The sequence below is a fragment of the Ipomoea triloba genome, chromosome 1 (genome assembly GCF_003576645.1).
Source record: "Ipomoea triloba cultivar NCNSP0323 chromosome 1, ASM357664v1".
Classification (NCBI taxonomy): Eukaryota; Viridiplantae; Streptophyta; class Magnoliopsida; order Solanales; family Convolvulaceae; genus Ipomoea; species Ipomoea triloba.
The window spans coordinates 26448579-26553611 of record NC_044916.1 but is presented as its reverse complement, the minus strand read 5'-3'; the positions used below and the strand labels follow the sequence as shown (position 1 = coordinate 26553611).

General features: G+C 34.5%; 12 protein-coding genes, 1 long non-coding RNA gene and 4 other non-coding genes across 23 annotated transcripts in view; 5 read left to right on the top strand and 12 right to left on the bottom strand.

Annotated features, from left to right (window-relative positions):
* The first annotated feature begins 17535 nt into the window (after window positions 1-17535).
* TRNAS-GCU lies at window positions 17536-17617 on the top strand. The gene has a single exon. It is a non-coding gene; the product is annotated as a tRNA-Ser (tRNA).
* Window positions 17618-25740: 8123 nt separating this feature from the next.
* Window positions 25741-25822, top strand: TRNAS-GCU. The gene has a single exon. It is a non-coding gene; the product is annotated as a tRNA-Ser (tRNA).
* Window positions 25823-30605: 4783 nt separating this feature from the next.
* Window positions 30606-31971, bottom strand: LOC116011338 (F-box/FBD/LRR-repeat protein At1g13570-like). Its single transcript, XM_031250891.1, has 3 exons — window positions 31225-31971; window positions 30979-31146; window positions 30606-30887 (listed from the first exon to the last, which is right to left on the bottom strand). The coding sequence occupies exons 1-3, from the start codon at window positions 31969-31971 to the stop codon at window positions 30606-30608; spliced, it is 1197 nt and encodes a 398-aa protein (XP_031106751.1).
* Window positions 31972-35527: 3556 nt separating this feature from the next.
* Window positions 35528-40745, bottom strand: LOC116015399 (pentatricopeptide repeat-containing protein At1g53600, mitochondrial). The gene is made up of 5 exons (XM_031255453.1): window positions 38677-40745; window positions 38136-38258; window positions 37941-38046; window positions 36044-36208; window positions 35528-35957 (listed from the first exon to the last, which is right to left on the bottom strand). The coding sequence occupies exons 1-3, from the start codon at window positions 40642-40644 to the stop codon at window positions 38023-38025; spliced, it is 2115 nt and encodes a 704-aa protein (XP_031111313.1). The 5' UTR covers window positions 40645-40745; the 3' UTR covers window positions 35528-35957; window positions 36044-36208; window positions 37941-38022.
* Window positions 36650-37045, bottom strand: LOC116011327 (F-box/FBD/LRR-repeat protein At1g13570-like). The gene has a single exon (XM_031250880.1). The coding sequence runs from the start codon at window positions 37043-37045 to the stop codon at window positions 36650-36652; it is 396 nt and encodes a 131-aa protein (XP_031106740.1).
* Window positions 40746-46553: 5808 nt separating the features above from the next.
* Window positions 46554-63118, top strand: LOC116019935 (putative callose synthase 8). Of its 4 annotated transcripts, none has more exons than XM_031260344.1 (41): window positions 46554-46854; window positions 48723-48823; window positions 49022-49143; window positions 49268-49349; window positions 49445-49555; window positions 49755-49874; window positions 50073-50165; window positions 50254-50345; window positions 50518-50644; window positions 51237-51374; window positions 51525-51601; window positions 51682-51850; window positions 52734-52859; window positions 52959-53076; window positions 53566-53894; window positions 54355-54407; window positions 54496-54556; window positions 55039-55120; window positions 55230-55279; window positions 55549-55635; window positions 55743-55877; window positions 55969-56063; window positions 56918-57002; window positions 57092-57252; window positions 57355-57478; window positions 57585-57679; window positions 57759-57894; window positions 58057-58208; window positions 58692-58798; window positions 58890-59012; window positions 59102-59170; window positions 59257-59410; window positions 59518-59620; window positions 59745-59864; window positions 59985-60055; window positions 60242-60325; window positions 60639-60751; window positions 60837-61066; window positions 61370-62218; window positions 62387-62572; window positions 62661-63118. In XM_031260344.1, the coding sequence occupies exons 1-41, from the start codon at window positions 46623-46625 to the stop codon at window positions 62889-62891; spliced, it is 5793 nt and encodes a 1930-aa protein (XP_031116204.1). In that variant the 5' UTR covers window positions 46554-46622; the 3' UTR covers window positions 62892-63118. The 4 variants fall into 4 exon arrangements, with proteins under 4 accessions (XP_031116204.1, XP_031116196.1, XP_031116211.1 ...); XM_031260336.1 differs by having other exon boundaries at window positions 59940-60055; XM_031260351.1 differs by lacking the exons at window positions 46554-46854; window positions 48723-48823; window positions 49022-49143; ... (1 more) ...; window positions 49445-49555; window positions 49755-49874 and having other exon boundaries at window positions 50258-50345; window positions 59940-60055.
* A 2025-nt stretch (window positions 63119-65143) lies between these two features.
* Window positions 65144-68380, top strand: LOC116019167 (persulfide dioxygenase ETHE1 homolog, mitochondrial). Its single transcript, XM_031259297.1, has 9 exons — window positions 65144-65571; window positions 66407-66535; window positions 66625-66732; window positions 67142-67276; window positions 67425-67466; window positions 67562-67621; window positions 67703-67756; window positions 67986-68010; window positions 68099-68380. Exons 1-9 carry the CDS (start codon window positions 65347-65349, stop codon window positions 68179-68181), a joined length of 861 nt encoding a protein of 286 aa, XP_031115157.1. The 5' UTR covers window positions 65144-65346; the 3' UTR covers window positions 68182-68380.
* Window positions 68381-69989: 1609 nt separating this feature from the next.
* On the bottom strand, window positions 69990-70061 carry TRNAQ-UUG. Its single transcript has one exon. It is a non-coding gene; the product is annotated as a tRNA-Gln (tRNA).
* A 2094-nt stretch (window positions 70062-72155) lies between these two features.
* LOC116033535 lies at window positions 72156-73929 on the bottom strand. Its single transcript, XR_004100868.1, has 2 exons — window positions 73640-73929; window positions 72156-72668 (listed from the first exon to the last, which is right to left on the bottom strand). It is a non-coding gene; the product is annotated as an uncharacterized LOC116033535 (long non-coding RNA).
* Window positions 73930-74575: 646 nt separating this feature from the next.
* On the bottom strand, window positions 74576-77614 carry LOC116017120 (mitochondrial inner membrane protease subunit 1). Its single transcript, XM_031257654.1, has 4 exons — window positions 77303-77614; window positions 76991-77215; window positions 76160-76270; window positions 74576-74892 (listed from the first exon to the last, which is right to left on the bottom strand). The coding sequence occupies exons 1-4, from the start codon at window positions 77441-77443 to the stop codon at window positions 74848-74850; spliced, it is 522 nt and encodes a 173-aa protein (XP_031113514.1). The 5' UTR covers window positions 77444-77614; the 3' UTR covers window positions 74576-74847.
* A 605-nt stretch (window positions 77615-78219) lies between these two features.
* LOC116029890 (solanesyl diphosphate synthase 1, chloroplastic-like) lies at window positions 78220-81986 on the bottom strand. 2 transcript variants are annotated; one of them, XM_031271943.1, is made up of 6 exons: window positions 81497-81986; window positions 81283-81404; window positions 80031-80158; window positions 79831-79934; window positions 79320-79447; window positions 78220-79131 (listed from the first exon to the last, which is right to left on the bottom strand). In XM_031271943.1, the coding sequence occupies exons 1-6, from the start codon at window positions 81726-81728 to the stop codon at window positions 78583-78585; spliced, it is 1263 nt and encodes a 420-aa protein (XP_031127803.1). In that variant the 5' UTR covers window positions 81729-81986; the 3' UTR covers window positions 78220-78582. The 2 variants fall into 2 exon arrangements, with proteins under 2 accessions (XP_031127803.1, XP_031127798.1); XM_031271938.1 differs by having other exon boundaries at window positions 81283-81407; window positions 81497-81984.
* A 2471-nt stretch (window positions 81987-84457) lies between these two features.
* On the top strand, window positions 84458-84538 carry TRNAL-AAG. Its single transcript has one exon. It is a non-coding gene; the product is annotated as a tRNA-Leu (tRNA).
* A 408-nt stretch (window positions 84539-84946) lies between these two features.
* Window positions 84947-91497, bottom strand: LOC116020983 (glucan endo-1,3-beta-glucosidase). Of its 2 annotated transcripts, none has more exons than XM_031261579.1 (5): window positions 91323-91497; window positions 86968-87107; window positions 86026-86054; window positions 85388-85622; window positions 84947-85255 (listed from the first exon to the last, which is right to left on the bottom strand). In XM_031261579.1, the coding sequence occupies exons 2-5, from the start codon at window positions 87023-87025 to the stop codon at window positions 85230-85232; spliced, it is 348 nt and encodes a 115-aa protein (XP_031117439.1). In that variant the 5' UTR covers window positions 87026-87107; window positions 91323-91497; the 3' UTR covers window positions 84947-85229. The 2 variants fall into 2 exon arrangements, with proteins under 2 accessions (XP_031117439.1, XP_031117433.1); XM_031261573.1 differs by having other exon boundaries at window positions 86026-86057; window positions 91323-91393.
* LOC116020968 (glucan endo-1,3-beta-glucosidase-like) lies at window positions 87194-89142 on the bottom strand. 2 transcript variants are annotated; one of them, XM_031261561.1, is made up of 3 exons: window positions 88815-89142; window positions 87873-87901; window positions 87194-87469 (listed from the first exon to the last, which is right to left on the bottom strand). In XM_031261561.1, the coding sequence occupies exons 1-3, from the start codon at window positions 88870-88872 to the stop codon at window positions 87206-87208; spliced, it is 351 nt and encodes a 116-aa protein (XP_031117421.1). In that variant the 5' UTR covers window positions 88873-89142; the 3' UTR covers window positions 87194-87205. The 2 variants fall into 2 exon arrangements, with proteins under 2 accessions (XP_031117421.1, XP_031117412.1); XM_031261552.1 differs by having other exon boundaries at window positions 87873-87904; window positions 88815-89128.
* On the bottom strand, window positions 89619-91386 carry LOC116011316 (glucan endo-1,3-beta-glucosidase-like). The gene is made up of 3 exons (XM_031250872.1): window positions 91183-91386; window positions 90241-90269; window positions 89619-89837 (listed from the first exon to the last, which is right to left on the bottom strand). The coding sequence occupies exons 1-3, from the start codon at window positions 91238-91240 to the stop codon at window positions 89619-89621; spliced, it is 306 nt and encodes a 101-aa protein (XP_031106732.1). The 5' UTR covers window positions 91241-91386.
* Window positions 91498-98369: 6872 nt separating the features above from the next.
* On the bottom strand, window positions 98370-101558 carry LOC116020176 (receptor-like serine/threonine-protein kinase At1g78530). The gene is made up of 4 exons (XM_031260661.1): window positions 101117-101558; window positions 100668-101012; window positions 99248-99502; window positions 98370-98787 (listed from the first exon to the last, which is right to left on the bottom strand). The coding sequence occupies exons 1-4, from the start codon at window positions 101259-101261 to the stop codon at window positions 98462-98464; spliced, it is 1071 nt and encodes a 356-aa protein (XP_031116521.1). The 5' UTR covers window positions 101262-101558; the 3' UTR covers window positions 98370-98461.
* A 1252-nt stretch (window positions 101559-102810) lies between these two features.
* LOC116002219 (SH2 domain-containing protein B) overlaps window positions 102811-105033 on the bottom strand; it is a 6838-nt gene continuing 4615 nt past the window's right edge. The window contains exons 8-12 of the mRNA XM_031242298.1: window positions 104554-104840; window positions 104171-104333; window positions 103373-103722; window positions 103049-103120; window positions 102811-102966 (exon numbers count right to left, since the gene is read on the bottom strand). Coding sequence (XP_031098158.1) covers window positions 102948-102966; window positions 103049-103120; window positions 103373-103722; window positions 104171-104333; window positions 104554-104840 — 891 coding nt within the window. The 3' untranslated portion in view covers window positions 102811-102947. The remainder of the gene's footprint in view (window positions 102967-103048; window positions 103121-103372; window positions 103723-104170; window positions 104334-104553; window positions 104841-105033) is intronic.

Sequence of the window (105033 nt, the reverse complement as noted above, 5' to 3'; positions counted from 1 at the left end):
GGGGATGGAGGGTTGACGGGAGGGCGAGGCGGTGCTACCTTTGGCGGGGATGGAGGGTTGACGGGAGGACGAGGCGGTGCTACCTTTGGCGGGGATGGAGGGTTGACGGGAGGGCGAGGTGGTGCTACCTTAGGTGGGGATGGAGGGTTGACGGGAGGGCGTGGTGGGGCCACTCTTGGAGGAGGGACGTTGGGCTGAAATGGCGGTGCCACTTTTGGAGGGAACGGTGGGATTTGTGGCGGAGATGGAGAAGTGTGAGGCGGTGCAGGAGGGAAAAATGGGAAGAAGTTAATGTTTTGGTTAGAAGCCATTTGCAGTGGTAAGTAGTTGAAGTAGTTGGAATAAATCTGTTACTCTGTGTGGTCTCTATCTTTAGTGCTTGAGTGAGAATTTATAGTGTGATGTTTTGCAAGTTTAGTTTATACTTCTAAGTTTCATATGACTTGACTGTCATGTTAAGGCTTTGAGATGGGCTGTCTTCTCTTGATTGCACTAAAATACACTCTTCTTTCTATTTCTTCCTCCCCGGTCAGTCCAATTTTATTTTATCTATTCAGAAAAACCATTATATTGCTTGCAGTGTAGGTAATATTAGGGTTGATTTACATCTAGTTAAAGGCGACAATAGCGGAAATAAGACATTTAAATTGTGGTGTTATTAATGTGGTGTGAACATATGTAACATGTTTGTGTAAACATAAAGACAATAATTTCAACTTGGTAAATTGATTGTATCATATTTTAACGAGTTAACTTGTTAAGTACCAAAACTATATGTTTTTATTATCATGTAATTATGTAAACCCATTAATGACATGAGACACCAAAAAAATTAAACTTACTCGTCTTTTTTTTTTTTGCATATGATCTTGTGTCATATAATCATATTGTGTAAAAAATTGTTAAGTCACCACCACAACAATGTGATGAAGCTAAATATATACCAACTATGTTTTTGAGAACATGAAATAATTTTAGTTTTTTTTTATTTATATTGAACGGAAGGGGGAAACCCATATGAGTTCATGCACAGTTAAGCAGCAATATCCATGAGAAACCTTTCTCTACTTGCAAGTTGGATATCTCTCAACAATCCCCATGTTTCAGCTTGTATGGGTGTGCAAGGTCTTAAGTTTTAGTAGATCCACAGATCTAGCTACCTTTGCAATCCTTTATATTACCTCCATCTCCTGCTTTGGTGAGGGAAAGGACGAACGTGCTCAAGGGCACAGGCGATCCCGCCTCTTAGCGAACCCATGGTCCAAACGACCAACACCAACATAACAGTGTCCTGATCTTCCGGTCTATACTCAAAGATTCTGGGAAAGTCAGGAGGTTCTCCCAGTAGCTCATAGTCATCGTCCATCCTAGCGGGTGACTCAGGTGGATCATTCAAGTGTTGGATCCTTGTGATTCTGATCTGTTTCCCTCTGTTAGAGCCTGTCACTACCGTATGCTTGGGTTCGGCTGCCGCTCTTCTTGGTGTCGATCCCCTGCCACCCCTCCCTCTAAATGCTCCATGCTCTGGAGGAATGGTTTGTCTGGGTGGGGCATTCTGTGGTAATGGTTTTTGACCCTCATTCGTTTGGTTATTATGATTCGTACGGATTCTAGGCAATGGCCTTCGAGCCGCATATTCAGTAGTTGCGGGGACTATATATTCGTTGGGACCATTATCCTCGGCATCATTCAGGCCCTCTAGGACTGCAAATCGGGAATTCGATCCCAAGCCTCCTTGGACTTCGTTGTATGCTGGCATTCGGTTCTGTTCGACGTTAGGCAGCCCAGTAGTCCGGTTGCCTCCCCTCTGTTGTCCCCTTCTTTCCTTCCTAGCTACCAACATCCACGCCCCGAAGTTCTCCTTCCGAATTCGATTTGAGATGGACTCTTGACGTACCGCATTAGGGGTCTCATTCGTTGATCTCTCTGCCCTCTGAGCCTTCTCTGTATCTGGGACGTGCGCCTCGTTCACTGCCTCTTGATTTCCCATTCCACATTGATCTTGCTTATGGCCATAGATGCCACACTTACAGCACACCATTTGAATCCCCTCATACTCTATTGGAATAACCTCGCCACCTAATGTGAATTTTGCCAGCAGTGGTTTTGTCAAATCCAACTCCACACACTCTAGCAAACCTGCCTATTGATACCAAACTTGTAGTGGTGTCCACCTTGATCGTTCGCCCTATGTATTTCCCTATTTTCTTTAGGAAGTCGTCTTCGAAATACTCGATCGGAACGGCTGGGAACCTTACCCAAACCAACAGCTTATCCATTCTATTTTTGTGAGGGAAGAAGTTCGGCACCCATTCTTAGACTGTTAGATAATGGCCCATGATAATCCAGGGGCCTTCGTATTTAGCAAACTCGTAGTCTTGGAGCGCATCAAATCTCGCCAGGTAGTAATCTTGGTCGATTGCAATTAGGTCAAAATTTGATTCTGACTTCCACATATTTTGGAGCCTTTCCAGAAGGTAGGAATAACTGACCTTGCGTCCAAGAACTTTGATTATGAGAGTCCGGCGCCATGGGCGTCTGAGGCGTTTTTTTTCCTCTTTGGACACCGGGATCGTTGGGCAATTCAGGTCGGAGCCTGCCTCGTCCATCGCTTCATCATCTGAGACCGCTTCATCTCCCAACTGTGTGTGTTGCTCTTTTCTACCCAAGCGTTATTGGGGGTCTCAACCGGAGTTCTCTATTGGGTGGAATCCGGAGATTTCAGGCCAGCTGCTAGGAGGGTTTCTTGAACAGCCCCGTCCTTCGGAGTAAGTATTGGCGTTTCCATTGCTTCTCGATTTCTTCAAGTTCCGATGCAGTAGGTCCCCGGCTGCCGGCGAACCTACATCAGACAAGGAGTCGGTGATGGTCTCCACCTCGTGTTACCTTTATTGGAGAATTCCCTCGCGTTAGAGTTACGCTATGTAATTACTTTTTAATTCTATTCACATTTGTTTAATAATTTTAGTTTTGATTCCTTAATTGTTGCATTTTTATTTTTTTATTTTTTATTTTTTGTTATTGAGTTCAAAAGTGATTAAGTTTAGTTTTCAATTACTGAAAATATGTGATTAAATTAATTTTTTGTTACATAGGAATTCTGAATTAAATTTATTTTTAATTATACTAACTTGTTTTATAGACGATTTGAATGTGAATTTTAATGTGGTGTTAATTATTTGAATTAATTTATGAAATTATATTTTGTAATTCAAAAATTATTTTATTTCGCTATTTAAATTTATTTTGATTTAAGATCGTAATTTGAAATTGTAATTATAGGAAAGTGAATAAATTAATAAATGATGTGAAGGAAGGGCCCACAAAATGGGAAGAAAAAGGAGAAGAATTGGAGAACAAATATGGAAAGAGATTATATGGTGTTGTGGAAGGGTTGGACCTACAAAATGAAAAGGTTAGGCGATTAGGGTTGAAAGACTAAGGAGATGTTTGGCAATTGTTTGGCAATTAACTAATAGTTGATAATTGATTGTGTTAGTTGGTTTAGTTAGTTGATAGTATTAACTGGTTATAGAAATGCGTTTGGTAAATTAATTGTTTTATCTTAACTAATTACATGTAAAATGAACTATAAAGGACATCAATATATTGTGCTACTTACTTAACTCTTAAAGTCCTGATTTAAAAAAAAAAACTCTTAAAGTACTTTTACAATTTATTATCATCATTGTGTTATTATTAATATATCATATCATTTTTAAGTATTGCTTTTTGTTTTATTATTAATATGTTATAATTATAATTATATAGAAATACATCGTAGTTAATAACAATTTAATATTAAAAATATAATTTCAAATAAAAATAGAATAAACATAAGTTGTTATTAATAATTCAACATAACGATTAACGTAATTTAGATGTCGGGCTCTTTATTCTAATGATACTAAAAATGTAAATTTGAATAAAAATGAAATAAATATAGACTAAATGTTTGGTAAATCTTCTCAAAAAAAATGTTTGGTAAATGGCGCATCTGCCAAAATTTTGACGGTCTGCCATTTCAGTGTTTTGATCAAGGAAAAAACACTGAAAATGTTGTTTGGTTAAATGACAGTTTGGAGCAGCGGTTTGCCCCAAACCGTCAATTTTGCAAACGTTACATTTAACAATGTTTGCAACTGAAGTTGTGAGGAAATACTTTCGTTCTCCAAAAATGCCCTTAACATATTTATAAAAAAAAAAAAAAAACAAACAAACAAACAAAAAACAAAATTAACATAAGGTAAAAATGCTCCTTGATTAAGGAGCTGTGCCCATCTGTTTACCCAGCCGATGGGCATGGCTGTTAGATTAAAAATGAAGCCTTGAGACTCCTTTCCCCACTTCTCCAATCGATGTGGGATAAGTGGAGAAACAAAAGGGGAGCCGCTTTTTTTTTTTTTTTTAATATTATTATTGTTATTATTAAATATATGTATATGTTTTAGGTTATTTTACATGCTAACCGTTAATCTAAACAATTAATTTTACCAAACATTTTTTTATAAATCGCTAACATAATCTGCTAGTCAAACCCGCTAACACAATCCGCTATTTGCTAATCGCTAACACAATCCTCTAATGCTAATCGCTAACCGCTTTTGCCAAACAAGATCAATAACCAACAACTATTAATGATAAATTATACTTTTAAAACGAAAATGCAATAAATGGTTATCAATAAGCTACTCAATAATGTAAGTCAAAAGGTGTTTACAAAACACTCATATTACGTGATGACTAGTCAATCAACTAAAGCTAGTGAAACAAGCCAGGCGTACTTTGACTTATAAGCTATTTTCCAATAACCCCCTAAAATTGAGATAGGAAAAAAATGCATTTTTAGTATTTTAATTGTTCTTTATTAGTAGTTTTAGTTCCTAACTATTTTTTACCAGTGCAATATACTCTCTTAACTCTTTAAAAAAGTTATAAAAGTAATATAATTAAATTTTAAAATACCTGTATACTAAGTAAAATTTTAATGGAGTGTAATAGTTTTGTTCAGGAGCTAAAACAGTTAGCAAGTAATAATTGATAAACTAAATACATTTATCGCCATAGTAATATTAGTAGCATATACCCTTATGATAATACACTATACATACATGAAGTATAGACTACGTATGTAGTCATGAATAATGAATTTCTTTGCAAACAGCGTCGGGGACGGCGGTGGTGCGCCGGCAAGCTCAGCTCGTTCTTAATAAATTATTATTCTTCATTTTTGTGTTTTTATTGACAGCGTTTACGTAGGTTCCAAAAACACTGGACATGAATTTCCTCGAATATTTACGTAGCTGAGATGGATCAATGGTAGAATAAGGCATTATGCCTTTTTTACACGTACACAGATATGTTAGCCAAATAAAATACTGGACATGAATATTTACGCTTAGCTTGCACAACTGACAGCACAACAACGCGGATCGGAATCATTAGATATCATTTAGAATCATATATATATATATATATATATATATATATATATATATATATATAATGACCAATTGAGTTAATTACCAGAAAATATTTTGAGAGATCAGAATTGAAGAAGATGCAAACGTTGGGTATATGGATACTTGTGGTCATATGCATTATTGCATTGATCGCTATTCAGAATATTTTGCATGCTTTCTTCATTGCGTTGAGGAAGAAGAAGAATAAGAAGGCAGCAGCTCTGGTCGGAGCCGCCACTGGTGTTGCTGTTGCCGGAGCCGCCGCAGGTGCTGCCAGCGCGGCTGATGAGTCGTCGGAGGATAAATCTAACTGTGGTATTGAGATCGATGTTGGTGCCGCTGTTGAACTCATAGTAGCTTGTTTTTGTAGCGGCGAATGATCGATGAGATGTTGTGAGAATTATATACATGTTAACTCTTATTTTTACTCACTACAATAATTAGGGTATAAAGTTGCATAATAGAAGTGTGTTGAAATTGATATTGTAACAGCTCTACCAGTAAGCGCGAGACAAAAAAATAACAAAAGGATAATATTGTAGATGATAATATGTCCTGTCATGTCTTGTCCTCCGTTATTACCAGGCTTGTCCCAGGCCTGTCATTACGAAGCTTGTCTTAGGACTATTTATAATGAAAATGAGGAATTTCTGAGGAAGGACAATTTCACAAGCTTGTCTTAGGACTATTTATAATGAAAAAGTATAAATTGGGAGTACATATAATATATCTGATTTGAAAAAATGAGGGAAACAACGAGGTCTCTTCTACTAAGTTTGTATCCAAAATGAGGGAAACAACGAGCTCTCTTGCTGGAAGTAGCCCAAGGAGAATCGTCACTTGTGAAAATCGAACCTGAGTTCTCCTAAAATGAGTTTATTATCGAAATGGTCCCTCGACTATTACGAAATTACCAATTTGGTCCTTAAAAATTTTTCGTGCTCAATTAAGTCCCTCGACTTTGAAAGTTTTAACCAATTTGGTCCTCCATTTATTTTGCCGTTAAACATAGATTAAAATCGGGACCAAATTGGTAATTTTGCTATAATCAAGGAACCAAATTGGTAATTTTGCTATAGTCAAGGGACCATTTCAGTGAAAGATTAATTACCAATTTGGTTCCTTGACTATAGCAAAATTACCAATTTGGTCCCGATTTAACGGATGTTTAGCGGCAAAATAAACGGATGACCAAATTGGTTAAAATTTTCAAAGTCGAGGGACTTAATTGGGCACGAAAAATTGTTGAGGACCAAATTGGTAATTTCGCGATAGTCGAGGGACCATTTTGGTAATAAACTCTCCTAAAATTCTTACCCACAAAGAAAGTTCATTTGCCACTTAAGCTATCCCATTAACTTGTAATATAATTTCTATTATTTCAAAATTCATTTCTCGAGTCAAACGAGTTGTAATTATTGTGGTGTTCCCATAGTTAATTTTGCTTCCATATTTAAAATTGTTTTGTAAGATTGTGGTGGCTTTCAATCTCTGATAAATGAAAACATAAGAAATCTTTATTTCGAAAAAAAAGAAGACATCTTTAAAGTTTCGACATTTTTTTTTTGGTAAATTTACAGGGTCTTTCTTGCCATTCGTTTAACGGTCCGGGGTCCACCCACGTTCGCTCCGAGAGGCATAGGAGCTGGCCCAGGGGGAATCGTCACTTGTGGAAAGTTCCGACATTATTATAAATATTTTAATACTTTTGGAAGGATGGGTAACTCAAAATTTAAAAATCTTTACATTTTAATTAATTTTAGAGTTTTACTACATGGACTCTGATAGGTTATCTTCGTCTTGTGGGTCCTAAGGAAAGTGTTAGCATCAAATTTTTTGTGTGGGTGAGTATAAGTAGAAAGTACAACTTGGGAGTCCATGTAGTATTTTCTCTAATTTTATTTGTCAGAAGGCAAAACTCGAAATCCTAACCATAAAAGTGAGATAGAGCCTCATTGCTCCTGTGGAATGAGAAAAAGTCATCTATAAATCTGCAATCTGATAACTATTGAGGGGAGGCGGGTGAATGACTAAATCCATCAATTGGTAACTAGGAAAATTGCTGAGCGGAGGTGGTGAAGTGTCAAGTTTAACAATTTGATGTGTTAGTGAATTATTAGGTAGATGCCGGTAAATGGTTAAGTCCAACACCCTGCCTCTCGAAAATGTGACGAAGCAATATAAACAAATAAAGAGTTAAGGCGCTTTCGCTAACTTTAGACATAGTGGTACCAAAATTGCATTTTAATTAAAACATTACTATATTAAGGTGGTCTAATCATAGAGTTGCCCTAATCTTGCGGTAAATGCATGCATGCCAGGACAATTAATCATCATATTAGTATTCGCCCCTGTAAAACAAGAAACCAGACAATTCAACAATTTCCTGGAAAAAACAACGCAAAGCTGTTAAACTGACATCGATTATAATATGTGAGTATGTGACTAAAACATATAAAATGGCCTTTGATGAGTTGTTAATTAAACTGACATTGATTATAAAGTTTCAAATGTGATGGAAGCTTATGTTGTGGCCATCGTATTTTTGTTTGACCTCATAGTTGTTTTGCTTGTTATATCTACTCCGCTACCTTACCACGGTGGTTTCGGGCGGCCCAAAAGACACGGCAACTTTATTGCTGCTGTCGGAATTTTGAAGCGCATAAGAAAAAAAGCTCGTCGTCGAAGTCCAATTGATGAGATTGATGTCGGAGGGATCATTGAAGCTGTCCTTGCTGGTAATGGTGGCGGTGATGGTGGTGGTTGTGGCGGTGGCTGTGGTGGCGATTAAGGTCAGAATTTGATACAATCTTGGTCAAAGATATAGATCTTGCTGCCAATGTGCTAAAATTAATTAGGAATTATTGTAGTTATCTTATTTCCTAGTTTATTAGTAGTTGTCTTTTTTACTGAACATATTTTAGAATATTGTTTCTTGATGTCTTTAAGTTTTATCTCCTAGAATATTAGATTATATTAGGAAGTTGGAATTTGAATAAAATTAAAAGGGAAGTTTTTTTTTTTTTTTTTTCCAACTTCTCTCTCTGGTTTTGCCTTCCCCTTCAGCATAGGAAACCAACTTGTTCTTCTTCTATTAACCACCAACCTGTGACACGTAGCCAAATATTTGACTCATATCATCTGGTTTCTGTTGTCGGCGTCATGGGTACTGATTTGAACATCAAACCAGCCAAAAAGCTTTGGAATTACAGCATGACAAAATTGAGAACTTGTCCACTACTGTCTCTACTATGTCCACTGCATCCCACAACCATGCGGTTGCTCTTGCCAATCTGGAGAAGCTAGTCAACCAGATATTGACCAATCAAGCTAAGGTAAACAAACAGTTCAAGAGGAGGACTCTGTTACAATCGCTCACACTGAAGGGATCTCTACTATGGCAGACATAGGGGAAGACTCTTACCGCGTTTTTTCCAATATCCCAAGGTCGAATTCCCTTTGTTTTCAGGTGAGGAAGACCCTATGGTTTGGCTACTTCATTGTGAGTCTTCATTTCACCATGCTAACACACCAGATCACGAACATATTCCTCTGGCAGCACACCACATGATTGGCGAGGCCCAACTATAGTATCATTTTGAAACTATGGTGCCACCATTTGCTTCTTGGGCATCGTTTAAGGAACAGTGTTGTTTGAGTTTTGGGTCACCTCGGAGCATTAATCCACTGGCGAACTGAAGCTGCTCTTTCAGACCAGAAAGCACATTAATGATTATGTCAAGGACTTTCGAGCTCACCTTAGACGTGCAGGCACAGTACTCCTAGCCCAATGTGTTGATCTTTTACCATGGTCTGAACGAGGTACTTCGAATCAACGTAGAAAGGACAAAGTCTAGTTCTCTAAACGAAGCCATTAATACAATTTGTGACTTCTACCGAAAATGTCACATCTTAGGCGTTCTGCTTGCCAAAACGGCAAACAATGACACACACCTTGCCGCGCACCTTCCCTCTACCGTGTCTCACTACATACCCCCACAACAACCATCCAACCACACCAAATCACCTCGACCTCCGTATAAATTCTTATCCCCGACGAAAAAGGCCGATAGGGGCGCCAATAAGTTGTACATGTTATAACTGTGATCAATATTTTTTTCCAGGACATAAATGCTGCCACCCAGGGACGGATCTAGAAAATTATCTGAGTGGGGGCGAAGTTAAAATGACATTAGAAATGTCAATGACAAAATATCAAACAGCCAAAAATACATTATAAATTACAACAGAATGTTTTTGATAGACTACATAATAGTATCGTTGGAGTCAAAAATATACTTGAGTGGGTGAAAATGTGAAAATATTTATGACAAAATATGAAAAATAATCAAGTTTGGAGTTGAACCAGCTAAGCTACTCAAACTATTAACAATTTAAACATTAATATAGGTTTTATATAACGTTTAATGCTATATATGTGTATATATATATATATATGTATATACACACACATATATATAAAGGGGAGGGGAGGGGAGCAGCTGCCCCATAATGGCTTCGTCTATGCCGCCACCTTTTTATGTTGTGGACAACTGGACATTAGAGGATGATGAAGAATTGCCTGCTTCAAGCTTGATCTCCGGGAATTGAAGGGTGTAATGATACAATCATGGGTCAAAGATACAGATCTTGCTGTCAATCTGCTAAAATTAATTGGGAATCAATTTAGTTATCTTATTTCCTAGTTTATTAGGAGTTTTTCTTTTTTACTTTAAGTAAGCATATTTTAAAATATTGTTTCCTTATATCTTAAGCTTTAAAATATAAGAAGGATATTAGATTGTCTTAGTAAGTTAAAATTTAAATAAAACCAAAAAGAAAAGTTTCTTGCTCCAATTTCTCTCTCATTCTGCCTTCCCTTCACCATAGGAAAACCAACTTACATATTCTCCTTCTATTAACTGTGGAACCGTGACGCGTAACCAAACATCTTACTCATATGACAATTAATGATGATTTTTTAAGAATTAAAGTTTCAGCCATATGTATATACGATTTGCATTGTAATTTGACCTCTTATTATGTGAATTCTTACGTAGTTTGCATCAATTTATTGCATTTAATTACTATTTATAACAAAACATGGTTTTGTAGATCTTTGAGATGAGGAGGATTTCACTAGCATGATTTTAAAAAGGTATACCATATCTATTACAAGTTCAAATTAAATCTCATTACTACTATGTACCACATAACAATTCAAATTAATTAATAGTGTGTTTGGTTCGGATATGAGAATCAGAATCGGAATGGGAGTAAAATATATACTTGGAATTGGTAATGGGTTTGGTGAAAATATTTGACATGTTTGGTAGTAGGGTGGAATTAGATGATTATCAATATTGATGTTTGGTTGTTTATGACTCTATAGTGGGAATAATGTTTTAAAAATACAAAAATTATAAATTAAGGTAATTGATCCTAATATAATAACAGCCAAAGAATCACTATGAACAAAAAAAAATCAAAACTAAATTCTAAAAGTACTAATCCAAATTTAAAAATTAGATTACCTATAGCAACACAAGTTCCAAACCACAAAGCTACTCAAAATCTTGTGTATTAAAAAGCAGGAACCTCCACTTATACATGTGAGTGCGCGGGAAGCAAAGTAGTGGGGTGGCACGTGTGTGGTCAAGAATGAAAGTTGCTAGATGTCGTACATTTGTCAACCATTCGTGAGTCCTTCAACAATATAAATAGGCACCATTCCCTCCATTTAGACCTCCCGGTCCAGTGGTCTGAGCCTTCTTCCTCCTATCGGCGCCAGAGTTTGAATCCTGTTGGTAACATATTTAGTTCTATTTTATTCCTAACTTGTTTATTTCTATTTTATTTGTTAGTTCCCTAGCTTATTTATTTATTTATTATTCGGGCCGCCATTTTAGGCCCTATTCAATTCCTTAGGGCTATATATAGTATTTATTATTTATATATTTTTTGGGCTGCCATTTTGGGCCAATATCTTGGGCTTTGCACATACTATTTTGGGCCTAGCGCCCCGAGTAATAAAGTTGCTTTCTTCCTACCCTCATTCTGTACCCTATACCCAGTTTATGGTGGACTCGGTTCCGATAAAACCAACATTATTGGCACTGCCTGTGGAGAACTCTATGAAAAGCATGCTTTCCTAATTTCTACTCGTTGTTGGCAGCCACTGTGTTTTATTCTACCGTTTTTTTTTCAAGAGTTTTAAAGGAATTATTTGAGTAGATATCATACCATTTAATTCAATGCTCTGTAGGATAAAAACGTAAGTATGTAATTTATGCTGTCTTGCAAAAAATATCCATGCTTAATGGGTTTTAGACCATATGGAATGATCTGGTAATAGTTAGAACGAACCTGTAATTTGAGTTGATAAATTGCTTTAGATTACTTTTGGTAATGGATTCATGTTCCTACTGCTTTTCTCATTGTTTAATTACTTACCTGTGTCTTTCTATTCATCCATGTTTCTTGAACTTTTCTAATTATATTTAGTTCTATATGCAAACTTATTTCATTGTGTTATGAATAGTTCTTCGTGGGATCAACCATTACTTTTGCACATGCTATTGCACAATTCATGCACTTGTAATGATATGATTAAAATTTGTCCATAAACTTCATTATGAACTATCTTCTACTCTTGTGTCTTTTCTTTTGTATTCTGAATGCATCTTCTGCTATTTTCCCACTCTTTTTATACTGATCAACTCACCAACTATCAGCATGTTTATCTCCTCAGAAGTCGTAGAGACTAATTCAGGCCTCAATATAACTCAAAACCTATAGAATTTTATTGGGAATATATCTGAAAAGAAAAAATAAGAAGATTATTGGCCAATATTAATTAAATGACTTATTATTATTATTAAAATCAAATATTGTTCAAAATATATATTATTTATTTATTTCATACCTACAACCATTTATATATAAAAAAAAATTCTAATTAAAATTAAATACGGAGTATAAAGTAAAATAAATTAACATTAAAACTAAACTAAATGATGTATATAAAAAGTCTGACATGTTCTGCCAAAGGAGTGGCACGTCAAGATTGTGCAAATTAGAGGCAACAAGAACTTTTCCTATACCACAATTGAATCATTGTTCTAGGATTTTAAAGATCACGAATTTGATATATTAGGATTAGACAATAAAGAAATCCCAAATAACAAGCGTACAACAACACTAGTTGGCAATAAAATATCATCAACTACGTAGCTCAAGATCATCTGAGAGGCCATCAAGATCCAAAAATAAAAAAATAGAAGAAGAAATGGTCTTATTGCTCAAGAAATTTCTTAGACACAACTAAGCTCATCTGGAGAGGAGCTCAAGGAGACATAGATCATCTTTCACCTCAAAGATAAGAAAATAAAAAGAAATGAATTGAAGAAACACATGAATGTTTTTGTTATAATTGTAGGAAAATAGGACATTTCAAAGCTTATTGTCCTTACCATGTGGACAAAGAAAAACAACAATGAAAATATGAATGGAATGAAGAAGTCAAATAGATCTGACTGAAGAAAAGATGACAAAAGACTTCTTACGTTTTAATATTTGGTACGTACGTACTCCGTACTCGGTATTCTTACGCATTGTTAATTAATGATTATATATGGATTTAATTATTATTATTATTTAATTTATTAGTTCACACCAAATGATATAGTGATTGTGACTAAAAGCATTTTTAAACTACCTGCGACGTTGAACTTTCCATTTGTTCACATGAAATAATGAAGGATCTAATATAATGAAACAAGCAAATTAAATGATGAGTAATTTACAATGCCGGTCATGCATCCATTTAAAACAAAAAGGATCATTAATATAAAAACAATTACATAGCTTATAGATAGTAAATAACTTATATATTTTTGTCTGAAACGATAAGAATAGTAATTTTTAAGACAATTCAAGGTCCTCCAACACGACTTGTCCTTAAAAAAAGTCTTGTGTAATAGTTTAATTAAATTCAATTCACATAAGCAGCATAGTTGTGACTTCTTAAATGAGAGGTCTCAAGTTCGAATCATAATGTGGAGGCATTGACTCTTTGTGCTTCATTAGGTTGAGAAATTATGTATGAACATATATTACATTGTAACAGAGTCAGTAGTATCCAAAAAAAATCAATTAACATATTAATAATTAATTTATTAGATCTTACTTTATAAATAATTAAATATTGCCATCGTGCTCTTTTTAATCATTGTTAATCCTAGACGTTGATTTTGGCAAGATCAAGACTCTCATCTTACCACACGTTTCACCTGGACACAATCAATATATATATATATATATATATATTGCACTTGTCCAAAGCTTCTTATATGTCAAAAAAAAAAAAAAAAAAAAACAACTACAAATTATACCATGGACTAGGTCTATAATGCATCGTAGATTCTAGTTCAAAATGATATTCAGATTATGTGTCTCTAGTTAACATATTATGTGTCTATAGTTAATAGATTATATACATGTAAATATATTGAAAGTACATAATATGCTAACTGTAGACACATAACATATTATGTGTATTATGTGTCAGTAGTTAACATATTATGTGCATTGATGGTTTTGCTGAAATCAGGTCCACCATAAACCGCGTATAGAGGTACAGAACTGGATAAGAAAATAGTAGTATTATTGCTCGGGGCGCTAGGCCCAAAAGAGTGCATATAAAGTCAGTATCTTGCTCGGGGCGCTAGACCCAAAAGAGTGCATAGAAAGTCCGAGATGATGAATGGAATAAGAATAATATTGTAGCTACTAGAAATCAAACCTTGGTGTATGGGTTGAAGGTTTGGAATCTATACCACTGGACTAGATTAATTACTTATAGTTGTTTTATTATTTTTTCGTACCGAAAGAAACCTGCAATCACTACCCGCGAGTGTGCACTAGGTTGTACGTAGTTGGCCGGCTCAAACCAAGAAGCCAATAGATAATAAATAAATTTTTAAAAACAAATGAAAAACAAGTTATTCCTTAAAAGAAGATTGACTCTGCGTTGTTTCTTAATTGTATGTCATTTTCCCATGTCCATGTATAGTTTCGCACTAATATTTTAATTAAACTTGAAAACCAACGGATTAATGCACCTCATCATTTCCGTAAGGAAAATAGACATCAATTTCCTCGAAGATCATATCAGTCGCATGATAAGATCGAGTAAACGCAGTCTACATCATATGGTGTCGCGTTCGACGAAATTGCAGATTCTTAGCACTATCGCCTAATAATTAGTTTTAGTTTTACGTAATTATAAAAAGCATGCATATATGTTTCATGTTTGATCTGAGCAGACAAGGGACAAGACTCGATCGGGAAGATGAGCACGGGGATTGCATTGGTCTTAGCCCTCGTTGGGTTTTTTGTTGCTTCGTTTACTTTACTCTGTTGGCTTGCAAAAAGGAAACGTAGTCGCCCTAGTACTGTGGCTGTAGCCGGAGCCACGGGTGTTGCTGCCGCTGCCGCGGTAGCTGCAACCACCGTGGCGGATCAGTCAGAGGATGAACCGAATTTTCGTATTGAGATTGATGCGGGTGCCATTGTTGAAGCTGTTGCTGGCTGTTTTGGTTGATGAGGGGTGATTGGTGGTGAGAATTGGAGCGGGTTTTTTTTTATGGTTTTTGAAATAGTGAAAAAGTAGTGGAGTTCGTTTTTAACAAATGTAGAGAGTGATTTTTGGTTGGATTTTTTTTTTTGGTAATGAATGGTTTTTTTTGGGATCCACCAAGAGAGAGAAAATGGAAAACAAAGGTAAATAGTTACTTGTGGAGGGCAAGAATCGCGCCCGTGTTATGCACGCGCTTGCTGAGTGCATTATTTAAAACTTTTTCATTTTTTTTTTAAATTTATTGTAAGTCTTTTTTTTTTTTATTCTCCCTTTTTTCTTGCCCTCCTCTCTCTTTCCTAATTGACACATGCATCAACAATCTCACAAAAAAAAAAAAAAAAAACTAAAGCTATATATTGAGGTTGTTCTTAGGGGTTAATTTTTAGGTTGCCATGTATCTATAAGGTGGTGTTTGGTTGGGGATCGGATTTTTATACCATGGGTTTTAAAATTCATTATTATGTTTAATTTGTTTGCCTATTATGATTATCTTGTTATTGGAATCAAATCCTTTAGCAATTACAAAACTCATTATCATTTTTCCCATATACTTTTGAACAATGAAATCACAAATAAGAGAGAAAAAATTGAAAAAATAAAAATAAAAAGGTCATTGTTCATGCATTAAATATGAAATTTTAATATATATACACATACACATATATATGTATTATTTATTTTTAATTATTTATTTATTTTGATTCCAATTCATATTTACTACCAAACAAAGTGACTCATTCTACTTATTAAACATATTACCATTATCAAGTATTTGAATCTCATTAGCATTTCAATTTCAAATGTTTTAACCAAACACACCATAGGTTTGGTGTTCCCATATTTAATTTTGGATTTTTGATCTTGTTTCTTCCCCTTCAGTGACGTATGACCAAGCTTTAATTTATAACTACAATTTCATGATGGGAATCATGTTTCAAGTTCATGGCATGCCAACCGCATTATAGAACGTGCTATGACAAATTGACAATGCCTTTAGTACTCTGTGGGAATTTTGATCCGGTAAAAGATTAAATAAATCTCTCATTGTAAAAAAATAAACGAATAGAGATTTATATTTATATTCAAGTGGCAATTGCATTTCCATAAATAAGTACAACTTTAATTTGAATGAATAAGCCATGCATAATTTATCCCATACAAAATGATGCATGTTTACACTTAGGGTGTATTTGGTTCGTAAATAGGAATTTGAATCGGAATGAGAATAAACTATTTGGTAATGATAATGATAATAATTTTGGTGAAAGTATTTTACATGTTTGATAGTATGGTGTAATTAGAATGATTACTAATATTGATGTTTGGTTGTGTATGCTCCTATATAATGGGAATAAAGGTTTTAAAATATAAAAACAAAAATCAAGACAATTGATCCTAATATAATGACATCCAAAGCATCAATATGAACAAAAAAAAATCAAAACAAAAATCTAAAATACTAATCCAAACTTAAAAATTAAATTACCAATGAGATGAGATGATACCCCTTTTTAATTAGAGAATGAGATTTTTAATTGAAGGGGTAATTACCCATGAGCGTAACACTCTTTTCATTGTTGAAGGTGAAAAGATGATCAAAGCCATTAAAAGATTACAAAATATTCTTCTTGAGATGGGAGACATAAAGGGTGAAATTATTCACCTCACAAGGAAGAATGTAAATCAGGAGAGGTTCGAGAACATAAACTAATGTGGGGAACGTTCCTATGAGAATCAACCTCCCATACGTCCACGAAAACTAATCTGATGCATTAAAGAAATAGATCTATGGATGAGATTAATTTGGGAATTAAAAATACGTGTGTACATATGAAGTATATTTTGATGTGTGCATATTAAGCATGCATGCGTTGTGTGCAACATAAGGACATGCTCAATATGCATACATCAAAATGCTCTATATGCACACGCGTGCTTTTAACTCCCCCAATTAATCTCTAAATCTATTTTTTAATGCACCAGATTGGTTCTCATATGATCTCTAATATATATATATATATATATATATATATATATATATATATATAACAAATAAAGCTAAGGGATTTATAATCTTGCGAAGAAGAAGAAGAGCGAACTAGAACAAAGGTTGCGTGATCTCATGAAGCAACTACAAAACAAGAAAGAAGTATAAAGACCATAAGAAAACTCATACTTTTATTTGTAATAGAGAAATATAATTTGTAATGGTGCAATCAAATTATTTTGCAATGCGCATAAAATTCTACATATACTATTAGATGCATGAACACCATAAGAAAACTCATACTTTTATGACAAGTCATATGATGCATGGAAAATCAATCTCAAGAGAAAGCATTCTTGTATTTCGAACACGTTTTCCTTTGAAACTCCTAAAAACTTAGAAATTTGATAATACAATTGTGTAGAAACTCAAACTCATCAACAAGTGTCGCTTTGGCCGAGTGGTTAAGGCGTGTGCCTGCTAAGTACATGGGGTTTCCCCGCGAGAGTTCGAATCTCTCAGGCGACGATTAGCTATTTTTATGAAATAGCTCAACTGTTGAGTAACTAGTTTTAGTTCTACACAATTATGAAAGGCAAGCAGATGTCTGTGGTCATTGCCATGAGCCATCTTTGGAAGAAAAGTCGAGTACTGTTGCCGGAGCCACGGGTATAGCTGCCACTATATTTAATTTTGTTTTCCTTTTTAATAAATATTATGAACCAATTATAGTTGTACATCTAGGAATATCTAGCTGCTTTAAAATAAGGAGAGAAGAAAAAAGCACAATGTCATTTTTGTAAGTAATTCAAACTTTTAAGTGCATTTAGCAGTACTATAAAATACATTCCGTAATATGTGAATGTATAGTGAAAGAGTTCACCATTTAGAGTTTATAGTTTTTTTTTTCTTGGGTTTAGAAGTTCAATTTAAAGGTTAACATTACCTCTAAAATGCATTTAGTAATATTATAAAGTAAACCCGACAATACTATATAGTGCACCCAATGTAAAAGTGCAATGCACTTACAACAAATTTGATTTACGAAATAATAAGTTGGGAATGGAATAGTTTTATTGGTCACGAGTAAGTAAAAGTCTAGAGATGGAGAGAGCCTGGGGTCAATTAGACTTTAATTTAAAACTTATAGATGGTTGAATTGAGAAAATAAATTTTTTACATAGCGGAAGTCTTGAACTTGCCAAGTTTTAGTTTGTAGCATTGTGTAATTAAGTGCGAGTACTTGTAATGTTTGGTAAAATAGTATGGATGGTTAATCAAGTAAAGCAAGTAAACGAGAGAGAGAGAGAGAGGAGGAAATTTTATAGTGATTCGGAAGAAATTCCTACTCCAATCCACTCTTCCCTTTGTAATCCAAAAGAGATTTCACTATGTGTATTGATACAAATACAAAAGTCTTTCTCTCACACAACTACTTGCTCCCACCGTACCAATGATAGTCCTTGAATTAAGCAAGTCACGAGATCCTCGTCGACCTAGTCTTCATTGTCTGATCAATTTATGTCAAGGGTACAGTTAACTACCAAGTCACCTTGCTTAAATGATCTTCCAATGCAGAGTAAGTGATCGTTGAATTTGGGGTTGGACTTTAGGACCTGGATGGCTGGATTATTCTTTTTTGCTTAGAACGCTTTGTATATCTTGAAAGCTATTCTCTCTCGCAATCTTAGTAATTAATTCATTAGTAGTTGAGTTTAGTGGTTGGAGCATAGCCATAATCCCCCAAAAACTGGTTGACATGTTATTACAGAGAGGTCAGCGAATCACGTAGCTCATGTGCTTGCACGGGCGACGGGTTCTTTTTCTGTCCTTGGGGTTTGGAATGTCTCCCCGCCCTGGTGTATTTCTGATCTGGTTGCTTTTTAATATATGGTTGTGTTGATTTTCAAAAAAAAAAAATAATAACTAATTTTTTTGATTTATATGCAAAAATATAACATGTTAATAAGTTTAATTGTAACTTTAAAAAAGTTCAGGCACAAAATTAATTTCTAATTAGTAACTTATTTGATCCTTCCCCTATAATTTAAAAGTCCTTGAATCTCATTTTGTCAAATTTGTCAGCTTTCCAACATTATTGCAAGTCACTAGTCAGAACGAAAGCTAGGCCTGCAAATCATCAGCAATAGATAACATAGTTAGTTTTAGTTTGACGCAAGTATATATAAAAGGCAATTAAGCATATACGTCTGCTCATCAGGCAGCGCAAGTGACAGTAGGGGAAGATGGACACGGGAGGTGCCGTGATCTTAGGCGTCGGTGCATTTTTTATAGTGGCGTTTATTTTACTGTGTAGGCTTACAGAAAGGAAACGTTTGAGTGTTGTGGCAAGAGACGAGGAGGCCACAGACAGTAGAGGTAGTGGTGTTAAGGTTGATGCTGGTGCGGTTGTTGAAGCCACAGTCAACTGTTTCTGTAGCAGTGATTGATGAGAATTAGGGTTTCTAGGCTGCCATGTATAGTATATGTAAGTTTGGTGTTCCCATAGTTGACCAAATATGTTACTCCGTAGTAAGTATGCATGACTTGTAAACAGATGAACAGTTTCTTGAAGAACAGTTGGAAAGCAGGAATGTATTTGATGAGAACTTTGTGAAGAATAGTTTCTTGAAGAACAGTTGGAAAGCATGAATATATTTGATGAGAACTGTGTGAAGAATATTTAGACTTGGTGATTGTACATACTAATGAACTGTTGATTGTATTTTGAAGTAGATGATGAATTGTTGTGTATTTTGAAATACTTTACTTATTTGTATTTTGAAGTAAATGATGATTGGACTAATGAATTGTTGCTTTTGTATGTATGGTGTTTGGGTAAAATGTTATTATTGTACATTATGCTTAAAATCAAAATAAGTTAAAAGACTTTATAAATAAAGACAACATTTTTCAACTGTTGTCTACCATATATGCATGGTTGCCCCCTGTCCTCTCTTTCTATCGGTCTCACCCAGCAAGATACGGCTCAATCAAAAAAGGTAAGCGCCTAGCGCGTGGTATATAAGATAATGGTTAAAAATCGTTGTCTACGAGGATAACTTTCAACAATACTCAATAGACAATGAGTTTTAGTCATTGTCTTTGTTATATAAGACAATGGTTAAAAGTCATGGTCTATGAGGGTGATTTACTACAACATTGGTTTTAACAACACTTCACTAGACAACGATTTTTAATTATTGTCTTTGATATATAAGACAATGGTTAACAGGTTAAAAATCGTACGTTGTCTATGCATGTGACTTTCAACAATACTGGTTTCAACAGTACTTGAAAGCCTTTGATATATAAGACAACAAAAATTGTTGTCATTGAGCGTGACTTTTAACAACACTGATTTCAACAACACTTGAATAGATAACGATTTTTAACAGTTGTCTTTGATATATAAGACAACGGTTAAAAATCGTTGTCTATGCGCGTGACTTTTAATAACACTGGTTTCAACAACACTTGAATAGACAACTATACAGTTTTTAACCGTTGTTTTTGATATATAAGACAATGGACCAATGGTTAAAAATCGTTGTCTTTGAGCGTGACTTTTAACAACACTGGTTAAAAACAACTAACTTTTTATTAATTAAAAACTTGTTGTCTTTGAATGGGCTGGTCTTTTAACAACACTTGCTTCAACAACAACAGTTTAAAAAACAATGGTTAAAAATCGTTGCCTTTGACATATAAGACAATGACTTTAAATTATTGTACGACTTCAAACGAGGTATTTAACAATACCTTACCTTCAAAAAATAATTTTTTTACATAAAGACAATGATTTTTTACCATTGTGCGCTGTACATACATCCCGGCCTAAAACAGATTTCGTGCTAAGCCAATTAGTCATTCTTTTTTGTCTTTAATAGTTATAATCGCCTTCCCACAACATAACTTTGTACACACCTTCTAATAGTGATTGTTCCATGCCTCTTCGAGCTCTTCGAGACCTTTAAGATATGCCCCATAACTCGGCTTCATACAGATTGCATGTGTACCAATATTGCACATTTAAATCCCCCCACATACTCTGCCCTTACATTCCTGCATTCCTTCACAGGCTGCTCCGTATTCTTAATTAAGTATTATTTAGGATCATGGAATTAATTAATGTTAAATGGTCAATTTGCAGATTATTATTATTATTTCATTTATTTGTTCACACCAAATGGTATAGTGATTGTGACTATAACAACTTCTAAACTCCTGCATTGAACATCCATTTGATGTTCACATCAAATAATTAATGAGGGACCTATGAAACGACATGCAATTGAGTAATTTACAATGCCGTATTGCCGGCCAAATTTTTGTAAAAGGAATTATTAAAAGAAAAATAAATGCAGCAAGCATATATTTTTGTTTAAAGTTTAATTTAAGGTGCATAATTTTATAATTTTAGGTGCCTAATTTTAAAATGTAAGGTGGTAAGTTTATAGCTTTAAGGTGCGAAATTTATAGTTTAAGGTGCCGTATGTTCAAAGCTTAGCGTGCATCACTTTCTAGTTTAAGGTGTATCAGTTTAACTCTTAAGGTACATGACTTACAGACTCTAGGTGCATAAATTTCAAGCTTAAAGTGCATCAGTTTCAAAGTTAAGATTCATGAATTTAACTCTTAAGGTGCACAACTTTGATTCAATAGAAATATCGACTTCCATACTCTAGGTGCATAAATTTAAAGCTTAAGTTGTATTATTTTCCAGCACGCACTTCATTATTTCTAATATGAACCTGGACATCAATTTTCTCGAAAAGCTGTCAAATAAAAATAGTAGGTTGTGATTCTGAAATTTGGATCGAGTGATAATATATATGAAATTGAGTATTTAGTATTTAGAAATCCATTTCAAAGGGTTGCTTTGGCCGAGTGGTTAAGGCGTGTGTTTACTAAGTACATGGGGTTTCCTCGCGAAGAGTTCGAATCTCTTAGATAATGATTCTATTATAAAAAAAAAAAATTAAAATTTGTAAATTTGGATCGGGTGACAATATATATGAAATTGAGTATTTAGAAATACATTTCAAAGGGTCGCTTTGGCCAAGTGTACATGGGGTTTACCAAATTTCAGACGCTTTGGCCGAGTGTACATGGGGTTTACCAAATTTCAGAAATTGAGTATTTTAAGCACGCACTTCATTATTTCTGTAATGAATTTGGACATTAATTTCCTCGAAAAGCTGTCAAATAAAAATAGTAGGTTGGAATTCCGAAATTAAATATTGAGTATTTAAAAAGGTTGGGATTCCAAAATTGAGTATTGAGTATTTAAAAATTCATTTCAAAGGGTTGCTTTGATCGAGTGGTTAAGGCGTGTGCCTGTTAAGTACATGGGGTTTCCCCGCGAGAGTTCGAATCTCTCAAGCAACGATTCTATTATGAAATTTAGTATTTAGAAATCTATTTCAAGGGATTTCGAAATTTGGATCGAGTGATAATATGAGTTCGAATCTCTCAAGCAACGATTCTATTATGAAATTCAAGGGATTTCGAAATTTGGATCGAGTGATAATATATATATGAAAGTAAGTACTTGGGTCGCTTTTGGCCGAGTGGTTAAGGCGTGTGCCTGCTAAGTACAAGGGAGAATTCGAAATTGAGTATTTTAAGCACGCACTTCATTATTTCTGATATGAACCTGGACATCAATTTCCTTGAAAAGCTGTCAAATAAAAATAGTAGGTTGGGATTCCGAAATTTGGATCGAGTGAGAATATATATGAAATTGAGTATTGAGTATTTAGAAATAATCCCTTTCAAAGGGTTGCTTTGGCTGAGTGGTTAAGACGTGTGCTTGCTAAGTACTTGGGAATTTCCGCGCGAGAGTTCGAATATCTCAAGCGACGATTCTATTAAAAAAAATTCAGTAATGAACTTGGACATCAATTTCCTCGAAAAGCTGTTAAATAAAAATAGTAGGTTGGGATTCCGAAATTTGGATCAAGTGATAATATATATGAAATTGAGTATTTAGAAATCCAAAATTTGGACCGAGTGATAATATATATGAAATTGAGTATTGAGTATTTAGAAATCCATTTCAAAGGGTCGCTTTGACCGAGTGGTTAAGGCGTGTGCCTGCTAAGTAGATGGGGTATCCCCGCGAGAGTTTGAATCTCTTAGGCGATGATTTTATTAAAAAAAAATCCAGAAATTCAGTATCTTTCGCTTTGGCCGAGAGTTTGAATCTCTCACGCTTCCGTTAAAAAAAATCAAAAATTGAGTATTTTAAGCACGCACTTCATTATTTCTGTAATGAACCTGGACATCAATTTACTCGAAAAGCTGTCAAATAAAAATAGTAGGTTGAGATTCCAAAATTTGGATCGAGTGATAATACATATGAAATTGAGTATTGAGTGTAATATATATATGAAATTGAGTATTGAGTATTTAGAAATCCATTTCAAAGGGTCGCTTTGGTCGAGTGGTTAAGGTGTGTGCCTGCTAAGTACATGGGGTTTCCCCGCGAGTGTTTGAATCTCTTAGCGACGATTCTATTAAAAAATTTTCAGAAATTGAGTATTTTAAGCACGCACTTCATTATTTCTGTAATGAATTTGAACATCAATTTCCTCGAAAAGCTGTCAAATAAAAATAGTAGGTTGGGATTCCGAAATTTGGATCGAGTGATAATACATATGAAATTGAGTATTGAGTATTGAGTATTTAGAAATCCAAAATTTGGATTGAGTGATAATATATATGAAATTGAGTATTGACTATTTAGAAATCCATTTCAAAGGGTTGCTTTGGCCGAGTGGTTAAGGCGTGTGCTTGCTAAGTACATGGGGTTTCCTCACAAGAGTTCAAATCTTTCAGGCCACTATTTTATTTAAAAAAATTCAGAAATTTAGTATCTTAAGCACGCACACATGTCAAATAAAAATAGTAGGTTGGGATTCCGAAATGGTCACTTTGACCAGTCGGGTGGGTGGCTTTGGCCATGGTTAAGGCGAGAGTTTGAATCTCTCAGTCCACGAACAAAAGTTGAGTATCTTAAACACACACTTCATAATAGTAGGTTGAGATTTCAAAATTTGGATCTCTCAGGCAACGATTATATTAAAAAAAAATTGAAGGTAAGAAATCTTTGCAATGTACACAATATAACTAAAGAAATTATATCTCCTTTTAAATTTTTTGATAATGAATTTTTTTTTTTTTTGAATAAAGGCATTGTAGACATCGAATTATAAATTAAAGAAATGCATATATATTATTTTTTTTGTTGTAACTACTAATCTATTTAATTTAATAAGAAGAATAGATGGGGTACTTACTTTTGAATAATATACTCCAACATATTCGTAGTATATGTGCAACAATTATACCAACTTTGATTGGAATGAGGTTCGAACCTAATATCTTTCTTATAGAAATTAATGGGTAATTTAAAAGTTAACAGAATATTAACGGAAAAGAGAATATTTAACGAAAAATTTAACAGATAATCATATAATTAATGATAAATTAAGAAATCTAAACAATCTAAACCAATCATTTGATTTAATAATTTGACCGTCATTTTTTCTACCCTTTATAGGCACAATATCCATGAGGTTAATTGCCTAATTCGATGTAAAGTTAGTGCACTATAATAATGCCTGATCATTAATCAATAAGTTACATGACCTTTGAAATTCAAATGGATAATATATAACTTTGAGATTCAAATGGATAAATATTAGTATATATTATTATTATTATTATTATTATTATTAATTCTAAATGACCAAATTCAAAATTTTCTTTTGAAAATTTATGTGGCATGCTGTAAATAAAACCTAGAATTGTATAACCAAAATAATAAAATAGATAAAGAGAGATTTGAGAAAACATATATATTTGATTGAGGTGGGCCTACTAATTGACGTTCTTTGTTTAGAGTAGAAAAAGAAAACACACTATAATCGAAAGAGAGAGGTCAAACATCAATTTTAGGTTTAAAAAAAAAAAGATGTAATTTTGTCTCAAAATTAATTTTTTTTTCTTCCTAAAATCCATTGAATTGAAATACTAAGGGCCTAAGGGGGGCATGGGCTTTTAATTCCATGGAAATGATAGAATTTCAATTTCACATGATTACAATTTCCTCCAACCAAACGAATGAATTTGTTTGCCTTTAAAATTATGTGACAATGAAATTGTAATTCTATCTGACCAAACTTCCCGTAATGGCAATTCATAAGGCGATATAGTGCATGGCAAATCAATCTCAAGAGAAAGTTTTTTTTTTTTTTTGAAAACATCTCAAGAGAAAGTTGTATATCGACATATCGTACACGTTTTACTTTGGAAACTCCTAAAAGCGTTATTTAGGAAGGATTAACGAAATGCTTTAGAAATCCATTTCAAAGGGTCGCTTTAGCCGAGTGGTTAAGGCATGTGCCTGCTAAGTATATGGGGTTTCCTCGTGAGAGTTTAGATCTCTCAGGCGACGGTTCTATTAAAAAAATTCAAAAATTGAGTATTTTAAGCACGCACTTCATTATTTCTGTAATGAACTTAGACATCGATTTTCTCGAAAAGCTGTCAAATAAAAATAGTAGGTTGGGATTCTGAAATTTGGATCGAGTGATAATATATATGAAATTGAGTATTGAGTATTTAGAAATCTATTACAAAGGGTCGCTTTGGCCGAGTGGTTAAGGCGTGTGCCTGCTAAGTACATGGGGTTTCCCCGCGAGAGTTCGAATCTCTCAGGCGACGATTCTATTAAAAAAATTAATTCATTTCAAAGGGTCGCCTTGGCCGAGTGGTTAAGGCGTGTGCCATGCTAAGTACATGGGGGGCGACGCACTTAAGCGTTGGCCGAGTGGTTAAGGCGTGTGCTATGCTAAGTACATGGGGGGCGACGCACTTAAGCGTGTGCCTTCATTATTTCTGTAATTTCTTCAAAGAAAAGTTGAACCTGGACATCAATTTACTCGAAAAGCTGTCAAATAAAAACGACATCAATTTACTCGAAAAGCTGTCAAATAAAAACGAACCTGGACATCAATTTACTCGAAAAGCTGTCAAATAAAAATAGTAGGTTGGAATTCCGAAATTTGGATCGAGTGATAATATATATGAAATTGAGTGGTTAAGGCACGTGCCTGCCACTTCATTATATGAAATTGAGTGGTTAAGGCACGTGCCTGCCACTTCATTATATGAAATTGAGTGGTTAAGGCACGTGCCTGCCACTTCATTATCTGTCAAATAAAAATAGTAGGTTGGAATTCCGAAATTTGGATCGAGTGATAATATATATGAAATTGAGTGGTTAAGGCACGTGCCTGCCACTTCATTATATGAAATTGAGTGGTTAAGGCACGTGCCTGCCACTTCATTATATGAAATTGAGTGGTTAAGGCACGTGCCTGCCACTTCATTATTTCTGTAATGAACCTGGACATCAATTTACTCGATTGAGTATTGAGAAATCTATTTCAAAGGGTTGCTTTGGTTGAGTGGTTAAGGTGTGTGGTGTTTCCTCGTGAGACTTTGAATCTCTCAGGCAATGATTTATTAAATTATAAATTTCAAAAATTGCTTATTTTAAGCACGCACTTCATTATTTTTATAATGAACTTGGACATCAATTTCCTCGAAAAGCTGTCAAATAAAAGTAGTAGGTTGGGATTCCGAAATTTGTTGTCAATTAATGCTGATTTTGTCTTTAATCCAAGTAGGTTGATTGTAGAAAATGAAATGAATTGTAAATTTATACTACGTATTATTTTTTCTGAAATCAAAACCAAAGGTAGATCGATTACTGCAATAAATCAGAAACAATACAACATCAGAAAGGACAAAGTCCCAATACAAAGACGAATCATGAGCATGAGCCATAGAGGCTAAAGAATGAGCGATCACGTTACGAGATCTAGCAACTAAGCTAATAGAGCAACTAACAAATGAGGACATAATAGACCTACAAGCATCAATAGAATAGCCAAGATATGAGAAAAGATCAATATGCATGTGAAGACGATAAAAAATGATGAAGCGTCGAGCAATCAGTTGCGAACTCAACCGACAAAGCATCCCAATCACTGAGCCAAGACAACACTTCTTTGCATGCTAAAGACTCGGCCATGAGGGGAGAAATGCAACTCAGCAGGCGACCATTCACTGTTCCAATGAAGCGACCTTCTAACGACAACAGGATGTCACTAAATGACGCTTTCTTTGTGGCCGGAATATAACCCGTGTCGAAGTAGCACCTGGGAACATGTGACTGTGGTGTAAATTTATATTAGTTCTAATATATCTAAAGAATGCACAATAAGTATTTTACATACAAGATTAATGAATGTTGCAACGGTAGCTATTTTTGAAATTTCTTCATTTTCTGAATTTGAAAGATTGATTCCAGCAATGTTGTAGTCTCAGCATCTTTTCAATGCATCAAGTGTGTCACAATGTTCTATTGCCTTACATTGACATCTTTAATAATGAGTTTTAAATCAATTTATTAAATTATTTGAATGTCTTCTTTGTCAACAAAGTAGTTAATATGATTGCCTTCAAACTGTTTTTTTTTTAAAAAAAATTCCATGTTATTAACATAATACTTGGTAAATAAATATATAACATTATTTTGTAGTATAACTTTGATATTTAATTATAAGATAGTGTAAAAAGAAAACAATGAACAATGTAGTGAATATAATTAATTAATAAATTTGAAGGTAATGAAGCTTTTACAATGTAGAAAATATAGATAATATAACTAATGTAATTATCTCTTTTAAAATTTTTTGATATATTTTTTTTAATAAAGACGTTTTAGACATCGAATTATAATTAAAGAAATACATATGTATTATTTTTTTTGTTGTAACTACTAATCTATTTAATTTAATAAGAAGAATAGATGGGGTACTTACTTTTGAATAATATACTCTAACATATTCGTAGTATATGTTCAACAATTATGTCAACTTTGATTAGAATGAAGTTCGAACCTAAGATCTTTCTTATAGAAATTAATGGGTAAGTTAAAAGTTAACGGAATATTAACGGAGAATATAATATTTAACAGAAAATTTAACATATAATCATATAATTAAGGATAAATTAGGAAATGTAATGGGAAAATATAAATCTAAACAATCTGAACCAATCATTTAATTTAATAATTTGACCATGGCAAAAACTTGTGTGAGACCGTCTCACCATGAGACGGGTCGGGTCGGGTCGGGTCAAGATGCAAGTGTAACACTTATATGAACAAATGTCATACTTATATGTTCAAATGTAATACTAATCAGGAATAAAATTTTTGTTACTTATAAGGGTAAATGTAATACTTTTGAGGAAAAATACAATACTTTTACATTTCGATTTAAAAGTATTACATTTTTCCTCAAAAGTATTATATTTACCCTTATAAGTAAGGAGCACTTGTCATCAACATTACTTATTATGAAAAATGTATTACTTTTTCTCTTATAAGTAACAAAAAGTGTATTCTTGATTAGTGTTATATTTGAGCACATAAGTATGACATTTGCACATATAAGTATGACATTTGCATAGTGCCTTAATTCGACCCAACTCGTCTCACGAATAAGGATCCGTGAGACGGTCTCACACAAGTGTAACCCTTTGACCATTATTTTTTGTACCCACTATAGACACAATATCCATGAGGTTATTTGCCCAGTTCAATGTAAAGTTAGTGCACTATAATAATGCCTAATCATTAATTAATAAGTTACATGACCTTTGAGATTCAAATGGATATATATATATATATATATATATATATATATATATATATATATATATATATATATATTATTTATATAATTATTATTATTATTATTATTATTATTATTTTTGAAATCAAACCAGCACCAAGAACATTGTGTATTCTAATTAGCAGAGTATTGACCTTTATTACTGTGTATTCTATAGTATTTATGGACAAATATTGCATCTAATTGTTACAAAGGAGCAAATAATGCATAGACGCGTGTTCACGTAAGGTTATCTCCAAATTGGAGCTATAGAGCGGTCCAAAAGCCAATAGCTACGCTGATCGGGGATCCCAAGTGACAATAGACCAAATGTTGGTCTTCTATAATGCAATATCATTTTAAAAATAATAATTTACTCCTTCAAGCAGATAAAAAGAAATCTTCTTTATTATATTATGATGTCTAGAAAAAATTGTCTCTATAAATACGTTCATAAAATTGTTTCGCCAAATTTGAAAAAAAATTTCTAGACAAAGTAAAAACTAAAAGAATTTCTTTGAAGAATTTTTTTTTTTCAAATATGAACTTCACCCAACTGTATGTACAATGGGGTACTTAAATGAAGTAGGTTAAATCGAACACCAAAATCAAAATAAAAGAAACTATATTAATGCAATAAGAACTAAGAACACACGGCGATGGGGGAGGCGAAAATGGAGAGGAGAGGCAGAGAGAAAAGAGCAAAAGAAGACGACAATCGTGAAGAGGAGAAGACGCCGCCTCCACACCTACGATCTCGCACTGTCGCCTCTCCATCACCATTGAATGAGGAAAAGAAGGTTTTGGGTTTTACAAAAGGTGAAGTAGGGAGTGGTTTTTTCTTGATTCAAAACAGTGTTGTTTTTTTATTAATAAGTTTTGTTGCTATTATACCTTTCGTTTATTTATAGAATTTGTTATTTCTCGCATCTTTAGCAAGTTTATTCCCTCTCGCTTCTTTTGCGAGTTTATTCCCTCCCCTTTTTTTTGGTGCGTTCTTGTTATAAGCGTAGAACGATAATTGGTCATGGCGTATGTGAACCACAAAAGAAACCTTTCGTTTATTTATAGAATTTGTTGCTTCTCGCATCTTTAGCAAGTTTATTCCCTCTCGCTTCTTTTGCGAGTTTATTCCTTCTCGTTTTTTTTGGCGAGTTCTTGTTATAAGCGTAGAACGATAATTGGTCATGGCATATGTGAACCACAAAAGAATGAAGATTGATACTCGGGTGGTGTCAACGACTTTTGAACTAGAGTATGCCTTCGTTATGTTTGACCAAATTACTATTGACAGTAAAGAAGCTTGGAGTGCTCCTATCGACTTCAGCTTCAAATTTGTGCGATTCAAGTTTTTGATAACATTGTTAGGAAATTTGTTTCTATGTCTAACTGTAAAGAATGTTTGTCCATTCCATTAATCTTTCTTGTAAACGTTTCCGCTTATGATTCAATGAATTAGTCTCGAGAAATTATTATAAAAAAAAAAAAAAAAAAAAAGGAACTAAGAACACACCTATTATACCTATCACACTATCAGCATCTACATCATCTGAAATAAAACCTAGTACCTACAATTGAAGAGAGACATTATATTCTTCAAGTCTACTACTTAAAAAATAAGATACCATCCTTATCTTACAAAAGTTAACTACTATCTGGCACAACCACCATTGATTACATTTCTACTTTAAACCATGCAATGGAGCTACACTATACACAATTCCTAAAACTTTGGGAAGCCAACCACTCCATAGCCAAGGTTATATATCGTCCATGTAAACAACTTGTGCTTTTGGAGATACACGAGGAAAGCGCAACAACTCTCTTGAAATTTTGAGAGGCATGGAGAGATTGGGATCATTAAAATCTTGAATAACAATTTTTTCTAAGGCAGGGGATTTAGAGAGCAACATTTTCACAAAAAACATTTCCACTTTGGATCCGGTAAATAATTCAATCTTTATTGTGTGAAGCATCTTTAGATCTTGATCAATAATACAACCGTGATCCGCGGGAAGTCTTGTGTCTTCAGTTGAACATGTCTACAACTCAAACAAAAAATGAAAAGCAATCAAGTACAAGCATAAGGAAATTAAGAAAATATATACTCCATATATAGGATCGATTTCTTACGAAACATGATGCTTGAATCTCCAGTTCACATAAGTTGGGAGATTTTTTAAGCAATTGTAAAGCAACAGTGAACTCCATTCCGTTAGCAAAATTCAAACGATATAGCTTGATTACTTGCAGATTTATTGCAATTGGGAACACCGATGCAGCTAATACAAAATCTTCATGCTTAAAAAACATTAAAAAAAAATCAGCCTTGGGACAAAACCCTTACAAGAAAGAGAATGTGAAAGTAGAGATTCTTACCAAGGAGAAGTGATCCAAGCAAAGAGTCTTAATTGCTTTTAAATGAAATGCAACCCATCTCAATTCGGCCGCTTGTATACGACCAATAATAGATAAGCTTTCAAGTTTTGGAACTCTGATCCCAAAATTACTAATCCCTAAACAATAATAGAATCCCAGCTTCTCAAGATTAGGAATGTTGTAGACAATTCCATTAATTTTATCACTAAATTGAACACGCTCGAAAACTAATGAAGTGAGATTGGAGAATATACAAGAGGCCTTTATTGACAAATCAAAACTGAAATAGCCCAATATCAGTTGCTTAATTGTTGGGCACGAGACTATACAATATGGCAACTGATATTTATATTCAAGGTTTGAACCAGGTATGGAGATTGTAAGTTCCTGAATACCATTTCTTGATAGAAATAGAAGCCATCGATCTAAATCAGACTGTTGCAACTTATGACCTTGTAAGTAAATGCATAGAGCAAATTTCTTAACAGGTCCAGCATGGCGCAAGAGAATGTCATTTATGATGTTCACAAAAGCGTAGCTTTTATCACCTTCGCATCTTTGGACACCCTGTAACAAGTCCAAATCAATCACAATCCGCCCCTGCCCCAACCAAACATCCCTCCACCTAGTCGAGAGTATAGCAGTTCTTGCAGCGTCTCGAGTGGGTAACCTCTCCAAAATTCTTTCCTTAACGTCTGCTGGCAGTTCACTTATTGCATCCCTACTTGAACCGCACTTTGTAGCCATGAGAGATAGAAGGTGAAAGTTTAGAATTTAACCGGCCTTATAGTGGGTGATGAGAGAGGGAGAGAAAGGGGCGAGCAGTGGAAGAGAGCTGAGAGGGCGAGAGGCTATGCAATTAATTGACGGAAGAGAGAGAGACAGGAGCTAACTATTTCAATTATTTGGATTTTGGAGATATCAATATTATTATCTTTTAGGATTGTTATTTAATGAGTTCTGATTTCTAGTTCAAATATAATTCTAATTAATAAAGAATTCTTAATTGTTAGGGTATGTATCTCCGTCCCTTCTCCCTTAAGATTCTCAATTTGTGGCTAAGATTCTCAATTTGTGGCTTTAACGGAACTTCCTTAGAGCATCCTTACAGCATTCATACTAGAATCTTTATAGGAATTTTTGAAATAGTAAAATATAATGTGGAAAAAAGAGAGAATGTATTTTAATCTCCTGTAAAATTGATTTTTAAAATAGTGCACTGCACCAGTGAAAAGCGCACAGCAAGCACCCACACGGGCACATGGTGGTGCGTTAATAGTCCTAGGTTTTTTTTCTTGTCAGATCCTTTTTTTGCTTTTTTTTTTTTCTTTCATATCCTGTCTCCTACGTGTATGTTAAAAAATCGTGTAAAAAACATACTCCATACCTGATTTTTGGAACAGTAGAAGTCTACTTGGATAAGAGAGAATAAAGGTAAGAGAAGAAAAAATAACTCCTGCAAAAAAGGTCCTTATCACTGTGCTTATCCCGGTCTCATGACGCTTGCTCGTATCCAGGGGCGGAGCCACCCCTTGGCTTAGGGGGGCCTTGGCCCCCCCCCCCCCCCCCCCCCCCCCCCCCCCCCCCCCCCCNGGTCTCATGACGCTTGCTCGTATCCAGGGGCGGAGCCCCCCCTTGGCTTAGGGGGGCCTTGGCCCCCCCCCCCCACCCCCACCCCCACCCCCACCCCATTTTTAGTAGGTATATATGTATATATTATTATAATATGAAAATTTTACACTTTTGGCTCCTCCTATTGTTTTAAAAAAATCTATTATGTATATATCAAATGAACTCAAAATACATATATTAAAGCCTAAATTCATTAAATAAAAATAAATCAATCAAATAATCAAATTAACCATAATTTTCTTTATTAATTAGCTTATTTCTTTTGTTAAGATTTTAATGATAGAAGACATTAAATATCTAATTTAACTTCATTACTCTGTAACTTTTTTGCGGTATATATTTTAGTTTTATTAGTTGATTATTAATAATTGACAACTTTTTCGTCCCTAAATTGGTGGTCGTGCTCACTGTTTGTCCCTAAACTATAATTGGCGTGACAAATTTCGTCATTTTAATAAGAGGTTGAACTCACCCTTCGTTCTTAATCTATTTTTTTCGTCCCTAAACTACATTTACCCTATAACTTAGGGATGAAAAGTGTAAATTTTTTATTTTTTTTTCCATTGTATATATTTTGTGTTATGTGAAAAATTTAAAAGTAATGTTCGATAACCTTAACGATCATACTCATATAATTATATATTCATATATTATACTATTGCACATAGTATAATTAAAAATAATTATCAATAATAATCTATACAATCATATATGATATATATAAAGATATTGTATGATTGATACTAATGCCGACTAAATTTGGCCCCCCCCCCCCCCAACCCTGACTTCCTAGCTCCGCCGCTGCTCGTATCGTATGACATGAGCTAATAACATTAACCTCAATAAGAGAGCAATATCATTTTAAAAATAATAATTTACTCCTTCAAGTGAATAAAAAAAATATTCTTTATTATATTATGATATCCAGAAAAAATTCTCTCTATAAATACGTTCATAAAATTGTTTCTGGTCAAATTTGAAAAAAATTTCTAGACAAAGTAAAAACTAACGGGCTGTTTAGTTGACCGTAGTTTTGAAGGAATTGAATTACAATTCAATGAATCCATAAATTACTGTGTTTGGTATGAGAAAATTGCAATTCCTCCGAATTACAATTCCCTCTCAATGCTGAATTCTAATTCATGGCCTCACCCTAAGAATTCTAATTCAGCGTGGAATTGGAGGAAAAATAGCTTGTCAAGACTTTTTTGCCCTTCTAACACTACACAGGCCTCAGAATTCTAATTCTAATTCATAAATTACTTCTTGTTTGTCTGTTGTTTTTATTTTATTTTATGTATTATGTTGAAGCTACTTCTATAATAAAAATAATAATAATAATAATAATAATTATTATTATTATTATTATTATTATTATTTAAGCTAATGGGATATTATGCTAATTATCATGCCATTTTATAACTTATTATTATTATTATTATTATTATTATTATTATTATTATTATTATTATTACTACTACTACTACAACAACATAAGGGCATTTTAGTCATTTTGTCGCTTATTACCCTTCAATTTCCTTGTACTCTTATTCCTGCATACCAAATACTGTAATTTAAATTCCTACTTTGAAGAAATTTTTTTTTTCCAAATATGAACTTCACCCAACTATATGTACAATGGGGTACTTAAATGGGCAAATTATTGCATGGACCATGGTCCACACAGCTGTGTGAACCAAAAATAAAAAGTACATTATTTTTATACTGTAGGTACATTATTTGACAGTATATATCAAATAATGTACCTTCAGTACAAAAATAATGTACCCTAAAATAATGTACCTACAGTATAAAAATAATGTACCTTCAATACAAAAATAATGTACTTTTTATTTTTGGTTCACACAGCTGTGTGTGGACCATGGTACATGCAATAATGATTGACTTAAATGAAGTAGGTTAAATCCAACACCAAAATCAAAATAAAGGAAACTATATTAATGCAATAAGAACTAAGTACACACCTATTATACCTATCACACTATCAGCATCTATATCATCAGAAATAAAATCTAGGGTGTGTTTGGTTGTTGGGTTTAGGCATAAGGAATGGGTATGAAAGTGATTGCTTGTGTTTGGTTGATAGGTTTTGTGAATGCTACTATAGGTTTGGAATACCCCATTAATGAGAAAACACACACCCTTATTAAATAAAGGTTTCATCTCCCTTCATCCTTTCTTTCCCAATTATTAAGAATCATTCTCATTCCACCCAACTACCAAACATACTAAGGGTGCGTTTGGTTCGCACATGGGAATCGGAATCGGAATGGGTATCAAATACTTGGTAATGGAATGGGTTTTGGTGAAAGTATTTAACATGTTTGGTAATTGGGTGGAATGGGAATGATTATTAATAGTTGAGGAAAAAAGGAGGAAGGGAGATGAAACCCTTATTTAATAAGGGTATGGGTTTTGTCATTAATGGGGTATTCCAAACCCATAGTAGCATTCACAAAACCTATCAACCAAACACAAACAATTACTTTCATACCCATTCCCTATGCCTAAACCCACCAACCAAACACACCCTAAATACTTTTACTAAAACTCATTACCATTATCAAGTATTTGATACACATTCCGATTTCGATTCTCATGTGCGAACCAAACGCACCCCCAGTACCTACAATTGAAGGGAGACATTATATTCTTTAAGTCAACTACTTAGGAAAATAAGATACCGTCATTATCTTACAAAAGTTAACCACTATCTGGCACAACCACCATTGATTACATTTCTACATTAAACTATGGAAAACCGTGGAAAGCCAACCACTCCGTAGGCAAGGTTTATAGTCCATGTAGACAACTTGTGCTTTTGGAGATGCACGAGGAAAGCGCAACAATTCTCTTGAAATTTTGAGATCCATGGAGGGATTGGGTCCATTGGGATCATTAAAATTTTGAATAACAATTTTCTCTAAGGCAGGGGATTTAGAGAGCAACATTTTCACAAAAAACATTTCCACTTTGGATCCTGTAAATAATTTAATCTTTACTGTGTGGAGCATCTTTAGATCTTGACCAATAATACAACCGTGATCCTCTGGAAGTCTTGTGTCTTCAGATAAACATCTCTACAACTCAAGCAAAAATTGAAAAGCAATCAAGTACAAGCATAAGGAAATTAAGAAAATATATCTCCATAGGATCGATTTCTTACGAAACATGCTCGAATCTCCAGTTCACATAGGTTGGGAGATTTTTGAAGCAATTGTAAAGCAACTGTGAACTCCATTCCGTCAGCAAAATTCAAACTATATAGCTTGAGTACTTGCAGGTTTATTGCAGTTGGGAACATTGATGTGGCTAATACAAAATCTTCAGGCTTAAAAAACATTAAAAAAAAAAAAAAAATCAGCCTTGGGACAAAACCCTTACAAGAAATAAAGAGAATGTAAAAGTAGAGATTCTTACCAACCAGAAGTTACTCAAGCAAAGAGTCTTAATTGCTTTTAAATGAAATGCAACCCATCTCAATTCGGCCGCTTGTATATAACCAATAATAGACAAGCTTTCAAGTTTTGGAACTCTGATCCCAAAATTACTAATCCCTAAACAATGATCGAATCCCAGCTTCTCAAGATTAGGAATGATGTAGACAATTACATTATTTTTATCACTAAATTGAACATTCTGAAAAACTAATGAAGTGAGACCGGAGAATATACAACAGGGCTTTCTTGGCAAATCAAAACTGAAATAGCCCAATATCAATTGCTTAATTGTCGGGCACGAGACTATACGATATGGCAACTAATATTCATAATCAAGGTCCGAACCAGGTATGGAGATTGTAAGTTCCTGAATACCATTTCTTTGATAGAAATAGAAGCCATCGATCTAAATCAGATGGTTGCAGCTTAAGATCTTGTAAGCAAATGCATAGAGTAAATTTCTTAACAGGTCCAGCATGGCGCAAGAGAATGTCATTTATCATGTTCACAAAAGCTACACTTTTATCACCTTCGCATCTTTCGACACACTGAAACAAGTCCAAATCAACCACAATCCGCCCGTGCCCCAACCAAACATCCCTCCACCTAGTCGAGAGTATAGCAGTTCTTGCAGCGTCTCGAGTGGGTAACCTCTCCAAAATTCTTTCCTTAACGTCTGCTGGCAGCTCACTTATTACATCCCTACTTGAGTCGCACTTTGTAGCCATGAGAGATGATAGAAGGTGAAAGTTTAGAATTTAACCGGCCTTATAGTGGGTGATGAGAGAGGGAGAGAAAGGGGCGAGCAGTGGAGGGAGATGAGAGGGCGAGAGGCTGTGCAATTAATTGACAGAAGAGAGAGACAGGAGCTAACTATTTCAATTATTTGGATTTTGGAGAGACGAGAGCTAACTATTTCAATTATTTGTCATTTAATGACTTCTGATTTCTAGTTCAAATATAATATAATTCTAATTAATAAAGAATACTTAGTTGTTAAGGTAGGTATCTCCATCCCTTCTCCCTTTAAGATTCTCAATTTGTGGCTTTAGAGGAACTTATTTTCTTTTCCATCATTCTATATTTTTCTCACCTTTTTCTGGGCCCTACACTACTACATAGTCCCTCCATCTCTTTTTATGTGTTTGATTCAGTTAACAAGACTTGACTGAAGTTATTTTTAATTCAAATTTTTATAATATTAAGTTTAGTATTAATATACAAAATTTATAAATTTAGAAACTACACGAAAAGTATTATTAGACACAAAAAAAAAAATTTTAAAATAAGTAAAAAATAATAAAGAAGAAAGAGTTGATTTGACTAATAAACCGTAAGTAGGACAAATAAAATGGGATAAATTACTATTTTGAGAAATAACAATTAAGCCATCGAACCCAAATAACTCCCAAATAAGCCACTAAACTCGGTAAAACAAAACAATTAAGCCATTAAAATCGAAAAAAAAAATTGCAATTAACATTTTTAACAGGCCATTTGCATATTCCGGCCGGGTTCCGGCCCCCGGCGACGACTATTCCAGCGACTTGCGATGACCGAGTCGTCGCCGGCCGCCCTCACTGGCATTTAGGAATTAGGATAGATGCATAAAGATCAGAGTACCTGTTCATTAAAGAGATTCCCAAGGTCGAGTCCTTTTGACAGAGAAATTAACTCAAATGCATTCATGGGAGTAGGATGTTCTTCACTTCTGTGTCACATGACACTCCTGTATAATATGAAAAAGAATGCACCCAATGAGCTAAATCTTATTTCTCCAAACTTCATCTTGAAATTGCATATGTTTGGCAAACTCACTTCAGAGAGCTGAAAAACACCTTCCACGTCGTCCAGATTCGCGTTTTCCATCTCATTGAAAATAGGCGGTTTAAAACCTTCCTTAAACCACTCACCCTTTAAAATCTTCGGGATGGTAATGCTCTGCAAAGTATAAACAAAAGCAAATGAAGAGTGATGCGAGTTTTGCAAGTCAGCCCTTTCGGGTGAAAACCTGTTAGCAAACACCAGGAAAACATAGCTTGAATAATTTTTTCAATAAACCACACTTGAAATTGCAATTGCAATTGAACAAGAAGTGGATGATTCTGATTAATAAGATCTAACAGTAGAACATATATGTGTTCACAAAGTTCATTAACAACTATAAAAGTAACTCATCGTCATCTATACTGTATATGCTTTTCATTTTATCTGTAATCATCCATAATGTTATCTTGATCTCATTAAAGTTCATATGAGACAGGTCTCCTGACAGGAACATGTTAACATTGTTTTTCAACAAGATCCAACTGCAACCTGGACTCTTCTTTATCCTTTTCAATTTTTTTGCCAATCTTACTTGTTCCTCATCCTCCTTCTTCCCCAGAAAAGAGTAAATGTCTGACAAGACAACATAAGGAGCAGAGTTGCTTGGCTCCAAGTTAGAAATATGCTCAGCTGCAACCTTTGCGAGATCAAGACGCAAGTGAGTCCTACTTGCACTGAGAAGAGCACCCCAAACCCCAGAGTGGGGCTCAAGTGGCATTGAATTGATCAAACTCATTGCCTCATCAAGCAAACCCGCTTTACCAAGGATATCAACCATGATAGCATAGTGATCAAGTTCTGGTTCTATCATATATAATGATCTCATGGACTTAAAGTAGTTCCATCCTTCTTCTACCATCCCAGTGTGTGCACAGGCTGAGAGAACACCGATAAAGGTAATGCCATTTGGTTTTTCACCTTCACTCTCCAGCTCTTTGAATAATATAAGTGCTTCATTGCCTAAACCATTTTGGGCAAATCCAGTTATCATGGCATTAAAAATAAAAATGTTGGGTTCCCTGACAGATTTGAATATTCTATAAGCATCGTTTAGGCTTCCGCACTTGGAATACATTGAGACGAGGGAGCTTTGGATTAGCAAATCATATTCCAAACGCATTTTGAAAACATGAGCATGTACCTGCAAACCCTGATTCAATGCTGCCAACCCAGCTGAAGCACTGAGCATACTGGATAAAGTAATAGAATTTGGTCTAACTGCACTTCTAAGCATCTCTATATACAAACAAATAGCTTCCTCGTATTCTCCCTTATGAACAAACCCAGAAATCAAAGTAGACCAAGCAACAACATCTTTCTTGGGCATCATTTCAAACAAAGCAATGCACTTCTCAGTCAACCCTCTGTTAGAAAACCCCATAATCATAGTGGTCCAAGAAACCACATCCTTCTCTGGGGCCATCTCAAAAAGTTCATAAGCCTCTTCAAGTCTATCACCTTGAACATAACAACTAATAAGAGAATTCCATGAAATTATATCCTTATGTATCATTGCATCAAATGTACTTCTAGCTGCATTTATATAACCAAATCTAGAATACATGGTTATGATGGAATTGCCTAAGAAAACATCACATTCATGTCCTAATCGTAAGACCAATCCATGAATTTGACAACCTAGTTCATATTTACAGTATCTCCCACAAGCTTCAAAAATTATAGTGAATGTAGTTGGCTCAACCCTCACCTCACCTTCCCTTCTCATTTGCAGAAACAATTCAAACCCATCCTCAAAGGACCCTACTTTCATATACCCATTGATCATAGAACTCCAAGTTACCGCGTTTCTCTCCCACATCACATCAAACAACTTCCTAGCCTCAGTAACATTCCCATTTTTACAGTACCCATCAACCATTGAACTGTAAGAAACAACATCCTTTTCCACCATACTCTCAAAAACCCGAACTGCCTCCTCCAGCTTCCCATTCTTTAAGTACCCATTTATCAGCACATTTGAACAGACTGGCTCACGGAAAACCACTGGAGTCTTGTGATACAATTTCTCAGCCTCAATGAAACTCCCTGCATTAACAAACCCCGTGACCATAGCCGCAAAAGACACTGCGTTTCGCTCTGTCATCGACCCAAAAAACTTGAATATCTCATCAATCTCAACTCTGCTCCTCATATAAGCCGTTAACATCGCATTCCACGACACAACTGTTCGTTGGGGCATTTTGTCAAACAGGTCACGGGCTTTCTTGAGCAGCCCGTTTTGACCGTACGCCGAGAGCATTGCCGTCCAAGATACAATATTTTTAGCGGACATGCCATAAAAAATTGACTCGGCCTCTTCAATGTTCCCTTTCCGGCCATTTTCCGATATCTGGGAATTGCAGTATATGAGGAATTTGATCCGATCAGCGTTGCAATTCTTGAGGGTTCGAGTAGCAGAAACGAAGTAACGAAGGATTGAAAGAGAGGTGTAGTTTCTGAAAGAATGGTAGACTCGAAGGGCCCTTCGCATTGTTAACATGCCTGGGATAGCGACAACGGTTCATAATAAGGAAGATAGCTGCTTCGCGCCATTGGAAAAACCGAAAAAGAATAAAAAGTAACCCACCAAAATAAATCTTTATATTCTTTCTTATAGCCTATAGTTAGGGATGGGAACGGGCATGGGGCGGAGGGTTTACTCCGCGTACCCGTCCCCAAAATCTCGACTCCGTCCCTGTCCCCATCCCTATCTCAACGGAAAATTGGAAATAGTCCTCATTTTTATTTCCGCGAAAAATTAAGTGGGTCTCCGATTAATTTTTAGTTTTAAAATTTTAAATTAAGATAATTTTTAATTAAAAAACTTAAATCTTAATATATATATATATATATGTATGTATATATATATTATTCGGGGACGGGGCAGGGAGGGGAGGGGTATCTCCGTTCCCGTCCCCATCCCCGTCCCCGGCTCCGTTCCCCGAAAAATTTTCTCATCTCTGTCCTCGACGGGGCGAGGATCGGAGATCCCTTTCAGAGAAGGGGCAAATTGTCATCCCTATTATTGTAGACGAACTCCTGAAGTTGTCCCCATAAATTTATATATTCTGAATAGTAAGATTATGGTTAAATTGGTATTTGCACATTCACACCTCTATAGAATTATAGGCATTGGTTTTTTTTTTTTTTTTGAAGATTAGGCATTGGATTTTTTTTTCCCCTTAAAAAGACATGTTATACTACAGAAATGCCACTGATAATTAACTATATTATACATATATATGTATGTATGTTATGAAGAAATGTAATTATATTTTTATGAGGCAAATTATAATATAGGTAAAGATTTGAAACCCCAATTTTTAAATTTTATAGATAGAATTTTAGATTTTGGTCATTGCATGATGAAGTATAAGGAAATTCATTTTGAAGTCATTAGAAAACAAGGATTAGTAGTAGAAGTCTACTAAATAGCAAGACTACCCAACAAGGGTCACACTTGTGAGACTGCCTCACGGATCCTTATTCGTGAGACGGGTCGGGTCGGATCAAAGCACCATGCAAATGTCATACTTATATGTGTAAATCTCACACTTATATGCTCAAATATAACACTAATCAAAAATACAATTTTTGTTACTTATAAAAGAAAAAGTAATACATTTTTCATAATAAGTAATGTTGACAAGTGTCTCTCACTTATAAGGGCAAATATAATACTTTTGAGGAAAAATGTAATACTTTTAAATCGAAATGTAAAAGTATTGTATTTTCCCTTAAAAGTATTATATTTACCCTAATAAGTAACAAAAATTTTATTCCTGATTAGTATTACATTTGAGCATATAAGTATGGCATTTGTGCATATAAGTGTTACATTTGTATCTTGATCCGACCAGACTCGACCCTCCTCATGGTGAGACGGTCTCACATAAGTTTTTGCCCAACAACAATAGTTTATAGCTGAGTAATTGCTAATTAACACCATACTTTCCAAACAATGGAAGTGTTTTAAGGATAACAATGCTATTACAGGCATACAGTAGAACAGAGGTTCAAGTATTGACTCTGTTACAATGTAGTATGAACTTCTCAACCTACTGAAGCACGCTCGAACCCACTCCCTTTCATGTGGGAGTGTAAAACGGGTGCCACTAAACCACAAGGTTTTTGGCAGAGGTTAAAGTATTATGACTTCTATTAAGCAACAAAGACTTTTCAAGGACCAACAGCAAAGTTTTTTTGATAAACAGCAAAGCTTATAAATAGAGGACAATAAACATTAGATTTTTTCAACCAACATTCTCAGTTTATTTCTTACTATTTTTGGATCGTTGGCACATTACCAATGTGGACCGGTTGTAAACGCCGTTTGTAAATGATAAATATGTTCGGTTCCGGTTCGCATTTATTCTGATTCCAGTTTCGGTATGAACCGTTGGTACAAAATTTATTTATTTATTTGTGTAAATTCGATTTTAAAATAGTCGAAATTCAACAATTATTTTATTTTATTTTTATTTTTTCAAGTTCTGAATTGTAACACGAACCGTCTTTACTGTTTCAATTTCAGTTTGGTTGCTATAGTGTCCGGTTTGGTGAATAACTCAGGAGAAAAAGTGCTATAAGTCTATAATTCAAGGAGAAAAATATCATTTTTTCTATATAATAATTAATACTCCGTAATAATAAATACAGAGTGCCTACTTTGTCCCATTTTGTACCTTATTTGATTAACATAATGAGACTTAACTGAAGTTATTTATAATTTATTTTTTAATTTCATAATTTTAATGTTAATATTAGAGTTAATACCTCCAATGGTCCTCCGAGTATTAGCGATATACCAGTGGTGGTCCCTCGTCTTTAAAACGACCAGGATTCATCCTCTATCTTTTTCAAAATAACCACCCGTGGTCCTCTCGTAGAAACGGTGTCAAACTGACGTTAAAAATGAGGGCAAACTGGTCATTTCCATGTATTTGATGTTTAAGCTCAAATTTTCCAGTTGAGAGCGTTATTTTTCCCCAATTGTCAGCCCTAAGCTCAAGTTCTTCAAGTTGTTTTGCCAAAGGAGGCTTTGTATGAGGATGGACCATTTTATGCCATGGATGAGGATGAAAAAAACCCCATCGCCATTGTAGCAATGACAAACAATTCATGTACGCCATAAGAAGATGGATATATAAGCAAGTCTTCTTAAGCTTCCATCTAATTTACTTGAGAGGCATGAGCATTATACCATGAACATTCACTCAAAAAGCAATGACCAAGATGAACAGTATTCAAGATTCTTGGAAATCAAATTTATTTGCAAATAGATAAATTACAAATTCTCAGCTGTTTGAAAATTGCAAAAATCCTTTTATTGATGGGAAAGGCAACATACATTTGCTATTATTCTACTAAAGCCTTGAATCCGATTCTCATAATAAAACTAATTTCAATTTTTCTACAATAAAAACTAAAAATTTACCTTTGAATTTGAAGGGAATTTCACTTTAAGTGAATGTTGGTGGGATGGGCGAATCAAAGCTCTCCAGAATCTCCGTTTTCACGTCGCTGCTCTTCTTCTCTTCCTCTTTGTTTCCTCCGAACAATATGCGATCGGGGACAGGGAAGACGTAGATTCGCAGAGGCGCCGAGGCTCACATGGGGTGCCATAGGGTCATCGACGTAGATCTGCGGAGGCGCCGAGACCTTGCCGCAGGGAGTGGACGCCGCCCGTGGCGGCTCCAGCGATGATAGAATTCCACGAATCCTCCTTTTGGCGGACCTAGACCATGGAGCAGTCGAACGCGCCGCCGACATCGTCTAGCGACCCTTGAAGTTTCCGGCGACCCTTAGAGGACAGTATTACCATGGCTATGAGTCGCTGAAGGGTCAATCTTTGTTGTTGAGCTTCGACAGCAGCCATTGCAGCAGAAGCTTCTTTCCCCAATTTACCCATATTTGACTTTAGTTCGTGAAGCTTTGTTTCTGCAGATTCCAACTTGGACATATAATCTGGATTGCCATTAGATTCCCTTGCTTTAGCTTGTCGCAGTCGAACGCGCCGCCGACCCTTGAAGTTTCCGGCGTTCCCATAGCGGCGACTGAGGGTTTAGAGAGGGCTTTCAAATGATTGTAAGAAGAATGGAATTGTACTTTGTAGGTCTGATTTTGCAGATTCCAACTTGGAGAAAGGGGCTAGCGGTCAAGTTCTTCATTTTGGAGGAAATTGATTTTGGAGAAGGAAATTGGGTAAATTCCAGCCACGGAGAATAGCTTAAACGATGAAATAATTTTAATGTCAATTTTGCCCTCAAAAATTAACGTTTAATTGACACCCAACCTAACGGAGGACCTCGGGTGGTTATTTTGAAAAAGATAGAGGACGAATCCTGGTCGTTTTAAAGACGAGTGACCACCACTAGTATATCGCTAATACTCGGAGGACCATTGGAGGTATTAACTCGTTAATATTAGTATATAAAAATTAAATTAAAAGTATTATTAAATATAAAAATATCAATTTTAAAACTAAAAAAAAAGTAAATAATAATAAAAAAGAATTAATTTGATTAATAAATAATTAATAATACAGGTAAAATGGGATTAACGGGGTAATAAATAAACATTAACACACTTTTTATCACTTTACTATCTTGGAGGCCGGCAGAAACATTGATTTTGTAACATAATTACATAAGCCTCTGCCTCTGACATGACTAACTATTCCTATTCTTATTCTTAACAGGGAAGAAATTCCTCTAAACAACAAAAAGTATGTTTTTTTAAAAAAAATAATTTCTGTCTGTTTTCCATTTGTGATGCATGGAGTCATGCATGTACATGAGAGTTTCATCACTTTTTTCAAGACTAACTAAAGCTGATGAACCCCACACACCCTCTCAGACAAACCACCCATTAAGGTTCCACATTTTAATGTTTTTTATTAACCCAAAAAAAAAAAAAAAAAAAAAGTTGGCCCAGAAAGCAACAACCTTTCCACCTATAAAGATTTTTGACCAATTACTTACTGTCCCAATCTTTATTGGCTAACTCGCGCGCAGAGTTCCTCTCATTCCTAACTTTCTTCGCATCTCCTTTTTATCTGGTGAAAGAAGACAATTAGGAGAGCACTAATACTTCATATATTAACATCAACATGCATGTGCAGGCAAAATAATTGAGCATTAAAAGTAGCTTTTTCACTATGCCAAGTTTAACCATATATAGTAATTAATTAAACTTGATTTGCCAAGAACCTTGTGGTCCAGTGGCATCAAACTCTTCCCTTTAATGGGAGGTGGTGGGTTCGAGCCTTAGTGTAGTCAATATTGATTCTTGTGCTTCAATAGATTGAAAAAGTAGTTATGGACAGATACTGCATTGTAATAGGGTTAGTAGTATTCAAAAAAAAAAAATTAAACTTGATTTATTAAGTAGTAAGTTTTCATAACAAATGCAATATAATGACCTCTTGATGTCACATTAAACTTTGATTGTTTAAAAACCCAACTGTTATTGTATCACATACATTCAGAGAGTTCTTATATATTACTTCATTTACAAGTTTTGAAATCGATACTAATTAATTAAATTTAAAGGGTATTAAGTTCATTTCAATTTGGAGTTTCGGACTATAAAGACATTGGTTTCTAGCAATGAATCATACAAATTGAATTATTTAACTAATAAGATTAAGGTTGCCAATTTTGAAATTATCTAATATAATCATAGTAGAAAAATGAAAGAAAGTTTTTATATTTAATAGGAAAGATAGACAAATATATTTAAACATTAATATGAGAGTGAGCAAATTGTAGTTCAAGTAGTTAATCGCTTAGGATCTCAATGCATTTTGTTCCAAATAAATTACAGTTATCTTTCTCTTTCATATTGAGCCACCGGCCTTAAATATTTACACTCGACCTTAGCTCGATTGCAAAACGAATCCGCTCGAGCTCGAGCCGAATTTTTGACAGAGTGGCTCGAGAGTCGTTCGGTTCATTTACACCCCTACTTTTGCCTAAGATTTCATGAAAAAAGTAAAAGAAGAAAAAATAGTGTAATAAGCAAAAACAAAATCCTAAGTATATACTACTATACGATGGATGATTCACAATTTGATTCCTTAAGCAAGTGAACAATGGGTTTGCCACTTTGCCCCATGGGCGGCCCCATTCTTGAACTTTTGGCTTTAATTTCCACTTTAAACACATACATACACTAAGAAAATACCCGCCAAATTAAAGAAACTCATGCCAATTAACAATTCCCCTTTCAACTGTACTCCATCCCACGTTAACACATCCATTATATTCAAGATCAATCAAAAAGCAAATAAAAGCAAAAAAGATATCCCAAAAAGCAACAAGGAAAAGCAAACCGCGCTCACATATGTATGTATATACACCAAATTAAAGATCCCATTTTTAGTTTATACATACATACTCTCAAGCCCATGCAACAACAAGAAGATCAGAGTTAGTTTAATTTGTTATTGGTTTTGAATTGTGTGTGTAGCTTAGCATGTCGGAGATCGTTGTTGCAGAGCCCATCGGCGGTGATGAGGGGGCTAGTACGAGCTACAGAAGCGGCAGCGACAGGCCGTTCATCACAAGATCAATCACTTACTGGCCTGAACATGCCCCCGAGCCCTTTGACAGTGAAAAGCTGCCCGTCACTTTGGCCTCCGATATTCAGAGGTTTCTTCGTGTCGCCAATCAAATTCAACTCGAGGAGCCTCGTGTAGCCTATCTTTGTAAGCTTTCATTTTCTTTTCCTCATTAGCTTCTACATATTCACTCATAATTCTAGCCGCAGCTTGTGTAGTAAATCTCTCATCCTATATATTTTGATGGCTATATAGACTTCCCAAAAGTTAAAACTTATAACTTTCTAGTCATCAAGTCAATAGAGAGTTAATGAAATGAATAAAAATTATCATTTTAAAAATAATAGAGGGATAAAAAATATAAGAATATTTAGTCTGATATATAAATAAGATCAAATATGTCATTTACTCTCTCTCCTTTTTAAAATCTTAATAAAGATTTTTTAATTTTTATAATTTATCATTACGACTCAATTAGTACGTGTTAACAAATAGTTTGAATAAAGAAATAGAAATAGAAATAGTGTATAATTCTTGGATGCAGCATTATAAAATCCTCATTATTTATTTCTATATAATTATAGTGTCGAAGGAGGAAAGATAGGCCGTTGAGTTTAAATTCTAAAATTTACATTGGGTTTATTCATAATTTCAGTTTAATATTTGGTTGTCCAAGTTTTCTTTGAGTGCTCCTAAGTCCTAAGTCATTTTTTTCCAATTAAGGATGTGTTTGGAAAGCTGGAAAATGTTTTCTGGAAAATGAGTCATTTTCTAGAAATCATTTTCCTTTCTTGTGTTTGGCTGCACAGCAGAAAACTTTGTTTTTTGTGTTTGTTTCATTTTCCAGAAAATAGGTCAGAAAATGAACAGAATTGTATAAATAAATATCGAACATAATTATTATCCATCTATACAATTCAAAAATGCAAAATAATCACCACAATAATATCACAAATCATTCATTTATAACAAAAAATTCACAATATCTCAAAAACATAATAAAAAATAAATAAATTAAAAAAAAATTTGGGGAACCAATCGAAACCAGTCCACAGATTGGTTTACGAAACCAATCACGGACTGGTTCGACGGCCAACAAACAAGTCCGTGACTGGTTTCGTAAACCAGTCCGGTGGACTGGTTTCAGAAATTTGTTTTTCAATCCAGTAGAAATCAGTTCATTTTGCTCAGAAATTAGGAAAATGTTTTCAGATCTTAGAAAATAAATCAACAAAAAAAGAAAAGGAAGAAAAGGTTTGATGATAGGAAGATGATAATGGCACGAGAAGAAAAAATGAGTGTTGGAAGCCAAAAGCAAGAGAAGAGGAGAAGAGGAAAGAAATGCCCAGGAGAGGACTTGGAAAATGACTTCCCCTCATTTTCCATTGACCATTGGGTTGTTTTCCTTTGACCATGTTTTCCCTAGCCTTCCCAAACACAAAAAACCTGGAAAATGATTTCCAGAAATCATTTTCCGGGTTTCCAAACACACCTTAAATTAAAGAACATGATTAGTTCTAAGGTTAGAAGAAAATTTTGTAGTCACTATTTAAAATTTTGTACCGGATAAATTTTACATTGTGATTTAAAGAACTACAATATTAAGAAAAATTAGTCTAAATTATTTATAATTGATTAACTCAACTCAAAAAAACGCGAATAGATTGCTCCCACCAAGAATTAAACTTGCCAAGACCTTGTGGTCTAGTAGCACTTGGTTGCATTCCCATATGGAAAGGGGTGGGTTCGAGCTCATATTAATTCTTTGTGCTTCAGATACTGCATTGTAATAGAGTCAGTAGTATTAAAAAAAATAAACCAAGAATTAAACTTATATAACATTAATTATCAAATTGATAATTTAACCAATTTAGTTGGGTTGCCAAATTGAAGCTAGGAGTGTATTAACATACATTTAACACAAGCAAGCATTTTATTTTATGCATTATATTCATTTATGGAGGTCGCTACTCGATGAATTAGTGCATGAGAGTTTAAGTTTGAGGAACGAACAGGTCGGTTCCATGCTTTTGAAGTAGCCCACAACTTGGACCGGAATTCAAATGGACGAGGCGTACGACAATTCAAGACTGCTCTTCTTCAACGCCTTGAACATGTAAGTATGAATTAATTTTCACTGCTCTTTTGAATTACTTCACGCAGATTGTTGGAAACAGCATCTATACACTAACCAAATCCATTACTTGTTTGAATTCCTTCCTACTTGTCCTGTTTTCTAATTTTCTTTTCCTCACTACATCTCGATGAATTTAATTTGTTCCGTCCCATCTAATGCTTCTGCTATGATCCATAGGATGAAGAAACCACTATTAGGAAAAGGAAGGAAAGGAGTGATCTGCGTGAACTTAGACGCGTTTATCATAAGTTCAAAAACTACATCATCAAGCATGTTGGAGATTCCAATCTTAAGAATAGGTTAAAATTCCTACTATGTCATAAAATTACATTCTCAAACTACATACTTTTGTTTCTGGAATTATCAAATTCATTATTTCTGTTGTATAATAGTTTGATGTTACGTTCTGGACTATTTTTGTAGAGAGAAGTTGACCAAAGCTCGAGCCATTGCTTCAGTTTTGTTTGAAGTATTGAGCATAGTTTCCAGTGCAGCAGGTTTTAAGGTTATTTTCTCTTTTCTCTTTTAGTTCTCCTTGAAGCAAAATTTTCCATCAAATTGAAAGATTCTCTTCTTCTGTTTTCTCTATGTTGTTAATAGGCCCTTGCTGACAATGAGAGCATTGACACTAAATCTGAATTATTTGTGCCATATAACATCCTCCCTCTTGATCAGGGAGGGGTTCATCATCCAATTATGCAACTTCCAGAGGTGTGCTTCTAGTTATTTTATCAGATTGTTTTTAGTAACCATTATGGTGTTGCGTTCCTTATTGCTGCAGCTGTTAACATCCAATTAGTTAAGTAAAAGACACTAATTTGGCATTCCCGATAATTATAAGCTCTCTGCAGCTGGCTTGATCACTATATGATGATAGGATAAGTTTTGAAAATCTGAAAACTTTCTGCAGATTAAAGCTGCTGTTGCTGCTATTCGCAATATTCGTGGTTTGCCCTTCCTTGAAGAATGTGGAAGACGATTGGCTTACATGGATTTGTTTGATTGGCTCCAGTTTTGCTTTGGATTTCAAGTAATACAACCCCTTCCCTTCCCCTCAGGAAATACAAATAAAAAGGAGAGAAATTAAAAGAACTTGCTCATCTTTATGCATTTCTATATTCATATTTTGACAACTTAGTCAAATTAACAAAGATATTGTCAGTTCTGATTGCTCTAAACATTTTATTTTCTTATATCCTTGAATATCAATTTGTCTTTCTTATGTCAGAAAGGAAATGTTGACAACCAGAGAGAGCATTTAATTCTTCTTATTGCTAACATCAATATCAGGCTAGCTCATAAGCAAACATTAGTTCCAAAGGTATCAACTGTGCGACTCACTGTTTGTATTCAATTGATTTATTTAATTTTTTAATTCTATTTTACTTTGTTTTTTGTATTTGTATTAGTCAGGTGATCTTGCTATTGATGAGCTCATGAAGAGGTTCTTCAAAAATTATTCAGATTGGTGCAAATTCTTGGGTAGAAACAGCAGCATTAGGTAAGATTACTTCATTATATCTGTGCTTTGAATATTACAGCCTCACTCGCCACCTCCACCCCGCAACTACCTGCAGGCTCGGTATAAAAAATTGTTATTTACTTACATAAATGTTGGTCTTCTGGTTTGTGATTTGGTCACAGTTTGCAATTCTTATTTCAACATAATGCAGACTGCCATTCCTGAAACAGGAGGCCCTGCAGTACAAACTTTTATATATAGGACTTTATCTTCTAATATGGGGAGAGGCTGCTAATTTAAGGTTGATGCCAGAGTGCCTATGTTACATATTTCACAATGTAAGTTGAGACCCCTGTGCTATTGTTGTTCTTTCCTGTTACGAAAGTAAAGAGAGAGTTTCTGAATAAGTTGTATATTGTATATTAGAAAATAGAATACAGAGCCCTATAAATACATGCTAGAAGACTTCTTATAAGGAAACAAGTTTCCATATGACTACCTACTAAAATTCTTATAAATCTCCAAGCTGCCTAATATATTTAGGTTCAATATTACTTGTACATTCCATAACATTTCCTTTTTCCTTCTCACTTGTAAATTTCAGAACTTGACATCAGTTTTTTTGTCCAGGGAAAAGAAGTTCGATCTCAATTTCTGATTCTTTTCTTACAAATGTTCTCATTCAGTTCCTCTAATTTTATTGTTTAAGATGAAAATAATGGTTTATGTTGATAGCGTATCAAAATGATAAGTCTCTTCTAACATGAACTTTTATAGAGTTATTAATCTTTGCAATTTATGCAAAAAAAAATGAATGATTTGTAAATGCTGAACATGTATGCAGCACAAGTATTATATGAATTTTTGTTGGATGTAACTATTATATAAATACTAAATGATATTGCCATGCATGCATTATCTCTGTTTTAGATGGCCTATGAATTGCACAGCATGTTGATTGATGCTGTAAGTATGACAACTGGAGAAAAATTTATGCCAGCTTATGGAGGAGGATATGAGTCCTTTCTTAACAATGTAGTTTCACCAATATACGAAGTTATAAGTAAGGTACCAGTAAAGTCCTGGATGCTATCCATCTTACAGTTTTTATAAAAGGATTGCAACCCGCTTTTCTGTATATATGAAAGGATAGCAGGAGTGCAGTCCATCTTTCAGTCTTTACTAATTTGGTTTCTTCCTTTCCATCAAATACCTAAGGAAGCCGAGAAAAACAAAAATGGCACAACTGATCATTCAACCTGGAGGAACTATGATGATCTCAATGAGTTTTTCTGGTAAACTTTCAGTATATCTCTTTTCTTGTTATAACTGCCAAATATGGTTAGTTATGAGGTACCCATTGCTTAATTTTCAGGTCTCCAGATTGTTTCCAAATAGGTTGGCCCATGCGCCTGGACCATGATTTCTTTTGTGTAAAATCTGTACCAGATCAGAAAGTGGAAAAGGTTCGGAGTCCAGTTGGAAATGTTGAGGACAAAAAAAATGATGCAAATGAAGCTGAAAATGAAGATGAAGAAATGGGGGTGAGTATACCATTTAGATAATGCTGGTGATAAGTAAACTCTTATAGTAAAACCATCTATGGTTTTGTTTCAGTCCAAATAAGTACTAATTTTAACTAGTCTTTATGCCTTCCTAGAGCAGACTGATGGTTTAAACTGTAGCATATGTGCATTCTTAAGCTAAGTCCTGGTGCAGTTTAATCAATGACTATTTTAATTTCCCAAAAGAAATATCCTTGCTTTACAGCTCTGCAAGATACAAATCCACTATATAACTGCAGAACTCAATGATAATTTTCTGGGAAATGTAAACATTGTCTCCTCATTGAAGAATTTGATTACATAATAAGAATTTTATATCTTTGAAGTGGCTATGGACAAGAATAAATAATACTCCATAGTAAAAATCAATTGCCAGCTTGTTTGGTTAGTCTTATAACATAATTTTGTTTCTTTCCTTCTCCTTCCCTCCAAAATAGTTTTTCCAGCTTTGTTAAGTAATCAAGTTTTGAGTGTCAAAACCAAGAAAAATGTGCTGACATTGCACCATGTCATAAGCTTTACTGTTGTTTTCTTTTATGCCTAAAACTATTTACTAGTGAACTGTACTATGTTCGTATCTTAGTTGAAGTGTAAGGGACAGATTTGAGATGATCCTTGTGTGTGACAATCACATATTTTAACCTAGTTGTTCAGTTGATTATTATTGATTCTTGTGGAAAAGAACAGTAAACTCTTTGGTGTTTAAAGTATTGTTTATTCTCTTCCACCACATACTACACTGCTGTCATAGTAGTTTGATAGTGGGATGCAGAAAAATTTAAATAAGGTTCATGCTTAAAAACTCACACCCTTAGTAATTTTAGATCACACTACTCACAAAGCTCTTTTTGGTGATCTCTAGTTGAAAGAAGAAGAGCCACGGAAACCGAAATGGTTAGGGAAGACAAACTTTGTGGAGATCCGTTCATTTTGGCAGATTTTTAGAAGCTTTGATAGGTTATGGAACTTTCTTATCCTTTCACTTCAGGTGTGCTTACAATTCCTTGTCTTATTATAGTTAACCAAATTACTGACACTTGTTAAGTTATTATCCTTATCCTTATCTTCTTTAATTTATTCCATTTAGGCTATGATAATTATGGCATCTCATGATTTGGAGTCGCCTCTACAAGTGTTTGATGCTGCAATACTGGAGGATGTTATGAGTATCTTCATTACGTCTGCCATCCTTAAACTTGTACATGGTATGATTTCTCATAGTAGATAAATGGTTAATTTTCTAAATGAAATGTATTCGATGGAAAACTAAATAAAGATCTTCATTAGCTTTCAAAATAAAAATAAAAATAAAAATAAAAATAAATGTCTATATGAAAAAGCACTTTAAGCACAGGTATTTTAGACTTATTCTTAAAATAAGAGTGAATGAGTGCTAACGTTACCACCCAAATCTGTGTCTCACATTGGTAGGGCATGATAGTTTTATATGTTTGGACGCTGTTCATGTTAACATTATAATTGACCCCTTTTGCATGAAAAGTTTAGATAGTTGTCATACTTATCTTTTATATATTAGCTTTTCTTGATTCTTTTTTTTACCTTAAAACTGCAATATCTCTTTTCTAATTTTTATTTCTCATTACCTTTTTGTTCTTTATTTAAGCATTTTTAGTGGCTTATTATGTAGTCAAAATGTAAAACAGAAGAACCTTAAGAGGTTCCCATTCTTGCAGCTATTCTGGACATTGTATTTACATGGAAAGCAAGAAGTACAATGGACTCTGCTCAAACTACAAAATGTCTACTGAAGGTGGTTGTTGCTATGATATGGACCACCATTCTTCCAATATTTTATGCAAATTCTCGACGAAAATATACTTGTTATTCAACAGACGGTGGAAGCTGGCTTGGAGAGTGGTGTTATTCCTCCTATATGGTTGCAGTTGCATTTTATTTGATGACTAACGCTTTTGACACAATTCTGTTTCTTGTGCCTGCGGTTGGAAAATACATTGAGACCTCCAATTTCCGTGTATGCACACTTTTGTCTTGGTGGACACAGGTAAAAAATAATTACCCTGCTCCATGAGTTGCAATGTGTTAAGACAAATTGGTATTTAAGGTGCAATCTTACACCCAGATATTATTATTTTATTCTAACTAATTATCTTTACAGAATTACAGTTCATGTCAAATCTATGTGATATACTGAAAATTATATAATGCAGAAGTTCAGTATAGGAAAAATGAGCAAATCAATCATCTTTGACTTTTAAAGAAGTCTTTCATCTGCCGTCTCAAACTGTTATAGTTGCTTGAGTCCTAATCTAGTTATGAGAAGCCAAATGAATTGTACGAGTTTACAATGACTTTCTATTCCTGTGATGATGGAGTCATTACACCTATTATTATTTATTGCACCCACATACCTGTCATAATTTGTTGGTGGCTTAGATATTTTCCGTAGTAATAATGGAATATTCATTACCACTTACCCAGTTTTGTTCCTTTGCAACATGCAGCCTAGACTATTTGTTGGACGAGGAATGCAAGAAAGCCAACTCTCAATTCTGAAGTATTTCTTGTATCCTTAACTTTGAGCTTGTTTTGCCTGGAGTATTCTTTAGATGGGCTTCTCAAAGTATGTATATATTTGCTTGTAGGTATACACTCTTTTGGGTCTTGTTATTGCTCAGCAAACTCACATTTAGCTATATATTTGAGGTGAGTGATGCCAGATCTTTCTCTGAAAATCTCAAATTAGATATATATCACATTCTACTATTCATTAAGAAATCCGAATAGCCAACTTAGCGGGAAAACACATGCATTATCTAAATGCTTTGTTGGTTCTGAAGGCTCATGTAAATATGTGCTGCATTTCTTGTTAAATTGTTTTGGACTCAGATGGAGAGCATGTCCCAGCTAATAGAGTTTATGATCAGTAGAGGTGTGTAGTTAATCCGAAAGAAACATATGTTTCCTTCGCATCCTTTTTAACATTTAGGAATGTGTTTTTAAAAACGGTTTCAATATTTATCAGCTTATCAGCCCTTTGGCTGTTATACATATTATTACAAAGTTCAGAATGTGCAGTGCGCAATAGTCTGGTCAATGACCTAGGAATGGTACCGGTGTCAGTTGCAATGTGCACTTAGGCATAGGAATGTAAAGTAGAATCTCAGAATCAAATTGTTTGTATACAGATAAAACCACTTATATCACCTACAAGACAGATCATGACGATTGGGGTTAAAGGTTATGACTGGCATGAGCTTTTCCCCAAAGGTACTACTTTACTAGTTTTATCAACTATTTTATTTGCTTCCTGCATGACTCAAGGCTCAAGTCAAAGTTTTATTCATTGAGATCATTTGAATGAATTTTCTCCATTCAGTGAAGAATAATTGTGGAGCGATCGCTGCTATATGGGCACCTATTATATTTGTAAGCTTCTATAAGAATCCCTCTTATGTTGAACTTGATTTAGTCAACTATGCTTGAAACTCAAAGTGATGCCTGCAAACTGTAACCCCTTACGTTAAACGGGCTAAAGACCAACTCATATTGGAACTAAAGAAGCCAAAAATAGTTAACCCTTTGTTCCTCATGTGTCTCTATTCTCAATCTTTATAGTGGTTATAGTCCTCATGTATTAGATGAACTTTATTGCATAATGTGTTTTCTTTGGCATACTTAGTGGTGTTTTTGTCCAGGTATATTTCATGGATGCACAAATCTGGTATTCTGTTTATTGTTCTGTTTTTGGTGGAGTGTATGGAATTCTGCGCCACCTTGGTGAAGTAAGTAACTCCATATTTGATTACTTTCCAAATCTGTCACAACAAGTTTCTCATTTCCTTTTTTTTTTTTTTTTTTCTTTCTTTCTTTCTTTCTTTTCTCAACACAGATTAGGACCTTAGGAATGCTGAGAAGCAGATTTCACACTTTGCCTTCTGCATTCAACAAGTATCTCGTTCCACCACAAGCAAAAGACAGTCCGAATGGAATAAAAAGGTTGTTATTCCACCAGAGATTTCAAAAGGTTATGTCTTGTTAAATTTTGAAATGAACTTGCTACTTCAGTTACCAACTCTGTTTTTCCAAAGTTGTTCACCTTTTAAGTTAAATTTCAGGCTTCAGGAAATGAGAAGAATGGTGTTGTGAACTTTGCTCTTGTATGGAACCAAATTATTTATAGCTTCCGTGAAGAGGACTTGATTAGCAACAGGTTAATAATGTCTTGTCAGATTTATTTGTTTTACATTGAACTTTTAATAGTGTTTTTTCTCGAAATGGTAAGTATACAATGTATTACATTACAACAGGAATTAAGAATTAATTCCAATGACAATTAAGTATTTCTATCTGCGGTTATTGACTTTAATATCAATCACATTTAGTCCTCAATTATTGAAAATTTGCTAGATTCAGCCTTCTGTTACCAATTCCATTGGTTGGCCACTTGGCCATCAAATTCGAGATGAAATTGTAATTTCCTTACTTTGGTACCCTTGAAACCTTTGTCAGTTAGTCTAAAGCAGTCAAATTTTCCAAATTAAGAGTCAAAATCAGACTCCACTCTCTATTAAAAACTCCATTCCACCCTTTGTACATGTGGAGTTTGATTTTGATTCTCAATTTGGGGATTTTGAATGCTTTAGACTAACTAATGAAAGCTTCAAAGTGCTTACATATGAAAACTAGCTACAACTTTATCCTCAAATTTGATGGCCAGCCAACAAATTAGGTAACAAAAGAATGAATTTGGTGAATTTTCAATAATCAAGGACTAAATGTAGTTGATTTTGAAGTCAAGGACCAAATATGGAAGACCTTTAGTGGAATTAACTAATTAATTAATAAGATTTCTAACAGATGAATATGCTCACTGAAACAAGCAAATACAATATCCCAAATAATTGCACAACAACCAAATACAACACCTCCAAACAATTCAGGACCAATAACTCCATGAAGAGAGATCACCAACCCTGCAAAGAGGGACTACACAATGTAACTTCACTAGAATTGCCCAGTACTCTTAATATCATTAAACATGGCTTTATCTTTCACTAATAACAGGGAGGTGGATTTGATGAAAATACCTGTGTCATCAGAGTTATTCTTAGGCCGGGTTCGTTGGCCTGTATTCCTCTTAGCAAACCAGGTACCATGTAAATTTTGGAATTCTTTTCTCAATTACTTGTAATTCTCCTAACATTTGTTTAAAACCTATGGTTCATTGTTCATCTTTAGCTTTCAACAGCACTTTGTATAGCCCGAGATTTTGTGGGAAAAGATGCACAACTTTTGAAAAAGATTAAAAAGGACACCTGCATGTACCTGGTTGTAACTGAGTGTTATGAGTTACTGAAAGACATCCTAGAAATCCTTGTTGTTGGTGACCTGGAGAGAAGGTGCATCATCTAATGAGTAATCTAAAGTTGACATGATACTTGGCTTCTTTCTTCTTGTTTTTTTTCATTAGTTGTAGACTATCATGACTTTCTGCCTTTCAGGATTGTTTCTAGTATATTCATTGAAATTGAGGAGAGTATTGGAAGATCAACTTTTATTAAGGACCTAAAGATAAGTGAACTACCACAGTTACATGAGAAATGTATCGAGTTAGTTGAACTTCTGGTAATTTTTCACATAATTTCAGTTAATCTTTTACTAAAGATGATTTACTTGTTCATTTTTTCCAACGACTAATGCTGTTCATGTCAACATAAATTGCCGTATCAAGGTTGAGGGAAATGAAGACCACCATAGCACGGTAGTATTGGTACTCCAAGATATATTTGAGCTCGTAACCAGTGATTTGATGCGAAATGGTTCAAGGTTAGATGCTAAGATTCTCATTGCAAGTGATCGAGATTGTTAACTTCATATTGTCTGCTAAATTCTTGATCACATACAGAGTACTGGCTTCACTTCAGGCTGAACAAGAAAAGGAGCCAACTGAAATTTTTTCTAGTCCAATTGAGCCACTACTGTTTGCATCAAAGCGCTGTATCCATTTTCCGTTGCCAGATACTGACTCCATAATGGAAAAGGTGCTTCAATTTACTTCTTATGTTTGCCTCCTAATAAAATAATTCTATTTAATACTTTCTACATTTGTGTTCAATAAATGCCATTTTTAGTGTTGTATTATTAAATTATAATAAATGGAAAATGCAAAGCATGGACAAAAACTTATTTAAGTTTTATGGTAGATCAAACGATTTCTTTTGCTGCTCACTATCAAAGATAAAGCATTGGATGTGCCCAAGAACCTGGAGGCTCGGAGACGGATTTCATTTTTTGCCACATCTCTATTTATGGACATGCCAAGTGCCCCAAAAGTACGCAACATGCTGTCTTTCAGGTTAAATCTTAGCACTTCACTTGTTTATTGTTTTTGTACTGACAATTACCTATTTACTTATGGATCATTTTAGAACATGCTTTTTCATGTTATATGTAAAGCTGGGAATATTTGAATTCATGAAACATGTGTAATTATTTTGTAGTAGGGCATGTCACTTAATATTTGTGTACTGTATCATCAATCTATTTTCTTTATGGTAGTTTTAGTGCTCAGTTAATAGCAAAGCTGCCACTAGAGAATGGCCATTGTCTGTATTCTTCAGGTTGAATTGATGAAAACTTCTTGTTTAAGAAAAAAAGTTATCATCACATGGAGCCAATAACTATATCTTTGTTCTGAGATGTCAAATTCTTACGTGGTCGATAAGGGCCACTCCTATGGGAAACTCAAGCAGTCATCTTTAGAAAGATAGGTTTTGAAATTGTAGAGATTTCAACCCTTTATATACCTGTTGTACTGATTTTATTTTTTCCTTTACAGCATTCTGACTCCACACTACATGGAAGAAGTTAAGTTTTCATCAAAAGAGCTTCGTTCACGCAAACAAGGAGTGTCCATTAATTTCTATATGAAGAAGATATATCCAGGTTGGCACATACAATTTGTTTTAAGTAGCTGAGTGGTGCAAAACCATTTCTCTTTCATTGTATTGGATCTAACTTTGACTCTTCTATTCAGATGAATGGGAAAACTTTTCAGAACGTATAGGAATGGAAATATCAAATGAATCCAATGATGACCTTTATGAGGAAGATCTGAGGAAATGGGCATCTTTTCGAGGGCAAACTCTAAGCAGGACAGGTCCAGTTCATTGATATCCATTTTCATTCTAATCTGAAGATGTACTACTTTCACCATGCATAGTAATATTTTCTTTATTCCTTTAACAGTGCGAGGAATGATGTACTACAGGGAAGCTATAAAGTTGCAAGCTTTTCTTGACATGGCTGAGAATGATGGTTTGTTGGGACCTGCTTGCTACATGTTCTTTGTGTGTGTGTGTGTGTGTGTTTTTGGTCTCCTAAATCCAAACTCTTTTATGCAGACATACTTAGAGGTTATGACAATGACAGATTAGCAGCTCAACTTGAAGCATTAGCAGACATGAAATTTACTCATGTTGTTTCCTGTCAAATGTTTGGATCTCAAAAGACCTCCGGAGACCCACAGGCACAAGACATACTTGATTTGATGAAAATGTATTTTCTGAATGCAATCTAACAGACACACACACGCACATATAATTCTTGGCTAAGGACAAGATCTTGGAATAACATCTTCTCTGTTTGGTACTCTTGCTCAAAAGGTATCCTTCTCTCCGTGTTGCATATGTTGAAGAGAAAGAAGAAGGAAAATCTCAAAAAACTTATTCATCTATACTGGTTAAAGCTATCAACGGTTTTGACCAGGTAACTGCATCTGCAATTCTATGTCAGTGATTTAAAAAATAAATAAAAGTTAATCAAGAAATGCCTTATCATTATAAACTTCTTTTAGTTATAGTCACTATATAACTCCATTTTTATATTATAGGAGGTGTATCGCATTAAACTCCCTGGTTCACCAAATATTGGAGAAGGCAAACCAGAGAATCAAAATCATGCCATAATTTTTACACGCGGGGAAGCTCTCCAAGCAATCGACATGAACCAAGTATTCACTGCCTTAAGTTTTTTGGCTTTTGGAATCAGAGATTTACAAATTTGTACTAATAACATGCCCTGACAGGATAATTATATGGAAGAAGCTCTCAAAATGAGAAATATCTTGCAGGAATTTCTGAATAACCGAGGTCATAGGCCTCCCACGATCATTGGCATGAGAGAACATATATTTACTGGAAGGTTACTATCTAAAATCTTGAAAATGTAGTAATTTGTTTTGGATTTGCAAAAATAGATGCCATATTTCTTTAAACAGTAATATGAAGGTTTTTCTTCACACAAAACTAGACATTTTAAGAGCTCATAATGTATTTAGAAATCAATTTAATCTTGTAGTTATAACTGTAGAAACTTTCGTGATTGCAGTGTTTCTTCTTTAGCTTGGTTCATGTCCTATCAAGAAACCAGCTTTGTTACAATTGGCCAAAGACTTCTAGCTAACCCACTCAGGTAACTTCCCTTGCTTTTGCATGCTTATTCTGAAGATATAGAGAAAATACTGCTAAACCAGATCTCAGAAATAAAATTTTTTTTTTCTAGAAATTAAAATTCAGGTCAATATTCCCTTTGCAATAATGCAAGTATCCATTCAATCAACAAGGTCTTCTGTAAATTTTTTTTTTTTAAACCATCAGTTATTTTGAAGAAATCCATATTCTGCCTGTTAATCATAACAAACGTTACTTAAACTTTTTTTCTACATATGATAAATAATTATTTTTCATTTTCACTATTTGACTTCATTTTTCATAATCAAATACAGGGTCAGGTTCCATTATGGTCATCCTGATTTGTTTGATAGAATATTTCACTTGACAAGGGGAGGCATAAGCAAAGCATCAAAAACAATTAACTTGAGTGAGGATGTTTTCGCAGGTTGAAACTGGCTTGCTTCGAAATATTATTTGGCATCATTCAGTCATATTAAATTTAAATTAATAATCTCTGGATATACATGTAGGATTTAACACTACACTACGCCGGGGATGTGTTACATATCTTGAGTATATGCAAGTTGGCAAAGGTCGTGATGTAGGACTCAACCAGATCTCAAAGTTTGAAGCGAAAGTAGCAAATGGCAACAGTGAGCAAACAATTAGTCGAGACATATACCGCCTTGGACATCGATTTGACTTCTTTCGGATGCTCTCTTGTTATTTCACAACAATAGGTTTCTACTTTAACAGCCTGGTAATAGTCAAATCCCAAATGTCTCCTTTCTATTGCGTTTCAAGCATGGAAATTCCATTTAATTTGATGTTATACTTACAAATTTTGACCTCTTCAAAGTATGTTGCATCTTTTGAAGTGAATACTTTTCATAAAATATCTAAGCCAATTCAAGTGCCATATTCTAGATTACGATACTTTCTTAAATGGAAAAAAAAAAATCATTTCTCAGTTGAAGCTCTTAAGTTTTAATTTGTTCATTGATATATCTGGCTGCTTCAATCTTTAACATCTGTTATCATTATTATGATAAAACTTCTGCAGATATCAGTGATAACAATTTATGTGTTCCTTTACGGCCAGTTATACCTAGTCCTAAGCGGTCTTCAAAAAGCACTTCTGATTGAGGCAAAAGTGCAAAACTTAAAATCACTTGAAACGGCTTTAGCCTCACAGTCATTTATCCAGCTTGGGCTCTTGACAGGCTTACCAATGGTTATAGAGATTGGGCTGGAGAGAGGGTTTCTCAATGCACTTAAAGATTTTGTGCTCATGCAACTGCAACTAGCTGCTGTATTCTTTACATTTTCATATGGTACCAAATCTCACTACTTTGGTAGAACAATCCTCCATGGGGGTGCCAAGTATAGGCCAACTGGGCGCAAGGTTGTGGTTTTTCATGCAAGCTTCACTGAAAACTATAGATTATACTCACGGAGCCACTTTATAAAAGGATTTGAGCTTCTGCTTCTGTTGATTGTTTATGATTTATTTAGACGAGCATACGAAAACACCATGGTTTATGTACTGATTACTTATGCAGTCTGGTTCATGTCAATGACTTGGTTGCTTGCACCATTTCTATTTAATCCCTCTGGATTTGACTGGGGCAAGATAGTAGATGACTGGAAAGATTGGAACAAGTGGATACAGCAGCAAGGTGGTATAGGAATCCAACAGGATAAAAGTTGGCAGTCATGGTGGTATGACGAGCAAGCTCATCTCCGTCATTCAGGGCTGCTTTCTCGGTTGATTGAGATACTTCTTTCTCTAAGATTTTTTATTTACCAATATGGATTGGTCTATCACCTTGATATATCCGGGGACAATAAAAATTTCATTGTTTATTTGCTCTCATGGGTTGTCATTGTCATGATTTTCCTTTTGGTCAAGGTAAACTTCTATCCTGCAATTCTCCTTCTCCCACCAATTTTTTTATGCAGATAGCTGTTAACCTCAAAGGTTCCTTAACCGATACCATTATAGTATAAATTGTTCATTTTAATCATACCCTGTTCGGATATTCATTCATGTTATCGATCATTTGAACATGATACACAGGCTGTCAGTATTGGGAGGCACTTTCTCAGCGCTAACTATCATCTAGCCTTCCGGCTCTTCAAAGCACTGCTTTTCCTGGGAGTTGTGTCTACAATTATAACCCTCTCAATCATCTGTGATCTATCAGTGCGAGATTTGATCGTCTGCTGTCTAGCGTTTCTGCCAACCGGATGGGGCTTGATAATGGTAACATTGCAATGATATATTCCCTATTCCCTAAACATTAAAATTTGATGATAAATCAAAATCTCGATCATTACTTTCTGGTTCACAGGTTGCACAGGCTGTGAGACCGATGATTGAAGGAACCGGGCTATGGCATTTCACTCAGGTGTTTGCTCAAGCTTATGATTATGGAATGGGAGTAGTTATCTTTGCTCCTCTAGCTTGCCTGGCTTGGATGCCAATCATTTCCGCCTTCCAAACACGTTTTCTTTTCAACGAGGCTTTCAACAGGAGCCTGCAGATTGACTCTATTCTGTATGGGAAGAAGAAACGAAAATGAGTTCATCTCAGCGCAATATTTTTTCTTGTATAGTTAGGGAAAGATGAAGTATATTCTGTTATGTGCAGTCAAATTGTTGTAGCTGTAGATAGATTTATAGATCATGATTCATAAGATTTATTATATTGTAAATGAACCCACTGATAGTCACCTTTGGAGGTTGATGCAATACAATATACATATTTCATTGGGAAAAATGCATTTTTAGATCCTCAATTCAATCAAAATTGTTTCTGGGTAGTTGTTTCAGTCCTTAACTCCGTTAACACTTCAAAAAAGTTGTAGCTTTAAAAAAAATTATTGAACTCTATTAAAATATTATTTAGTACATGTGTATTTAATATGAAAGTACTTTTTAATGTTTATTCTTTAACTATAATCATCTTTAGTCTCGATATATTATTTGTAATTCTTTTAAAACTTGATTTAACAAGTTATTGTAAGGAAAATAGGGATGTCATAATTGAAGAGGAGAAAAGAATTAGAGAAAAATTTGTCAATTCTCTATTTTGTAAGTGAAAAAAAATCATAAAAATGAAGATAATAAAATTTTAAAATACCGTACAAAGTAAAATTTTAATAGCGTTCTACTTTCTCCGTCCCATTTTATGTGTCTAGTTTGATTAACAAGATTTGATTGGAGTTATTTTTAATTCAATTTTTGTAATATTAAATTTAGTACGGTGTATTAGTATATTTGTATAGTAAATAGCTTGTATCGAGGTGTTTGAATTTAGTATTTGGGTTTAGGTGGTCGGACGGTTCTCCTAGTATAAACTAGTAAAGTCCAAAATCTAAAGGTCCCCTTTCAAGTGCATTTAATGCTCCTTATATATGAGGAGATGAGGAACACATGTCGGGCTCTCGACATGCTTGTCATGTACCAAAAGTGGATTTCACAATGGCTTTACTACAGCAAGGTGTTCATAGGAGGCCAACAATCCATGTGATTATGATGTGATAGCACTTTCCGATCAGATTATAATCATAGTGAGGCTATAAGACATTTCTCTCTTTTCGATTGGACTTGCAGACTTCCTGATCTAATGCCAGTTGAGGCTCGGTCGAATCCTGTTAATCTTGTTTGAATTTAGCTAACTTGAATCTCGTGGTCGATTACCGAACATGATTTAATTAAGAGCAACCACATCAGTGATTTTTGCTCAAATTTTGAGAAGAAAAAACCAACATGTTTTTTGGACTAGTGTGAGAAAGAGATTTTTTTGGAATTTTTAACTCTGGCAAGTTATGTATTTTTGTGGACCCCTGGTGATAGCATTGATCTGAGAATAACATACGCGCACCTGCTGCTGGCGCGTGCAATGCAAGGCATGTAAATGAGTAAAATGACCTATTTTTTTTTTCCTGAATTGTCAACGCTCTTATTTTTATTTTTTCCTTTACTTCCTCTCTCACTTTCCTACATGAAAGGACAAAAACTCAATAAATTTTTTAGCTAATATGGATGTCTAAAATGAGGTATATTATATCAATTATAAAATTTATATATTTGAAAACTACATTAAAAAAATATTGAGAAAATATCATTTTTAGTTTCTCAAGTATAATACATGTATCAGTTTTAGTCCTTAACTATTAAAATTTTAAATTAGGTGCATGACTATTCAATTTGTATCATATTTAGTCATTGACTATTAACATTTTCAAATTAGGTACATGACTATTCAATTTGTATCACATTTGATCATGTCGTTAAATTTTCCTGTCAAATTTATGACCAAACCACCAATAATTGGCTAATTTATTTAATTTTTATTTTAAATAATTTTTAAATTAAAAACCTTAAAATAAAAAATAAAATAAAATAAAATGAAGTCGGCCACCCCACCCTCCTCCTTTGTTTCTGACGGATATGAAGGAAGAGAGGAGTGGGGTGGTCAGCGTTCTTTTTCCCCCTTGCTAGAGACAGAGGAGGATGGCCGCCTTTTTTTTTTTTAATTACATTTTTTAATTTAAAAATTATTAAAATAATTTTTAAAATAAAAATTAAATAAATTAGCAGATCATCAATGTCTTGGCCAGAAATTTGATCAAAAAATTTAACGGCAGGATTAAATGTGATACAAATTGAAGAGCCATGTACCTAATTTAAATATTATAATAGTTTAGGACTAAAATTGATACATGTATTATAGTCGAGGGACTAAAAATAATATTTTCTCAAAATGGTTGAAACTGGTTTTTGATTGCAGAAGTTAGGTGAAGCCCATAGAAATGGAGGGAAAGATGGAAGGAATCAATCAATCTCGATTGTTGCGACGCAAGCATATGGGGGCTGGGGCCCACCCACAATTTCCTTTCATTGTTATCGTCGTTGCTTCTCACCATATCACCATTCGCTGTCATTCTTGTTCGTTGTAACAGCACATCAAGCTTTCTTTATCCTTGGATTGGATTGGATCACTTCGATCGCTCCAACGTAACTCTACAAATAATGCTTCTTCTTCGATTTCCATTCTTACGTTCTCCTTCTCATCTCTCCTTTCGCCTTCCACTCCGCTCCTCAATTTCAGCGTCCACTAAGTTCCCTTCGCAAATGGCTTCTTATACGACGTCGTCTCCTGCTCCCAAGCTCCTCTTCCGTCAGCTCTTCGAGAAGGACTCCTCTACCTTCACTTACCTTCTTGCCGATGCTCTCCACCCTGAAAAACCTGCACTGGTAAATTTTCCTGCAACAATTTTTTTAAATTTTCGGTTTTCCTGTTCCCCAATTTCAAATCCTTATGTGCCGTTATGAAGTTCAGTGTTTTTTTTTTTTTTTTAGATAAAGAGAAATTGTAATCTTTTTCTGTGGAGGATCATGAAGCTTGATGAATATTGAGCTTAATAATTAATGATTATTTCAATGTGTTTTCTGTAATCTTACTATGCCGGTTTGGGCAGTGATATTGGAAGCTATATAGTCCGTTATTTAGAATGGACCAGGAAAAAGTGGCTAATACCAGCTAGGGTCATCTAGTGGAACAATCATGTTTAGTCCTTAACTTTCAATTTAGTCGCTTATGGTCCTTCAATTTTCAAATTTAACTAGCCGTGGTCTTAAACTAAGGGCAAAGTTAAGATCAAAGTTGGTTAAAGATTTGAAAGCTTAAGGATAAAGTGGTTAACTTGAAAGTTGAAGGACATGGGTGGTGTAACTTGAAAGTTGAGGGATCACAGGTGTTTAAATTGAAAGTTTAGGACGAAATGTGACGGTGCCACTAAACTAAGAGGACTCCGGCTGGTATTAACTCTAACTTCTAAATATTTTGACCAGTAAATAGCTAAAAGTTGAAGATTATGAAACTAAAATTTCAAGTATTGACGCTGTATATGCTAGATTCTATTTGTCCATATAAGTTTACTGCAAATAGTTAATTTCTGTTGGATTATTATTTCTAAATCCATTGACCTGATTTTTCTTTGGTTTGAAGGAGCAAAAAGGTTGACATCTGCATCACTTTCTTTTGGCTGTAAGTTTATATATGTTACTAATGAAACTAATCTAACTGCAGTTGATTGATCCAGTAGACAAAACAGTTGATCGGGATCTTTCACTTGTTAAAGAATTGGGCTTGAAGCTCATATATGCTTTAAACACACATGTGCATGCTGACCATGTAACTGGCACTGGTTTGATTAAGGTTAGTATTTATTTTTCTGGCCACTAAGCTTGCTGTTGCTCAGGATCTTGTGTTTTTATTCTTCATTGAGTTAAGATTGTATTTTGCAGAGTAAGGTACCTGGTGTGAAATCTATCATCTCCAAAGCGAGCAATGCAAGTGCTGATGTTTTCATTGAACCTGGTGAAAAAATATATTTTGGTGATCTTTTCTTGGAGGTAAACAAATGTTTATTTCTGCTTATGCGTAATATATCCATGTGTTTTTTCATATTTGGGACAAAATCTTCATGGATAACTCGAGAGCATGTTACTCCATATTCATGATATTGTTGTTTGTGTGCAAACTGCCAAAGATCTTGAAATTTTTGCCAGACATTTTTCTTAATGATCACTGAACCTATGCTGATGAGGCATCATGGAAATTGCTTTTTGTTGATAGAAGCCAAGGAGATGATTTTTTTATAAAAAATTATTTTGTATACTAATGGTTAACACATTTAGACAAGAACTAGCATTCAAACTACTTGGAGATATAGCAAAGTTGCGGGCTTATTACTACTTTGAGGCTGAGAGGTTGTACCTCCTTTGTGCTCTATGGTTTAAAGAAAGTGGGCCTTTGTCACAGGTTCGTGCCACTCCAGGGCATACATCAGGCTGTGTAACCTATGTTACGGGAGATGGATCCAATCAGCCCTACCGACGAATGGCCTTCACTGGTGATGCCCTATTGATACGTGGGTGTGGAAGGACAGACTTCCAGGTATCGACTCTTGAAGTAGTCTGCCCTGCTTCCGGCAGAACTCAACTTCCTTCCTGTCTCACACATTCCAAAGAGAGATTAAAAAACAAAAAAGAACAGAGAAGAGAGAAACTTTTGTATGACCATATTTTTTTTAATCTTATTGTAGGGTGGAAGTTCATATCAGCTGTATGAGTCTGTTCACTCACAGGCAAGCACACAATCTTTACCTCCAACAAGCAGAACCAGTAAAAGAATCTGTATCCTTCTTTTGTCCCCGTTTTGATCCTTATTTTCTGGTCACAGATATTCTCGTTGCCAAAAGACACGTTGGTGTATCCTGCTCATGACTACAAGGGATTCACTGTAAGGACGTCTTTCCTCTCTGCTCTTTTATGTTATGCACCGATAAAGATAGTCTTCCTATGTTTCCCATTTCATCTTCAGGTTAGTACAGTAGGAGAGGAAATACAATATAACCCGCGCCTGACAAAAGACAAGGTACTTTTTCTACCAAACAACATATTCCGTAATTTTAACATTTTGCAGTGCGCGTGTGCATCATGTAAGCATGTACATGTTAATCAGTGTTGCTAAAGTACTAATGAACTAAAGAATTCGAACATTGACATATAAAGCAATGACAAACAAATGTAGCCTTTCAATTATTTCCTGTCGAGACTTGCATAACCTTATCGTGACTTATGTTCTTTGGAAACACGTTTTGCAGGAGACATTCAAAGAAATCATGGAAAGTGAGTATCCTATGTATTCCTATGTTCCCTTTTGTGCAAATACAAAACGCCCGACGCTTTGTTAATTGTTGTTAATGTTAAACGACAGATTTGAAGTTGTCGTATCCAAAGATGATGGATGTTGCTGTCCCTGCTAACATGGTCTGCGGGTTTCAAGAGACGAAAGTATAAGCCGTCCCTTCATGTCATGCACATCCCGGAGGGATATTTAGAGCTCAAAGCAAGGGTTACCAGCATTTTCCTAAGTTGGATAGTATAGTATAGAAAGAACAAAGGGTGTGTTCATTGTGGTGTGATTCATGTCTTGCTTTACCTTGTTCCCATTGAAACTGAATGTTGGTAAGAGGAAAATAAACATCATTCAAATATACCCCCTAAAAAAGCCAAAAAAAAAAAAAAATAAATTATAGCTAATTAACCAAGAAGACAAGATGTAGAAGTTTTTTTTTTTTTTTTTTTTGAAAACCAAGATGTAGAAGTTAACTTGACATTTTTTCTAGGATAAGGTCATGAATATTCTTTTATGTACCAGACTAATTAAATAAAGTAGGTTGCGCAATCAAATAAATGTCTAATATTAAAAAGAAATTGTATACTTCCATTATGAAAATAGGATCATTATACAATGGTCCATTTGACAAGGTGAACAAAGTTATTTCTTTTTTTTTTTTTTAAATTAAGTTTTTTTTTTCTTTTTTGTACAAATAAATTTAATATATAAGAAATATACCATTAAAAATTTCTAATTAAAATCTTTCAAATGACACTAATATTAATATTTTTATTTTAATATTTTAAATTAACATACAATTATATTAAGTCACTATGTTATGTTTATTTTCAAAATGTTGTAAGTTCATTTTTACGATACTACAAGTTTATTTTCAAAATATTGTAGGTTCATTTTTACAATTATAATGCAACTAACATATAATACAAATGAACCTAAAATAGATTCATTAAGAGAATGCTAGAGGTTCAATTTTATCAATATTGCAAGTCCATCAATAAACAATTAAGATTCAAACTATATTAATATGAGTATCATTCAAAAGATATCAATAGGATATTTTTTAATAATATATTTTGTAATATCAATAGGATATTTTGTAATATATTAATATGAGTATCATTCAAAAGATATCAATAGGATATTTTTTAATAATATATTTTGTAATATTGATTTTATTTATACAAAATAAAATAAAAAATAATATGTGTAAATGATAATAGGCAAATTGATGTCATTTTAAAGAATTTCGGAAGAACCTTGGTTCGATTCCCACAAGCGACGATACACCTTGTGGATTTACCAAAAAAAAGTATCATATTAATGAATTATGATCAATATCAATGATATTTAATAATGACATATAGTAGTATTATAATAATAAATCATGATTAATGATGCAAGGTGGACCACAATATATGATATAATTTGCCATGAAAATAAATAAAAAACTACTAACTGGTAATTAAATTATTTATTTGTTTATATTTTTATATCTATGAATCATATTTTATTCTAACAAAATATTCGTATAATATATTAAGTAATTGAAATCGTTATCAATCATATTCAACATTCAATAATTTAAACTATCTAATGTATAATTATATGTAGTTGAATAATAATTATTTCATTTTGTTAAAACTCAAAGAAAGAATTAATTCCATTATTCAACAAAGAAAGAATTAATTTCATTATTTATTTTAATTTAAATTTATAAGTGTAAATGTATTTTTGTGTAGCGCAAAACAATTTATCACTTCATTGTGTTAAAGCCGTAATTTTCTAGTTTTTGTTGGGAAAAGGGGGGAGTTAGTTTCAGTTATAGATTTATTTAATTTTGGATTGCATTGGGGAAAGGATTTGCTTGGATTATTGAATGAATTTCACTGCTCTTCTCATCTCTTTTCTCTACTTCCCGACCCCAATTTGCTATTAGGGTTTTTTTGAAAAAAAACCGTTTAATTAAAGGTCCTACCGGGAGTCGAACCCAGGTCGCTGGATTCAAAGTCCAGAGTGCTAACCACTACACCATAGAACCCTATTGGTGGTTTAAAAACCGTTTAAATGATATTAAATAATTCAATTCTAAGTATTAATTAATTTATTTTTTTTTTCAAAATTTTTATGTATTATTCAACTTTTTCAAAACATCTCCATTAAATTTAGCATTATCATTTTTTATCATTGTCAACGAATATATTTAAATGATATTAAAAATAACATTATTAACCACTCAACATTATTAAACAATACAAAGGTTCTACATCTTAAAAAAATCATATGCATTATTATACATTCATTTATAACATAAATAATCCATAATTCATTCATAACTAACCGAGCAAAAAGTATTACCAATGTATAAATCACTACAAAACCCAAAAATGTACAATTGAAAAAACCACAAGCCTACTTTGCATTGTCTAATATATAAAAATCCAAGATGAAAATGTTTTTTTTTTTTTTATAAAAAGTATTATATTTTTATTTAAAAGTATTACATTATGATTGTTTAGTATTGCATTTCATTATGTATTATAAGTGTTGCAATTTGGATGATAAGTAACACTATTATTGTAGACGTGATAATTTAATTACACTATCGATCTACCAAAAACTAGCACCAAGTTGCTACTTTACATATACAAGGTTGTGAGTTCAAACCTAAGTGTAGGTGATATTGACTCTTTGTGCTTTAATAGGTTGAGAAAGTAGTTATAAACAAATATTGCATTCAAAAAATTTACACTATCAATCAAAATGTCTTTGTAATTATCACACTATCAATCAAAAAGTCTTTGTGGTTTTATATCTTCATTCACGGATACACAAAGATGTAATGTCAAAACATTTGGATTTGGAGGGCTTTGAAAATGAAAGTTACGCAATCAAGCTATTTAGTTATATTGAAGTGGTTGGTAGAAATTTTAATGGTTCTAATTGTAGGCTAACCATTAACTCTACCAATAATGAAAATGTAAGGATTATGGTTACAAAACATCCAATATACTCAAAATGAATGGTATAAAATAAATTAATTCCAGTAATGGTCCCCTAACTTTTGAAATTATTTCAACAATGGTCCTTATGTTCAGTTAGTGAGGTGTTATGTGTGGAGGTAAATTAGTCTTTTCATTATATGGCCTTCTACTTCCTCTTGAATACAAAACTTGAAAAAGAATTATCTGCTTCTCGAGAGATATATAGAGCAAACATAAATTTTGGTCCACATGTTTAATTTCTACCAAAAAAAGTTTAATGAAGCAAAAAAAGAGGCTACCTTGAAAAATGATTTAGCAAATATGTGGCTACAGTACCGGTTCGGTTTAAAACCGGCCCGTGGTCATCCCTATTCAAAACAACATAAAGGTGGTTATGCAAATTTCTCAAAAGTCAAAACAAGAGGAAGAAGAATGCACCAACAATCAACCATGGTTCACAATTAAGAAAACAGAAAATTTCCATTTTGTCAATTTCTCATAATTATTCTTAACTATAGTATTACACTTTGTTGTTAATAGGTAGAGCTTCAACTATTCAATTTTATTGAGTTAATACTCAAAATGGTTCTTGACTATAGTGATTTTTCTCGATTTCGTCCTAAACGACTTTTGTGACCTAATGTAGTCCCAGACTTGTGTGTTTTTGCTCAATATAGTCCTCTGTTTATATTTCCATCCATTTGCTGTTAAATCGAAGGATATTTTTGTAATTGCAATAATCCCTCCTTTAAGAGAGAAGGAAAAAGCTTCAAAACTCCATGGCCAATGTTTATGAGGATTTGCAGAAAAAAAAAATTGTGAGTGAAGATGGTGAGAGCTCCACAGTTAATGGAATATGTAACAATACACGGAGAGAGAAACTAGAATGCTGTGCAGAAACATATGGAACCTAACTCAATTTGATAAAAGCTGTCATTTAAGGTGGGCAAATCACTTGAACTTAATTTAAAGAAAGGTCCATTCACTCTAGATGAAGTTGTATTGAATATTGAGCTCCATGCTAAAATGGGAAACAAATGGGCGAGAATGGCTGCTGAGGTGTGTATAACTCTATCTTTTTATGGTTTTTTTTTTAATAATGTTTAAATCACTAATAGTACTTCCATCCATTTGTGTCCCATGGTCGAAGCTTTGTCAATATTTATGTGATAAAACTACTTAGAAAAAATACATGTTTCTTCAAACTAAAAGTGCAGTTTTTAATGGTTGAAGCTTTGTCCTCTATTTGCATGTGTTTATTGGTTTGAATATGTTATCGCGCTATTAGATCAGGCGAAATTGTTACACCATAGAAAAAGATATAATTTCTTTCATGTGCTTTGTTTGCTATCACTCACTCTGTTTGGCATCATCTCGTTTCTTTCAGTTGTTTGGCCGTACGGATAATGAGATTAAAGACTATTGGAATACTAGAATCAAGAGAATGCAATGAGCAGGCTTGTTGATCTACCCTCCGGTTGTCCATTTGCAAGCCATACACGAGAGCAATCAAAATGAGGATATGAGCACATTCTTGACCAGGGATACATATCATTCTAATCTTCTGCAATTGAACTATTTTGAGATCCCCGCTGTGGAATTCAAAAGTTTGGAACTAAACCAGCAGTTGCATCCACTCTCACCATCTTCACTCACAAATTTTCCTGCAAATCCTCATAAATATTAGCCAGAGTCAATTTTGAAGCTCTTTCCTTCTCTCTTAAAGGAGAGATTATTGTAATTACAAAAATATCCTTGAATTTAACAGCAAATGGATGAAAATGCAAACGGAGGACTAAACTTACATTGGGTCACAAAAGTCATTTAGGACAAAATTAAGGAAAACCACTATAGTTGAGGACAATAAAGTTAGAGCGTGTTTGGTTCGCACATAAGAATCAAAATCGGTATGGATATTAAATAAAGCTAGGGTGTGTTTGGTTCCCACATGAGAATCGGAATCAATGTGGATATCAAATACTTGAAGGGTATAATAGGTTTCAGTTTCAGTGATTTTGAACTAAATTTAATTATTATTATTATTATAGTTAAAGTTGATATACCAAAAGCTATTAAATTTGGCTAATTTTAAATAATTGTTTTATTTAAAATTATTTTTTTTTTAAAAAAATCAATTTGAAAACCTGCTAAAAATGGAGAAAACTAGCAAATTAAACTAATGAACTAATTGCATGAAATAGGTTAACTGAAGAACTCAATTGTAATTTTTTTTAAGTTCAGTAGAGCATAATTAGATTATCTCATACAATTCTGGCCTATTTGATCCTTCTCCCTTTCAAAAAAATCCATATACAGAAAAATAGAGATAAAATTGATAATAGAAAACTAAAAGCAAAACAAAAAGTAAAAGAACCAAGTGTAGTTTTAATATTTCCTTATTCATCATCAGTGTCTTCAAAAAATCATACCAAAAATGCGTCTCTTGAAAAGTGGTAAGAGTAAAGTATTTTAAAACTATAGTAATTTCAATATCAAATTAATTCAAATAATGTTATTGTTTACAATTTCTGGACATAAGCAATTTGACAATCGAGCAAAGTAAACACCAAAGGAAATTGCAAAAATGTAGGGCAGTTCCCCTGAATTAAACAAAACAAAAGCTCAGGTGTCAAACCTTGAGCCTTGAGGATGCCCCTTTAAAAGCAATCAAACTCGATATAGGCCGGGTGAAATTGAGCTCTCGCACATCTCATCTTACGCGAGAGCCCATTGGATCGGCCATTGTTTCTCACGCATATACATACATATAAATAGGGATAATTTCGTGTAAAACCTTTCTTCGGAGCAAGAGAAGTGAGAGAAAAGCTCCTACTGCTAGAAGAAGAAAGGGATTTAGGGTTTCGATGTATGCCCGCAACGGAACTCGAGCGCCATGGCAGTAGAAACTGAAGATCGCTCGGTTCTCTCAAGGCAATTCTGTTGGATATAACCCTAGGTTGGGTTCATTTTATAATAGAAGTTAGTGGGCCTTTTAGGCCCGTGTATCTAGCAGCCCAAATTAGTCAATGAGCATTGACCTAAAGTTAACTTGTTTTTGCCAATAATCTTATAGTAGAGTGGTATGAAGTGACTTTTCCATTTCAGAGGCCATAGGTTTGAGACAGTATTGACTCTATTGGTGCAATGTTTTTTTTTTTTAAAAAAAACTTATACAAAATTTTCAATTAAAAAATACTCGTAATAACTTATTAGCTTAATTTTGTAAGCTCATTAATTAGCTTAATTTTATTTACATGACAGTTGCATTATCACTATCACATCAACCTAACATGATATTGTCATGCCAAACTCAAATTTCATTTTATTAATATTTAAAGATAAACTAATTTAATCACCAAACATATTAATATAGAGTTACTTTTACACCCACAAAGTGGCAATACTTTCATGGAATGCTAATGGCTCAAGCCCATTGTAATCATTTATTATTCCTTATTTTGATAGCTTTAGTGATTAAACTAATTACTTTTAAATATTGATAAAATATGACTTTGACATAATTTTCTTTAATTATACAAAAGTTTAAAATGCATGAGCTAACTGGGCAAAATTAAGGAACAAAAAGTAAGAAGCGAATCATATTTTCTCCACAAACTGTTTTCGGTTGACAGAAACTACGGAGTATAAAAGATACATTGCACACTAAACCATATTGTCAATTAGCCATAAACAACTTGCTGGAACAGGAAGGAATTAGGAATATGAAACACCAAGGGAATTGGCAAAAATTAAGATTGCCACAATGGAAATAACATAGTCTAGGAGATACTCTGATTACTAAACATGAGTAAATTTCACATTTCTATATATCCATTTGAACATTTATAATTCTTGTGCCAAAGACCCAAAGCCTTCGGGTGGCCATACCTGCAGGAGCAAACGGCACTAGTGTAAGCAGAAATGATGGTCGGGGAACCACACCAACTAAAATAATGGATGAGATCACGTATTTTTCTTGTAACCTGTAACCACACAAATCACACATTGGTAGCAAAATCAAAAGGAACTAAGAGGAAGGTTGTGGTTTTTCTAAGACCCTTTGCAACCCTTTCATCAGGTAAACTATTACTCTGTACATTATGTGTCAAAGGAGCTTTCTTTTTCCTTTTTCTTTTTTGTTCTTTATAGGGTAAGGGGCCCAAGCAGATCAAATGAAGTTTCTTTTTTCCTGATAAGTAGTAGATTTATAAGAGCTTAGTTTTAACGGTTCAAACCAAATTAGAGGTATTTGGGGAGAGAGACGGTTCATAAGCATGAATCAGATATTGTGACTTGTTTTTTTGAACATATCAGAGGATTGGGGATTGAACTTGAATCCTCTTAGTTAGAGTCTCAGCCTCTCAGGCCCCCCAAGCCAGTGGACTTTAAGGTCTTTGTCATCCCCTACTGGTTTTATAACAAGAACCTGGCTACTGTAATCTGTATATGTTTAATACTCCGTTAAGAGTGAATATATAGCATGGCTTCACCCCACATGCATCCTTCAGTATAACACTCAGTTCATCTTTTTTCACAAGAATATACACTGCAGAGTATATATGTGCAGATATGGTGAGGTAGAAGGAAAACTCTAGTTCTATGTTTGAATCTTTAAATGTTATTTATAGTCATAAGGAAATATGGTGATGAGCTTCTGTGAGCTGAAACTGGAATATGTGGTTTTTTTTTTTTTTTTGTTGTTGCTCCACTCTACCTAACTAAGCAACCAATTTTGGCTGTTATATACCTTATATTGCATTTGCACATGTGAAAAGGCCAACATTCTCAAAAGCCAACAACAAGCACACTGCACACATACTATCTAACCTTAAGAAAGAGGATGGTCACTTGTCTTTAGGACACAGTTTGACCAAAAGAAACTGCACACAATCTGATTTGGATTAACCTTTTTCCATTTCACAGTTAAAGAGAAAAACAAGCATGTCGTTCAAGTTCAAAAATGAATCTAGAAACATCCTAGTGTGCAAACCAAACCAAAGATTCAGATAATGAAAACTGAAGACATGGAAACTTCAAAACTGGTGCAAACATTTTAATAAGGGTTAAGAATGAGCAGCCAATCCAACATAAAAACTGGATGAAGCACAAAAGTTCCACCCCAGGGATAAAGAAAACAAACAAAAGTACAACTTACCCTATAGAAGACTTTTCCCAGAATGAGACCATATGGGATTGGTCCAAGTTGCCTTGAATCCTTGGATGCATAGATGTTATCTCCTTGAATCCAAACATGCCCCTTTGGCACCTACACTTGCCCCAACAAAATGTGAAAAGAAAGAAAACAAGAAAGAATTTAATAATAAAACAATAAAACATAGAACATGATTTCAAGGACAACAATCTTGACTTTCAGAAAATGCAGCAGCAGCACATACAAGCTTAGCTCAGTGGTTTAGTAGGCAGTATTTGGAAGAAGAAACCAAGGTTCAAAACTCAGTAGCGGTAGTGTGGGGATTATGCCCAAAGTGGGCAGATCCCTTGTGCGCACCAACATTTGGCTTGTCTGCTGAGCCACGGAGTTACCGTGATTTACCTCTTCTCACATGCTCTGTCAGGTCAGGGCGTGAGGAGATGTTAGAGTTGGGGATTCAACCTTTTGGAAGAAGAAGAAAATGCAGCAGCATAAGTTAAATTGCCAGCAACTTGGAAAACAGTTCAATTAATATCATTCCCAGTTGCTGTTATTGAAATTCAGTTCCCAAAACCTTAACTGATACTAGTATTTACAGTCACTAAGCTTAGATTTCGATGCAGACAAGTTGTCACAAGAAATTACCACCCCCAATACTAAAACAAACTAGTAACAAGTTCCTATCGCTCCATATAAATTAGTACCAAGTAAAAATCCTACATTGAAATAATCAAAAACCAGAAATGACAAAATTAATGTGCCTTAATCAATTCAGCTATAATAGCACCCAAAAAATTGGAGTTGAGTTTCAAAAGCAGAAAGAAAAGCAGACACCTTTACAGTGATAGAGCGGTCACTGCGTCCAGGTTCAGCTAGATAAGTGACGTAATCACCCTCCATACCCATAATGCGCTTGGTGATAGTCTTTCTAGGGTTATCAGTGGCGCGAACTAGGACGACATCACCGGGGCCCACCTTCCCCAGCAACGGGGACACGTGCTCGACGAGCAACACGTCGCCGGTCAAGTTCAACGTCGGAAGCATGCTGGGGCCGTACACCTGAGCAGGAAATTTTCGAAAAATTAAAAAGAAGAAAAATGAACAAAACCTAAAATGTAAGGAGATAAAATTTTGGCGGAAGTGTACGAGGATAGGGGAGCAGACGTATCGGTCGGCGACGTGCAATATACAGAGGAACTTGACGAATAAGAGGGATTGTTGGAATCCTTCTTTAGCTTTCAATCCCCATTGGTTAACGTTGATGTGCCGGAAAAATCTGGATATCATCGTCTTCGGTTTCTCGGAAGCGTGTCGGCCGGACCACCGATTTCATGAGACTGATAGCCGATGGTGTTGATGTTGTTCCATTTAGGAATTGGAGCCAACTTGAAATCCAAAATGAAATCGCCCCTTTTACCTGTTGGCCTCCATTTTAGGCCTAAATACTTCTGTGCTTCAAGTCAAGTGTATCACATTAATTTAGAGTAGTCAAAACCGGATTTAGCCTGTGAGTCCGTCTCATCTCACCAGATAAGTAAGATGAGCTTTTAATTGTATGGCCATCAAAATAGATTTAGCCTGGCAGGTTAGTCCGCCTCACCAAATAAGTAAGACGGATTTAGCCTGTCAGTTAGTCCGCCTCATTTCACCAAATAAGTAAGACGATCTTTTAATGGTAAGACGAGCTTTTAATAGTATGGTCATCAAAACGGATTTAGCCTGGCCTTCACCAAATAAGTAAGACGAGCTTTTAATTGTATGGCCGTCAAAACGGATTTAGCCTGGCAGATTAGTCCGCCTAATCTCACCAAATAAGTAAGACGAGCTTTTAATTGTATGGCCTGTATTTTGACGGGGTTTTTTAGTCCATGGCCAAAATGGAAGAGGATGCTATAGTCCTCATTTCTTGGTATAGAAGCTTACAAGTGCACAAGTGACTAATTTGAAATGAAGTAACCTTTGGTTTTACATAGAGGCAACTTTGATGTTCCTACAAGCTTGAGAAACATGAAGCAATGCAAGATGGACTGCATTATATTATATCCCAGAAATAGCAAAGCAAAAACCAGTCAAAGAATAGCCATGACATTATTGTTGTAATTAACTTGAAATATCATTTTTACAACAACAATAAAATTTATTCTCCTTTACCAAGACAAAAGAAAAAAAAAAAAAAGAATTATGATAATGATAACATTGAGGTATACTAAGAGCTAGAGTCATTGCTCATGACCTTTTATGAGTATACAGCCATTGAGGAGCAAAAGCTGCTCATTACTTGCAGATGAGGAAGCAGTAGTTGAAGTAAAAGAAATCAACCAGAATGGCTCTTCCCCGGTGCTCGATTTCAATCTCTACAAGTCATAGCAGATAGATTTCTCGAACTGTGCTTTAATCTGGGATGAATATGCCCCAGTGCCTTCGATCTATTCAATTCTCTCGAGATTATACTTCACCATTTCCTCCAGCCCCATTCGGAAAGGACTGGGAGGCAGACACTTGAGATTCTGAATTGCTAGATCGGCTTTCTCTCTCGCCAACTCTTGAGCCCTCTCGATACCTCCACAGTTCTTGATAATGCTGATGGCCTCCTCTAGAGATCCGGTTTCACAAAACTCGGATTCGATCATATCCCTCAGTTTTGGCTCCTTCTCTAGCGCGAAGATAACTGGTGCAGTGAGGTTCCCCTTTGCTAGGTCACTTCCAGTCGGCTTCCCTAATTGCTCGGCTGATTGAGTGAAGTCCAATATGTCATCGACAATCTGGAACGACAGACCAAGATTCCTCCCGTACTGATACATCTGCTCGCAGACCTCATTGTCAACCCCGCTAAAAATGGCAGCTCCTTTGGTGCTAGCAGCAATCAAGGAAGCGGTTTTGTAGTAACTCTTGATCAAGTACTCCTCCAGTTCAACATCACAGTCGAATAAACCCGATGCCTGCTTTATTTCGCCGCTCGCAAAATCTTTTATCACCTTCATAACATCCAGAATACTAAGTGCATTAGCTGAAATGAATTTGCATGCTTCTCCAACAACGAAAAGTATCAACCTTCTATGAAAATTGGTTTTAGGGAGAGGACATTAATAAGGTAGAATTCATTCAGGAGCCAAAGACGGGCTTTTAAACTGCAAATTAAAAGTCGAAGTAAATCCTAATATACCTGACTTATGAGCTTTATGACTTCAAGGTTTTCAAGGTTAGCTAGGTACCATGATGATTGTGCAAACATAAAATCGCCAGCCAGCACTGCAACCCTTGTACCATATAATTGATGGACAGTTTCTTTTCCTGAAAAGTAAACACATAGTAGAGGAAATAAGAACCTTGAATCTATCCGAACTAATGGTGTTAAGTGGAGGCCAGTGAAGGGGCAAGTCCAACACCAAGTGGCTAGGGGATTATTGGGCGGAGGCCTAAAGGGCCAATCCCAACACCCTGCCTCTAAAAAATGTAACGATATAAGGAAATAAAGTTGTGCATTCGCTATGAGCTATAGTTTTTGGCACAGTGGTAAGCATTTGATCCTAACAAGTGGTATCAGAGTGCAGTTAAGGTTGAAGTGCTGGGGAATTGTTGGGCGGAGGCTTGAAGGGCCAAGTCCAGCACCCGGCGGTATAAGGAAATACAGTTGAACATTTGCTACGAACTATAACTTTTAAATAAAGGCCTACCTCTACGCATGTCACTTTCATCCAAAACATCATCGTGTATCAAACTTGCAGTGTGGATCATTTCTATGATTTCAGCAAGCCGCCTATGTTCTCTGGTCAATTCCCTGAGTGGCAAACATGTTTTACAAATTCTAAGTAAGCCAATTCAACATAGTACACAATTAAGTATAATAACAGAAAGAGAAAACGGTGCTCCTCACTTCAGGTCACAAATTTCTGCCGTGGCTCGGGCAACAAGGAAAACCAAAGCAGGTCTCATCCTTTTCCCACCAGCACCAAAAATCTGCTCCGCAGCAGACATTAAAACAGGGTTTTCTGCACCAACAATCTAATAGATGATTTCAATCAGACTCGTGTATAAAGTGGTAAATGATCTACGGGTGGTTAAGGATGGAACACCCTCTAGAAGTGGCATTACATTATTTGCATTTAGATATCCTGTTAACAAAATAATAGATTGATAGCTGTTCAAATTGAGGGATTGAAAGGCCTATCACTTCCAACCACAAGATTAATGTTCATAAACAGAATTATAAAAAACCTCTGTTATGGGCAAGTGTCAAGTGTTTTCAGGGTTATGGTAAGTAAGACCATATATGTCAAAACAAAGCTTCAACTATTCCTATATATTCCGGTCCATTGCCAAAGCATGTCTCAACTCATCTACTTAACTGTAAAAGAATGGAATACAAATTGCATATTCTACATTACAACAGTATTTTTGAGTAGCATAACACATTAACACCTCCTATACATGTATCCCCACAATGTTAGGCCATGTGTGCAGTGTTTCTCATTTCCTTTTTCTGCTGCATCTTTCCTCACAAGAAAACAAACTTCACAGACATAATTATATACAACACAAGTTACAGAAAACAATAAGTGGTATCACTTAATTAGGCATATAATGCAAAAGTAGAAGTTCCCCAGAATAGTAAATTAGAGAAAGCCCGCACATATAGCTCAGTTGATTGCTGATGACAGATTGTGGGCAAGGACACAGGTTCCTTGCCACGCATAGGTCCTCCCATCTAATGGGTGGATGGGTCACTGAGTCATCGTAATTTTTCTCTTGGGCCGGGGTGTGGATTCCTATTTCACCTTTTGTGGGAAATTATACATGGACCAGGGTCTACCTTACATTGTAAACCCTGGTCCAAAAATAACTTTTAGATTCTTTATATGTGGTTGACATGTTCTATACTTGCAGTTGACAGTTTCTGTACATGTAGCTATCATATGATGTGTCAAGAATTATTAATATATTTGTTTACACGTATAGAAACTGTTAACTATAGGTATAAATGTGTTAACTTGAAGGTAATGAATTTTTGTAACAGAGTTAACAATGCAATATAAAACCTGGTCCATGGTATAACAATTGACCTTTTGTGGGCAAGTAAATTAGAGAAAAATAAAGACTGGGGAAAGCAACTATGAATGAATACTTACAGACTGTAAGTTCTTGTTTAGAGTAAGGAGGTCATCAGCAACTGGTCCAAACATATTTGCTAGCAACACAGGGCTTCTGGGCTTATCCTTCAAATCCAACACAGGAGGAGAAGCAGGTGCAACTGCTGAAGTAAGATTTTAACTCAAGTTAATCCAATACCTCTACAATAATTTATCTAAACACAGTTTTGTACTGCAAAGAGAAATTTTTTACCATTAACCAGACCGCCGGAAGTCTCGGTGCAAAACACCCGGCAGTGGCCGATATCACGGCGGCAACACAGCAGTTTCCGAGCCTTGAAGCCTCTGCTAACATTCCCAAACACACAATTGGCCACCTTTCTCACAGAGTGCAAGTCAATGGCGGCATTTGAACAACACCCAGCACCCACAAAGTCCAATCTACTTCTCCCAAACTCAAGATTATGGTAGGTCACAGACATCATCCTCAGGAGCAAAATTGCAAAATATTTCCCTCAAATCAAGAACCCACTTCAGAAACTTGCTCAATTTCAAATATTCGCCGGCAAAAGCACAATCCTTGAAGCGTGAGTGAAAGTTCAAATCTTGTGTGAAGAAAGAGCAGCAAGAACTGAGCTACTCAGAGAGAGGAGAAGTAGAAGAGAAACTCTCTACTTGGCAATAGGAACTGTGAAGCACATTGGCAGCTGGGTGGATCAAGAAAGACCACAATAAATATGATTTCTTGGATTTGATTTCACCAATTTTTTAGGCCAATGCTTTTTTATTCGTACCAAGATAGTATATGAGTGACTAACCGGAGGGAAAAGGACAATGAAACAGTGCTGAGACAACGTGTGTGCGTATCGAACTGTCGATAGTATTTCGTAATTCTTTCTTTCTTTCTTTATGAAAGCTCCTAATTCTTTCTTAAAAACAAAACAAAAAATTGGGACGTGAAATTAAAAACTTGATCCAAATTGTATCATGCTATCACCTATGTGGCAAGTGAGCTTTTTTAGTGACGATATCCAAATTGTATCATGTTATCACCCATGTGGCAAGTGAGCTTTTTTAGTGACGATTCTCTTTGGACCAGTTCCAGTGCCTCCTGTAATGAACGAGGGTGGATTAAACGGAAAAAGATACGGTAGATTTACAAAAATAAAAATAAAAAATTATATCATACTATCATTTATTCATGATTGCAAAAATAAAGAAATTGTCCTTTGTAACTTGTAATGTTGGTCAAATTATTGGATGTAGCAAGATTATCTTAACAAAAATTCAAGTGTATGTTATAACAAAAAAAAAAGTAAAAATTTAACCCTCCTAGTGATAACTAGTGAGTTTTCATCAGTAAAAAAAAAAAAAAAAAAAAAAAACCTATTGTGAAACCATTGAATGGCTAAAATATAGAAGTTTGTTCATTTAAATAAAAAATAAATAGATTATTTATATTTTATAAATAATTGTAATTATAAGTCAACTATTATGTAGTATGATTACAACTCTTTTACAATTTTAAATAGGTGGTCACATAATCGAATGTTTCAAAAAAATTAAAATTATAACATTATTATTGATAATAAAAATGTTAATTAATAATATTCTATAACATCTTTAAAAAGAACACTTTAAAATTATTTTGAACAATAAAAAGAGCACTTGAAAATCACTTTCAACAAACAAAAAAAAAAACAACAACAACAAAAAAACAAAAAACAAAACAAAACAAAACAAAACAAACAAACGAAAAATGTTTTTAATACTAAAAAGAACACTTGAAAATAATTTTAACACTAAAAAGAACACTTGAAAATTATTTTTCAACAATAAAAAGAACAATTGAAAATCATTTTTGACACTAAAAAGAATACTTGAAAATCACTTTAAAAAAAAACTTGAAAATTATTTTTCAACAATAACAAGAACAAGAACAATTGAAAATCATTTTTAACACTAAAATGAAGACTTAATTAAAAATCATTTTTAATACTAAAAAGAACATTTGAAAAATTATTGCTAAAACACTAATAAGAACCACTTAAAATTGTTTTTACCAACAAAAAGAGCACTTGAAAATCACTTTTAACACTAAAAATAATATTTGGAAATCATTTTAACACTAAAATGAACACTTGAAATCATTTTTAACACTAAAAAAAATACTTTGAAAATAATTTTAACACTAAATAGAACACTTGAAAATCACTTTTAACAATAAATAAGATACTTGAAAATCATTTTTAAAACAAAAATACACTTGCAAATCATTTTCAACACAAAAAAAGAACATCTTAAAAATTATTTCTAAAACACTACAAAGACCACTTGAAAATTATTTTGAACAAAAAAAAAAAAAGAGAACTTGAAAATTATCTTTTAACACTAAAAAAAAAAACAATTGAACACTAAAAGATCATCTTCCTATGAGAAACTTTGAAGGAGTGAAGCTAATAAATACACTCAAGAGCTAATGTTGATGAAAACCAAGACATAGGTTATATTCTGCATAAACTTCATACTGAGAAGAATTGAAGGTTCATGCCTAGTAGTAGTATATTCCTTCAGCGAATCAAACAATATAGTATAATTCATATTCTATTTATTGTCTATTCTATTCCTTATGGAGATATTCTTTCAGCGAATCAAACAATAAAGTATAATTCATATTCTATTTATTGTCTATTCTATTCCTTATGGAGCAAATCAAACAATACAATATAATTCCTATTCTATTTATTGTCTATTCTATTCCTTATGGAAATTAAAAGCATTACTATTCCTTCGAAATTCATTCCGTAAACCAAATATGTCATACACTAATGGTTACTATTCTCATGGTCCCTACTTTACAAATACGGAGTATATATAATAGCTTCTACCAATGTAGAAACCACCACCTTAGAGCCAATTGAGTAATTATTTTTTTATATCAACTACATATATAAATGACTAACTTTTCTGCATGAGTAATATATTTTCCTTACATGAGCAATTTTAAATCCATATCCTAAATATCCACATTGAACTCATTAAGTGAGCATTGGGATCTCTTTGAGGGCATCTAAGTCTCCCAAAACAACACTCTTCTGTCTCCTTTTGAAACCAAACGGGTTGCAGATGGCATATCGAGTTAACATATAACTAATAACAGATGGCACATCAGCATTTAGTATTACAATAATTTGTGAAAGCCAATAAAGTATCTGTTGAGATGGCCGAGTTGGTCTAAGGCGCCAGATTAAGGTTCTGGTCCGAAAGGGCGTGGGTTCAAATCCCACTCTCAACATTTGTTTTGTAATAGAGCCATTACACACTATAAACGAACCACCTTTTGCTAAATGATTCATTTATGCATTTGAAAAAAAAAACAATTGTTTTGTAATAGAGCCATTACACACTATAAATAAACGAATCACTTTTTGCTAAATGATTCATTTATGCATTAAAAAAAAAACAATTTATGTTAATTCTTTATTGCTCATGATTTATATTTAACATGTAATTAATTATTTTTCTGGCATACTCCAAAGTAACCAAATCCTTTAAATTCTTCAACCCTTTAGAATTATTATTTGGAGTTCGACACATATGCTCTTGAATTCTTGAAGCTGCCATCCATAGCAACGGAAACTTGATTGGACTCGAAACTAAAGAGAGATTTCGTGCAACTATATGTAATTTACTCCGTACCATAGAATTGAGAATGTTTTCATATAATCTTATTTGTTCCCTGATCTACTTGGGACTCATATCACTAGGATTCGAATGCATTAACATATCCTTGTCTCACCTATTTACATGAATTTTTCATTTATTAATGTGTGTAGACTCAAAGCCAGACTAGAGTAGTACGTCCTCATCAAATTCTATTTTGCTAAAATAAACAGTGTTTTGTTTACAACATATAATATTGCTTGCTAATAATTAAACTTGCAATACAATCTTCCAATACATGTAATTAAGGCCAACCAATTCAATCATGCATAATAGCAGCTTCCATAACCTGCCACAGACGACAAAAAAAAAAAAAAAAAAAAAGGATAAATATTTAGAGAGATTTTATTTTGTTTGTTTTTGAGTTTGTATAATTAGAATGAAAATTGTATTTAAATTGAAAGAAGTTGAATTGACTTACTAGGATCAGTCAAGACAATAAGACCAGAACCACCAAAGTGGCAATTCCAGTAGTTCCTTCCATTGGCTTGATAGTAAAGGTTCATTGCTATGGAAGCATGGTTGATGAAGTTGTCAGGGTAGAAGCAAGAGCATCCCTTTTGCAATATCTTACAATCCACATTGGAGCAAGCATAGTTTATGTTGTTCTTTAAGGTTGTCTCATCTGATGAAGGCTTAGCCACACACCATGTTTTCTGCAAATAATCCATATACCATACAACAACATCAATTCTTTAAATTTAATTAATTAGTGTAATTCATCATCCCTTCATCCTATTTTTAACATTATATTAGTCTCAGCAATTTAATTAAAATGCAACTAAAATATTGAACCTTTAAAGATCAAGAACAAATTAACTTCGTGGACCTCCGTCCATATTCTGACCTGTGTAATATATATATATATATATATATATGGGCACAGATAGGGTCATGTCTAGTAGTGGTTAAATGTAAACGGTTAAAATTGATATACGGAGTATATTTTTATATATGCACACCCCACATCTTCCTGCCAAGTTGCATTGATACTTTCCATTTTGCATTAAGAGAACAGAGAACATATATAAATTTTAAGTTGGGGTTAAGAATATGTACCTGTTGATTCTTTAGTGCGAAGGTCCCACCTACTATACACAACAAAAGCAAGAATCAATGCAAGTATACTTAATTACTCATGCATGTGACCATATCAAAATCAACAACCAAAAGTTGGAGATATAAACATTTGTAATAGCAACCACAATAGTGGTTTAATTTGTACTCAGTTTTTAAAACAGAAAAAAATCAATGTATGGCTTTTCACACAAATCGAGAACATGGTTTTTGGTTGGATCTTTCTTCAGCAAGACCTAAGGTTTTTGTGAGTCCCACAGGAGAGAGAGTTAACAACAGTCTACTGCTGTTGAGAGGGTTTGGTATATATATGGTTGTTTTATTTTTTTTTTCTTGTCAAACTTTTATGTTTTTTTTTTCTTTTTTTCCCTCTCTCACATCTTCTCTTTTCTAGTTACATCTGTAAAACTCACAAAAATTTTCAAATATTAAGGATGCTCTTACTAGCCACTTGACTTCACATGTAAGATGAATGGTCAAGTACAAAACTGATCGATCGAGGCAATCAAGAAACTGATCTGAGACGATTAATGTACTCTTTTTTTTTTCTTTTTTTTTTTTGGTTTGATTAAGGCCTAAAAGAAATTAAACGAATGGGCAAATCCAAGACCATTGCAGATCTAGAAAGATGGCAGGAAATGTATGTATCAGAATATAATGCACATATATATGACAAATTAAACAAGACTGCATAAATCAAGAAATTAAAACCATGCATGCATGCATCTTTTTGGTATATATATGTTTCATTTGTAATAGAGAGATATATGCAATGGGTTTTGAGGAATTAAAACTTATATTTGAAGCATATATATATGGTTCAACTTAAAACCCATCCAAACCATGACAATAAAGTCAAACCAATTCCAAAAATCTGCCTGGAAACTAATGAGATTCAAAATTAAGCAACATATATATATATACCTGAGAGGAAGGACAGAAGCAAGAGGAGAAGGGAGAAAGCTGCGGCAGTTTTAGCCATTGATTGATTAATGATGAGAGTGCAGGCCAGGGAGATCAAATGTGTACAATTAACTGATCGATTCAGCAATATATATAAATGCCTCTCTNAAAAAAAAAAAAAAAAAAAAAAAGGATAAATATTTAGAGAGATTTTATTTTGTTTGTTTTTGAGTTTGTATAATTAGAATGAAAATTGTATTTAAATTGAAAGAAGTTGAATTGACTTACTAGGATCAGTCAAGACAATAAGACCAGAACCACCAAAGTGGCAATTCCAGTAGTTCCTTCCATTGGCTTGATAGTAAAGGTTCATTGCTATGGAAGCATGGTTGATGAAGTTGTCAGGGTAGAAGCAAGAGCATCCCTTTTGCAATATCTTACAATCCACATTGGAGCAAGCATAGTTTATGTTGTTCTTTAAGGTTGTCTCATCTGATGAAGGCTTAGCCACACACCATGTTTTCTGCAAATAATCCATATACCATACAACAACATCAATTCTTTAAATTTAATTAATTAGTGTAATTCATCATCCCTTCATCCTATTTTTAACATTATATTAGTCTCAGCAATTTAATTAAAATGCAACTAAAATATTGAACCTTTAAAGATCAAGAACAAATTAACTTCGTGGACCTCCGTCCATATTCTGACCTGTGTAATATATATATATATATATATATATGGGCACAGATAGGGTCATGTCTAGTAGTGGTTAAATGTAAACGGTTAAAATTGATATACGGAGTATATTTTTATATATGCACACCCCACATCTTCCTGCCAAGTTGCATTGATACTTTCCATTTTGCATTAAGAGAACAGAGAACATATATAAATTTTAAGTTGGGGTTAAGAATATGTACCTGTTGATTCTTTAGTGCGAAGGTCCCACCTACTATACACAACAAAAGCAAGAATCAATGCAAGTATACTTAATTACTCATGCATGTGACCATATCAAAATCAACAACCAAAAGTTGGAGATATAAACATTTGTAATAGCAACCACAATAGTGGTTTAATTTGTACTCAGTTTTTAAAACAGAAAAAAATCAATGTATGGCTTTTCACACAAATCGAGAACATGGTTTTTGGTTGGATCTTTCTTCAGCAAGACCTAAGGTTTTTGTGAGTCCCACAGGAGAGAGAGTTAACAACAGTCTACTGCTGTTGAGAGGGTTTGGTATATATATGGTTGTTTTATTTTTTTTTTCTTGTCAAACTTTTATGTTTTTTTTTTCTTTTTTTCCCTCTCTCACATCTTCTCTTTTCTAGTTACATCTGTAAAACTCACAAAAATTTTCAAATATTAAGGATGCTCTTACTAGCCACTTGACTTCACATGTAAGATGAATGGTCAAGTACAAAACTGATCGATCGAGGCAATCAAGAAACTGATCTGAGACGATTAATGTACTCTTTTTTTTTTCTTTTTTTTTTTTGGTTTGATTAAGGCCTAAAAGAAATTAAACGAATGGGCAAATCCAAGACCATTGCAGATCTAGAAAGATGGCAGGAAATGTATGTATCAGAATATAATGCACATATATATGACAAATTAAACAAGACTGCATAAATCAAGAAATTAAAACCATGCATGCATGCATCTTTTTGGTATATATATGTTTCATTTGTAATAGAGAGATATATGCAATGGGTTTTGAGGAATTAAAACTTATATTTGAAGCATATATATATGGTTCAACTTAAAACCCATCCAAACCATGACAATAAAGTCAAACCAATTCCAAAAATCTGCCTGGAAACTAATGAGATTCAAAATTAAGCAACATATATATATATACCTGAGAGGAAGGACAGAAGCAAGAGGAGAAGGGAGAAAGCTGCGGCAGTTTTAGCCATTGATTGATTAATGATGAGAGTGCAGGCCAGGGAGATCAAATGTGTACAATTAACTGATCGATTCAGCAATATATATAAATGCCTCTCTTTCTTGATCTGAAGTGGAGGTGGAAAGTACAAGTGAGTGAATGATTTCTGGGTTTAACAGAGTTTTAAAGTGGATCCATCGGAGGGAGGCTGAGAACTGAGAAAGGCTTAACGGCTAAATCATTCGCACGTGATCCGTTACGTGGAACGTTTTGTTTTTCTACGAAAAGGGCCAACAAAGCTACACCAAACTTCCAATTTCCAATGCAAATGCCTCCTCACTCTTTAACTTTTATGTGCCACTTTTTGTTTCTTTTCTTCCCAAACTTCACTCTTGTGACCAACTAAGCTATCTATGCGGATAAAATATGGAGAAGTAAATTTATTCTATAAATTCATATGAATTTATTTTTTTGTCGCGTTACAAGTTAACTATACGCTCTACTCAAGGGCAAATTTGTTTTGTACATACAAGTTAATTAAACTACATTAATATTTCTAATTAAGGCGTACGTAATAGAGAAGAGAATAGGCCGCATCTACTATGGTGGCTATTAATTACTCCGTAATTGATATAATAATTCATATTACCGTAACGGTTGGTCGCGCGTCGTCTTATTAGTTCAAAATCATTTATGTTACGTTATAATAACACGCCAAATTCGACCAACTCTACCACCTTTGTCAAAACTAACTTGGTCCACCATACACATATTATTCTAACGTTCATCTTTGGAATTGAAGTTCTGTTTTTNGTTCCTTCCATTGGCTTGATAGTAAAGGTTCATTGCTATGGAAGCATGGTTGATGAAGTTGTCAGGGTAGAAGCAAGAGCATCCCTTTTGCAATATCTTACAATCCACATTGGAGCAAGCATAGTTTATGTTGTTCTTTAAGGTTGTCTCATCTGATGAAGGCTTAGCCACACACCATGTTTTCTGCAAATAATCCATATACCATACAACAACATCAATTCTTTAAATTTAATTAATTAGTGTAATTCATCATCCCTTCATCCTATTTTTAACATTATATTAGTCTCAGCAATTTAATTAAAATGCAACTAAAATATTGAACCTTTAAAGATCAAGAACAAATTAACTTCGTGGACCTCCGTCCATATTCTGACCTGTGTAATATATATATATATATATATATATGGGCACAGATAGGGTCATGTCTAGTAGTGGTTAAATGTAAACGGTTAAAATTGATATACGGAGTATATTTTTATATATGCACACCCCACATCTTCCTGCCAAGTTGCATTGATACTTTCCATTTTGCATTAAGAGAACAGAGAACATATATAAATTTTAAGTTGGGGTTAAGAATATGTACCTGTTGATTCTTTAGTGCGAAGGTCCCACCTACTATACACAACAAAAGCAAGAATCAATGCAAGTATACTTAATTACTCATGCATGTGACCATATCAAAATCAACAACCAAAAGTTGGAGATATAAACATTTGTAATAGCAACCACAATAGTGGTTTAATTTGTACTCAGTTTTTAAAACAGAAAAAAATCAATGTATGGCTTTTCACACAAATCGAGAACATGGTTTTTGGTTGGATCTTTCTTCAGCAAGACCTAAGGTTTTTGTGAGTCCCACAGGAGAGAGAGTTAACAACAGTCTACTGCTGTTGAGAGGGTTTGGTATATATATGGTTGTTTTATTTTTTTTTTCTTGTCAAACTTTTATGTTTTTTTTTTCTTTTTTTCCCTCTCTCACATCTTCTCTTTTCTAGTTACATCTGTAAAACTCACAAAAATTTTCAAATATTAAGGATGCTCTTACTAGCCACTTGACTTCACATGTAAGATGAATGGTCAAGTACAAAACTGATCGATCGAGGCAATCAAGAAACTGATCTGAGACGATTAATGTACTCTTTTTTTTTTCTTTTTTTTTTTTGGTTTGATTAAGGCCTAAAAGAAATTAAACGAATGGGCAAATCCAAGACCATTGCAGATCTAGAAAGATGGCAGGAAATGTATGTATCAGAATATAATGCACATATATATGACAAATTAAACAAGACTGCATAAATCAAGAAATTAAAACCATGCATGCATGCATCTTTTTGGTATATATATGTTTCATTTGTAATAGAGAGATATATGCAATGGGTTTTGAGGAATTAAAACTTATATTTGAAGCATATATATATGGTTCAACTTAAAACCCATCCAAACCATGACAATAAAGTCAAACCAATTCCAAAAATCTGCCTGGAAACTAATGAGATTCAAAATTAAGCAACATATATATATATACCTGAGAGGAAGGACAGAAGCAAGAGGAGAAGGGAGAAAGCTGCGGCAGTTTTAGCCATTGATTGATTAATGATGAGAGTGCAGGCCAGGGAGATCAAATGTGTACAATTAACTGATCGATTCAGCAATATATATAAATGCCTCTCTTTCTTGATCTGAAGTGGAGGTGGAAAGTACAAGTGAGTGAATGATTTCTGGGTTTAACAGAGTTTTAAAGTGGATCCATCGGAGGGAGGCTGAGAACTGAGAAAGGCTTAACGGCTAAATCATTCGCACGTGATCCGTTACGTGGAACGTTTTGTTTTTCTACGAAAAGGGCCAACAAAGCTACACCAAACTTCCAATTTCCAATGCAAATGCCTCCTCACTCTTTAACTTTTATGTGCCACTTTTTGTTTCTTTTCTTCCCAAACTTCACTCTTGTGACCAACTAAGCTATCTATGCGGATAAAATATGGAGAAGTAAATTTATTCTATAAATTCATATGAATTTATTTTTTTGTCGCGTTACAAGTTAACTATACGCTCTACTCAAGGGCAAATTTGTTTTGTACATACAAGTTAATTAAACTACATTAATATTTCTAATTAAGGCGTACGTAATAGAGAAGAGAATAGGCCGCATCTACTATGGTGGCTATTAATTACTCCGTAATTGATATAATAATTCATATTACCGTAACGGTTGGTCGCGCGTCGTCTTATTAGTTCAAAATCATTTATGTTACGTTATAATAACACGCCAAATTCGACCAACTCTACCACCTTTGTCAAAACTAACTTGGTCCACCATACACATATTATTCTAACGTTCATCTTTGGAATTGAAGTTCTGTTTTTCAAGCAAAATTAAACATTGTTTCATATTTCTTTTCTTTTTCTTTTTTCTAACCGAAAAAAACTCACAATCACTACTATATCGCCTTATAACCCTAGTCGACAAAGGACCACAAGTTGGTAAACCAATCTAAATTATTTAGTTGACTGGCTTAAATCAAGAAGGTTAATAAGCTACTCTTATCAATAGTCGCACTTGAAACATTGTGATTATCAAAACAATAGTTTGATAGGTAGTAATGGGTTGTCCCTTGTTTTATTTTTCTTCTCAATCGAGACTAACTCTTGGCAAATTAAGGTAGGATATGTTGCATGTGTGGATCGGATCATATTACAAGTTTACAACCATTAATAATAAAACACACTTAAATAAATAACGAAAATTAAAATTATGCTCCTTTTATATTTATCATCAAAAATTGGCATGATGACATCTCAAGTTGTTAAGATTTCAATTACAATATGTAATACGGAGTATAAATTGGCATACTTATTTCAAAAATACTGCACAATTACTACTTACTAAAGAAATTATGGGTGGCATGTAAGGTTTTATTGTATACTACTCTGTAATATATTTTAGAGTTAATTTTTGGTCATATATTTATAGGTATTAGTTTTGTAACCCCTCGCCTATTCCGATAAGTTTAGAGTTCGAAAAATATTTTTAAGCTACGATATTTACGAGATGGTCTCTCGTTACTTCAAGAGGACTTTTTTTTTTTGTAAGGAAAGTTATTAATAAGTTACGATTTACGTACCGGTCTCGAACCGTAAAGATTTTTAAGGATGTATATACGGTTGGAATTTTCCTAGAGATTAGACTATTAAGTATGATACGATTAAGCCTAAACTTCTAATTAGTTCAAGTGAGAATTTAAATCGGACTGTAAGGGGTAAAATTGTTACGGACGTTGTACCTATATTTCGCGAGATACCGAAAAATTTCCAATTTTAGTGATTATCGACGGGATTATTTTTAGGATAATTTTGGTGTTAGGATTTTCCCGAATTAAGCTATAATCCTCCGAACTTTCATCTGATTTAAACCCAAACTGGCAAAATAAATTAAGATCTTCAAGGAGACACCATAGGGAATTGACATGTGGCACTCAAAATCCCCACTTGGATTGGATCATTAATGGCATGTCATATAGGTATGGGAATGTTGCACTTGTTACTTAATTCTCAAGCCAAACTCACATCATCTCTCTCTCATCTCTCACATTCCCTCTCCCATTTTCGAAAATACAAAGGAAAGAAAGAAGAAGGAAAATCTTAGTCTTCTAACTTTGTGATCCAAGAATTCCCTAGCTATCTCTTCAACTCAAAGTGCTCTATTGTAGGTAAAAACTTTGGTTTGTTCAGTTAAATCCTTCCTAGAACTTAAGTGTAAACTAAAGGTGCATGAAAATGTTGTTGTTATGGTGATATTTTAGGATCTTTGGTGAAAGACTCAAGGGAAGACATCATCGACTCCTACGGTTTTTAGGATATTCTAAAGAGGTAAGGAATCCCTTAAGTTGGTTTAGTCACTTGAAGGTGAACAAATGCTAGTAAATTATGTGACTATGAATTTTATGTGAAAATTATGTGTTAAGTTTATGGATCTACAAGTTGGCTCAAAGAAACTACACTTCAATGTTTAGTAATTTTTGGTATGCATGTTCATAGTTAATTTATGCATGTATATGTTGTGTTTATGTCCATATAGGCTTATACTTGTGAAAATATTGAAAAATATAGTAAAGATAGTCTCTGGCAGTAACTTCCGAGATTTATTGGGAAAAATTGGTAAGGTATTTTGATACTATTTTTTTTAGACATGTAGTTCTATAAGTGTAGAACCCGCATATAAAATTTCATAATGATCGGAGTAGTATAAGTATGGTTTTCAAATTTCTTTCCAAAACTGGTCCAGAGAGAGAAACTCTGGACAGCACACTGCCAAGGGCAAAAATGGAATTTTCTGTGTTTATTCGCGGATCAAAATGGGCAAAAATGGAATTTTCTGTGTTTATTCGCGGATCAAAATGACCAAAACTTTTTATGTCTGTGTTTATTCGCGGATCAAAATGACCAAAACTTTTTATGGACATCAATATTCGCGGATCAAAATGACCAAAACTTTTTATGGACATCAAGTATCGCGGATCAAAATGACCAAAACTTTTTATGGACATCAAGTAATATGAGTTGGGGTTCTACCATAAAAATTTCAAGTGAAAAAGAGTTCGTGAACTATTTTTACCGGCTCAATCTTTCGAACTGCGCCAAGCTGTAATTTCCTGGCAGATTTGGATGGACGCGGCAGTGGACGCGCGTCCACCGCGCGCCCATCAAGGGAGTGTCTTCGGCGTCACGGCCGAAGGGCCGGACGCAACCACGGACGCGCGTCCGTGGCATCCAGACTTCGGCGAGAAATGCCGAAGCAGCGGACACGGCTCGGATGCACGCGTCCGCAGCTGCGGCCAACCGCGAGTCCGCGCGACGCGGACTCGTTTTCGACTTGTTTTTTACCAAACTTTTCCCCGATGTTTTTAATCCCGAGTGTTATGATGTTTGAAAGGCCTACGGGCAAAAGAGATCTATTTTTGAAAGAAATATCTGTTTTGGAAAAATTATGTACATCACTTTAGAAGAAAATATTGTTGTTGAGAAATAAGTACAACTCTTGTAACTTGAGGAATTGTGTTGGAAAGCCTATGAGTAAATAAAAATGTTTATAAAACTTACGTCGAAAGAACGTATGCTATTTTGGTAAACAGGTTGTCAAAACCTTATTTTTGAGGAAAATACCACTTTTAAGGAGTGAGTACATTACGTGAGAAAAACGAGAAAATGGTGATTGAAAAGCCTGCGGGCACTGAGAGTATTTTGAAAATCCTTCTTGAGCTGATGAGATAGCCGATTTCAACTATTGGACTCAAATGAGAAATATGTCCAAAAGAAATGATTTGAGAAAGAAAAACGGAAGGAAGAATCATGTTTTCAAACCCTTAGTTTCTAAAGCGAGTTGAGGAGGACCTTGATTGACCCACGGGTGGCTTTAAGTGCCATGGCCCAGTGGTCGTTGTGGATATTGTATGACCAGTTCATACTGCAGGGCGAAGTCTATTCGTCGATATGTTATAGTGTATGACCAGTTCATACTGCAGGGCGAAGTCTATTCGCCGGGTACTATATAACTCGTAGGATGAGGTATTCCTATGGGGGTGTGCACACTTAAGGTATAGTTACTCCAGAAGTCCGGGTAGGTGTAGTTTTTATGGACCTAGCTGGGCCAGCTAGGAATCATTTTAACGAACCTTACGTCCAGGAGATCAGTGTTAGACCGAGTGATGACCACTGAACCCGAGTTCGATGATCCAAGTGGTCAGAGTGGGAGTTATGAGAATGCTCCAAAGGCCTCACGCTTACTAAGAAGAAACTAAGGAAGTTTTAAAGATGAGAAAAGAGTTACTCTGTAATGACTTGAGAAGGAAATGATTCTATCCAAAATGTGACGAATCTTGAGCACGGAAATGTGCTGTTGAACCTCCTTTTGAGTTAAAATGAGGGAACTACTAGAAACGAAATATTTTACAAACTTGTCTGAAAAACAGAAAAATGTGTTTTCAGTGGCAATGATGCCGGTACCTTTATATGAGAAAAGTTTACGTGTTGAGTTAGCTTTACGCCTTATATTATATTATCTATTATTGATAACCTGATTGCAGGTAGAGCTATAACTCGTGGGTAAATTTTACAACTTACAAATTATTATATTTTCGAAACCTTTGTCTACTTTTGAGTGACAATGGATTTCCTTACTTAGCCGTCGTGCTAACTACACTTCATTGTGTACCTTATCAGATGAAGTCTAGCGTGGGTATGCCCCTGCTTCTNATTCGCGGATCAAAATGACCAAAACTTTTTATGGACATCAAGTAATATGAGTTGGGGTTCTACCATAAAAATTTCAAGTGAAAAAGAGTTCGTGAACTATTTTTACCGGCTCAATCTTTCGAACTGCGCCAAGCTGTAATTTCCTGGCAGATTTGGATGGACGCGGCAGTGGACGCGCGTCCACCGCGCGCCCATCAAGGGAGTGTCTTCGGCGTCACGGCCGAAGGGCCGGACGCAACCACGGACGCGCGTCCGTGGCATCCAGACTTCGGCGAGAAATGCCGAAGCAGCGGACACGGCTCGGATGCACGCGTCCGCAGCTGCGGCCAACCGCGAGTCCGCGCGACGCGGACTCGTTTTCGACTTGTTTTTTACCAAACTTTTCCCCGATGTTTTTAATCCCGAGTGTTATGATGTTTGAAAGGCCTACGGGCAAAAGAGATCTATTTTTGAAAGAAATATCTGTTTTGGAAAAATTATGTACATCACTTTAGAAGAAAATATTGTTGTTGAGAAATAAGTACAACTCTTGTAACTTGAGGAATTGTGTTGGAAAGCCTATGAGTAAATAAAAATGTTTATAAAACTTACGTCGAAAGAACGTATGCTATTTTGGTAAACAGGTTGTCAAAACCTTATTTTTGAGGAAAATACCACTTTTAAGGAGTGAGTACATTACGTGAGAAAAACGAGAAAATGGTGATTGAAAAGCCTGCGGGCACTGAGAGTATTTTGAAAATCCTTCTTGAGCTGATGAGATAGCCGATTTCAACTATTGGACTCAAATGAGAAATATGTCCAAAAGAAATGATTTGAGAAAGAAAAACGGAAGGAAGAATCATGTTTTCAAACCCTTAGTTTCTAAAGCGAGTTGAGGAGGACCTTGATTGACCCACGGGTGGCTTTAAGTGCCATGGCCCAGTGGTCGTTGTGGATATTGTATGACCAGTTCATACTGCAGGGCGAAGTCTATTCGTCGATATGTTATAGTGTATGACCAGTTCATACTGCAGGGCGAAGTCTATTCGCCGGGTACTATATAACTCGTAGGATGAGGTATTCCTATGGGGGTGTGCACACTTAAGGTATAGTTACTCCAGAAGTCCGGGTAGGTGTAGTTTTTATGGACCTAGCTGGGCCAGCTAGGAATCATTTTAACGAACCTTACGTCCAGGAGATCAGTGTTAGACCGAGTGATGACCACTGAACCCGAGTTCGATGATCCAAGTGGTCAGAGTGGGAGTTATGAGAATGCTCCAAAGGCCTCACGCTTACTAAGAAGAAACTAAGGAAGTTTTAAAGATGAGAAAAGAGTTACTCTGTAATGACTTGAGAAGGAAATGATTCTATCCAAAATGTGACGAATCTTGAGCACGGAAATGTGCTGTTGAACCTCCTTTTGAGTTAAAATGAGGGAACTACTAGAAACGAAATATTTTACAAACTTGTCTGAAAAACAGAAAAATGTGTTTTCAGTGGCAATGATGCCGGTACCTTTATATGAGAAAAGTTTACGTGTTGAGTTAGCTTTACGCCTTATATTATATTATCTATTATTGATAACCTGATTGCAGGTAGAGCTATAACTCGTGGGTAAATTTTACAACTTACAAATTATTATATTTTCGAAACCTTTGTCTACTTTTGAGTGACAATGGATTTCCTTACTTAGCCGTCGTGCTAACTACACTTCATTGTGTACCTTATCAGATGAAGTCTAGCGTGGGTATGCCCCTGCTTCTGTTTCTGATCCTCCAGCTCTGGCTCATGCTTCTGTCCCAGTTGTACTCCTGATCCCGTTCCTATCCCTGTTCAATCAGTGGTACCCATTTTGGTCTCCTGCCTTCGTTAATCCGTTATGCCTCAAGAGAAAAGTCAAGTCTGACCTTTTTGTACATATCTTTTGTAGCCATGGTAGTACTAACATGGCTAGTAAGAACGGGAATAGTCCAAACTCTTTGTTGATGGGCTGTAAGAAACTCTTATATATGAATATATATTCGTGGCTAGTATAGCTACTCTTTTGCTGCATGTATATAAGATTATGTTGGATTTTGACGATAAGAAACACGATCCTTGTCTTTAGTCTGTTAGCCTGTGCACCTAGAGTGAACTCTATCTGTATTCGAGTGGGGTTCAGTCTGGGTGTGGCGGTAACTACTCCGGAGATATGGCATAGTCGAACCGGGGTGTTACAATTTTATTTTTAGTTTTTTTTTTCAAGACATTCCGTTTGGTCCTAGTATTGTTGTGGCATTACCATTTTTGTCATCCATCAACAAAACTTTTTAAATGAAGTTAAATACAATGACATTTTGACCTATTCACTTCTAAATGTGAAGTCTTTTTCATTTTTTTTTGGTCCCAGATTTATATGTATCATTCTATTTTTAGTTTTTTTTTTTTCCAAAACATTCATATTGGTCCTAACTTTATTGTGACATGACCATTTTTTGTTCTCCGTCAACAAATATGTTTAAATGACATTAAAAATGAAGTTATATATATTGTTATTTCTTGTATTATACAGGCACCTTAAGAATCAATTAAGCAACTCATACTAAAGCATCTAACTTTATTTGCTCAAGCAGCTTAACAACCTCAGCCATGGTTGGTCTCTTGGATGGCTCATATTCAAGGCACATCATTGCAACATTAAAAACTTGGATTGTCTCATCTATTGGACACTTTTCCAAGTTGCTATCAACTACATACTCTTCCCTCTTGCTTGCAACAACTGCCTTTACCCAGCTTACTAGCTTTGATCCTTCTTCAATGAACACTTCGTCTGACGGTTTTCTTCCTGTTAAAAGCTCTAAAAGGACTACTCCAAAACTATAAACATCTCCTTTCACCGTTGCTTTTCCAGTGTCAAAGTATTCTGCATGCAATAAATTTACTAAGAAAATGAGAACCTAAATTTTAAAACATTCATTTGCTTGTCTATTTTGTTGGGACGACAAATCTTACTATTCTTATATTAATGAGTTACAATTAAGCACTACAAACTAATATAGTAACACTACATGTGATCGGAAAAGTGGTTAGAACCATACCGGTGTTTTAAACTCATTTTTGGACCACTTTCCAAAAAAATTTCATCAGAAAAATTCAAAATAAGAAACAGGATCTTCAAACCCTCCAAATTAATTCCAGCAAATTAATTATACCATGGACCAAGGTCTACCTTGCACTATAGACTCTAATTCAAAATGACATTCAAATTATGTGTATGCAAGTTAACATATTATGCGTCTGTAAATTAAATTATGTAGCTAATATATATTATGTGTTTGCACTTTACATATACACAACAACATTGTTAGGTAAGCTTGACATACCAGGAGCCAAGTAGCCAAAGGTTCCAGCAACTAATGTCGAAACATGAGTCTTGTCTGGTTGCATAAGAGTGGCAAGTCCAAAATCAGACACTCGAGCTTCCATATTGTCATCCAACAATATATTGCTAGACTTAATGTCTCTATGAATTATGTGAGGAATGCAATCGTGGTGCAAATACGATAACCCTCTTGCAGCTCCCAAAGCTATTTTTAATCTCGTATCCCAATCCAATACCTTCTTGTTTGAACATTTCCCTGCACCATCATCATCATCATTTTATCATAAATATTTATTACAAAGGCATTTTAGTCTTTTAATTTTATGCGGTTGGATAAAATCTTATATAGTTTTTACTTTTTAACCAATTAACTATAAATTATATTAGATGTATGTATACAAAAAATAATCATTTGAATAAATAATCATCCAATTTTGATTCGCTATATAAAAGTTTAATGATTTTAATTAAAGCTTCATTATTTATAAACATTTAATCTAAATATCATAAAACAAATAATTAATAATATTTTGAATACAAAAATTAATGTTGAACAAGAATAAGTTAAACTTGATATAATCAAATCTTCAATTATTTTAGCCATTTTTTTCCTTACTAATGTGCACACGTTCTAATAATCAATTTCGAGAAAAAAAAAAGTGAATTATAATTTTTTTTATTTGATAAAATTAGAACAATCAGCAAAAATTTTGAGTTATTTTATAATTTTCCTCCTCATAAATAGGAAATATATTGTCAAAGCACGTTGAAAAGTTGACAATAGATAGCTTGAAAAGTAAAACAATTCAAATGGACACATTTAAATTTAAGTTGAAAAGAGGAATTAGGGAAATTTTGGTCAATTTGCACTGCACCCAACAATGTTGGGCAGCATTTGAGGGAGATGCAATCCCAGCGCTTGATTCCTAAACCCTAAACCGAATAGTAGATATAACAGGATAAGAGTAGATTGGCAATCCAATATAATTGCCTTATCCCTCCCACCAACCAAATGACTCATAATAGTACTAAATACAAAATGGGAATTATCATTTGGTCAGCCCCATCATCACTAGCCATCAGCCTATGCTCCCTGGCTTATCTAGCCTTGAAATGGGTAGAATGTTATCCGCACGAGATTAATTCACTGGCTCAGTAAGAAAAAAATCAAGCTAAGAGCATCTTCATCTGTAATTTTTGTTAGAATTTTTTTAGAGGAAAAAATTACTTGCATGATTTTTATTTTTTTATTTTTAAAAACCGCATGTCTTGCATTTGGAGGGCACAATGCGCTGCAATATAATATGCGCATGTTCTCCATTTTACTGTTGCTTTCCTTTTGGAGGAAGAAGCTAGCTAAGGTATAATCCGGATTAGCCTATGTAACAAATAACAAAATATTGAGATTCTAAGACACGTACCATGAAGCAGTTTATCCAAGCTCCCATTAGGCATAAGCTCATAGATGAGAAGGTTATAGTGAGGAGTAGTATAGTATCCATGAAGTGTGACTATGTTCCTATGTTTTATGTCCGCCATCGCCTCCACCTCCCTCTCGAAACCTCTGTCCTGCTCCCCACTCATCCTGTTCAGCTTTTTCACTGCAAAACACACCGATAATTCTCCCCCCATTGCCAGCCTGTACACCGTCCCGTAACCTCCGGATCCTATGATGTCTTTGTTGCTCAATTTCATCGTCCTCTTCACCAACGCGCTGCTCTTCACTTCCTTCATCTTCGCTGTCCTGAACATCACTAGCTTCCCACCTGCACCTCACCATTTCGATCTCGATCTATCTATCAGAAAACTCGATTCGCGAAAAACACACAAAAAAATAACCTAGAATGAAGGCTAGAATTCTGTGTCTTACCTGCGGCAGACAAACTATCATGAACCTCCATATGTTTTCTCTTCCACCTGCGATAACATAGTACCGCGATCACAATCTTCGAGATCACAAACGAAACTACGCATACTGTGATGTAGAATGGAAGAAGATTCCGAGAATTCCCCATTCGATTCTGATCTGATGATCTGCAAGTTCTCTGACGACACCAATTCTATGATATATATATATATATATATGATCCTAGCTTAGCTTCGCTTGTTGGTTCAACTATTGCTCTGCTCTAACACCGACAATCATGTTTTTAGTGAGGATTGTGAGAGTGGAACAACTAACATGATTTTGATTTAGTGATGATATGAGGTTTTCAGACCATGGATGGTCTGAATGATTGACGGTTTCACATAATAAAAGGTGGCCTGGCGACGCACTATAGGTAATTAAGCTGCAGGGAACCAAAAAGCAACCCAATAACTTAAATGTATCTACTCACTTTTGTTGACATTCATAGATTGCTTTGTTTTAAGTCCAAGAAAATGATGGTTGGGATTCATACCTACCCAATTATATGATAAGTCTTCAATGTCAGAACCAATACTCTAACATTATTCTTAAATACTCTCTTACGATTATGTCTCTCGGCTTCACCATATTTACAATTCATTTATTATTTTCTCTACATCTCTACAATACTCTCTTACCTTAAAAATTATTCAACTTTCACATTACAATACTTTTTTTAACCTCACCCTAAAAGTGGTAAACTTTTGGGGTTATTGTTAGCCTAACTGAGAGTAATTTAATAATATCATGTTACTTGTCTGTTTTATGTAAACTTTGTTATTTGTCTCACTATTATTTTAGGTGTTATTTTAGCGATATTTATTGATCAATTGTAACTTATAATTTAATACATAGCATTCTGAATTAAAAACAAATTTATAAGATAAGCCCCACCTTATATTGTTTGGTAGCCCCAACTGAGACATTTCTTGTAAATGTATTCGATATGAAAAGATAACTTTAAAAATAAATGGTGTAATAGTAATAAAATTATTTATATGATAAGCCCCATCTTATCTTGTTTGGCATGCCAATTGCGACATTTCTTGTAAATGTATTAGATATGAAAAAATAACTTTAAGAAATAATTGATGTAATAGTGATTGATATTTGTCATTATTTTTTTGAAAGAGATATTTGTCATTATTATTATGACGAATAGAAACATTTTATTAAAAATATATATATTTTTTTATCAAGTGATATTCATTACGTACGATATAAAATGATGAATAGTTGAATTGTGGCATTGATGATTTGGCACATGAAACTTGGAACCTTTTTAGCTGTCCATAATACAAACCTACCAAACACCACCATCATTTTGGCCTTTACCCAAAACATTTGGCTGTCAAACACACACATATCTACATTTCTGTCCTTTTATCAAAAGTCTTCAATCATAGTATGAATCCTGTGAAGTTAAGACCTTCACCTTGCACCTCCAAATGCTACCAATTAAACCACAACTAACACTTTTGATCTCAACTGTTACGTGCGGGGAGAGAAATATGACCGTGAAAACTCGAGATTTTACAATCTTCAAAAAAAATTTAAAAAAAAAATTACATATTCACTGTATAAATCGAGTCATACAAAATCTAAAACCACCGAGGCCACCTGTAAAACATGTTAATATCTCTTCCCGTCTCCATTTTTCTGCATTTAAGCTGAGCTTAACAGACTGGACTGGACTGGACATCAGATGGAGACTTTAAGAATGCTGTATGTATAGGCAATCCAACTCGGGAGATGACTATATGTATACATACATAAGTTTAAACTCAACCAACTATTGACTTCTAACAGTCCTGCATTTTTTCGAGATTTTCCCATCAATGCCAAAGAGTTTCACAAATGAGAGAAGTGGATTGAAAAGGTTGAGGATCTCACCTTCCTAATCGGGACAATTCAGGCTCTTCGAGCAGCATTTCTTGTAGAGGTTTCCCTGTCATTTCTTTGGAGCTAAAAATACAATGGAGATAGAACAAGTCATTTTCTTGTGTTATAATCTAAAATTGAGTCAAAGTCACTCAACTGGGCTATAATGCACGTGGGCCAAACTACACTAGACAACTGAATTCAATCAATTAGTCAGTCTAACCCATGACCTTATAAACTCATATGTTCTCTCTTATATTTTCAAATTGAGACTCTTAACACAGGTATCTAGCATGGTTAGTATCGAGAAAATGAGAGAGAGTGCGGAGTATATACCAGTAAACAGATTCGTGAGATAATAGCCTGTGGTGAATGGAATAGTCACTGCCGACGTAAGTGACTACCAGAGTACCAGCATCGGTGTGGGGCCAGCTCCTTGAAATTGGAAAACGCAATATAAAAGTTCCCGGGGCTTGAACACCTCCGGGGCGTAGCAGGGAAGACTCCGCTTCTTCTTTTGTAATGAATCCTTCCATCCACTTGGGTGACAAAGAACTCCACAACGAGTTCATCTGCTTCTGAGATAACGTAAAAGCAACCGGATAAAGCCAGCACCACATCTTTTCAAAGTTTTCTTGAGAGACCATCTCTTGACAACCGGCTATTCTCCTCAAAATCTCAAAATCCTGGATGGAATACGAATGAATTTTCAAAAGTCATTGTTTTGCAATGTGATTTCTCTATGTTGGGCAGAGACTGGTGAAGGGCCAAGTCCAGCAATTGGTGGCTAGGGGAATTGTTGGGCAGAGGCCGATGAAGGGCCAAGTCCAGCACCTTGCCTCTTGAAAATGTGATGGCGGTCTATAAGGAAATAAAATTGCGCCTTCGCCACTAGCTATAGTTTTTGGCGTAGTGGTAAGTGTTTGATCCTAACGCTGTAGTTACTAACAGCAATAAAAGAAAGTGGTTCTATATGATCTCGACAAAATTAATCAAATTATGTTTTTCTTTCTTTTATGTATCAAGGGAGCTGGGGAGAGCCAGGGAGACGGGGAGGGGTGGGGTTGGTCGGTGGAATATCAATCATCCTTCAACCGCAGAACAAAGAGTGAAGGAGGGTGAAAGTCGTCATACCTGTCTTGTTAAGGATCTGGTTGCGCAGAATGTTAACTTCATGAAATGGTCCTGAAGCCCCGTTACCAGGTTATCCCAGAGGACGTTGTGGCTATTTCTCGATATAAAGCTCCAACACTTTATACCATCCTCAATAAGTCTCTTGGAGATCAGTATTTGACGCCTGAAAATAAAAGCTCCTTCATATGAAAAATTGAAAAAAGAGATATAAAGTATGCACTTGTAAGCACAAAGCCGGTGGCTAATTTGTGAATTAATTTGGAACGTCTTCTATCTTACTAGTGAAAAAATGAAAGAAACGGGATAAATGTGAATAATGAAATTAAATATCTAGGTGTTTTTCAATTTTTATCACAAGCCAATTTAATGTCCAAAATACATACCTGTGATGCGAACATCCCGAGAACAAAGAAACCTGCTCAGCAAAGCTACCGAGCGCTTCTTCTTTGTAAGTAATCGCAATTTCCTTTAGCAAAAGACACCTCTCACTGAGGCCACCGAGGCAGTATTTGAAAACAATCAGATCTGAAATTGGACCTTTGTGAGGAGAAAAGTTGCCCGGGACTGAATTTGTTGCTTCGCTGTTCTCTGAATCAGATGAGAAGTTTTCTGCTCCATCACGACTCTCTGGCCTCCCCACAGCACCAGTCTTATATGCATTATTATTGTCCTAGTTTATATACAAGATGCAAGTATCATGACTTGCCGCAAACATCTAATATGTCGATGCATGATAGCTTTGAAACAACAAGAATTACATGAAATTAACAATAGATAATGGATAAAAAAAAAAAAAAAAAAAAAAAAAAAAAAAAAAAAAAAAAAAAAAAAAAAAAAAAAAAAAAAAAAAAAAAAAAAAAAAA

Coding starts and splice junctions, on each gene's coding strand:
- LOC116011338 (XM_031250891.1), bottom strand. CDS start 31,971: ATGGCTACAAAGTGCGGTTCAAGTAGGGATGCAATAAGTGAACTGCCA. Junction 31,147..31,224: donor GCTTGGATCACTTCTCCTTG/GTAAGAATCTCT, acceptor ATGTTTTTTAAG/CATGAAGATTTTGTATTAGC. Junction 30,888..30,978: donor AGATTCAAGCATCATGTTTC/GTAAGAAATCGA, acceptor TTTGAGTTGTAG/ACATGTTCAACTGAAGACAC.
- LOC116011327 (XM_031250880.1), bottom strand. CDS start 37,045: ATGGCTACAAAGTGCGACTCAAGTAGGGATGTAATAAGTGAGCTGCCA.
- LOC116015399 (XM_031255453.1), bottom strand. CDS start 40,644: ATGTTAACAATGCGAAGGGCCCTTCGAGTCTACCATTCTTTCAGAAAC. Junction 38,259..38,676: donor AGAAGGAGGATGAGGAACAA/GTAAGATTGGCA, acceptor TATACTTTGCAG/AGCATTACCATCCCGAAGAT. Junction 38,047..38,135: donor GTGTTTTTCAGCTCTCTGAA/GTGAGTTTGCCA, acceptor CATATTATACAG/GAGTGTCATGTGACACAGAA.
- LOC116019935 (XM_031260336.1), top strand. CDS start 46,623: ATGTCGGAGATCGTTGTTGCAGAGCCCATCGGCGGTGATGAGGGGGCT. Junction 52,860..52,958: donor TTCTTATCCTTTCACTTCAG/GTGTGCTTACAA, acceptor TATTCCATTTAG/GCTATGATAATTATGGCATC. Junction 58,799..58,889: donor TATGAAGAAGATATATCCAG/GTTGGCACATAC, acceptor TCTTCTATTCAG/ATGAATGGGAAAACTTTTCA.
- LOC116019167 (XM_031259297.1), top strand. CDS start 65,347: ATGCTTCTTCTTCGATTTCCATTCTTACGTTCTCCTTCTCATCTCTCC. Junction 67,277..67,424: donor GTGGAAGGACAGACTTCCAG/GTATCGACTCTT, acceptor ATCTTATTGTAG/GGTGGAAGTTCATATCAGCT. Junction 67,467..67,561: donor ATGAGTCTGTTCACTCACAG/GCAAGCACACAA, acceptor TTCTGGTCACAG/ATATTCTCGTTGCCAAAAGA.
- LOC116017120 (XM_031257654.1), bottom strand. CDS start 77,443: ATGATATCCAGATTTTTCCGGCACATCAACGTTAACCAATGGGGATTG. Junction 77,216..77,302: donor ACGTCTGCTCCCCTATCCTC/GTACACTTCCGC, acceptor TTTCCTGCTCAG/GTGTACGGCCCCAGCATGCT. Junction 76,271..76,990: donor ACCGCTCTATCACTGTAAAG/GTGTCTGCTTTT, acceptor GGGCAAGTGTAG/GTGCCAAAGGGGCATGTTTG.
- LOC116029890 (XM_031271938.1), bottom strand. CDS start 81,728: ATGATGTCTGTGACCTACCATAATCTTGAGTTTGGGAGAAGTAGATTG. Junction 79,935..80,030: donor GCAGAAATTTGTGACCTGAA/GTGAGGAGCACC, acceptor TTTGCCACTCAG/GGAATTGACCAGAGAACATA. Junction 79,448..79,830: donor TGAAAGTGACATGCGTAGAG/GTAGGCCTTTAT, acceptor TTTACTTTTCAG/GAAAAGAAACTGTCCATCAA.
- LOC116020983 (XM_031261573.1), bottom strand. CDS start 87,025: ATGGCTAAAACTGCCGCAGCTTTCTCCCTTCTCCTCTTGCTTCTGTCC. Junction 86,058..86,967: donor GCTTCTGTCCTTCCTCTCAG/GTATATATATAT, acceptor TGTTGTGTATAG/TAGGTGGGACCTTCGCACTA. Junction 85,256..85,387: donor TATTGTCTTGACTGATCCTA/GTAAGTCAATTC, acceptor CGTCTGTGGCAG/GTTATGGAAGCTGCTATTAT.
- LOC116020968 (XM_031261552.1), bottom strand. CDS start 88,872: ATGGCTAAAACTGCCGCAGCTTTCTCCCTTCTCCTCTTGCTTCTGTCC. Junction 87,905..88,814: donor GCTTCTGTCCTTCCTCTCAG/GTATATATATAT, acceptor TGTTGTGTATAG/TAGGTGGGACCTTCGCACTA. Junction 87,470..87,872: donor TCGCACTAAAGAATCAACAG/GTACATATTCTT, acceptor GATTATTTGCAG/AAAACATGGTGTGTGGCTAA.
- LOC116020176 (XM_031260661.1), bottom strand. CDS start 101,261: ATGGGGAATTCTCGGAATCTTCTTCCATTCTACATCACAGTATGCGTA. Junction 101,013..101,116: donor TGATAGTTTGTCTGCCGCAG/GTAAGACACAGA, acceptor GGTGAGGTGCAG/GTGGGAAGCTAGTGATGTTC. Junction 98,788..99,247: donor CTTTGGCTACTTGGCTCCTG/GTATGTCAAGCT, acceptor TATTGCATGCAG/AATACTTTGACACTGGAAAA.